The sequence below is a fragment of the Leiobunum rupestre genome, chromosome 1 (genome assembly GCF_980474605.1).
Source record: "Leiobunum rupestre chromosome 1, qqLeiRupe1.1.hap1, whole genome shotgun sequence".
Taxonomy (NCBI): Eukaryota; Metazoa; Arthropoda; class Arachnida; order Opiliones; family Sclerosomatidae; genus Leiobunum; species Leiobunum rupestre.
This window is the reverse complement of record NC_143384.1, coordinates 56,776,617-56,915,436: the sequence shown is the minus strand read 5'-3', so window position 1 is coordinate 56,915,436 and position 138,820 is coordinate 56,776,617. Positions and strand designations below refer to the sequence as shown.

General features: G+C 35.7%; 6 protein-coding genes across 8 annotated transcripts; 3 read left to right on the top strand and 3 right to left on the bottom strand.

The window, feature by feature from the left end:
- Nucleotides 1-3,068: 3,068 nt before the first annotated feature.
- LOC149963341 (uncharacterized) lies at nt 3,069-12,358 on the bottom strand. Its single transcript, XM_090180461.1, has 5 exons — nt 12,252-12,358; nt 9,037-10,004; nt 6,025-7,581; nt 5,084-5,815; nt 3,069-4,423 (listed from the first exon to the last, which is right to left on the bottom strand). The coding sequence occupies exons 2-5, from the start codon at nt 9,992-9,994 to the stop codon at nt 4,017-4,019; spliced, it is 3,654 nt and encodes a 1,217-aa protein (XP_090036587.1). The 5' UTR covers nt 9,995-10,004; nt 12,252-12,358; the 3' UTR covers nt 3,069-4,016.
- Nucleotides 12,359-26,741: 14,383 nt separating this feature from the next.
- Nucleotides 26,742-48,095, top strand: LOC149963340 (lanC-like protein 2). Of its 2 annotated transcripts, none has more exons than XM_090170567.1 (10): nt 26,742-26,812; nt 29,000-29,074; nt 30,235-30,358; nt 41,092-41,296; nt 41,463-41,610; nt 44,001-44,144; nt 45,112-45,294; nt 45,976-46,152; nt 46,972-47,044; nt 47,213-48,095. In XM_090170567.1, exons 2-10 carry the CDS (start codon nt 29,000-29,002, stop codon nt 47,287-47,289), a joined length of 1,206 nt encoding a protein of 401 aa, XP_090026693.1. In that variant the 5' UTR covers nt 26,742-26,812; the 3' UTR covers nt 47,290-48,095. The 2 variants fall into 2 exon arrangements, with proteins under 2 accessions (XP_090026693.1, XP_090026692.1); XM_090170566.1 differs by lacking the exon at nt 26,742-26,812 and adding an exon at nt 27,945-28,015.
- A 7,577-nt stretch (nt 48,096-55,672) lies between these two features.
- Nucleotides 55,673-81,285, top strand: LOC149963339 (urocanate hydratase-like). The gene is made up of 21 exons (XM_090180460.1): nt 55,673-55,890; nt 62,940-63,070; nt 64,632-64,785; nt 65,851-66,041; nt 67,214-67,280; nt 67,882-68,025; nt 69,451-69,539; nt 69,635-69,697; nt 70,843-70,951; nt 71,556-71,626; nt 71,686-71,783; nt 73,119-73,194; nt 73,493-73,525; nt 74,190-74,278; nt 74,956-75,026; nt 75,745-75,843; nt 76,512-76,611; nt 77,182-77,263; nt 77,997-78,045; nt 78,662-78,712; nt 80,719-81,285. The coding sequence occupies exons 1-21, from the start codon at nt 55,762-55,764 to the stop codon at nt 80,920-80,922; spliced, it is 2,100 nt and encodes a 699-aa protein (XP_090036586.1). The 5' UTR covers nt 55,673-55,761; the 3' UTR covers nt 80,923-81,285.
- Nucleotides 81,286-85,433: 4,148 nt separating this feature from the next.
- LOC149963338 (uncharacterized) lies at nt 85,434-86,671 on the bottom strand. The gene is made up of 2 exons (XM_090170565.1): nt 86,571-86,671; nt 85,434-85,949 (listed from the first exon to the last, which is right to left on the bottom strand). The coding sequence occupies exons 1-2, from the start codon at nt 86,659-86,661 to the stop codon at nt 85,585-85,587; spliced, it is 456 nt and encodes a 151-aa protein (XP_090026691.1). The 5' UTR covers nt 86,662-86,671; the 3' UTR covers nt 85,434-85,584.
- Nucleotides 86,672-92,481: 5,810 nt separating this feature from the next.
- Nucleotides 92,482-122,788, bottom strand: LOC149963337 (uncharacterized). 2 transcript variants are annotated; one of them, XM_090170564.1, is made up of 16 exons: nt 122,748-122,788; nt 119,515-119,552; nt 118,039-118,120; nt 117,195-117,319; nt 115,479-115,774; nt 114,134-114,250; nt 113,986-114,072; nt 110,390-110,707; nt 109,271-109,471; nt 103,622-103,744; nt 98,194-98,390; nt 97,430-97,584; nt 94,422-94,612; nt 94,265-94,346; nt 93,505-93,614; nt 92,482-92,665 (listed from the first exon to the last, which is right to left on the bottom strand). In XM_090170564.1, the coding sequence occupies exons 2-16, from the start codon at nt 119,534-119,536 to the stop codon at nt 92,633-92,635; spliced, it is 2,139 nt and encodes a 712-aa protein (XP_090026690.1). In that variant the 5' UTR covers nt 119,537-119,552; nt 122,748-122,788; the 3' UTR covers nt 92,482-92,632. The 2 variants fall into 2 exon arrangements, with proteins under 2 accessions (XP_090026690.1, XP_090026689.1); XM_090170563.1 differs by lacking the exon at nt 122,748-122,788 and having other exon boundaries at nt 119,515-119,595.
- A 2,495-nt stretch (nt 122,789-125,283) lies between these two features.
- LOC149963336 (uncharacterized) lies at nt 125,284-131,688 on the top strand. Its single transcript, XM_090170562.1, has 6 exons — nt 125,284-125,425; nt 127,540-127,589; nt 128,843-128,914; nt 129,886-129,924; nt 130,013-130,063; nt 131,674-131,688. Exons 1-6 carry the CDS (start codon nt 125,293-125,295, stop codon nt 131,686-131,688), a joined length of 360 nt encoding a protein of 119 aa, XP_090026688.1. The 5' UTR covers nt 125,284-125,292.
- Nucleotides 131,689-138,820: the final 7,132 nt, after the last annotated feature.

Sequence of the window (138,820 nt, the reverse complement as noted above, 5' to 3'; positions counted from 1 at the left end):
ATGACTTATTTTAATTATTTTTTAAACTGAAATATTAATGATTATGACCCTAAGCCTAGTATTGACATTTTAAGGGCGAGACATACCGTGGACTGCTAAGGCGCAATCGCAAATGACTGGCAGTACTGTACGGGGAGAAGCACATGGGATGAATAAGAGGGGAAAAGACGTTACCCCCTTTAGTATAAATTATGTATAACGTCTGCTTTAGCCGCTACCTATCTAGGTTTCAATAACGAACCAAAGGGGACGTTGCGATAGTTTTCGGTCACTAATAAATATATTATATTTTGTAGCTCGAACGTGGGTGTGGCTTGTGTTCGTTCCCATGGTAACGCGTATAGGTCGCCCATAACATTAAGACGCCCATGGTGGCCACGTTATTATTTCCCAGGATCGTGTAGCATTTTTGCCTCATGATATGTGACGCGAAATTAATCTCGTGGCGGCCGTTTCAAGGCGTGGCTTAGCAACGACGTAGGCCTACGACACTACGAGCGAGCTTCTAATAGATAGCTTAGTTTCCATTAGCGCAATCGTGTATTTTTATACGTGCCGTAGTCAAGAATGCTACATTTTGCGTGGTAATGGAAACCCAGCACGAGCGTTTTATTTTAACACTTGTATTATAAAGTTCAAAACAAAATTTATTTTCCTTGAGGGGTCCGACCATAGAAATCTCATAGGTAACTAGAATGCTTCCGTGTAACTGGACCAAACGCCGTGGCAGACGATAGCTAGATCTCAGCTAATCGGAGCTCAAAGAGTGGTTCTGCCAAGAGTTTAACAACAATGACGTCACCTAGCTCATTATTTTTCATTACGTTACCAAAACCGAATTTGATCATAATTCTTCAGATACGGCGCTCTCGGCGAACGACAAGTTTTCTGCAGACATAACTTTTTAATTATTTTTAATATTTTATTTACAAAAATGCCTTCGCGGTGTTTTATTCCGTCGTGTTAAAAGCGTCGATATTCCGGTCGCGAAAATATGTAATTTTCAGGTAATAAATATTAGACCTCGGCGAATAAACGACGGGAAATTTAGATGTTTAGGCTTAATGTTTATGAAGCGCACATGCAAATGAAACGGAGCTATCTTCTTCCAAATAGGTTTACAGATTCCTTATTATAAATATATTTAAGAAAACAAATATTAAATTCAATACTTTTATGATTTAAGTTATTACCCGTAAGCTGTTACGATCTCAAAATCGAAAAAAACCCAGCGAAATCCTACGGGAATTTCCCGAGCTTGGCTGTCGATTGCATCGTCTGCAATTGAGTCCCGCAATTGAGAGTAGCGGAACCACTCTACGGCCTCTCATTGGCTGAAGGTTCAAAACGAACTGGCGACAAGCTCGGCCGTAGGCGGCAGCAGGGTGAGAAATAAGGATTTTTTTTAAACTGAACCTGTGGCCAGTTGAGCCTAGGTAGTTTAATTAAAAAACTGACCACTGGCCGCTTACCATTTTTAACCTTCAAAAACAGGCTTTCATAATTTATGGTCAAATTATCCATTCTTGACCATATGTGCTATAGACCCGGCCCGAACAAGCCTACTGAGAGAGACTGTTTATATTTATTTTTGCTAACTGCTAAATTCGCTTTTTCTTTACTGTGTGTAAAGTAGACAGATTCACGACACTCAGTCACCCACTCATACACACAATTGACAAAGGGCCAAGCACACAGCGTAGAAGCCACGATCAAAGAATTTTAGGGATAAATATCGTATTTACTTAATGAACTAAAATCTTGAAGGGAAAAACTCTGAAATAATTAAGTGGTCACTAGGGCCACTAACACCCCAAGCATCTAATTTTTAAACTGGCCCAGCTAATTTTTAAACTGGTGATTGTCCTGTGATAGTACCTTATTTATCACACTGGGTGGCCGCATTCTAATTACCTATGAGATTTCTATGGGTCCGACACTCTTTCAAATTTCATACACGCCAATGATTTGAAAATTTCCAAATTTCAAATTTCTTATAAAATTTTGGAAAATCTTTTAAACAATTTTGGTTTTCCACAAATTTTTATGAAATCTTACAAATATTCATAAGTTTGAATTGAAATTTTAGGAAATCTTGAAAAAATGCATAAATTTCTACGGGAAATTTAAGAAATCGTCGGGAAAAATAACGATAAAAATCCGAGTAAAAATCGCACCGAAATGTCCTTCGCCCTCGCTAAGATATCCGAGCTCGGCTTTATAGGGTGGGTCGCTGGGGTCTGCCCTCGGATCTACCATAGGCATTGCCGAGTGTTCGTTTACATACTATTTATTTGTAAAACAAATCGGATTTCTGCCCTCAACTTCGAACGCTCAACATAGTCTAACATTGTTTTTGTATAAATCGTAGTTCACTTCACCCACCTATATATCGACCTTGAATTTTGCCCAGTTTTGGTTTTTGTCTCGGTTGTTCACTCGTTGCTTTAAAATTATGTAAATTTCAAATTTAAATATCGAACTGCAGTAATTTTTCCTAATTACAATCAAAATTTGCGATTCTCATAGGCTTTGGTCACACGTTGGAATCGATTTCGAACAAGGCGGCTCCACTTAGGGGAACACAACCTCACAAATTAAAATCAACAATTATTTACAGGTTTCATTTACAACTAAGGATGTGGTGTGGGAAGGGGGAGTAGAAATAACAACCGCCCCACTTCGCCGTCCTTGTCTTCGTAGCAGAGTTCATTTTAGAAATTAAATCAATTACTGGAAATCATTAAAACACGCATCACAAGTTTTTACGGTTTCCAGTTCCGATAAGTTTGAACTACGCAAATTTGTCCCAATTAATAATGTAGACCAAATCAGCTAATTCATTATATAGATTACCTTGTTCCTAATTCTAACGATTCATAATCACTGAAGATAATGAGAATTCGCGCCATTTTCAAAATTGGTAAGAATTTGTTCCTGAAAGTTGTTACGGCTAAGAATTTGGTTAAGATAAAAACACCATGTAAATATCTGCGTTCTGATTGTAATCTTTTTATTATTACATCGGCTGATACATCATTACGAGGTCGAGTTATAGAATCCTGATATACATAATATACAAAAACAAATTTGTACAAAACCTCTTATTAATTTCATACTAGCGGAATAATTTCTTGATAAATTTACGATAAACACACGTGGCAGTAGTATACACGCCACAGAAGAAAAGAAGATTTTTGAAAAGTGGAAAACATCTTGCAAATCTCTAAATCAGTTACAGATTAAAATAGAAACTTCCCGTACGTTATAAGGTCGTCTGTTACGTCGTCTTTTCTTAAAATCGGACAGCTTATGCCGCTATACACACAAACAAAATATCCTAATACCTCTGGTAGGAAAAATTGAAAATAACTATTAGCTAAAATTGACCTTTTTGGGGGGAAAAGCAAAACAGGCAGGGGCGTCGAAACGATTGAGAACGAAAGACAGCAAAGATTGAATTTTTTTTGCTTTTAGAAATTTCACTTTTTTTGTCTGGATTTAACCTTTTAATGAAATGTTTAAAGGGGACATAAATTAATTGTAAGGTTTGTAAATAAAAACCACAAAAATATTTTATAACAAACATATTAATATACCTTATAAACTAACAATTAACCTTTTTAATGACCTTAAAGTCAGACGATCATTCTCTGCGGGTTTTTCGTCTGCTAAACAGAGGAGTTGACATTAGCAGACAAAAACCCGACGGCGAAATGACCTTTTCGAGGTGCCTCTATGTTAACGGAAAAGGCTAATAATATTATAAAAATTATAAAGACTATCTTGGAGAAATGAAACAGGCATACAGGTAGCGGACGTGTGGGAAGTTATTTTTCTGTGAGTGGCTGCCTAGCTGATGAAGCCCGAAACTCTTATTTTTTTGGTAATTTACGCCTGGCACCATCTGTATACGCAGAAGGGAACTATAAAGGGGTAATATTGAGCAGCTAGAGGTAAACATGAAAACAATTTAGATAAAAATTAACGATATTGACGATTATTTTAAAATGTAGTCATTTCAAAGTAGAATTTCGTCTATTTAATTTATTTGAGAGATATTGCGTTAATTGTTCCCAGTTTCGGAACAGAGGACAATTGCTCATCGACAATCCTTCCGTTAATGGATTCTTTGATTGTTTGCAGGGCCGTTGATCAGCATTATGTCTCTTTTTTAGGTGAAGAGCAAGTTGGAACCGCAGAAGGAACGATTTGCCGCACTTGCCACAGATTTGCAATTTCGATTTCTTTTTCCTCTGGTCATTCTCGTTAACAGATGGATTATCAGAAACTTGGTGTACTTCGTTGTGTCTTTTCTGGTGAAGAAACAGATGCGACTTGAGACTAAAAGACTTTTCGCATATCGTGCAAGAGTGGCTTTGGCCGAATTGTCTTTGGAGTAAGAGACCACCAAAATATTGACCTAGAGGAAAAAAATAATAAATCCAATGGTGAACCCTGCCTTAAATATTACTCTCTCGGTATAAATTTAAAAAACTAACAAGGAGACGACCCGAGGTGATAATCACCGATTTTGTACAAATTTGGGTATAGTGTACACCTCCATGTACATTCAAAAACCTGCAAGGGAAAAGTTGCGACGGGCTTTCGTTTTGCCATGGCAACCGAAAACGTTTTTGACAACATGATTTGGAATTATTTCCATTGAAAACAACATGGGAATCTGAAGGATTTTAAGGGTCCCCCAATTGACCAAATTCCTTTTATTCTTGATTAAATTTAATTTTTGAAATAAATTAAAATGTTTTTTTAAATTTTCAAAATTTTTCTTTTTTTAAAAGGTTTCACAGATTCCAATGTTATTTTCAATGGAAAAATCCCAAATCATGTTGTCAAAAACGTTTGCGGTTGCCATGGCAAAACGAAAGCCCGTCGCAACTTTTCCCTTGCAGGTTTTTTAAAGTACATGGAGGTGTACATTATACCCGAGTTTGAACAAAATCGGTGATTATCATCTCGGGTCGTCTCCTTGTAAGTTAAGTAAATTCAGAGTGGTTAATTCTTAAATATTTATATACTGTGTAATTTAGTTGTGAGGAACCTAGTAATTAAGAATACTCACCGTGCTTTTTCGAATTTGTTTCGGCTATTTGAGATGGACTAAGTACCTCCACTTTTTCCGTTGGTGCATCGTCTTCTTTCGGGGAACGATTTGAATCCTGAAGTTCATTTGCAGTCCTTCTCTTATCGGTTTCGGCACCATTGACATTGGTTCCAGAAATGACCTCTGACACTTTCTCACTCCCGAAAGAAAATTTGACTTGGGAATCATTATTTGTATCTTCCTGGGGCTCGTGTTTCTTCTGGTGAAGATACAGATGCGATTGTAGTCGAAATACCTTACGGCACTTCTTACAGTGAAATGGTTTATCTACCACCTTCACTCGCGCACCTTCACTAAGTTCAATTGTTTGATCTGTGGCAAGTCGTGGTTTTTTATGAGGAATGCAGATCTGATTTTGCGCTTCCGATTTCTCGTTATTCACTGGAACCGATGGATGCTGCAAAACGCTAAGTACTTCGACCTCCTTGTGTCTTTTCTGATGAAGAAAGAGATGCGACTTCAGACTAAATGATTTTCCGCATTTCTCGCAAGTGTGAATATGTTTTAATTTCTCCGCCTGGACGTTGCTGTGGTCAGGAGAAACTGTGTGCTCTAACTCCTGGATTTCCCCTTCAATGGCCTCGTCTGTTTTCTGGTGAAGATATAGTCTTGAGTCACCACGCAGGCATTGAAATTCCTTTTCTTCTGAGTTTCTCTTCTTCTGGGGCAATAGACTAGGATAGCGATGACCTAGAAGTTTAAATAAAAAATCAATAGTGAGAACCCACCTACAATATTAGTTTCCGGTGATACATTTTGTCGTAGGACTATGCTACATAAATTAATTGTCGTAAATGTGATGAGCCTCTGAAAGTACTAATTTATATAGTGGTTTATTTTCAAATATTAATATACTGAAAAATTTTATCGTTAAGAATACACCAATTAGGATTACTCACCCTGCCATTTAGCGTAGCCAGTGTCAGATTGACTGAGCACCTTCATTTTATTCGATTCAGTGGGGGCTGTGTCAGATGTTCTAAGCATCTTTACTTCCTTCGAATTAATGTCAACTGCGATCGATAGACTTCTCTTATTTTTTTTCGAATTAGTGTTGTCAGTGTTAAATGGATTAATAATTTTCAATTTGGTCGAGTTTGGGTCACCTTTAATTATATTAACTTTGGTCGCTATAGTTTCGTCTGTGATATATGGACTAATCATTTTCACTTGGTCCGAATTCGTGTCGTCAGTGATATATGGAATAATCATTTTCACTTGGTCCGAATTCGTGTCGTCAGTGTCAGATGGACTAATCATTTTCACTTTGTTCGAATATGTATCAGATTGACTTAACTTCACTGTGTTCGACAGAGTGTCGTCTGTGTCAGATGGACTACTGATCTTCTCTTGGTCCGTGGCTGCATCTTCTTTCATTGAATAAATTGAAGAATCTTGAAGTTCGCTTGCAGTAATTTTCTTATCGTTTTTGGGAACACTGACATTGGTTTCAGCAACAAGCTTGGTTTCTTTATCAGCACACGCAGATTCAATGTCCTGATTGTTCACCATAACAACTTTCTTTAAATGCTTCGTCTCAATATGAGCCTTCATCAAATGCGATAAGAAATCACATTTTCTAACAAAACGTTTTGAGCACATGTCGCATTCGTGGAGTGGGTTGCTGAAGTGCGCGTTAATTTGCGAAGGATATTTGAATTGCATTTTGCACTGTATAGACGTATGATCAGTACGCAACTTCAAATGCTTCCTCAATCCTAACTTGGTTCTGCAGGCAAAAGGGCAAAGGGAACACTTGAAAGGCTTGTGTTGAATTCTGTTGGGAATAGATGAGGTCGGTAACGTGGTTGCATCGCTGAGATCTTCCAGAGGGTCAACTTCAGTATCCTGTGAATTTTGACTAAGTTCAGCCTTATCGACATGATTCAAACATGAATGACACATCAACTCAGATTTTAGCTTAAAACGTTTATGGCACAATTCACAATAATGAGGTAATTCTGCAGTGTGAATACGCATGTGTTCTTTGAACCAAATTTTCCGAGCGTATCCTTTGTTACAAACTACGCAAATGAATGGTCTTTCGCCAATATGAATTCGTTTGTGTTCTTTTAACGAGATCTTCGAATCGTAGCTATTGTCGCACAGGTCGCAAGCGTACCGACCCTTTTTAAGGTGCTCCCTCTCGTGCGCCCTTAGTTGATGTTTGTAAGAATAGCTCATGAAACAATAGTGGCAGGAAAACGGTCTGTCACAGGTGTGCTTTCTCAAATGTGTGACAAAAAGTGTCTTGTAATTCGACTGATGATGACAAATTGGACAAACATATGGTTGGGAATCTTCGTGCTTTGCCACGCGATGATCGACGAATTCCTGGGCGAAATGGAAGCTTATTTTACAGTCTTGACACGGCACCGTCAAGTTCGAGTCGTCTTCATACACGACGCTTCCACTTTTCTCTTTTAAACTCTGCGGGTCTCTTGTTGGACTTAAATCTGAAATGAAAATTCGTTGAATGAAGAAACAAAGAAAAGTTTAAGTTCGCATCGTCATTTGACAAGCTTAATTAAGTTCCAGATATTTAATCCATTCGTCGCTTAGCATATCGGACAATGAGCATTCATAAACATAAATACATAAATAATCAGCTCCACCTTAGGCCTAAGTCATCAAGTGACTTTTAAAGCCATAAATTCAGATGGCTGAGTTACGTTGCGTAGGAGGGTAGTGGCAAGCTCTTCATGCCACGCGAGCCAACAGCTCCCAACACTAACTATTGCCGTTAACCTCAATAAGGGGAAACCAGAGAGCTCGGGTGAAAACGTCTTAAACCAGCTGATAAATACAATTTCAGGTTTTACACCTCCGTTGGTGAAGCTCTGATCAGTCGGGGGCCAACGGGGAAAAGAAATACAAAGGGTACTGTGGACAATTCATTAAGTCATGAGTGACAGACGCTTTGAGTAAAATAATGAAGGTGGGGTGCAGGAGTGGTTAACTCTTTCGCCTCGCAGAAAGAGGAGCCAGGTTCGATTCCAGTTTGTTGCACTCGGTGAAAACTTGAAACCACTCCTTCTGCTAGTTTGAAAGTTTTCTCCCCACTGGTTTAAAGGGGTTTTGCCATGAGTTCTTCGGATTCCCCTTTCCATAAAACACTAGTAGAGATTAACGGTAGTAGTGTAGGGAGCTGTTGGCTCACGTGGCATTAAGGGCTTTCCACCACCCTCCTACGCATTGTAACCCGGCCACCTGTTTAAGGCATTTAAAGTCGCTAGATGACTTGGGCCGAATGTGGTGCCTGATTATTTACTTATTATTATTATTACATAAGTAGTGCTTCACAATACTGATGAAGTTAGAGGGTTGCCAAAGTATAATTATTAAAGTTAATAACATCGATCGTAACGAAATTTAAGTAATCGAACATGAATGTGACAGAACAGAAAAAGCTTTAATAGCTGTTTGCAGTTAAGCAGGTTATAGTGGGTCACTAAGGAAAAACAAATAGAAATCGTCAAGGTTTATGGAAACTTGATTACCTTTCGTAATGTTAATTATCTGGCGTCACTGGTTTTTCACGAACACGCACACCCATAACGAAAATTTACGGACCACGATTCTCGCAAGTGACAACCATTTGATACAATACAGTATTATGTTTATACACTTTGTTTAATAAGGTTTAGCAGCCCTTCTCAGAAATAGGATGGAAATGGGGAAATAGCCAGAGAAAAGAATTTTTAAGTTACTTATAGGAATAACCCACTTATCCCGAGAGGAGAATAGAGCATCCCATAAAAGCGAAACGTAAACATTGACAATGGGAACGCAGTGTCCAGGACTAAGGGACCAGCGCACGCACCAAAAAATACTTGAAATTCCCAGAATCAATCCCACTAAAAGATAATAGTATACTTATTATGAAAGGGCTAATATATTTCGTTACATACTTTTCATATCCAATAACTGAGGAGAATTAGATCGCGATTCTGGACTAGCAACACATGCTGGTTCGGAATCAATTGTTTCTGGTTCAGAAACGCATACTAGTTCGGCTTCCTGCATTTCTGGAGCACCAAGGAATACTTGTTCGGCATCGTGCGCTTCTGAACCACTAACGAATACTTGTTCGGCATCGTGCGCTTCTGAACCACTAACGAATACTTGTTCGGCATCGTGCGCTTCTGAACCACTAACGAATACTTGTTCGGCATCATGCGCTTCTGAACCACCAACGAATACTTGTTCGGCATCGTGCGCTTCTGAACCACTAACGAATACTTGTTCGGCATCATGCGCTTCTGAACCACCAACGAATACTTGTTCGGCATCGTGCGCTTCTGAACCACTAACGAATACTTGTTCGGCATCGTGCGCTTCTGAACCACTAACGAATACTTGTTCGGCATCGTGCGCTTCTGAACCACCAACGAATACTTGTTCGGCATCATGCGCTTCTGAACCACTAACGAATACTTTTTCGGCATCGTGCGCTTCTGAACCAGCCACGAATGCTGCTTCAACATCGTTATCGTCGGCAACTTCAGAGTCGCTAACTGGTGGAGTAACCAGGTCTGTAGTTGTAATGTTAGAGATAAAAGGGCATTCATTTTTGCATGCGCCGTAGTTTATTCGCTGTTTGATATTGGACATATAGCGGATAATTTTACCAGTCCATTCCTCTGAACTGTCAATTTCGTCTTGGAAGACTATTTTATCCGTGGAGAAGGATTCCACTCGCGAGTTCAACTTTTCCAAAGTCGCTTTTTTGTCCACGAGCTTTTCCAAGCAACACACCAAATCGTACGTAGAGTTTTTAACAAGTTCTTCGTCAATTTTCTGAAAAAGATTCTTGGTCAGGCGTCGAATGGTTTCTCGTTTCCTTTTTAACTTTTCCAAATCTTCCATTGTCCACTGTCTGCAAATTTAAATAATTGCTATAAAAAATTACTAAGTTGTGCGATCGAATTTCAGTGGCGACATTTATGCATATATACACCAAAAGCAATTATAAAAGTGAAGTGTAGTTAGTGTAAAACTGGGAAGCTTTAATTGGCAAATGCATAAAAGTGAAAGATAACACTTATCGTCCCGGTGTATTGCGAATAATTTTCGTCGATTAAAAAGCTTAGTTTCCACTAGCGAACGTCGTACTAGGCGAAAATTACTCGCTTCCCAATTTTACATCCACTACACTACATCGTAAATAATTAATATAATTTTAATGTATTTGGGAAGTTTATTGTAAAAGTGTTTTACTCCTGCTCGATAGTATGGGTAATACGTGTCAATAGGAAAGAAATACGAATATTTGGTCTGAATTGTAGCCTACTATATAACTTACAAGGAGAGTACCCGAGGTGTTTATTGCCGATTTAGTTCAAAGTCGGCCGTAATGTAGACCTATATGAAATATGAAATTTCCCAAAAGGAGACGTTGCACTACCCATTCGATTTGCCATGGCAACCGAAAATGTTTTTGACTTGTTAAAACAAAAATAAGATTTTTTCCTTATTTTACCCAAAATTTGTTACAAATTTACCCTAAAAATGTTTCAATTTACCCAAACTTGATGCAATTTACCTAAATGTGGTCCAAATTACACATTTCGTGATTTTCAAAATTGTTCAAAATTTTCGTAGCTAGGACCCTGTAAAACAGAGAAAATCCCATGCTTTTTTAAATGGAGATTTTATTGTTTTAAGTGATCAAAAACATTTTCGGTTGCCATAGCAAATCGAATGGGAAGTGCAACGTCTCCTTTTGGGAAATTTCATATTTCATATATGTCAACATTACGCCCGACTTTGAACAAAATCGGCAATAAACACCTCGGGTACTCTCCTTGTTAGTACGCTGCTTCCAAATCAGTTCGTTAATGCAACCACGTAACATTTTTTACGAATTAGTCGTTATCTGAAGCATTAAAACTCTAACGTCAACTGTGCATGTGGGCAAAATCCCTAAATTAATTATTTCGAATCGAAAATGTATGGCAACCCTGTTTTCAAGCGATTGATTAACAGGGTTGCCATACATTTCTGGCGTAAAATACATAATTTAGAGCGCACAAATGGCAGCCCTGTTAAAATAGCGTCGGCTTCACCATGTTCCACGCACAAGCTTCCGAAAAGCGCCGCTTGAGGGAAATAGGAATATCGCCCACTGCAAACGATGCATTCGACAGCCGAGTTCAGGGTAACAGTGGCGGATGTGACTTCATGGTTTTTTATTACACTCATAGCTCAAGATGTCTTTTAGCGCCCCCCCCCCCCTTGAGCTTTTTCTGTATCCGCCACTGCCGGGTAATAGGCGCTTAAATAAAACATCTTCGAGAAAAGATATTTTTTTTCAAATCTTACACATTTCAAGAGCACTATATGGAAAACGTTGGCCGTTTCATTTGATGATGAGCTTTAAAAACATTAAGACTAGATCCGATTTGCCCAAATAGCCTGATTCTTAATTAAAGTTTGTAAAAAGTAATCAAAATTATTACAAATTTAGTATTATATATTATAGTTTAATGTTTCGTTAGTCTTAACATGTAGTGGCGGATTAACCCATAGGTTAAGTAGGCTAACTTCTTTTAGCTAAAATGCTATACAGTGATTTCAGTATCACGGGCCACGACGTCACCATGGACTAGTCCATGACGTCACCTATGATTTTTCACTTAGATAAAAAATCCCGCACAAAATGGCAGCCATAGCCAAAGCTACGAACTGAAACTACTCAATAATACCTTTAGTATATAGGTGGAATTGGTTGGTTTAGGTTTACGGCTTTAGTTAAGTTTATATATATAATCTTTATTGTCGCGTACTTTACTTTATCGACAACTTATTTATTTTGGAATTCTGGCCGAATGACGCTAATTAAAAAACGCGAACACATAAAAAATTAAAAGCAAATTACAATTTCCTTAAATACACTTGGAATCCTGAATGCCTGAAATTTGTTAATCGCCTGCAACAGCACATTAAATAATTTTTTCAGTTATATAGATTATAGAACAATTCTACCCTATAAGATTTCTATGGCGACACTATACAATTTTTCTCTGGGCTTTCGCGAAAATAGCCGCTTGAGTTCAGCCTCATGGAGAAGATAAACGTTTATAAAATGTACAATGTTAAGGAAATCAAAATTGTTTCTACTTACTGACTGACTTTGGAATACGTTAAAGCCTACTTGTGCTATTTATTTATAAAAATAATGTAGACTGATATATATTTAACCAAGCAATACCTTAAAAACGTAACTTTCGATTGGAACCTATGCATAACTTCCTTTTTAAAATTTCAATATTAAGGCATTCGCCTTATTTTCGAATGTATAAGGACTCGCGACAGATATTTAAAAAAAAATAGAGATTATACCGATTCGAAGACATAACTCAATAGAATATACCCTTTCGCAACAGGGCGGCTCTAGAAGTAATCAACAAACAAATTACAATTAAAAATACATTATTCAGGTGTAATACAAAGGATTATAAAGGAAATTAGAAGTTATCACAAGTTATCTAATTATCACAAAAACCAAACTATTGTACATTATAACGTGACCATTTTTATTTTCACTTAAAACGGGACATTGTCTAAACACTACAATTTACCACTTCCTATCCTAAGCAGACCACAATAAGCAAAAATCAGGAACGTAATGCAATGTATAACGTCAGACGCCGCGCGAATGAAACGACAGTAAAGTCACGGCCCCCTGCACGCGCTCGCTCCGCGTGCACTCTGCTCGCGACGATAGCGGCCCCGGCAAAGAATTCTCTCCCCATTTATTTTCGCGACAGTGAGAATTCCCAGATAGAGGCGCTGTCGAGCCCGCCCTAAATTCAAATATATCAGTCGATTTTACATGTATTTTAACGGCGGGAGAATTAACTTGTTAGCGGTTGCTTCAACAGTTTAGAAGAACTACTTCCAATTTCACCTTGAAAATTCAACCAATTCACCATTAAAAAATAAGTTTTTCTTTTTAAGATATTGCCATAATTTGAATTATATCAGTTAATTCGTAAGCCTACTCATTGTTCGCCAAGGTTCTGCTTTGTAAATAGCTTTCAATACAATATTTGAATAAGATAATGATTTCTTTACATTTGTAAAGAATAATAAACTTATAATCGTAGTATAAACTGAGTTTTGAATTTTATTCGTTGTTATTGATTTTATTATTTAAAATTTTAAAAAAAATTCAATAATTAGTTATAAATGTTAATTTTTAAAGTAATAAATCATTGTATTATATTTTTAAATATCTAAGTAATGTTTATATTTTATCACAAAACTATTTCATTCAATTATATCGAATTAATTTATTTTAAAAAGAATACATTCATGATTATATTAGCTTACTGTTTGTGTTATACAGAAATGTGGTAAATTTGTTTCTTTTAACAGATAAACCTGCCAAGCTTCAAAAATGCCATACCACCGTTGTTGTGTGCCACTTTGTTTATCAACATCTAAAGACAAAAGTGTAGCATTTCATCAGTTTCCCTCAAATAAAGGTTTTTGCAAATTATGGATTGAAAAAATTTCAAGGAAGGATTTTGGTGTAAATGAAGCCTACAGTTCAAAAGGGAATCTGGTTTGTAGCTTACATTTCAAAGGATCGGATTACTGTGAAAATCTCAAAAAACGGCAACTTAAAATGGGAGCTATTCCATCTGTGTTCCCTCAGTATCCAACTTACATACAACCAAAAGAAACAGTTTCTTCCAGAAAGACTACTGCCAGAGAGTGTCCACCTGCGAAAGTTTCCGAAGGAGAATCAACTTCAACTTTTCAAGAAACAAGAGTTCATCAACCCGTTTCTAGCATCGAAGTTCAATTTGCACCACATGAACTTGATACGCTGCAGATCCCTCTTACTTTTCCTGATAATCCAACTCACGAAAACATCGAGCAAATGAAGAGAACAATTAACAACTTGAGGTGCAAAGTTTGGAGACAAAATCAGAAGTTGCAGGATCTGCAAAAGGAAAAGGACTCTCTCTGGGATCAACTCAACAAAACCAATACGCCTCCAGTAAAAAAGGTTCAACAACTTGTGTCTCACGCTGACGAAGGAAATAAAGATGCTATTTTCTTGTTGAACATAGTTTGCAACTATAAGAAAAAGCGCCCTACGTGGAATGAAGTTTCCGTAAGACAATGTGCTATATGGAACTTTTCTTCACCGAAAGGATACAACTTCCCAAGACGTTATCGCATTCTATCTTTACCATCCAAGCGAACGCTCAAAAGATATGTCGGAGGTATTAATGGTGAAACAGGCGTGTCACCAATCATCAAAGAAAGACTGACGCAAGAAGCAACTCAACTTCAGCCTGAAAACCGATTAGTCTCGCTGATTATTGACGAAATGACTATCAAACCGCAAGCCATCTACGATAAGAAATTAGACAGAATCTTTGGCTTAAAAGACACTACGAAACACATCAAAAGTGCCTCAGCTACAGCAAGTACATCAGAGCCTAATGTCAGTACATCGGACCAAGTTGAGCTTCCAAGACCTCAGGATCCAGTAGTTGCCAATCAACTTCTATGTTTTTTGATCAGTGGAATTTCCATCGAATTTAACATCCCTGGTGCGTACTTTTTCTCAAAACAACTCACAGGTGAAGAGCTTTACCAGTTAACATTGTCGGTTATTCAACAAATAGAAGCTTGCGGATTTATTATCTTTCAACTTTCAGTTGATAACCACAAAACCAATTGTGCAATGTTCCGCTTATTAGGAAATGGTCCACGTACCACCCTTATTCCAACAGTTCCACACCCTGAGGATAGAGAATCAAGACTTTTGCATCTCAGTTTTGATCCTAGACACATCATAAAGAACATGAAAACAAAGTTTCTCGAAACTATCAGTGAAGAAGGTTCAGAAGATGTGTCAGGCAAGTATGTTATAGAGCTCTACGAGCTACAGAAGAAGGAAAACATCAATGCCGTTCGTTGCCTTACAAGAAAGGCGATTTATCCAACAAATTTTGAGAAGATGAATGTGAAGCGAGCCATAGATATCTTTTCTCCTCCAGTCGTAGCCGCTCTTCAGTATCTGAAGACCTACCCAAGAAGCCATCCATTAGCTGACAAGTTCAAAACAGCTGGACCTACTATAGCATACATGAAGACTATTCAAAAATGGATACGAGACTAGAAATCCAAACAAGCTTCCTTTTTTTTTCAATCGATGACGAGAGACTTGCCTGGCTCAAAGATGTTTTTGTATCTGGATAGTGTACTATCAGAATGCGAGAAGCCAGTTCTAACAAGAGAAATACATGAAGCTCTTTACATAACTAGCATGTCCACAATATCTCGTGTGAAAGACCTCCTTGAATCTGGCTTTCATTTTGTCTTGACAAGAAAGTTAACCAGCGACGCTGTCGAAATGTTCTTCAGTATCCTAGGACAAATGTCCGGAGGCAATGACATGCTGGATGCAAGAGCTACAATTTTCAGTTTAGAAAATATTTTGAAGAAAGGGACACTTGCAAAATCAAATCCCAAAACATCTAACGTTCCTGTAGACAGCTTTTTACAACTACAAGCTAGGCTTGATGCTGGACTAGAGGAATTAGAAAGAATGTCAAATACATTTAACCAAGACAAATTGCTACCATCCGATGTAACCGATTTACTCTGTGGTTTGGACGGAAACGCAGAGAGCAACATTAAAACTAGCAAGTGTAACGTATTTGGCTGGCTACGTTACTCGGATCATGGAGGAAAATAAATTGTGTCAGTTGTGCATTGAAAACGTATCGCAAGCTGATTCAAATTCACCATTAGTAGGACTGATAAAATTTTCAGACAGAGGTGATCTAAGATATCCCCGACAATCTTTTATCATGTCAATGGCGACGGTGACTACATTTATTGAGAAAGCTGTGCCCTATCTGCGAGATTCACCCGGAATATGTCAAATCATTGAAGCTCATTTATTTCCAAGAATTGCTACATGTCCATACATCCAATGTGATTTGGATGATGAACACTCTAATCAAATCGCAGAAATAATTTGCAAGAAAGTCGTACCACCTATGATCACCAACATCACAAAAACTATATCAGCCAGATTTGAGCGAGTGAAAGAACTTGTCACCAAACCTCTTTCACGGAAGGTCCACAAGGTGTAGTTCATATTGCATCGACTTCTCAAATGGTAAGAAATTTCTATAAATTATTTATCACTTATATCATCAGTGAAATTATGGAATAATTTTTTTTACCTTTAGTTAACTGCAAAATACCATTGATTATGAGTATGACAACTACAACCTACTATGATCATCATCACCTGCTAAGACCAATATCAACCTAATCAAGATTTGAAAGAGTGTATCACCGCCTAAAGTCCCGAACAACATTGATCAGATTTGAGAGTGAAAGATTATGTCAATGAGCCTCTATCTTGAACAGGTTAATAAGGTCTAATATTAAAAATTTACGTAAGTATTATACGTTTTTCTTGTCTATGGTAAGTCCAAAAAGATTTTTCTCTTAATCTTCAAAAAAATAACAAAAATTATATTTTCAGGTGATCATTGGCCAATTTTAAAGGGATGGTGAAGGCAACTTTCACTATTAACGAAAGTAAAGTTTACATGATCTCTTTAAAGGCCCCTGTCAAAGGTACAAAATCTATCGGTACAGAAATGTCCTTTCTGTATTTTGTTTTAGAAGTTTAATTAATTACTTTGTACTTTTGACTTGAGACGCTAGAAGTTGGCTTCGTTTAATGTTTTTAATCATTGCCAACATGAGCGGCGTACCAGCCTCCACCTCGGTTAGCGTCGGGAACTTAGGTTTTAAAACTAATTACAATAAATTGAAAATTAAACTAAAATCACTTTCACAAAATCTTACATTTTATTAAAACAACTTTTGGTTCAATTCGATTCTTAATTGAAATGCATTTAGTTTTTAAGGCTTATGCTAGATGGTACACGCTTTCTGTTCAAAAGAAAATTATAACAATTAGGTATGTATATGATTTGTGCCATAAAAATGATAAAACATAGCTTTCAATCAGAGGCCAAGAATCTACGTATTGCCTTTTTCTTCAATCTTGCCATATTGGTGTCTCTTGTCTCGTTGTTCAGACATGGAATAGCATTGGTGAAATCTTCAGAAAACTCCTCTCTTCCAAACACAGGCAGGACACTTTGACAGAATTCTTAGGGAACAACCTTTCCTCAGTAAATATTCTTCTTTTATACATTTTATCTGATTCTTCTGATGTTCCAGCCCACTCTGAAGCCTGATTTGTACGAAATTATCCAGCATTTGATTCAATTGTCTCAAAAAAAAATAGAATTTCTAAAATGTCCATCTCCTATAGAACAGTAGCGTTTCCAAAGAAATTTGATAAATATCCATGGCTTAGTTTTTTTGGCCTATGCTAAATCGTACACGCTATCTACTTAAAAGAAAATTATTACAATTACATAATACGTATGGCTTATTTAATAACGGTAAACACAGCGAGGTAAATTCTTTATACTATAGTCAAGCCCATCGTATTTCTTGTTTAATTCCTTGGGCGTCTAATTTATGTTTTTCTTCAATGACACTGTTGATATTATACCAATAAACTGACTGTTTTGAAAATCCTTAGGCATTTTGACTCTTAGTTCATCGTAGATTGCATCTTTGAAAACCTGTTAATGAATTATGACAGACCACGGTTAGAAACCATGTTTTAAATATCACACTAATCAGAATTATAATTAATAAAATTTGGTAAATAAACAACAACCACTTATAAATTCACATTTATAGGTATATTTAGTTATAAAAACATTCCATTGAACCATAACCTACCTTTTCAATATCGGTAGAAAGAAAAAGCTTTTACACAACTTCCTTAGATTATATCCATTACTGTACTCTAGTTGGTTTAAATCTAAAATATCACTAATTTGTAAAGCTCCTAATGATTTATATAAGAAATGGAATTGTAAATATTATACCTACTTACTGACAAAAAACCTAGGCAAATGACTTCTGAAAACCACATGTTCGTTTGTTTACTTTTCTTTCGAGTAACTGTGATTGCGCCGTCTTTTGCTAGAAGGCTGATTTTTAATAAATTATTCCGCGAAATATTTAGCTTCAAAAAATCTCGAAATGCGTTTAAACTGTTCATTAATAATTAACTTAAATATGATATAAGTAATTTATCTCTAAATAAGTAACGAAATACCAAAATTTCGTAATCTTTCCCCTAACATTTCAGTGTAAAGTTTAGTTTACATTTTTCCCGCGACGCTATTTTGGCGCTGGCGACCCCGCCCTTTCACTGTTGCGGTTTTAGAGCGATTGCCGGGGCTGCTATCGTCGCGAGCAGAGTGCACGCGGAGCGAGCGCGTGCAGGGGGCCGTGGTAAAGTAGACAGTGACGGGACGCGCCCAACTTTTTTTTTGCTTCAAAAACATTAGTTACAAAATATTCATCAATACTTTGCGAAGTAGTATTTGAATTTGATTGTACGATTCCATGGTTCATGCAAAGAATAATCATGCCTATACGATACAGGCAGGGGCGCCGATCGGTTTTTTTTCCAGGGGCAGCCGGGTATCACGATTAGCTCACGTGGTTTGACTTGGGCTTTAGCCTAGCTGATTATTATTTTATCTCTTTGGCTCCTAGTAAAGGTGAAAAGATTAGTTACATTAGTACTTTCAGTAGGTGTTTTCGTTTTTAATTATTTATCACCATATTTAATAATAGGGAAAATAGTGTCATCTAATTAACAAATAGCATAAATATAGTTAAATTTATAGTACTTTCTACCTACTCACCACGTCGATGTCTTGTTGATAGTCTATAATAACCAATATAATGCCAAGGGTATATTATTATTAACTAAACAAATTATTATTTCTTCTTGTGTGGTCGTTCACCCTACTAAATTATAAAAATTATGGAACGTGTGAGGGAAACGATGAAGTTTTAGTTTCACTTTCCATTATGTAACGTCCACCCTGGTTGGTTCTTTCAATTTTAAACGGTTAATTCAGGATTATTAAACTTTGTTAACCAACTACTATATGTATCATCAAATTCATGTGAAATTATTTTAACCAGTTGCCAGGTTATATTTTACTAAAATATAACCCGACCACTGGTTAAAAGGCCTTACAAGTCGCTAGCTGACCTAGGCATGTAGTGGTTACTTGGGTATTATCAAAAGTAGAATAAGGAATTATGCTACTTTTGGTATTATGGAGGCCCCCTAGAAGGTCCAAGTTGTCGAGAATCAACGGCGTGAAAGCAAGTCGAGGCTACATGGTTTGGGTAAAAAACCATGTAGATAAGGCTGTTGATCCAAGACATCTAGTAGTTGTGTCGCGCGCATAAACGTCATTTCAAATTCGGTAAATCGGAGAAGAACAAGTCGGCCCAGGCTGTAATATTAGTTCCACATCAGTGTATTCGAGTGGGCAAACCCATAAACCCTTAGTAGACACAGGTAGGCAAACTAATACAAAAACTGTTGAGGCTACGTGATTTCTTATCGTTTGATATATAAATTGCCATCCTAAGTTAAAGAGGGGGTGCCGCCCACCCTCAGGATACGCGGGTGGGCAAACCTATACAAAAGTTGTTGAGGCAATGTGATTTCCTATCTTTTGATATATAATTTACCATCCTATGTTTAAGAGTGGCCAACGCCCACCCTCAAGATACGCGGGTGGGCAAACCAATACAAAAGCTGTTGAGGCCATGTGATTTCCTATCTTTTGATATATAATTTACCATCCTATGTTAAAGAGTGGCCACCGCCCACCCTCAGGATACGCGGGTGGGCAAACCAATACAAAAGCTGTTGAGGCAATGTGATTTCCTATCTTTTGATATATAATTTACCATCCTATGTTAAAGAGTGGCCACCGGCCACCCTCGGGATACGCGGGTGGGCAAACCAATACAAAAGCTGTTGAGGCAATGTGATTTCCTATCTTTTGATATATAATTTACCATCCTATGTTTAAGAGTGGCCACCGCCCACCCTCAAGATACGCGGGTGGGCAAACTAATACAAAAACTGTTCAGGCCATGTGATTTTATATTATCTCGGTGATTAAATTAGTATTTTCTTAGAGCAGATATTTAATATGGATTATTAACAACTGCATAAATCATATTATTGCAAGAATGTATTTATGTACTAAGAATATGGCAAGACGGAGATTCTGTCCCCATGGTCGAATACTTTTCAGCTTAAGGGCCTGTTGCCAAAGCCCTAGCCAAAGTGCTAGCCCATTGAACTTAACATGTTTGATTCTAGCAAAACAGACTTTTGCAACACGCCCTAAGTTCGACTGCTTTGGATTTTTTGGTCTCACTCTTTCAAGTAGACGCTAGCGTAAACGATCCAATCTTTTACTTTTATTGTTCTATGAGACCAAATTGTTTTTTCGATCACTCCCCCTTTAAGGGGGTTGTTCGGAGGGGGTGGAAATTAACGGCACTGCGTGCCCGTCAAAGAGCTCTATCGAATGAGACCAACTTGTTTTTTTTCGGTCACTTTCCCTTTAAGGGGGTTGTTCGCAGGGGGCGGAAATTAACGGCACTGCGTGCACGTCAAAGAGCTCTATCGAATGAGACCAACTTGTTTTTTCAGTCACTTTCCCTTTAAGGGGGTTGTTCGGAGGGGGCGGAAATCAACGGCACTGCGTGCGCGTCAAAGAGCTCTATCGAATGAGACCAACTTGTTTTTTTCGGTCCCTTTCCCTTTAAGGGGGTTGTTTGGAGGGGGTGGTAATTAACGGCACTGCGTGCGCGTCAAAGAGTTCTATCGAAAGAGACCAAATCTCTGGACCAACTATACAAACTATACAAGTTCTCCAAGAAGGCGATAATATTATTTTGTGCCACATATAAACGACTTCGTTAAGAAAGTGCTACACTTATTTGTTACTTCTGACCATACACGGTCTCGATAAGAAAGTGCCACACTTATTTATTACTTCTGACTATACACGGATTCGATATGAAAGTGCCACACTTATTTGTTACTTCTGACCATACACGGATTCGATAAGAAAGTGCCACACTTATTTTTTACTTCTGACCATACACGGTTTCGATAAGAAAGTGCCACACTTATTTATAACTTCTGACCATACACGGTTTCGATATGAAAGTGCCACACTTATTTGTTACTTCTGACCATACACGGTTTCGATATGAAAGTGCCACACTTATTTGTAACTTCTGACCATACACGGTTTTGATAAGAAAGTGCCACACTTATTTGTTACTTCTGACCATACACGGTTTCGATAAGAAAGTGCCACACTTATTTGTAACTTCTGACCATACACGGTTTTGATAAGAAATTGCCACACTTATTTGTTACTTCTGACCATACACGGTTTCTATAAGAAAGTGCCACACTTATTTATTCCTTCGGACCATATACGGTTTCGATAAGGGGGTTGAAATTGGGGCGGGGGGAGTCGAAGTTTGAGGTTAACTTGACCCTAAAACGCCGTAAATATACGTAAAATAAACCGGAAAAAGGAACGGGAATTGCGACAACTTAACTTATCAAATCCCCCCGCCTTGCAAAGATAGACTAGAAGTTCCCAGTAAAATTTGTACAGAGCGCTCTGGCTCGGTTGTTAGAGGCGTTGGTTTTTAGAGGTTACGCGGCCGGCAGCTATCTGCGTTCGAGTCTCGGTGAAGCCACTATTATAAATAATAGTAAAAAAAATTTTCGCAGCTCCTATAACCCTTACTTTTGGTTCGAGTCAGAAGATGATTAATTATTAATTAATCTATCGTTGTTGTTATATGGGCTGTTCCACTCCGCCCAAAGCAAGATTACATAAAGGGAAAGGGAAGGTTCGGGTATTCAGACGGAAAAACCCATGATCTCAGTTAATATTCCTTTAATTACGCCATAAACACAAAAGTACATAATACAATAAACCGTTACAAATAACCTAATACACCTCTGGGGAAAATACCGAACACTTACTCTTAGCTTTCTAATTTCGCTCTGCCTTGTTGGCGCTTGGGGGACTCAGGTACGAAATGAAATTACTTTTCTCGCGATTGGGGCACACGGGCTTTCTTTGGTAGGTCAAATAGTAAGAAACTCTATAGCTAGGATTTATTTTACTTTACGCGGGAGGGTAGGGGGGATTTTTAAAGGATTTAGGCCATGACCCAGTGACACGCGTTAGGGGGAGCGATCGGAGAAATCTACTACTTATCTTCCTTCTTCTGTCTGTCGTTTTCTCTTCTTCGGAGCTCGGGAGAATACCTTCTCTTCACATAACCCGGGGGCATTTATTCATTCGTCCGAAATGTAGCGGAAGAGTATATTAATGGTTTTTAAAGCCTACATTTTTTACGTATGAAATTATAAAGGTCAAATCTTGTTTTAGCGCAGTCAGCAGAGATAAGAGGGTTAAAGGGTAGAACCTGTGGGTTTTTTGTTATTTATTTACGAGTTTTCTTATCGTCTTTAAAAAAGTTGTAATAATGCAAAAGCGTTTATTTAACGTGTATTGATGTAAGAGCGGTCGTTTCGTCAAGTGGCTCTCTGTGCGTTGTTGATGGTAAGGTTTTTGCTTCTTGTTAATACATTTGGTGTGGAAATTTGGATATCTACGATTCCTAATGCTGTCATTGATTTCCTGGGTGAGAAAAATAGAAATAGCCTCTGTAGTTATTTCTTTCATTAAAATTTGCTTCGTATTATATTTAACCGATAAACTGGTTCCGTAAATAGGGTTAAATTCAATTGTGCATTGTTTTAGTACGTCTAACTCGCTGTTGTAAATACTTAATTTATATTATTCTGAATAAATTAAACTCGGTTGTTTCGTCTCAATTATTTAATTTAAAATTAAAATTTTATACCGGGCGGGATTGAACCGGGATTACGTTTTAGTAAATAACTCTGAATTGCGGAGATATCTTTAAGGGTCGAAAATTTTATACCGGGCGGGATTGAACCGGGATTACGTTTTTAGTAAATAACTCTGAATTGCGGAGATATCTTTAAGGGTCGACTCGAGCAATTAATACCACTAGGGACAATTCTTCCGAGGAGAGGTATATTTTGGCTTGCCAACTTTTTAAGAGTTTTACTATTAGTAATTAAGGTAACATAACAGTATTAATTAGTATAAGCTATGCCCTGCCAGAAATTTGCAAAATAACCACAGATTTGTAGCCTTAAAAAAGTACTAAACATCTTAATCCGTCGAGAAAACATTTAAAATAAATTACGAAGTAATGACGACCCAGTTAAATCCAGACCAACATATGTGTAAGAGCCCGATGTATAAAAGTCGAAATTTTCTTCATAAATGAACGATTACGCTTGAAAATTAAATACGCTAAACACACAATAGAGTAATGGCAGTGTGACATCACGGCACGTCACCCATGCTTTTCCCTATCGAAAAAAAAATCGCGACCGAAATGGCGACCATGGCCAAAGCTACGGAGTGCCATTACTCTATAGATAAAAATATACGACTGAAAATACCAAATAAATTACAAAAAACTAACTAGGTGGGCCACCCACGGGTTCTACCCTTTAACCATCTTATCTCTGCTGCCTGCGTTTAAACAAGATTTGACCTTTAAATTTCCATACGTAAAAAAATTAGACTTTAAAATCTATTAATATACTCTTCCGCTTAGGCTGAGCTTATAATTTACAATTATTCGGAACATGTATCGGTGGTTCTGTGGTAAAACACTCGCCTGTCATGCAGGAGGGCTCGGGTTCAAACCCCGCGCAATTGGTGGAAACCCTGCCATTTGGACTTTGAGACGTTTATCGTAACCCTCAGCACTCGGTCCGTCGCAAACGTCAATAAGAAGTTGGAGAGAAAAGACCCATACATATAACACGCATACACAACAAACTCATCACCCGCAACCACCATAACACAAAGTCAACGTTCCCACACTACACATAAACATTACAATAAAACAAACTTTCCAATAAATCTATGTTCGAACCGTCGCGGTGGTGAGTGTTAACGAAAAAAGCAACCGCACCCAACCCAACCGCAAATTCATCCGTTAACGCTCACTGCCACACGGTGGTTTTGCCTCCCTTTACACTGCAATTACGGTTTTTGACTTTGCCCCGGTAACGCGTTTTGGACTTTGCCCCGGTAGCTGGGGGTGACTCAGGTCCTCAGCGTGTTTGCTCTAAAATCAAGCAACTATTAGCAACTTGAACACTCACACGTTCGAGAGTAATCACATCTTTTGCCCACCTCTGGTTATGACTACAGTCAGGCTATCAAGGACCTGTTATAAATTAGTTGACGTTAAATGCTACGACACCGTCAACAACGGGTTAAATGTATCCCGTCAATAATGTGAACCAGATCGAGTCATTCATAAATTGGGTGTCCGAGGCCTGATTATTCACCGCCTCGGTAGTCCAATCGTAGTGGCGTTGGGACGGTAACCCAAAGGTCGTAGGTTCGATTCCTGCCCGAGGTGAAATGACTTTTGTCAATCACTCTGGTATGGCACCACACGCGGAGGTATTCCTTGGTTTAAATGAAGCTTCTAACCTCAAAATGCATGATCACTGTAAGATTTTGAAATAACAAAACACTTCGGCGGTTCACAATAATTAAATTTGTTGTTTTTAGAATACCTTGATCATGCTGCTCTGTATTTGGCTGCAAGAATTATCATTCTTCCAATAAATGCAAAGATTATATTTCTTATTTTACGTTTCCTAAGGACATAAAATTAGAAGAATTTGGTTGAATAAATGTTATCATAGTAACGTAAATCGAGACAAAGCGAGAATCTGTTCTGAAAACTTTACAGAAGAGGATTTTTAACGAAATCTCGAAGCTGAATTACTCAGATTGAAAATAAGAAAAGCTTTATTTAAAAGTGCTGTTCCTAGTAAAAATTTGCCACGGCCAAGGAAAGAAAATCCCGAGCTAGAATCAGAGCGAAAACCGATAGTTACTGAATTGCTTGAAAGCCAAACATTATCTAGTGACCACAATGTTTCAAGTTTTACATTAACTAATCCAGACACCCCAAATTTAATGAGTCTACTATTCAAGATATTTTAAACGACTCTTCTAAGGAAACAAGCCTTAAATCCTGTTATTCTTTTATTTCAGTCGAAGAATTTAATACCGTCCATGAAAGTGCCAACTACAAAGAATTCCACTGTGCGAAAATCACAAAACCAAACCCGACGCAACCACAAATTTGTCCGTTAATGCTCACCGTCACACGGTGGTTTTGCCAACTTTTAAATTCTGAGAAGCTGCGTACGCAGTGATTACACTTTGCTACACAAAGGCCAGACACACCCACACCCACCCACCCACACCCTGACACGGTGATTGTATAACCCCTCCTAGGGGACTTTCTCCCCTCGGAGAGGTAATACAAGTTGGCAAGCCAAAATATACCTCTCCTCGGAAGAATGGTCCCTAGTGGTAATAAAATCTCGACACGACCCCCAAGGATATCTCCGCAATTCAGAGTTATTTACTAAAACGTAATCCCGGTTCAATCCCGCCCGGTATAAAGTTTTATTTTAAATTAAATAATTGAGACGAAACAACCGAGTTTAATTTATTCAGAATAATATAAATTAAGTATTTACAACAGCGAGTTAGACGTACTAAAACAATGCACAATTGAATTTAACCCTATTTACGGAACCAGTTTATCGGTTAAATATAATACGAAGCAAATTTTAATGAAATAAATATCTACAGAGGCTATTTCTATTTTTCTCACCCAGGAAATCAATGACAGCATTAGGAATCGTAGATATCCAAATTTCCACACCAAATGTATTAACAAGAAGCAAAAACCTTACCATCAACAATGCACAGAGAGCCACTTGACGAAACGACCGCTCTTACATCAATACACGTTAAATAAACGCTTTTGCATTATTACAACTTTTTTAAAGACGATAATAAAACTCGTAAATAAATAACAAAAAACCCACAGTATCTACCCTTTAACCCTCTTATCTCTGCTGACTGCGCTAAAACAAGATTTGACCTTTATAATTTCATACGTAAAAAATGTAGGCTCTTCCGCTAAGCTGAGATTATAATTTTCAAAGAAATATAACATGTATCGGTGGTTCTGTGGTAGAACATTCGCCTGCCACGTAGAAGGGCTCGGGTTCAAAACCTGGGCGGCGCATTCTTTTTAATCAACAGAGAAGACGCTACATTAGAATATCTTCGATGCAATAATTTAAATGGAACACGAAATTTCGTTCTATTTTAATAAAAACCGAAATTTATTACTCTATTAATTAGTAATATACCACCCACAGACGGACACGCTGGTTGTATAACCTCGGAGAGGTAAAAAATAAATATTTATCTTTAGTCTCATCCAAACATTGAATTGTCGTCAAGTGTCTTGCTATACTATAATTGCAATTTTCGGTATAAAATGGGAAGTAGACTGTCGCGCATCTATCGGCTCGTAACTAGTCAAAAGTCGACCGCCTCGTTTTTTATTTTTGGTCAAAGCTCGATTTTCAAACATTCAAAATTTCAAATATATAAGATTTACTTGTCAACTTTTTTCCTTACGTTCCTTCACGTGTTGACAAATTTATATATTTATCAGTTAGTGTTTTAAGTTGTTAGTTTCATGAAATGAGCTAGAATTTAAAAAAAAAATTATATTATTGAGGTACTAGATTGCTTTCTCAAATATATAAATTTATATTTTCCTTAAATAACAGTCGTATCTCCTCCTTGAATATGGTAGTTGGATATGGAACTTCTATTTGAGTATTTATTGGTTTGAGTTCAGGGAATGGCATGTGCTTTTATTATAACTACTTCCCCAAAAAGTTTAGTTACCAAAATTAGTTTTACAGAAGTTATTATTTTAATTTTCCTTTTTGAGTTAGACAATCGTTGGCTAGACTGTGTTCAGGCCTGTGCATCAAAAATAATATTTCCTAGAGTTAAAGAATTGCTAATCTTAATTGGCCTTCTTCGGACAATTGATGATGTTTTCTTGAGCTAGTCAACCTGTAAAATTCTGAACAGTCCTATCCACCTTTTTATTTTACTGCAGTCTTTGGACCGCGCTCACTGATTCAATCATGAAAGCTTAAAATGTCGCTAAGTTTAAATGTCGTTTTTTCAAAATACATTATCATCTCGCAACTCGTTCATGTTAGCCTGTCATAATTGTTTCTTGCTCTTATCTACCTCAATTTTCTAATTAAACTTCATTCGTCACAGGCAAAGCTCTCATGAGCTCATTTTAGTACTTAAATAATAAATTCCTCTTGCATCCTAAAACAGCTCATACCCAACTAATAAAAGTTAATTCTTTAATAATATTGAAAATGTTAATTAAAATTACATTTAGTTAATTTTCTCAGTATTATTTAGCTTGGGGTTACTAATTGTGAGTGTTTAGTGATGTTTTCTGGCAGTTCCTAAACATAAATTTGTATTATGAATAGTAATGTTCAGATAAATGGTTTCTAACTAGAGAGTAAGACACTGAACGCTCCCAAACATTGTTTTTTAAATCATTCGTGTCTCAGCTAGCAAATGAAAATATAAAGAGTAGTTATGGGTTCAGAAGTGTTGAAACTGTAATAAATAATATAAAAAGATGATATAATTAATGCTATGCCGATATTATAAAATAATTAAAGCTGAACACTTCACATTAATCAATATTTAATAAAATAATACAAATCACATCCATTTATTTTACATCGATCATTAATAAATGTTTTTAAAAATTATCAGAATGATTAGTTTTTAGTTGCTTTGAAACATTAAAGATTTATTAGAACCATAACTATAGGCGTAATTGACCAATTCCAAAATGACGTTTCTGCGCGTGACAGTACCTTTACATTGTGAGGTATAGCAGGCTTATTTACTTGCATTTTTACCCTAACATGGCAGCGTATTTTCACGCGCAAAATGAATTTTAAGATCCACCAATCACAAAATTGCTCTATTCAAATTTGAGAATACATAAAAAAAATTGACTACTCTACCAAAATTAAAATGGCTGGGAAACTGATTCAAAAATTTCAATTGTCACATTTAAGAACTTAAGTTCCAGCAATGAAATAAATTGTCGGACTTCCAAAATAATATAAATTGCAGAAGCTTAAATTTAAAATTGAAGATTTTCTAGCCCTGAAAACCAGGTTTTAAGGCTAATTATCATTCACTTTCCAGTATATTGATAGTTTAACAGTGAAAAAGATAGCTCTAATCTTCTTTTGCTTAATCTATCATAAGTGAGGCACTTGTCTTAAAAGATGCTCTTGTTTAGTCTGAGAGAGACCCACCTCTCTTCCGCTCATATACGCAATCGAATATTTTGTTTATTGATAGCTAAGTACAGAGGCAGCTTTGTTCTTCCCTTAATTATTTTAAATTGCCCGCTAGGAGTAACTTCAAAAACTATCTACTACAAAGAGGAGAGTTAGAGACCTCATCACTTCTAAAGCAGCTAAAAATCTATTAGATTCTGAAGTAAAAATTGATCTTCCAGTTTGTTTTAGCTTAAAGGGCAACGCAAGTGAGCTGGCATTTGTGTGACTGTATGCAAAGTGCGAAATTTACGGTAAACTTTGCGTGGTCTCGCTAGTACCGAGTGGGGGTGTAGGGGGTTAAAAAGCACGGTGCTTTTTCTTTTATTTTGCCACAGAGCTTGCGTTGCCCTTTAAATTGTGAAAAGACTGTACATTATAAGTTGCATTGACAATTCACAGTCTTGGTCTTAGCCTTGGTAGAGGCCCCATTACCAAATTTGTTTCCAGCCTCAAAATCTCACAGATCTGCATGTTTTTACAATTGTTCTTGCAAACTGCATAAAAATTGTATTTTTTAGATGTCTGATAGCTCAAGGGAATTTCTTAACTCATTCCCCTCATTTTCTACTTCTGCGGTACTTGAAAATGGAAAGGTATGTCTTCGTTTTTTTAGTAATAGAAGTTAAACCCCTATTTTCTTTTTTTCTGTAATTGACTAAGTTCCAAGTGACAAAACATCTATTCGTTAGAAAATCTTTCAAAGCTTAAGAGTACTTTGGAAACACATTTATTTGATACCTTTCCGTTAAATAAAGACAGTGAAAAATAAAAATATTTTCTCAGTGTCATGGATTAAATAGTAGAAGATGTTCCACCAGCGAAAAAACTACAAAATACTATTAATTGCAAAACGGAAGTTAATAGGTTTTATAGTTCTATCCAGGGGCAAACAAATCGACGTGCTTGTGATATTCCCCAAAACAGAAGACGAATACGAAAAAAGCTGGTGATATTTTACAAACTCATATCTGGTTGCCCCTGGCTATAGAGAGGGGGTCGAAGGAGTGGGGAAATAAAAAATAAATTACATAGACCTAACAAAAGTTTTGCACTGGGATGTTAGCTCGTGGAATATCCTTTAGCGAATCTACTTAATTAAACCATGCACTAACGCAAGTTTAACTTTAGTTTATCCAAGCTATAGCTAGTGATGTAATAAAAATATTAAATAAATAAATATAAATCGCTGTTTAAGACATGATAAAAATATCATGTCTTAAACAGGGATTTATATCAAATGTTTTTTTAAATAATTCGTTATTTATGAAAATTTAGTAAATTGGTAAAACAAGATTGATATTAATTAAATTATTTAATATATTATTATAAATTTTAGTGATGCATGCTATAAAAGTTTGACAACTCTGAGTTTATAGTCATTGGAACTGTAGGGTTGCTACTGACCCTTTCAACGGAGCAGCCAATACTTATGAATAATCAAAACGGAACATAAACTTGACTTAAATTAAAAAATTTTTGTTTAAATATTTTCACATTTGAGTTGTTCCAGCTCTTATACAAACTAAATTGACTGGCAAAGATTCTGCAAATGAAGACAATAGATATGAAAAACTTTGTTTCCAAAACCTTTAATTACGCAACTCTCTGACAGACTATAATTGTTTGGTGTCATACTTATTTGTTTATTATATTACTTGTAAAAGATTTTTCAAATTAGCACATGTTAGAATATTTCTATGTCGCAGATTCAACTGAACCCAGTGAAGTTGATCTATGTAATATTTTTTTGCAGCTTAAAAGTGGTATAAAAAAGGAAATAGAAAATAGCGCTTTTCGCTTGCTTAAAATATTAGAGGATAATTTAGTGGAAGAAAAGCATGAACAAACAGATAATTCTGTTTATACCGGAACTGCAGGTATGTTTAATTTTCTTTAATTTTCAAAAGTTATGGCATTTTTTTAAGACTTTATATACCATGTTTAGTAATAGAGAAAGTGACCATTATTGGTCAATCTAATTGTAAAATGGTTGTTATCATGGTTTGCCAGCTACTAGGTTTGTTTTAGTTGCATTTGGAACTTGTAAGTCATTTCCTCACAGTTTCTCTCTCTTTTTAATCCCCAAATATGCACACCTAGCCGAATGACTATAATGCCCTTGCTCGTTAAAAAATAAAAACGTCAACCAGAGCAGTCGCGTGTTTTTATGCTCCTATTTTTAGTGTATATATGATTATACTTTTATATTTCTAATATTTTATGACTTTTAAAAGAATGAATTATACCAGATTATAGTGTGGCAAATATATATACTGACTTCATTTCTTATTATAAGAATTTGTAAAGGAAAATGTGTGATGATGAAGAAGACAAGCACTGTCTTTTACAGGTATGTAAATTCAACAGGCATTTATAGCCCGGTGTACCGGTAAGATAGAAACCACACCACCGGATGTCCATCATCAAATGCCCTATGCCAGCGTCCACAAGCCCGGACAGGTGACAAAACCAGCATGGGGAGCAGAACCCTACTACTGATGGTCGCACCCTCGACGCAAGCCGCCCCACCCAGCAGAAGGTGCAGCAATGGGCCGCCCAACGCGCCACATCCCACACAGCATTGGGAATAAGAGCGGATGCTCTGGCTACGCCAGCCGACACCCTACCTAAAAAGGTTGAGAGCCAAGCCCATCTGAAGGAGCTCTTAAAGGGTGTGAATATTGTAAATCGGTGGAATAATAACTACTGACTTATTGCAAAGTAATAAATAATTTATTAGTTGCAGTTAATTAAGGTTTCAAGTTATTAACGAGCGAGCAACTGGGGCATTACTGTTCAGTTGAACATCTACTAGAGGTCTGCTCTCCTACATAGTTGCCAGCAACTCTACATTAGTTGTTATATACACACCAATCTAACAACACTTCGATTATGCTAAAGTACACCACAATATAACAACAGTCCTCCTACTTTATCATATTAGTAACAGTTAGTATAAGTAATAATTATTAATAATAAATTATAAATTAACAACATCGATCATTAATCACCTAGGCCTAGGCGTTTTACACAATTGTTAAAGCTCGTCTTATCTAATATTGTAGTGAATATATCAGCAGTATTTTCCTTTGACGATACATATTTCAATATAAATCGTCCTTCGGCCAATTCAGTTCGAACATGCTGATATTTAATATCTATATGTTTACTTTTTTGGTTTTCGACATTATTCTTACTATAGCAGATTGCTGATTGATTGTCACAAAATATAACAGGTTGAGATAACTTTAGGTCAAAACTCTTTAGTTCATTTATAATTTGTAACACCCACGTGAGTTCTTGGACTGCTTTCGACAGAGCAACGAACTCCGCCTCCATAGTCGATAATGACACTGATTTCTGCTTTGAGGGTCGCCATGATACCGAACAAGACCCAATGGATAGAACGTAACCACTAGTTGAACGTCTCGTGTCCCTGTCGGAACCCCAGTCACTATCGGAATGCATAGTGGTAGTAGGAACTTCTTGCCGTCGATAGATTAGTCCATAGTTCACTGTTGATATGACATACCTCATTAGTTGACGCAATCTATTTAAATGGACTACACCAGGATTATTATTGAACTGTGATAAAGCTACCACTGTGAATAGAATGTCTGGTCGTGTTTTCTGAGCTATAAATAGCAAACAACCCACTAACGCTTTATATTGTGTAATATTTACTTCGCCAGGGGTATCGGGACAATCTCGTCTAGATAAGATGATACTAGGACTTATTGGTAGACTAACTGGCTCTTCTATTGTGATATTAAAACGTTCAGCGACTTTTTTGATGTATCTGGTTTGATGTAATTTGACTTGTTTCTGGTTTTCATCAAAATCGAAATCAACACCTAAGAACTGATTGATGGGTCCCATGTCTTTCGTCTCATATATCTGAGCTATATCATTCTTGATACCATCCAAAATAAGAGTGTCTTTAGCAAGAATCAATATATCATCGACATAGACTAGTATGAGTGCTTGTCCGGGTATACTATAAAGGCAATTAGTACCCTGTACCTTCTCATAGCCGAGGTCCACGAATGTGCGATCCAATTCGGCAAAAAATAATCGACCACTCGATGGTAAGCCATATAACGCCTTGTTCAATTTGAGGCAATATCTTGCTGGATCATGTGTCTCGTAACCTGGGATTTGTTTCATAAACACTTCTCTATCTAATTCCCCATATAGATATGCGTTCTTGACATCAATGAGTGAATGAGCCCAGCCAAAGTGGTATGACAAACATTGCAATGAAGAATCGGATCAATGTAAAGTTCACGACTGGTGAAAATGATTCATCATAATCTTGCCCCATGGTCTGATTGCAGCCTTGGGCCACCAGCCTGGCTCTATAGCGTATTATTTTATCTTTGTTGTCCTTTTTGACAGCATATACCCAACGGCATCCTACTATTTTGGTATTCACCGGCTTTGGCACAGTATCCATGACATTGCGATCCTCCAAAGTGTGCATTTCAGCTTCCATTGCTGTTTGCCATTTATCCTTGACTGGTGATCTCAGGGCTTCTTGGTATCTTTGGGGTATCTTCACTTCAGCACTGAACGCTTCCAAATGTTCATCAATGGTCGGTAATGGTTCAGGATTACAGCCAGTTAATAAGGATGCAAGATTCTTTCTCGAGAAATCGAATAACGCTATATCAAGGTCTAAATGTCGATCCTGAAGATACGTCTTCACTTCCTTTGTTGACCGCAAACGTTTATCCTCCGGGTTCCTGTAGTAGACATCTACCTCCCCCTTTGAAGCTCCCATTTGACGGGTTACCACTTCACGGCTCCAGCCTTCAGGCAATTGATTGGTTGGAATAGTTTGTTCTGGTGCCAGAGGTTGATCTGGTGTTTTCGGTTGTTCTTGCTTACTCTGTTCTTGTTGGCTATCGTCCTCTGGGTTGTTTGCTTGTATTTGTTCTACTTCTCTATCTTCAAAGTCGAGTAACGGCCATTGATATATTTCTTTTCTATCTTGTACCATCAACTGATCCATACCTATTCGAGCTTCATTGAATGTGACATGTTTACTTTCACGGACTTCGTTAGAGTCGGGAAACCAAACTCTATATCCTTTCGTGTGAAAGGCATATCCAACCAGGATACCTTGATTTGCCCTCTGTTGAAACTTATCTCTTCTCTTCTCTTTGGGTATATGTACAAATGCTAAACATCCCAGCCGCCTCAGATGCCTTGCGCTTGGCTTATGATCAAACCAACGACTCAATGGCGTATCATCTCCCAGTCGAGTGTGCTTTAGACGGTTCTTTATATACGCAGATGATACAACTAGTTCTGCCCATAGCTTGGGTGGTAACTTGGAATCTTCCAAGATTGCCCTTACCATGTCCATGAGTGTCTGGTTAATACGTTCAGCCACTCCGTTCATAGGAGGCGAATATGGGTTGGTCTTCTCGTGTCTTATGCCCTCCTGCTGACAATATTGCTCTATATACTTTGCACAGAACTCCATCCCGTTATCTGTCCGTATGGCCTTAATTTTGCTTCCTGTTTGTTTCTCTACAAGAGCTTTATATTCTTCAAAACAGGAGAAAACCTCGTTTTTCCTCTGCATGATATATATCTTGATGTATCGACTAAAATCATCTACAAAAGTGAGATAATATTTAGCTCCTCCTAAAGAACCAACCGGTGATGTGCCCCAAACATCCGCATGAACCAGCTCTAGGATATGATTGCTTCGAATTTCATTCAGGCTTCGATGCGGCTGTTTCGTACTTTTTGCTACCTTACATGGGATACACGACTCCAATGTCCCCATAAGTGGATCTAGACCATCCAACATGCTGTAATTTGCCATATATTTCAAATCAGTTTCGTTGACGTGTCCTAGGCGTAAATGCCAAAGTATGATTTCTTGAATTGGTTTACCATTGTCAGAAGAAAACTCTTCCATTTCATCGTCTGGAGGACCATTAACGAGTACCTTGGTCTCATTGAATAAAATTTGTCCTTTAATACTGCTTCAAAAGCGATATTCCCCTGAGGAAAATAACCGATTAATTTTGACTTTTCAAATATGCCTCTCCATCCTGCTTCATCCATACACCTTCCTGATAACAAATTTTTGCGCATTCCCGGTGTATAAATGACATTTTTTAAATTGATATAATTGATTTTCCCTTCACAATGAACTTCGAGCCATAATGAACCTCGGCCCTCGGCTTTGGTTTGCCCTTCGCCTACAGAAACATCAGTCATTTCACAAGGTTCATAGGTGTGAAACCATTCTTTCTGGTTACAAAAATGGTGTGTCGCACCTGTGTCTATCACCCACTCTTTAGTGGTGTTTGCTGTATAATACGTTGTTGCAAACATACCAGTACTATTCCCATTTACGGACTTGTTCTTTTTATCTTTCCCTTTGGACTGACTCTTATCTTTCTTAAATTTACAGTCCGCTATGCAATGTCCATACCTTCCACAATTAAAGCATTTCCCTTTAAAGAACTTTGTATTTTCATTTTTATGCTTCACTACTAATGCATTAGACGTACTTCCAGGGTTCTGCTGTTGTGCTACCTGCCTGCCATATTCTGCCAACAGCGCATTCTTAATTATTTCAGGCTTAAAATCAGAATCTCCATACTGATAGATTTGTTGGGCAAGTGCGTTATATGATTCGGGTAGGGACCCTATTAACTGATAAGAAACCTCTTCGTCACTGACATTTTTCCCAGCATTTTCTATTTCATTCCTTACTGTGTATAAACGGCCAATAAACTCTGCCATGCCTTCCCCTGAATCATAAGTAGTACTAAAAAACTTCTTTCTCAATGCCTCTATCCTTGCACGAGACTTGGGTTTAAAAACACTTGCTAGGGCTACCCATACTTCTACTGTAGTTGTCGCTTCCACTATAAGACTTCTTAGTTCTATTGCTATATTGGAAGCAATACAAGCAAAGGCCTTCGAGTCCCTTTCATTAAATCTGTCTATGGCAGCTTGAGCTGCTGGTGTAGTGGCAGTGGACACAGGTGCCTGTTCAGTCCCAGTGACAATTCCCCAATAGCCCTGCTGTCTTAACAGCATTTCTATTTCAAATTTCTATGACTTATAATTCGTTGAATTCAGCTTACTCATACATTATCCTCCATACATCATCGATCCGCCTGTCGCCTATATTGGATGATGACCTTGACCTTGGAACTTGAAATGATACTCTGGGCCTCGTCAACCACGCTCTGCTACCATATTGTAAATATTGTAAATCGGTGGAATAATAACTACTGACTTATTGCAAAGTAATAAATAATTTATTAGTTGCAGTTAATTAAGGTTTCAAGTTATTAACGAGCGAGCAACTGGGGCATTACTGTTCAGTTGAACATCTACTGGAGGTCTGCTCTCCTACATAGTTGCCAGCAACGCCTACATTATTTGTTATATGCACACCAATCTAACAACACTTCGATTATGCTGAAGTACACCACAATGCGGATGCTCTGGCTACGCCAGCCGACACCCTACCTAAACAGATTGAGAGCCAAGCCCATCTGAAGGAGCTCTTAAAGGGGAACGGCAGGCACACGGCAGCCTGCATAACCCGGCACAGCTGAAACCAGATATCCCGGTGGAACCGCAAAAGGCTGGGAGATGGGTCCACCGTGCCCTCATACGGAGGCCCGCAACCCCACAGCAGGCTACTCATTCCGCCGAGACGGCCGGTTTGAACGGCCCCTCTCCGTTAGCCTGGGTCGAAGCCCAGTTACCAGCCCACACCGGAAATACAACAGGCAGGATAAAACAAAAGGAGCAACCAAGGCTTGTGACATATGTCTTACTTATTATCATTTATCATGTATAAACATAAAAATGGTTGATGCCAAACGTTTCATTTGTTGTGGAAAATGTAGACAGGCTTATTAAGCCTTGTCCGTACATAGGCTTAATAACTGATGGACATAATGCAACGTCAGAACTTATTGATATTAAAAAACAACTGGCTAGTCTTAAGCTACAACATGGTAAGCAGATGAATGAATTCAAAATTGAAATAGAGAAACTGAAGGAAGGAATGAGGGAAGAGCTACAAGAAAAATTTAATACTTTTCAAGAAACACATAGTGAAAGTATACAAGTATTAGAAGCAAAAATTATCCAATACTCTAAATCAAGTGGCCCTGGATTATCAAAAGATAATATTCAGGACAATGGGGACAAACAAATAAGCACTCGTCAAAGGCATGCACAGGTGATTAATAAACCGAGACTAACATTGGCACAACCAGCACTCAATCAAAAAAAAATTCCAATTTAAACAAGTGAAAAAGGGTTTAAATACGGATCAGAATTGGAAAACAGTAGAAGCAAGGAAGGGATGCCACAAGAATAACTGTAAAAACAACATGGGTCTAAGCATGGGCCAAATAATGATAAATCCAGGACATGACTCTATGCGAAAAACCCGTCCAACAGCGCTAACACCCGATCACTATTGCCCCCTATTGGGAAAAACGCGCGATCGCGGACCTACGTCATTTTGGGAGCAAATTTTTTAGGGACAGTTTTCAAAAATAATACACGTGGTCGTCGTAGTAAATATCCTGGAATATTTATTCCCAGTTATCATATATAGTGTGGTTATTAAAGGAAGTACTTATTTTTATACGTACTAAGTTCATAATTAGTATAATATATATAATTATTTAATATTAAACATATACTTTCCTAGAATCGTTAAAATTTATCAAAAAATGAGGGGCCAAATATGGCAGGATTTTCGAATTACAACCGCCACTTATTTCCGAATTCCGACTCAGTCATCACTAGATGGCGTTCGGGAAACCGGAAACTTGCTTGATTTTGCCCCCAATTTTTTTATTTTTTCCTCCTTTTCCCCCTACTAAAATGGCCGCCTGTGTCTTTTAGTGGACGGCCGATTTAGTACGCGTGAAGGTACCAGAGTCATGTCCTGGATTTATCATTATTTGGCCCATGGTCTAAGCCAGTCGAGAGAGCTGCAACCTGTAAAATTAAACAAGCAACAGATTCGAATGATTTCTTAATCGGCAATTTTTCAATCACTACAACAGAAGAACATATTAAAAATTATATTGAGTCAAAAGGACAGACAGTATTGGCAGAGCCGTCTTAAGGCATGGGCTAAATGGGCTACAGCCCAAGGCCCCCAGCCAGTATTAGGGCCCCGGAAAGGCCAGCCGTACAGCCTTTACTCTAGGGAAAAGGGTTTAGTTGGTTAAATATTATTTATGCTCATTTAATATTATGTATCTTTTAGTTTCGTCTAAAGTAATTTGACTCATCGCCACATCGCGTATCACAGGTACCAACAATTTCTAAAACATAAGAGTGACCAACTGTCAGTAAAAATTTTATTTTCTGTAGGGTAGGCTTATGTTATACTTTTGTTATACTTTAGTTTTGGTTTCATTATTGTGTAGTTGAATTTAGACAACGGACATACAAAGGCTGACTGTTGGGGATATCGCAAAGGTCTTAAAAAATTATTTAGCCCAGGGCCCCAAAAGGTCTTAATACGGGCCTGAGTATCGGACATAAGAATTACCAAAAAATCACTCGATAAAAATACTGTCAATAAATGTTTTGTAGTGAGATCAACTTCAGTTAAAGCAGACTTTCTACAAACAAGTATATGGCCAATTGGCACATATTGCATATGCCTAACAGCTGGAATTTGTGATGGCAATAAAATTTTTGGTACAGGTGAGGACTCAGAAGATGGAAAACTAGTGTATATTCCAATACACCAGTATCGAATTTCAAACTGTGAAAAAGACCTAAATGAAGATATTGCAGCACATTTGGCTGACATAGGAATAATTGGAGCTAGAGTTACTGAACTGAACAATTTTAATTCCTGGAAAAAAGCATTTATGTTTGAATGCCCCCCAAAAATATGCAGAAGTGGTAAGAAACCTCGAAAATTGTCTGGAAAGCAATAAAAATCCTCTAGATGTACAAAGGTATAAAAAAGACCCATTACAAATGCTAATACTAAAAACTCAAAGGAAACATCTACTAAAGGACTGAAAATAGCTAATTTCAATATAGATTGTATTACAAAAAGGAACTTTAATCCAGTAAAAGAACTTGCTATATATCTGAAAATGAATGGTATCCATATCTTTGGTATATGCGAAACATGGCTTACAAAGGATGTATTCCTGGGTATAGGTTCTTTAGGAAAGACAAAACCTTAAAAGATGGGGGGTGGTCTTTTAATCTATTACATGGAACATTTAACTGTAGTACCACTCGGCATGCCAATAAATAATAACATCTGTAAGGACAAGTCATCCCTTGAATCGCTATTCATTATGCTATACGAAACAAATACAAAACCATTAGTGATTGGAATCTTTTATATTCCACCAAAAGTAAACGATATTGAATCAACTTTTACAGATCTTAATAACCAGATTGAGTTCCTAACACTTGATGGAACTGCGGAAATAATGATACTTGGGATTTTAACTGTGATATGAAACCACTGGGAAAATCTAGTAAAACTAACGAGGAGTGTACCCGAGGTGTTAATCACCGATTTTGATGAAACTCGGGTGTATGTAGACCTTGGGCTAACATGAATTTTCACCAAGGGAAAAGTTACGCTGGGCTTCCGTTTTGCTATGGCAACCAAAAATGTTTTTGACAACCTAAAATGAAAAAATCTACATTTAAAGAGTATGGGACTTTCTCGGTTTCACAGGGTACTTACTGTGAAAAACTTTCGAAAAATCAAAAAAATAATTTTCAAATTTCAACTAAAATGCTAATTTTGAACTATTTTGGGGGAAATTCATCAAGTTTGGGTAAACTTAATCCAAATTTAGGTAAAATTGAGAATTTCAATGAATTTGATAAATGTAGGAATATTTGCAAAATTTTACCTAAATAGGGTATAGAGACTTGGCACTCCGTAGCTTTGGCCATGGCCGCCATTGTGGTATTATTTTTCTCCCCACGATAAAAACTATTTAAAAAAACTTTGATGTAGCACTGCCAAGTGCCTATTGATGTATGGATTAATTTTTTATTTTTCAACTAGTAACAAGTATATTAAAAAACTTTCCTCAACTTAACATTATGGTGCACGCTTTGTGCAAAAAGTTACTAAAAATTACCCATCAAAGGAGGTACTTGAAACTTTAAAATGGTTACCATTGGATAAATTATATTCTCTGGCATTATTACAGTTTATGTTTAAAGTGCAAAACTCTAACCAACCAGATTATATCTTAAAACATAATACTCTGAGTATAAATAGTAATTTTTATAGACCTGTAGAGAACTCTAAACTAACTTTGTGTAAAAAGAGTATTATTGAAAATGGGATAAAATTATGGCATGGTCTTACCGGACATTATAAGAAATTGCCAAACATTAGACGTCTTTAATAAAGCCGTATTGGACTATTGGGCTGTCAGCCTATAAAATTGAATGTAAATACCAGGAACTGTTTATGATATTGTACACTATTTACTAATTTATTAATTTAAATAGGTAGATACCCTTTTGTAAATCAGTGTACCACACTGAAAAGGATACCTCTGAATAAAAAGCTTTTATTATTATTATTATTATTATTATTATTACTCAGCATAACAATACGTCTCAATAATTATTTGAAAGATAATGTGTAATCCCTAGTAAAACAAATAGGTAGATACCCTTTTGTAAATCAGTGTACCACACTGAAAAGGATATCTCTGAATAAAAAGCTTTTATTATTATTATTATTATTATTACTCAGCATAACAATACGTCTCAATAATTATTTGAAAGATAATGTTTAATACCTAGTAAAACAAGTAGGTAGATACCCTTTTGTAAATCAGTGTACCACACTGAAAAGGATATCTCTGAATAAAAAGCTTTTATTATTATTATTATTATTATTATTATGTCATATTAAATCTCCCTTACAAAGAATGCAAAATACATGCAATTCGTACAACGATATTTTAGACATTTTTTCTTGTAAAAATTCAGATATTCTAAAACTAAAATAGCTTAATTTCATCCCCTTGAAACACTGTTTAAAACTTTAAAACTTTTGTAAAAAAGAAAAAAAAAAACTTATTTTATGTACATATATATTACTGTAACTATGTAACTAACACAACTTTGTAAAATGTTGAAACCAGTGTATGTCCTTGTTGGTGTTTTCTGCGCTGTTGATATGCACTTTAAATAAAATCCATTCATTAATTCATTCATTATTATTACTCAGCATAACAATACGTCTCAATAATTATTTGAAAGATAATGTGTAATCCCTAGTAAAACACTTAGTTTATTAATGATTTATAAAGTGGAAATTTAGATAAGTAATAGAAATATTTGATCACACAAATAAATCGATGTTTGGCACTTTCATTATGTGCCATTGTAGTGATTTATTTATTGGTTTAGAAACTTGATACATTTAGCCGTTTGACTTAAAAATTGGGATAAAATTGGCAAAATCAAGGTTTCTCTCTTCTCAAATTTGACCCCACTTCAGTACACCCTATATTTAGTCAGGGAATAGATCTGCCTAGGAAAAAAAAAAATTATTTATCCAAATATTGTGTTTTTCTAACAGGCCATGCTCTTTTGTATTTTCACATGGATAAAATTTTAAGTGAAAACTTTTTGAATGCTGCTAGGAACTATTGTGATTTAGCCACAAAAAGGTTAAGTGGAAGAAGAGTTTCTTTTCTTTGTGGAGATGCGGGACCCTTGGCTATTACAGCGGTTGTATACCAAAAGCTTGGGGAAGATAAAAAGTCCAAAGATTTTATTAGTAAGTAAGTATTTGTTTCTCTTTCTAATGTTTTATACACTGAAATCACCAAGATATTTAATATGTGATTTGTCACTGTATTAAATCGACTACACTTCCACCAATATTAAGGACCAATTTAATGTTGTGGGTATATTATGAATTTTAATTCTGTATTATCATTAATTTAGGCTGGAAGCTTTACATCGTGATGTTGTTCCATTGACTTCGGAATTACCGGATGAAGTACTTTTTGGGAGAGCGGGCTATTTATATGCTTTGCTATTTGTTCAGAAATATTTGGGGAAAGCTTCAGTTCACCAAGACATTATTCAAAAGGTTTGTGCTAAAAAGAAAGTTCAAAAATTTAAAAAGCAAACATTTATTAATAATAATAATAATAATAATAATAATAATAATAATCAGCTAGGCTAATACCCAAGGCACCACCTTAGGCCTAAGTCATCATGTGACTTTTAAAGCCCTTAATTCAGGTGGCCGGGTTACAATGCGTAGGAGGGTAGTGGCAAGCCCTGCATGCCACGTGATCGAGCCAACAGCTCCCTACACTAACTATTACCGTTAACCTAGACAAGTTTTACGGAAGGAGAAACCGAAGAACTCGGGGGAAAACCCCTTAAACCAGTGGGAAGAGCACTTGAAAACTCGACGCAGAAGGAGTTGTTCCGAGTTTTCACCTAGTGCCACAAGCTGGGATCGAACCCGGCTCCTCTTGCTGCATTTGAAGTCATGATTGTCACACTACAGAGAATTTGTTTGATTTAAAATATAGGTTATAAATGGCCGAATGTTCCCTGTGGAAATGGCCATGAAAATTTTGAAAAACTGGTTACCCTGATTAAGAAATTTATCTTTTTTTTATTATTTATTAACCTAATTCGTACATACAGTCTCGAAGAACATGGCTCATGAGAGACCATGCAAGCAGAAAAACGAAAAAAATTAAATAAGCAAGATTGAAGATATAACACAAAAAATATAACTTTGAAAATGTTATAAAGTTAAAATACCTACAAGAAATAACCAAATTGTTTATAATACGTTTTAATAATAAATAGGTTTTTATTCCATACCCCCACACCGTCCGGTAAGGGGCCCCTCTTCAGTCTCTAGCCGAGAGCGCCCAAAGAAGCCTATCCGGGTCCGGTTCCCTGCATCTGGCCACTCAACTACAACAGGCATCCTAAACCTTCATGAGCGCATCCTTAGCAACCTTGAAGAGGGTAAATTTGTGGCAGTTGTTTTCTTGGATCTGTCTAAAGCGTTTGACATAAATTACTAATTGAAATTTTAAAGTTTAATGGAATTGAGTCAGCTACACTCAAATGGTTTAAATCCTTTTTAACTAACCGTACGCAAATTGTATCTGTTAATGGCAAAACTTCAGACCCACTTACAATTAAGTCGGGAGTACCACAAGGAAGTATCCTTGGCCCGCTCTTGTTTAATCTTTTCACAAGCGACAACCATAAAATTATCAATAACTCAATCTCTATGGAATATGCGGATGATGACGCACTCTTGAATTCTAATGCTAATCTCAAGGTTGCACTAAAAGACCTTGAAACAGATGTACTCGCGCTAAGAGATCTTCTACAGGCTAAGGGCCTTATCGTAAACGAAAGCAAATCCGCTCTAATGATTTTCTCCCCCGACAAACAGAAGAAAGTGACTGCTGCTCCTATCTTAAATCTAAACAACACCAGCATAAAACGAACTTCTGCCTACAAATATCTGGGGTTATATTTTGATGAGGACTTTAGTTGGTCACATCATATCGACTACACCTTGAACAAAGCAAAGCAAAAGCTTTGGATATTTAAACCTTTTCTCAATAGTCTGAGTAAAAGCAATCTTTGTATTTTATATAACTCATTGGTACAATCAGTCCTCGACTATGGTGATATTTTTTATAACCACGCATCGAAGTCTAAATTAAAAAAGCTGCAAATCCTACAAAACAACAGTGCCCGTTCCATTCTACACAAACATTCCAGATCATCTGCCACAGACGCCAGGACTGAGTTAGAATGGATGAACTTAAATCAAAGAGCAATATATCACACGCTAATCCTTATGTATAAAATTTATCATAAAAGTTGCCCAGTCTACATTACCGACATATTCATACAAACACTCAACACTAACCACACCTATTGCACAAGAACTTCGAAAATCAATTTCAACGTCTCCACGAAAACCAACAAATATAGTGAGAAATGCCTTAGAGTTAGTGGTATCAAGCTCTGGAATTCACTACCCCTAACATTAAAAAACGAAGATACGCTCTTAGCGTTCCAGAGAACTCTGAAAAAATATATATATGATTGTCTTTAACTTAATTTAATTTTTTAATTCAATGGACCTCTATGTAAACCAGTTACAAACTGATAAGAGATATCCAATAAAAAAGCTTTATTATTATCTGTCTGCACATGCGCCTTTACCCATTTTATTTTCCCTGTGCCCCAAATCCTTGTGTTCTCTAGCTCTCATGCTCTTCTGGCATTTCCACTATAAAATATTTTTGAATCACGACTCGAGTTGCCCTTTATCTAAGTCCTGGTCAAATATGGTCTACATGAATCATGAGACAACATCTTTCTTCTGTAACAAAATTGGGCTAAGCATGATTAAATTTAAATTTTCGGTATACTAATCAGAATAACAAGCACAGCATACAAATTACAAATGGTTTTTGCTTATAGGTGATTGAATCAATTTTCATCTCTGGAAAGCAGCTCTCTAAAAAAGAGAAGTTACCAAATTGTCCTCTTTTCTATAAATGGCATGGAAAACCTTACATTGGTGCAGCTCATGGAATTGTTGGGATACTCTACGTACTTTTACTAGTAAGTATGGAGTGACTATGAAATAAAAACCACTATGAAAGCTAATGTCTTTTGCTTCTGGCCAAGAACAGATTTTAGCATATTTCTCTTATTTGACGATATCAGAAGCTAGATCATAGGCATTAGCTCAGAAGAGCATGGTGTTCTAGTGCCACCTAGACTCATTTTTCTCATGAATGAGATAAAATAGATAATACAAAATAGATTGTTCAGAAAGCTGGCCCCAAAGAGTACAAATTGATTTCTATAAGTTTATATTGTTTAAGGTTTCATAATCATTTTATTACTTCTCATGATAAATCACTCAAATTGATTTCCCGCATAATTTAGATAGTGTTTTTTGGGTGGGAAAGACGATTTTGATTTCATAATGATTGAGTGGCGAAAACTAAAAGTATAGTAACAATAGTAATGTAGGTGTAGGAGTGTACAGGCGTGTCCTAGTGGTATATCCACTAAGCCTAGGGTAAGTTGGGTATACACTTAGAACATCAGTTACAGGGTACTCGACTACTCTGTGTTTTTGGTTTTTCCCTCAAAAAAATTCTTGCTGTGATGCTCTTTATGAGATTGGCAGGCTGACTGCCAATTAGAGACGTTATCTTAAGACTGGCTTTGACAGGAATGGGAGGGTGAAGGGGAAAGATAGTAAAGGTTTCCTCAACACAGAAGCAGAATTTTCTGCCTTTAGCGTAGGGAACTTATTATAGGGTAAATAATTTTTTTCAAGCCATTAAATGTAACTCTTTTGAAACAATATTCCAAATGCGTTTTCAGTTTATAGGACCATGTAGAAGCCAAAGCAAGATGCTCATAAACTGGATTTTCATCTGCTAAGCAGACATGAATTTGATTTTTTGGTCAATGTCTTTCTAATGACCAAAAGTGTTTTTAGCCTGAACCTTTCCTTTCAAATGTTATAAATGTACTTGCAACTATTATTAATTCAGGATTTTTGCATTTATAGGCCAAAGAGTACTTGAGTAAGAATGAGTTGAATAACCTTATCTTGCCAACTATCAACTTTATACTGTCCCTGAAATTTAAATCGGGGAATTTTCCATCATCTCTTGGAAACTCAGATGATAAATTAATACACTGGTGTCATGGAGCGCCAGGAGTGATCCATTTACTAACGAAAGCTTATGAGGTATTATTTTGCACTTTCTTTGCTAAATATTATAACAGTTTCCAAATAATAATAGGAATTTGCATTTGAAATGCCAAAGACATCTTTAAGTGTTACAAGGGAGATGTTAAAGGGCAACGCAAGTGAGCTGGCATTTGTGTAAATATGTATGCAAAGTGCGAAATTTACGGTAAACTCTGCATGGTCTCGCCAGTACTGAGGGGGGGGGGTGTAGGGGGTTAAAAAGCACCTTACTTTTTCTTTATTTTGCCACAGAGCTTGCGTTGCCCTTCAAGTTACTAAGAGCAGTAGGAAAAGGAGCGGAAAAATAATTGTGCTTTGGGGCCTGAGAGTATGCAATGCTCATTCCTATCGAAATTGTCACAAGATTGCCTTTGTGTAGGAATATATTTTTGATATTTTGAAAGAGGAAAGCAAAAATCTTCCAAATAGGGGAACACATGCAGTAATTTCTATATAAATATCGCTATTTGCTGTGTTATGAACCACTCTTAAATTTCTTTTGCTATTAAGTTTTTACCTTGTTACTTAAGTGGTTGTTCTGTGTGAAACATACTAATTGTAACCCTCACAAATTATTTATTCCTAAAGCATTCTATTCATGATATCCTGTTAGTAATTGGAGCTTCTATTTATTTATTATGATATGGGCTCTAACCTGAAAATTTTATCTACTTTTAGGTTTATGAAGATGAAAGATTTTTGACAGCAGCAACAGAATGTGCTAATGTTATTTGGCGAAAAGGATTACTTAAGAAAGGTTATGGAATTTGTCATGGAGTATCAGGAAACGCATATGCCTTTCTTACTATGTATCAAATTACTAAAGAGGAAGAGTTCTTATATAAAGCGATAAAAGTAAGGAAAATTTTTGTAGTAACAAGGTTGGCCTGAAAAGTTCATTAACAACTTGGAAATAGAATAATTAACATAAAAAATATAAGAATGAAACTTTCAAATCATTGTGGTTAAGGACAATAATAATAAAAAATAATAAAGTCATCAAGCGACTTATAACTTTGATCCAGTTGTACCGCATGGTCTTTGGAATTGCTTATTAGTGTCTGAAAAATCTAAAATGCTCTTATTCCAAAAGCAAATAGGTGGTTTTGTTACGGTTGTTCTCAAGCTAAATGTTTACTCTTTTTACTCTAGAACATTTTATTAACCTGTTTCGAGGAAGAGATTTACTCTACCCCATTAACTATTCCCTTGTTCTGGGGTATTAGGGCTACCCTTTCAATTACTCCTTAAGTGCAGTAGTAAAGAGAGTAAACTGATAAAATCAACTACTTATCCAGAATTTATCTGCTAAATAGTCACAGGTGAAAAGAAACTGCCGACTAGATGTTTAAAAAATTATTTTCATTGAATGTTAAAACCGTAACTTTACTACTCTAGCAATGGTAACTTAGAAATAGTGAGTATTTATTGTATAGCGTAATTCAAACGTAAACATTTTCATTTGTAAGCTTGATATAAAAAGAACAAAATCAAAAGGATGCATGTAATGAAATAGTGTTAAATGACCTCAGTGGCATTTCAAAATTCTTGTGTGAATACTACGGGATGAGTAAAATTGTAACACTGGTGTTAGAGACTTTTCACTCCACTTAAGTCTGTTTTAGTGTGATGAAATAGTTTTATGAGTGTGTACTGAAACATTTATCTTTTAAGTTCGTAGAATGGTGTTATGATTACGGTAACCATGGATGCCGACTTGCAGATAGACCATTTTCCTTATATGAAGGTAATTTTTTCTGAAAAGCCTAGCAAAGTGTTTTTTGGTCCGAATATGTTCCCAAAAGACTTGTTCTTTTTCTGAATATTTAATTTTAACTAAAATTTACGCTAAATTTTAATTTATGCAGTCTAGATTTGATGTGAAAAGCAATTTTAATATAATTTTCACTTTTAGGGCTTGCTGGAACCATTTACTGTTTGTTTGATATACTGAATCCAGATGACTCGGGATTTCCAGCATTTTATCTTTGATTTGTTATTTTTCATTGCTCACTATAGGTTTTCCAAGGCCTAGTGCAACAATATTTTAGCACCTTAAAGGGCAACGACAGTAGTGTTAGGGGAAAAGGTGGAAGCTGAAGCAAGATCTAGCTGTTTTTGTGGACTTGGTATGGTATTCCAAAAGTATAAAAATTGACATAACAAAGTCACAATGCCGTTAAAGCAGATTGTCATGTAGGTTTCGCATTCTACTTTTTTTGCCCTTTAAAATGTTAAACAACTTGTTTTATCATAATAAATTTCTTTCTGAATTTCATAAGGTGCATCTAATGCATATAATAAATATACATTTATATGGTTATTAAATTGTAAAAGTTAAATATTTAGCTTTCAACACTTAAAGTTTGAAAATTTCAAGTTGATAAAACCTTATAATTTTGCTAAATAAAATTGAAAAACACTGAGTCGGTTGCCCCATGGCAAAACCTTTTAACCAACCAATTTTGGAAAAACTAGATTTTTACGCATCAGTATTACTAAGGCATGTATTATTATTGAGTGGGGTGGTAAGCCAAACACTTCGACCTAAGGTCCATTGTGCATACTAAGGCATGTACTAAAGTACTGTAAAAGTTTCAGGTAAAAGTCATAGATATTTAACTATTTATGACTTAAAAATGGTTTTGAATTTTATAATTTTTGAATTAAAAACCACGTTAAAATCTTATAACTTAGGTTTTGAAAAAGTCAAATATCTCAAAATTAGGATCGTGTTGGTTACAAGGTTTTGCCATGGGACAGCTGAAGTAGTAAAATGTCTACTTGAATTCCTATTGGTCTGAGTAATGCAGCTTTTTCCTAATAAAGCTTAATTTTCTTGCAAGTTTGTCTGCTAGTTAATTTATGGGTTTCTCTTACTATAGTTTTATATAGTGATTATGTATTATTTTCTGGAAATTTTATACCAGTTTTTTAGCTCAGTTGAAAATAAGCACCTGGTGCACAAGACCTTTGAGATGTCCACCGTTTTACAGGCTTCAGTCTTTGGTAAGTTCTTCCAAAAAAGGTAAGACTTCAAAAAAAATTCGGGTGAAGCGAACTACAGCTGCCTCATTGAATTTTAGATTAGTTTTGGTTGCGTCTGATAGACCTTGTCACGTAGATGCCGGTGGTATTTTTTATTTTGGCCGCAAATGATTATTTAATTTTTTAATGTAATTTTAAAAATTTCTAATTTTTGTACATTTTCACATATTTCGATGTACTTATTTCCGTCGTGTGTTCGCCGACACCACAGTTTCGGTGTCCTAATAATTTCCACGTGATATTCCCGTACTTAATAAAAATCAATTGGGCCTACAGTCTTTGTTCATTTTCTAGGTGTTTTGTGTTTTGGGCCACAAAGTGATATTCCCGTACTTTATAAAATCAATTACCGGTTTTGGCCAATGTGAAGAATAGCCCCCCCCCTATTATTTTTCGATTTTTATTCGAGTTAATGGAAGGATTTTTTACGCTGAATTTAATGGTGTATTAATTATTATCCGCAAACATAAATTAAAAGTTATCGGGAATGGGATTTTTCAATTTTCACTGGTATTATCCTGAGATTTCACTGGCTGTTCTACCCCGCGATAGAGTAGGACACATGAATACAAACTTTCATTTTGGTCTATACTAATTGAATATCAATTAATGATTTGGGCCAATGTGAAGAATTGAACATCAATTAACTATTTTTCTTTTCCGCGTATTTGGACAATACTTGATGCGTTGAACATCAATTAATTATTTGGGCCAATGTGAAGCATTGAACACCAATTAACTATTTTAGTTTTTCGCGTATTTGGACAATACTTGATGCGTTATGGCTAGGTAATGTCCTCTCGGTCGCGTTATAGACGGCCCATCGTGAGAGCAAGAATGGGGTTGGGGTGGCGCCGTCAGGCGCCAATATTCTGTTTTCGATTGCACAAGTTGAAATTCAGTCGATAAGAACTTTTCTTACCCTCGCAAATGCTTTGAAATTGTAGATTTTTCACGCGTGTTAACGAAGTCCTTTGGGCTATTTTTAACAATAGGTACTTTTGTTTTTTTTGTTTTGTTTATTGATTTCGGGTTTACGATACTTGATGCGCCAGGCTTGGTGCTGTCCTCTAGGTTGCGTTATAGTTGGCCCATAGCTTTTTTTAGTATGGGGTTGGGGAGGCGCTGCGCGCCCCCAGCGCTCGAGCGAAGTGAGTGCGCGGCGCCAATTCGACGTTGTATAAGTCAACATCACACAGAATTCATAGTATGGTTAAAAAAAACCTAAAATGCGTTGAAATACGAGAAAAATTCCCAACCCTTAAAAGTTAGTACTGTTCTGCATTTCAGCCTTTTCCTTTTTCGTCATCAGTCCTACGTTTTCCAAAACGTATTAAAATCTAGACATTTAAAGAATCGTCCTCATCAGTCCTACGTCATCAAATAAACAAACAAATCTCGAAATATGTCGTATTTCCCGTTGTAAAAATTGCTGGCAAGTAACAATTTTACATTGATCATATCTTTTTAAACAATAAATTGCGATTAAAACTTTTTGCATTGTTAAAAAATCCCGTTCTTTGAGGTACATATCATTAACATATTCAGTTCCGTCCGAAATCCCTTATTTGTAAGAGTTAAGTATAGACTTCACTATCACTACAAATTTCATTTTCAGTATTACTCCTTAGTACACACCAAACATAAAGTTTGATTTCACGTGTCCTGCTCTATCTCGGGAGAAAAAGTATAGAACTCACATTAAACTATTGTCGAAAATGCATTGAAATTGACGGTTTTCAAAACGCGTTAATTTAACTAATTATCATTTGCGGTTACTAAAAAAAATACCTTCGTACTCCTTACACACTGGGCTTTCATCTAAGAAAATAAAAAACCAATAAAAGGAGGGGTATATACTTGATGCGTAAGGCTTGGTACTGTCCTCTAGCTCGCATTATAGATGACCCATCGCGTTTTTTAGTATGGGGTTGGGGAGGCGCCGCGTAAATATTTCTGAACTATCATAGTAAAAATCAGTTAAAAATCCCTTTATTCCACACAGCCTTAAAAATCGCGAAATGTGGGATTTTTCCTACACATTGGCAACACTGCACAGAATATTATATTCTGCATTTTTTTTCCAAAATGAAACTAAAACTTAACCTTCACTTTTTGTCGTCTCACGAAGTAATGAGGGCTAGATATAAGCAATTGGGGATCTTAAAATTCATTTTTCACGTGAAAATACGCCGCTGTGTTAGGGTATAAAAGCAGGCAAATAAGTCTGCTATACCTCAGAATGTAAAGGTACTGTCACGCGCCAAAAAATTATTTTGAAATCGGTCAATTTGAGCATTTTCGAAATAATGAGGGCTAGATATAAGCAATTTGTACATTTTTTATTATTTTGGCCCGAAAAACAGGCCAAAAGGACTGTATTATAGTATCTGTTATGCGACCTCTGGCTCTTGCGATCCCGGACATAGACATAGGAACTATACTTATACCTAGACGGAGTATCGCAGGCTAGAAGGCACTCGACTTTTGTGATCGGTTTTCAGTTCCGCGCGCGACTCATGTGTGATATGGACAAAATTCCGTGGCGCCACCAAATCGATTGGTGGATAATGGTGAAACTATAAAAAGCGGGAAACTCGAACGCTGGATGCAAAAACGTACTAGGCTTACAGCGACTCTTAAAAATGGTTTAATTTACGAAAATAAAGATATTTTGTATGAAGGTAGGAAAATATTGCATTTTTGGGAAATAAAACGCAAAATTAAATATTTCACGTAAGTTTAAATATCAAAAACATGGAAATGGTACAAATTTGTATAGTTCGGTCACCAAAGGAAAAAAAATTCACAAGTATATCTTAGTTTTATTATAAAAAATTGAGATCTTTAAATCCTTGTATGGTCCATATTTCTTAATAAAGATTACCTCAATCTAACCTAAACTTGTGCTCAAAATGGCTTAAAGCAATAAATCGATTAAACTTAATTCCCGGAAAGTATCATTTTGTTTGTGGAAAACCCTATATTTGAACACAATTCGTCAGCGAGGAGGGTGGAACAACAATCCTATGTGTAAAAAAAACTTTCTTTTGCATACAAAAATACGTTAGTTATTAAAATTGAAAAATTAAAAAGTGGCGAGGTTTCAGCAGGGAGAGTTTCAGTTAACACCAACGAACTTCGAATTATTGACGAATAATCTATAGAGGAAGAAATGGATGATTTTATTATGTTTCTTACTGATAAAACATCAACATCCTACATCTTTCGAGAAAACATAATCCGTTATATGGCTGGTTTTGTTAATCACAATCAAATCATAACTATGCAAAGGAATTAAAAGACTCAACCAAACTTCAACTCCATTTAAACTACGATGGTGGACTATGTTATCCAACAGCTAGTGTTGTCAAGATTTGTAGCGCCAATTAGTCACGAAAGTTATTTTCCCAACTCTAATTGAACACATGTTTGATGACGAACTTGGATCGCAACACCACGTTAATTTTTTTATGAAAAGGATTATCAAAATATACGTTAACGCTGAGAAAAATAAGCAGATAAATTAACGGTCAAATGAAGAAAGAAGCAATTCGAAAAAGACTGCGTAGAATCCCTTCCACCCTTATATCTTAATTTTACATCCTTTGATTGCAAATACTTAGGCACTGTTTATTTTATTCCTATTTTTTAATTAGTTAATTTTATTCATATTAATATAGAAAGTAATATATTCATAAGTATTAATACTTATGAATATATTACTTTCTATGATATTTATCTGTTAATGTAATTACATTAACAGATAAATATCATCAATATTTACTCACATTTCATTATATATTTGGAAATTTATTGGTACATTTCTCCATGCTTCCTTTGTATACATCTAACCATATGTAACATAATTATTATGTTACATATGATTTAACAATAACAGTTGACTGAGCTGAGCTATTTTTACTTTTTTTTTAGTATAGTTAGCCGTGCGTAGACGCCGTAGTCGGCGCCACGTAATTTTGTCCATATCACGAAGAATCTAAAGGGACTCGCTGTTTAGGCTTTTAAAAGCACGCGTTGATACTGGGTATAGGAAAATCACATAATTTTAGTTCATGGTGGACAAACTTACCGTCACTGATGCCGATTTCCGACGTAGTTCGCCGTTGTTGTCGGTTAAATGATGAGGCTTAGTAAGTTTTTGACCTTTTATTTTTGAAATTAGGCCTTTAATAGTTTAAGTAATGGTAATTTACCATCATGTTAAGTAAAAATAACCATAAAACCGCGTATGACTGAGGTTTTTTAATCAAATTTATTGAAATCCATTTCATTTATAAACTTAAAAAAATTAATGAACTAAGCCTAACCTAACTTTCTCGCATGTACGGTCTCCTTAGCTCCAACTCACAGTGCAGTGAGAGTTGAACAGAATCCTTGAGGCGCTTCAAAGCGGCTGTTGTAACTCAGTAAGCCTTCCGATTTAGGCCACGCGTACCGTGTCAAAATATCGGGCAAAGTGAGTCCCCTTAAATTCTTGGTCCATCCATGGTCTAGCCTCTAGGTATAAATATAGTTTCTATGTCTATGATCCCGGACCGTTTTCTGATTGTTTTCGACATTCTGACGCTGGATAATATTTTTTTATTTTTTTACGTGTTCATTGACGAAAACTAGCATTAACTGTCGTAAGTGTTAACTAATGTTCGGCTACATTTAAATTTATTACATAATTTTTTCCAAAAACTATGAAAATGTAATTACATTTCAAGCCATAATGACGGTTTAAAGTTATTGTTTTGAAGCCGGAGTATTTTGATGAGTAAAAACACAAACAGCAGCTATGGCGGGTCCTATAATTAAAGAACCATTAGACGGGCGAAGGTTCTTGCCGTCGGAAACACACCTTGGCAGGATAAGCATTCCTAGGTCGAGGAACTTCAGGCGGGAATCTCAAATTTGAATAGTAAAACCTTTCCTAAGCAACTAAAATAATAGGGACATATGAACTGAGCACCTGTGAGTAACGTTACTTCACGTCACAGCAATTTAGGTAGCTCTGGGTGTTTCCCGGATATTGTACGAGTACGGGACATATGGGTTCCTGGTAGGCTATTCTGTAAGCTTCGTCATCTCTCTCGATCTCGAAAATGACTAAAATGGTATTCTGTACGAAAGTTATCGAACTTTAGAATTCGAATATAGACAACGCTCTCGAAGACGAATGTCGACAGGGTAAAAGCTGTCGAGATCGCCTTCGACTTTTGTCGATTATATCGCCTAAAAAAGTTATGTGAGCAGCTCCGTTAGCCTTTGTCAGGGCAGCGAAAAACTTCACTACCAGCACATTAATTTCTATTAAATGTACTAATTATTATATAAATTTAGATTTTAATAGCGCTTCTCTTTTATGCGATTGGTCAAAATTCATCAAATTATTTTTACGTTTCGTAATTTCAATAGTCTCCCGTATATTACGTTGTCCGTACGTATTCGGTTGAGCGATTATTTTAGGTTGTTCAAAATCTATTTCATGGCCAGTTTTTTTAATGATGATAAGCTACGGCTGATTTATACCACTTAATCACCCCAGATATTATTCAACATGCTTTTGACAACTTGATTGTTCGCGCTCAAGCTTGTATCGCAGCTGATGGTGGAATATTTGAACCATTCTTATAATTTTCGTCGCATTTTGTTAAATAAATTGATTTTTCTTATTCTTTTTGGAAATTATTTACTGTGCGTATTTGGAAAAACGATATCTTCTTTAATTATTGTCTCTTCCCAACCTTTAACTTAAACAATTATCCGACTTTTCTCAACAAACGTAAATTTAATTTATGACACTATGCGAATACATTTTTAGCTAGCCCAACTTGTCACTTTTTCAAGTCGTGTTTTTCAGTGAAACATTCGTTTAATTTTTTCGAACCAACGATATTCTTATGTTTTCGATGACGCTCTACAAGTTTCCCATTGACAAATTAATTGTAGCACCTCCTAGCGGTGAAAAATTAAATTTGGAAACATGTGAAAATAACAATTCCGAAATCGATGAAATTTTGTCAGAGTGTTCCCCGGCATGTATAACGTACCATAAAAATTTCAACTTTATAGAAAACATAGTATTAAAATAAAAAAACTTTTTCGAGCAAAAATAAACACCCTGTGTAATAACACTCTCCCTCGAATGCTATTTATATAATCCGACTGAAAGATTATTCTGTACAATCTTCTTTCCATTCAGCGGTTTCCATGCATTCGTGTTTTGATACATGTATATAATAACACCTTTAACACTATTTAAGTGATGTTTTATGTAAACATTTATGCCAAGAATGCCGTTAATTCTACTTAGGTATATTGACTAGGCTTAGACGAATTTTTTTGCTGCTCCAAATCCCTCTCCTGCTCAAAAAGTAAGCTACTTCCTAAAATTCAAAATATTTGGTCTACTATCGCGATTGAAGCTCACGCCAGTGACGTTTTACCATCCGCTCTCTCTTGCTGGAAGAAAATTTTACCATGATACCCATAGATCGGCTCAACATTTTAGCTAAGAATAAATTAATACATTGTTGGTAGAACTCTGTAAAAACACGCAAAAAAGTAATATTTTTCTTTATTTTCATATGATTCTTAGATTGTTGGCGCCATCTCTTAAGACATCGGCTATTTGAAAATCAGCCTCTAATGGCGTAACCCCTCCAAAAAGATCTTATCTATTGTTCAATGTTTATCGTTGTATGCAAATGGAAATCTCTAAGTTGGCTCGGCCTACAAGTGAAAATTAACTTGAAAGCTACGCGCTCTTAAAACTAAACTGGTTAACCTTCAAGTTTTCTATTTTAGCGTATATTAACCAACAAACTGAACTTCACTCTGTAAGTTTTCGCGTCTCTCCCAAATCGAGTTTCGCAATTGAAAAGTTACTCTACACGTGGAAGCTTGCGTTTCGCAATCACGTTAAAACTTATCCATCATTTTTTATCCCTTCAACTATTTTAGCCACATAGTCGCTTGAGCACATGCCGCTAAAGTTAACCTAATTGATTTATAGTTGGAGAAAAAATTGTTACGGACAAGTTCGTTCTTGAAGGTTTGGAAACGCTACTCCCTCTCTACCTTTACTCGAAATCATTAATATGCTTTACTTGTTTTTATCGGTAAATGGAAATTAGTGGAAATTAGTTGGCGCCATTGGTGCGGCAAAGTAAAAATATAAGAATTAAAAATCTCGCCGAAACAGCCAGCTTCGAAGTGTTCTATATTTTTTCGGCGGAAAGATATGAACTTAACGTGATATGTCTGTAATAAGAGATATACGAGATATTGGATTATTCTTGATTAGATTGCTCTCTACTCGTTGTCACTGTTAGAGAGGAAACGCAGCTTTCTTCCGATCAAGAAACGGCTCTTTTCGCTCAAGTTTTCGTGGAATTGTAACGTAAAATGTCGGACCTCTCTGTGTTGTCGAAGGGCCTTCCTCTGAACCCAATGCCCCTGCGCTCCAAAGTGAGGGACCCTTCGGTGCAGCATTCCCCTCCCAGGACTAACCCGTTGTCTCCTGCAGAAGAAAGGGTATGCAACGCGCATTTCATATTTAATATTTATTATAGCGTGCGGAAGAAATGACCGAAAATTAGAAAAATTATTAAAGAATTATTTATGCTCGAGGGTCGTTCACAAATTACGTAACGCAGTAAGGGGGTGAGAGGGTTTGTATTATCGTTACTAATTTTTACAGGGGGACGCGGAGGAGTCCCCCAAATACACATATCATAAGTTTATACCGAAACCTAAATTATCATTAGTTTTAGTCTAGAGGTAAAAAATTAAATAAAAAGCTTTCATTTCGAAATAAATTGAATCCTTTAAGGCTATTTATGTTGCTACGTAATTTAAAGAACATGGGGGTCTTTCCAATTGTTTCTCTTCGATACATGGGTGAGATTAGTTTTGCGTTATTATTTTGTGCACAGTCCTTCGTACGAACCAAGCCTTAGAAATATATCTCATTGTAAGGTGTTTTAAGTGAAAAATCGAAGAATAATTGTGTAGAATATAATTGCATGATATCACAGAGAGTATAAACGTGAGGTGAAAAGGTCCACACAAAATGTTTGTGGTCGAAAATGTTCCTAAATATATTTTTTGGTACAGTCTTTAAAACGTTGTTTGATCCGTTGGACCAATATAAATAGGGGTTCTCATTTTTCACTTAAAGGGAATAGAACCTCCAACGCGTTCTTTATGAAAGACCCCATCAATTTCCATTTATCCCTTCACAATCAGCGATTATCAGCGCCGCAGGTGTGGAAAGCCATGGGAGGCAGCGGACAATATTGGAACCCTCGGAGGGCGACAAGAAATATCAGAGGTTATATTCCCTTTAAGTTACTTTGACAATGAATTGTTTATCTTTGAATTATGTTTTAGTTGATATTTCCTAGTTATTTAAATTATATCATTCTAATTACCTAACATTTTTAAATTGTTGTTTTTTAATAGCCCTTGCATTATAAATATTCCGGTAATTACAAACATCAAATAATATATTTGAATATTCACATTTATCAAATAATTTCGTTCTAAATTATATATGCAAATAGTTCATGATTAAGATGTACTGTATGCATACATTATTTGGTTTTAACTATATCATTTTGCATGGGCATTTCTCTCAATATCCGAAGTTTGACCTTGGACTAGTTAACAATAACGACGTTTCGGCTCCTTTAGAAAACGCTTATTCCTATCTCTCCCTGAAGAAAAATCTGCAGCAACTGCGCATGTGCGAAGGCATTACATGGAGCGGTCTTGTTAGGAAGCGTCTGCTGCTATTTAAATATACCCATGCCTTTAGATACCTTCGTGCGAAGGTTTTTAAAAATCTTGCATGCACTTCCGCCTTCGTGCATACCCAGTCACTGCGTATTTCTCTCGATAGAGGGATGGGAATAATCGTACCTGCGCTTGCGAGGAAAATTCAGTGCCACCGAAAAGTCCCCGTAGTTATTTAGTTCAAGGCTCGGTGTTCAACAAAAATATCGTACCCAGATATTAAACATATCGGTTGATATATATAACCGAACTCGCGTCAGAAAAATTCCTTATTCCAGTCTGTAATAAACGCAGTTTTCCATAATTTTATAATACATTGAACCAATTAATATAATAATATAAAGATTTCCTAAATATTAATTAGTTAAATATTTAATTGGTAGAATATTAATTTTTTTGTTCAATAAATTCCTCTAATCAAAAACTGAACTTAGCCTTGAGTGTCAATATAATTTTAAACGTATTTTTCTTGTAAATGCCTTTTTTTCCCAACTTCGAAGACGCGTGGCGTCTATGTCGTGGTTTATCTGTATAACGAGAGGAAAAAATACATTTATAGCCTTGAATGTTTCTGTAATTCGATAGCATCTACAGCTACCGGCAAAATTAAAGATAAACTTATACTTTATCAACCGTCTTTGCTCTGGGGCTGGGTTCATTTAGCTCATTTTTGAGCCAGTTTGATTGTTCATTTTCTAAATGAGCCCTATGCTTTGAGACTTTGAGAGGAAATCTGCACAATACCCTTAGTAACATAATGACCCTAAATATAGCAATTCCTATTGTGTTAATGCTCATTTTATTACCGAATCTATTTTTCGACTTTGACAGTCTAGCACAGTTCGACTTCTCTTGCAACCCAATTGAGTATTATTTTTTCGTCCTTGGAAGTAGCATATTTGGCCTTAGGCATGTTAGGTTCCTAGGGAGCTTTGTGCTGAATTAATTCTTGATTGCGTAATAGCTCTGAAAAGCAGTTCCGTAATAATTTTTGCTAATTTTCATAGTTATTTTAAGGCCCGTAACCAGCCACCAAAATACGGGGGTGCTAAATTTTTTTGGGAGGCGCTAATTTTTAACTCCCACTCCTGATATTAGTAAATATACCGAAATTAGCTATTTTTTGTTATTTTTTAAATTATGAATTTCGATTACATTGAAAACAGAATATATTATTAAAAATACACGTAACCGATGTTGGTAGTTCAGTAATCGATTTTTTTTGGGGTCGGTCGGGTTAGGGATGCTCAAGTATTCATTTGAGGGCGCTGAGCATCCCCTGGCAACCCTTTATACGGGCCTGGTTATTTTTATAATTTAACTTATGATAATACGTTTATTTACTTTTTAGTGAGTAACATGAAAATATAAAAATTTAACCCAAAAACCTGTTTATTGTGTGGTTTTACTAGGGGCTGACAGTAGCCCCACCAGGAATTTTCTGCACGTAGGCCCAACCTGATTTAGAGGCCCCACTTTAAAGGATTTTTTTTAACAAATTTAAAACTTTGACATGATTTAAAAAAAATTCCCCTGACAACTCTTCGATTTTATTTTTTCCCAAATTCGTCGACCACTAACCTTGGGTTTTCTTTTAATCAATTCGTCAACTCACGATTTATCGACAAGTGTAGCCAGACTGGACGTGTTTCTATTCTTTTGAGTGAACTGAAACTTATTTCAGAGATATTATTAGCCACAGTGATGAAAGAAAGAAACAATTTTATAGTATTTAACTAGGTCAGGGAACCCAGCAGCCATTTTCAATAAATAGTGGAAGCAGTCGATTACACTGGTAAATTTCTTGGGAATAATTAAATTTAAGGCTATTTTCATTTAGCTTTTTAACGCAGCAGTTCGAATTGAAACCAATGGAATGTGTTATACGATATCGTTTTCGTTATGAAAGCTTTCCGAGTTAGAAACAGACGCCATTATACCTTTAAATAGGCCAGAGTTTTCCAATAGTCGAAATTTTATTTCTGAAATAAATTTATCAATTAATTCGAAATGGGTGGATCTCATCTGGTCAATCAGGGTTTTTGCTACCGTTTCCCTGCTCCCCGTTGTACACGTTACCACACTAGGTTTTAGTCTTGTTAGTGATTATTTTACGTTTCCGTAAAGTTATCGGTTCGCTGATCAGGTAATGTAATAAAAGCAGATTCTGCGACTTTAGTAGCTTCTACCCAAATTGAATCAAAGCGTTCCGAGTTCCTACATTCGTCTAAGGTCTTAATGGTAGCTTGGCAAATGGCAACGGCTTTCGTTAAAATAACCTTACAAGTATTTCGACAGGGAATTCGTTAAGCCTAATACTTCGTATAGTGCGACAATTAATATTAAGTTGTTAAAGTTATGTAATTGGGATATATTCCCACAATACTCAGCAGCCTCCTTAGGTTTTCCGTTTTTCAATTAGATTATCTAAAGTTAAAATACGCGAATTAGTAGTTTTGTGCATAGGTGGTTCCTTTTAACTCTCTAAGGTTAAAACTACGGAATCATCCGAATCGAGTTTATTTCTAAAAAAACAAACACCTTTTTTTTTTACTCCACCACCAAGTGCCGCAGCTTTGTGGCATTTTAAGTATCTCATGTAGCCAAGATCTTTTTGGGAGTTTTCAAAACATTCACTTCTAATAATCGAATTGCTTTGGAAATTCTATATAGCCTGAACCAAACTAAGTAGTTCCCTAACTGCCTATTTAGGAGCAACAGTCAACTAAAACTAAATTTAAGCGATGCGCGTAGCAATGTACGAAAACCCTCACTACTTTTACTTGTACACTCATTACACTTGCCCCGTCATAAGTCTATCCAAAGCAATTATCCAGTTTTAAACCACCCTCCGTCAAAAGATTTATAATTGCCAAGCTGATGCTCTCAGAATCGAACTTATGTAAATCTGTGAAGTTTTGAACCCTAGAAATCTTTCTACGAGACCTTTTTCTATTCTTTTCGAATACAAACGCTTAACTGCTCTGCCCCTGCATTCTTTCGGGTTTCATCGGCAATTACAGAGTAAAACCCAACGGATTCGATGACCTCTTCGACAATCATTCACCTTACTAAATTTGCACAAATGCCAATTATTTCATTTTGTACAGTGTTGTACATGTATTATGGCATTATTTGGCTTTTAAATCGGGACATTTTCGTTTCAAAAGTTCTAAAATTTCAATAAAATTTCCAGAGTCCAATTTTGCCGGCAGACGTTTTCCCCTGAAGTGCAAAATCTTGTTGAGAACAAATTATGATTTCCACGTGTGCAGATAGTACCTCTCTCTTTCTAGTTACGACAAGTCTATGGTGGTCATTAACCTGGCACGCTATTGATCCACGAGATTTGAATTCAGTGTAGTCTAAATACATTTTATAGGAATGTTGACGAGGATATTTATTCGAAGTGAAATGTTCTTCGAAATTTTTCGCATATTTTTCCAATCTTAAAATCCGTTCACAAATCCATTAGCTCTACTGCTTAAAAATGACGGCAACAAAAGCAATAAACCGCATTCTTTGCAACTGAATATCCAAGAATTTGATATCTGTCGTACCAGGAAGAAATGAAACGGCGATTTTTCCCACCAATTAAAGTTTTAGGTAAAGGATTGAGTTTAGGTTGAACTGGAAGGCAATTCTTATCTAAACTAATATCCAACGCGTGTAAGCGCACTTCTTTTAAATTGGATGAAAATTGCACATCGGCAGAGATAGTAGGGTTTCTAATAATTTTGGCTTTAATACTTAGCAGAACTGATGTTTGGAAGAACCTCAGAAAAATTATCACCTTCGAATTCTAGTCCCTCTTTGTTTCCCAAGCTTTCCCCAGAACTATCATTATGGTTCTTGCTTAACGATTTCAAAAACGTTTCATGGCGCCTTTCTGACTGCTAATAAAACTATCTCTCTTCCGCTTCTGGATTTTTTGACCCCAGATAAAATGACTGGCCAAGCTGGCTACATGAATCTACATGGTGGTGAAAAAACCGAAACCAAAGCACGAATCCCCAATGATAACTACCGGAAATTGCTTCATAGATGTCAAGAGGTAGTATAGGTGGTAGGTGTGAGGGGGATTGGGAGGATTTGCTCGATTTCTCCGCCAGATAGCGTAGATCCTCATTTTGATATCTCCTTCGCCTGTCTTCTGCTGAAACCATGGGCCCTTATGCTCCATTCAAACTTAGGGGGTTGGTGATAGTCTTACAACTTTACAAATAGACGAGATAGCCCCTAACTGTCATATTTATAAAATGTTTACTAAGACCTTTATTACTAGACATTCCTTGAATCAACACTTAATGACAGCGTTGTCCTTCCATTATCATTCTGTTATCGCTCCCTAATTATTTTGTAATCAACCCGTTAACACTCTGCAATCTTTGTAGTGATCACTAATTACCATAAATGCATGCATTTAAAAAATCAATATCCTCATTCATTCGGATTGGAGGGGTTTCGTTATTATGACGTTGGTCACGTGCCGTCCCTCAAAAATTGTTTCGATGAGCAACGATTTGGCTAATTTCATTGCAAAGGCTTAAGCTAGTAGTCCACCAGAGGTTACGTAACCGTATCGAAAGCGTTACGTCACTTCCACGTCGCATGACGTTCTATCTGCGATTTATTTACGTTTCAAAAAGCGCACGTCCATTACCTCTGATGCTAATATGTAGACGCTGATTTTCAACAAAAATAAAGGACGCCATCTTTCGGTTATTTTACGTTCTACATACGGTTACGTAACCTCAGGTGGACGACTAGCCTTAGCGTGAAATTTATTTCTTTTTTAGTACGCATATACGCCTAAATCAAATTCAAATTTCGTAGGGTGGGTGGACATTTTTGCCCACCTTTTAATAATGGCAGATTTTGGATTCAACGCAAATAAGTTAATAACAAATTCCTTTATTTATTATGATCAATTGATTTTATAGTAGTTTAGGTCATTTTATGAAAATTGCAAAAACAATTTCTTCGCCTGATAATACGCCCATTCGCGGAAATGTTTTGAAGTTTGAGTCAACGAGAAAAGCTTGTGTCCAGATTGGCTTAAGTGATTACGTAAAACGCAAAAAGGCACCGGCAATTCTAGCCCCCGATGGTAGAAAGGGTAATGATATAGTTCGATATTAATGGTTGAAATCAATACATTCACGTGATTAGGTAATGGGTGTGCTCACATAAGTTACATCCTAAAATGTTAGGTCAATAACGTATCTGTAGAGCAATATGTCCATGCTGTTGTCAAAGTCCAACTCGAAAGTCCACCCAGCCCACTCAGATTTCGCTAGCCCCCTCCCGTATTCCGACTTCTCAATCTGGACTATTCAAAGGAGTATGGTTTGAGTTGGATTAGAGACTAAAGAATGGACTCCATAAATGCCAGCCACTACTGAGATATTCACTTAGTAATTCGACTAAAAATTATGTAATTGGAACCGCTTTTGAGGTTTTGTCAGACTTTCCTTTAACGCTAAATTGTCCTGCTTGGTGAATGATTCAATGGTTTATCAATTACTTTTATCAGGAATAATTTCAAACATCAGAAAGATGCTACTAGGATTTCAAACGAATGGAATTTGTAGTATAAGAAGATGATTACTTTTCTCTAAGGAATATGCTTTTGATTTCATGATATTTTATGCGACAGACGGAACTAGACCAAAATTATTTCATTAAAAAGATTGTTATTATTTGCGATTTAATTTGGAAAAACTCGTTTGTAAAATTAATATATCAAAGTAAAAAAGTAAAATTAATTTTTAATCCAATTTAAGAGAGCATTGATGAACGCTTTGAGGTACTTCCCAACGGAGCTTCACAATGAACTTGCTTCAGAATTCGCTGAAGAACTGATGAAATATGGACACATCTACATGTATCGGTTTCGACCGACCATCGAAATGAAGTACGTATATTTGACCATTATTTGCGAAAATCCGTTAAAATAGTTAACCAAGCAATAAACCTTTTTCGAGCAGCATTGCGGAATGGAACAGGGTTTTATAAATGTTATTTAATTTATTGAGGTGAGTCAGATGCAAAAAATAATTAAATAAAATTTTAATATCGAAACATAAATTGAATATTGAAGTTCACGGTAATAGTTAGTGTAGAGAGCTGTTGGCTCGCGTGGTATGAAGGACTTGCCACCACCCTCCTACGCATTGTAACCCGGCCACTTGTTTAAGGTATTAAACGTCGCTAGATGACTTGGCCTAAGGTGGTGCCTTGGGTATTAGTCTAGCTGATAATTTTTATTATCATGCGCGGTACATCAGGTCGTTAACTTCCAACTCTTTCAAATCGTCTATGCCTTTTAAAGTTAACATAACATATCGTATTTCTGTCGCACTGACTGAAGGGCCCAATATTGTCCTCTTCATCTGATGGCTTTTGAAATTTTCGGCGCTACTGAAAGGCGAAGTGGGCAGTGGCCAGAGGACCCCGGTTCGATCCCAGTTTGTAAAATTTTGTGTAAGTGAGCTGTTGGCTCGCGTGGAATGAAGGGCTTCACGACGCTTTCTAATGCATTGTTACCCGTTGGATATTAGCCTAGCTAGCAGATTTTGTTGCGGAGGAAATCCCTTATATTAATGGGGTATTGAATTTAAGTAAATGAAAAAAATTATGAAGCTGCTGCAAATGGAGAAAAGGATTCTTTAACGCCAATTTTCGATTGAGAGCAAGGTCTATTGAATATATCAGAAGAAAATAGGGGGAAGTACGCTTCTAGTCAGCTTTGGAAAGGCGTCACTTTTCACGAATTTTCGCGCCAAAACGGTTTAGCGGGAAATCGCGGATGAATACATCGTTTAAAAAGTCATTTTTCTTAAATTGAACAATTGTAACATATTGCCCTTCTCATTCTCTGCTATTTGAGCTAAGGCGTATTTGCTTTCGTCGATTATAGCCGTGTTGAATCAAAACAAAAGTAGGACTACTTTTTCAGTTTGGTTTATTATGCGTAAAAAGGCGTTTTCGTGGGTCACACGACGACTTCTACGGCTCAAAGCTACAGATACGTACTTCCCCTATTTTCTTCTGATATATGAAGACTCTCAAAATTAGAAATTGCGTTTACTTCGGCAAAATATTTAAATTATTGATAGGAAATTTAAAATTGATTATTTTTAATATGCTCTTCGTTTCTCTTAAGATTTATTTCGAAATATGAAACCAAAACGCTTTTTCGCTTTATTTATCGCCATCAAACCGACAATACGAGAGAAAAGATCAGTAGCTAAAGTAATTGTCTCGTCCATGTAGACGAAGTTTTATCACTCTTTTTGAAAAACGTTTATGGTTAAATGATGAAAGATAAATGGAAAATATACCGTTAGTCACAATTGATCGCTTTGTCCTAGTTTGATATTTTCGGCATTGCTTGCAATGTTAGTGGTAAGTTTGTTGCGGAGGTAACCCATGCAACGTGCGTAGATAATTCTTATTTTTTAATTTGTTTTCAGAGCGTATCCTATAGATGAGTATTCGACCAAATGCAAGGCTGCTGCGGCAATCATGTTAATGATCATGAACAATTTAGACCCACAAGTAGCTCAATATCCTCACGAACTTGTCACCTACGGGGGAAACGGACAAGTCTTCTCCAACTGGGCTCAGGTATTTAGGTTTACGAAATACGTGCGATACCGATTTTGAATATCATGAATGAAACCATCGAAAAACGCTTGCTCTGACGGAAACTTAAAAGCAAATTCAATTAAAAAAGAATAGTCGATTTAAAGTTGTGTTTAAAAGGGAATGTACAGGTTTTATCTTAACTCCACCAATTAAATATGAAAAAATAACGTGTCTTTAGAACAACAGCCAAATTCCAAACTCCTACCGATGATTTAACGGAAATGAGAAGAGCCATTTGTAAAACAATAATTCTGGGGCTCTGATAACACATTGAATGTAAAATAATTTACAATTTAGAGAAAGCGTTTGGGGTTTAACATTTAAATTCCCTAAAATAACACAGAAAGGGCATCGAAATCGTCTTAAAGGGAAACGGCCAAGCTTTTCCAAATATGGCCTTATTTTCGTATCAAACGATTAACAAGACGTTCAATATACTAACACGTACCTTTTTTTGTCTTAAAAAATAGCTTTTGGCCTAAAACGTTGAAACGAAAAATAACGCCAGGTGTTTGGGTTTGAATTTTCGCCGCCATCTTAGGGGCTGCCGCCAGCGCCCCTAACCCCGTACGAGCGATTTGCGAACTATCCTAACTTTTAAAATCTCGCAATTTAGGCTAAGGTATCTTATAACTGGAACGCACCTCGCGTGCAAAACATATTTTTTGCGTCTACAGCAGCGCACGCTTTTACGTTGTTTTTCTGTCTCACCGACTTCTCACCAGGTGTCGCGGTGGACGCGCGCTTTTCGATTTCCCGAAAATTGTTTATTTTATTAAAAATTATCCATTCAATATTTTTGACGCGGTTTTCGCCATAAATTTTAGTTTTTATTGGGCTATAGGGCTATCTAACTGGTTAAAGCTTGACCGTTCCCCTTTAAGGGGCCCCAAAAGAAAGTAAAAAATAGGAGGCCTACTTACTTGAGCAGAGTTACGTAAAACTAAAATCATTGCGCCAGTATCGCAGACCCCATGAAAGTCGTTATTAATCGAGATAACTGTACTTTAGAAATCCGAGAGAAGGATAATTTTTGTCTTTTAGTTTTGGCTCGTGATGGAATATTTATCGAAAATGACGGAAGAGCAAACGCTGATCATGTATTCAGGACATCCTCTGGGCCTGTTCCCCTCAAACCCTTCTTCGCCTAGAATGGTCATCACAAATGGAATGGTCATTCCCAACTATTCCACTCGACTAGATTACGATCGAATGTTCGCTCTAGGGGTTACAATGTAGGTACATCCTCAAATATTGAGCTCTTTCTTTTACTTCTATCCCGAATGTATTAATTTGTATTATGAACATCGAACTATACCCTTTCTACCATCTGGGACCAGGATGGGTGATGCCTTTGTGCTATCAGTCTGATTATGTGTATCACACTACGTTTGTAATAAAATCTTGCCACCTTAACGACGGTGAGAAATCTCGTTGGTCATCTAACATTTGCTGGCGATCAAGGCCTATTAAAATTAAAACACTTTCGTAATGAAAACTGGCGCTTGTTTCGGCGAAATAATGACAAATTCTAGACTTGGAACATAAATGGACTATTTAAGCTTCGTATTTAGTTTAAAATTTTAGAAATAAAAATATTATTTATTGCCATCAACGGAACCTGATAGTCATTATGCCAACAAAGATTTATAAACTAGTAGCGTGTTTTAGTATCTGAAGTTTGTTAAATCTAGGAGCAACAAAGTCAGCACCCCACACAAATAGGCAGCAACCCATCAAAAGACGTAGACGTGCGTTTTCTTGTGTACATTTTTTCATTTGTTAGACGGTTTAGCGCCTGCTGCCGTCGGAAGGGCAAAATTCGGAAATTGTTTTCCCCCTTTCTGTAAAACGTTCAGCGTAAAGGTTTTTCCTTAATGAAATTTGTACGCAACACTGCGTTAGTGTGTTTAAAGGCTAGCTGCGTTCTCCTTGTGTTTGTTGCTCCTAGGTTAAATCGTCTATGTAGGCCAGGTTTGAAAGGCCTTAAAGCCAATGAGGAGACAAGTATATGTCGCTGACTCCATTCTCAAAACTTTTCTGGAAATGCACATTTTAAAAGGCGAATGAAATTGTAATTCTTAGAAAAATACCCATATTAGTACAAATTCAGTTGATAGCCATAAATAAAGGTATTTGCTGTTCATATTTTAAATTATGGCTCAATCGATAAGTGTTTAAAAATTTACGAAATAAATTTCGTGCTAAGCTGTGGCAGAAAAAATTACGAAGTTTCAAAACCTTGCCTGACAAAACCTTTTCTGAGCGGTGGCGCGTGACCAACGTGACAACAACGAAGTCCCTCCCATTCTCGCAAATGAGGGCAGACTGCCCAATGTAGTTCGTTATTCATGGTAGAATTAAATAAAGTCAAGCTACTATTTGATTATTAGTGTTTTCACAATAGGTACGGGCAAATGACTGCTGGAAGCTATGCGTACATCGGCCCACAAGGAATCGTCCACGGAACCACTGTAAGCAAATTTTTTTTATGGAAATTGTTGATGTACGGGCTGTATAGAAAGTAACCCAACATTCAATGGAGTGGTGTTGTGGATAGATATTTTCTAGATGTACCTTTGGAGAGCACATAATTTTTGAACTTTTGCCATAAGAAAATGCGGCACCACCTATTTAATTATCTGTTTAATACCTACAATAGAAGGAACTTAAGTTCATTTTTTCACAGAATTTTTCCATTTTGAAATTGAAAAAGGGAACGTCCCTATTTTGCTACCATTGAAGATGTGCGTTTCAAAAGATTTTTTTGTAAATTATTGGAAACCTAAGCTACTAAAAAGTGGTTTGTTTCCGTTATGTCGTTTTGAAAGAACAACCAATACGGAAATTTTACAAATCTTAAAGCGTACGAGAATTCCTTTCAAAATTTCGAAAAAGTACGCAAAAATAATCGAATTTTGGATATTTATCAAACAATATTTTATATTTATCATACATCGGGCTTGCTCTTAGTATAGCAGTTTATCAAGCGGGGTATTTATACGATCGTACATTATTATTTGAAATCGTAACTCGAAAATAATTCCAAAATACAAAATGAAATATCTTTTTCAGTTAACCTTGATCAATGCTGGAAGGAAGCATTTGGGAACCAACGACTTGAGTGGAAAGGTCTTCTTGTCTTCTGGTCTTGGCGGAATGAGTGGAGCCCAAGCGAAAGCAGCTGTCATTAGCGGATGTATCGGTGTTATTGCTGAGGTGCGTGTTTTCACTTACAGATTATTAAGACACCTTTTTCATTTGTTAAATGTTATGATTTTCGAAGATTTTTAAGTATATTGCATTTATGCAGATATAACAAAACTGTACTTTTACTATCTTCAATACCAACACTTTCAATTATAACGTTGCCACTAAAAGCAGGGAAGTTTGAGCAATTTTCTTGTTTTCAAACCTATTTTACAATTATACGTCAAATACTTATTTAAACACGAAACCCTTCGGAACACTTGTGTATAGATTTTTATTGCCACCATAATAAGGATTACTTTGGCATAAAAACAGGGTTGCTACAAGTAAAGTTTCCACAGCCCCGACTATGCGAACAAAATTCATTGTATTTAAAAAGACTGATCAGAGTAGTTAAAGACATTGTAACACAACATCTAAAAGATGTGAACCGCATGGAAATACAGCTGCCTTGTTGCGTATTTACGTTACTGATGATGCCACTTAAACATACTTTATTACAAACTGTCAGTTAATATATTTGAAACGAAACATTTTCCCCACAACGAACACAAAGAAATTGACTAGAAATGTTTCTAGAAGTATCTAGCAAAGTAGTTTTATTTCTTGTATTTCGTGATATTAGCAGGAAGAGGAGGAAGCGTTAGTTTCTAAAATGACACGTTATGTTTAGGTTTCCTTTTTGAAGTATTTTTTATGAATTTATTTAATTAAATTAAATTAAATAGATTCATGTATTTATTTAATAATATTATTAGAGCTTTTTATTCTAATAATATTATAACGGATTATTTATTATTTAATAATAATAATATGGTAAACACTGACTCAGGTTTTCTTCCAAAGTATCATCGAGGCTTCGCTTTTCAGAGATTGTATGTATAAATTGTTTAAAACCTCACAGGCACTCGATAGAATCGCTTTTAAAAGATTCCTTCATTTCGTATTTTTATGGTAGAAATATTTATAAATTTAAACCTTATTTTTAACAAAATAACGATAACCATACGTCATAAATAATTTCGCGGTTATTCTGCTCCCGTGAACTAACATCATTTCCGAATTCGTTATTATTGGCATAAAAACGTAAATAACTATGGCGCGAAAATAGGCTCTGCCCGACGTTCTCTCAGAGTATACCGTGGCTAATGATAGAGTTGAATATTAATGGGTTAATTAGATTCATGTCGATACTTAGCCACGTAAGATATGGAGATAGATTCTTCTTTCGTAAGACATATTATATACTTTTGGTTAAAGTAAAGGAAACATGTAATGACATTGCTGGCTTTAAACAATGTCAGCCTAATTTTTTTGTGGCGACCTAAGGTATTTACATCAACGCTATTCTGTACCAATGCAAAACACAGAATGATTGCAATTGAGAAATAAGACCCTTGGCAGGAACGTACGTTAAGCCTTTATGTTTTTCAGGTGAACAAAAGTGTAATCGATAAGCGTTTTAAGCAGGGATGGGTCCGAGAAATTGTCTATAGCTTGGACCATTTGATGAGACGAATCAGGTAAATTATTTCCTTGCAATCGCCGCTTTAAAGATGATCCTACTTTTCAGTGAAAGAAAAATTAAAGTTAGTTTTTAAATTATTTAAAATTCCAGAGAGTCGAGAGCTAGGAAGGAGAGTACGAGTATTGCCTATCATGGAAATATCGTCGATTTATGGTACGTGCACTATTATTATGTTATGATTATATTGTTATTAAATAACCATAACAGCATTTACACCCAAAATAATCAAACTGGCCCTTTTATTGGAAGTCTATTAAATATCTCTTACGAGTAAAGTAACCTTCTAAAGCTGTTAAAATTGAAACATACAGACCTTGTTTCGCGCCAAAGCATGGAAGCTACCATTGCCACTTACTGCGTCCGCCATTCTGGCTCACCTAGCAGTGATTAAAGGCGGGGATTTTAGAAATTTCCCTACAGTCATCCTACTGGCTTCCCTTTAGAGTATGAACGGGTGAAATTTTTTTACCAGACTTAAAGTACGTGGATATGGGTGCGAAACCTTACTTATTTATTTCTTCATTTTTCTAAAACCAACCATTCTACGAAGAGAAGTAATGATATCTCAATGTGGCGCTATTATTCGATTGATAATATTACTTTTTATTCGAAATTTGTCTGGAGATTTTGAAAATATCAAATTAAATGATATTTTTCTTACCGTACAAGTTTTACTGCGTACTCATAAGCAAACCATAATAGTAATTTTCCCAGTCATGATTTGTAAAAATCGTAGCAGCCCCATTTTGGCGGCCAAAGACGCAGACACAGCATCATGGCTGAGCATTATTCCCTCACCCACCAATGGAAATTATAAAATCACGTGACTGGCATTAGTACTTATTTATAAACCATACTTTATCAATGTAATTATTAAATTACCTCTTTTCCTAAAGCTATTTAAAAAAAGCAGCGGGAACCGAGTAGATGTGGGTGGGCAGGAAAAATAAAAGGGGTTTTCCGTTTCTTCGTAACCGGTTTTGAAATTTCAAATTGTTAGGCTTAGCACAAATTGGGCGAAACCATTCTACTGCAGTGGCGCGCGGCTCTACTGTTGAGATTTTGTGCTAATTTTAATAACTTTTAATTCATTTTCGACTGGAAGGCCAATCTGCTCCAATTTTCGCGTCTTTTGTTCAATTCTCGAAGACTGATTGGTCCGAGTAACTCGGTATGCGCATATTTTTAGTTTTCCGAGAAAGTGTTAAAATTGTTCAATTTAAAACTATAGATGTGAATTTCATAAAAGTTTAAGAAATGTTTTTCAGAGCATTGATTAATTAATTTTCTAAATTAAGGGAAAGAATATTAAATGAGTACAAAACCACCGGAGAACTTCTGGTGGAATTAGGATCTGACCAAACCTCTTGCCACATGCCTAATAGTGGCGGATACATTCCTGTACAGGTAAGCTGTATACTGTCCAAACTTAAACAGAAAAACATTCATTTAGAATATAGATTGTAGCCAAGAGTAGGAAGAATGACGACATGTTGAGATGATACCCTATCATCAGGGGCGTCCCCAATTGGTTGGGCATGGGGAGGTTCCACCCCAAAGTTTGGAAGAATGGCCAATTCAGGTCTAGTTGGCCAAATGAAAGTGTGTCCTACCGTAGAGTTTTCAGCCCCCGCCCCCCAAAATTTCAACCGGAATACCATACGCCGAACTCAAGACTCGAGAAAATAGGGAATAAAGTTGGGAAATCAACTGTCCACCCTACAAATCCGACCCCTTCGGTACGCCCCTGACCATCATAGTCGATTTTTCCTACGACACGAAAGGAAAACGTAAGCGACGTGAACTTAAATCGAGTCCTAAGACGTCGATTTTAGGGAACCAATGATATGCTGGACTGATTTGATTTTTCTTGAGGGGGATTGGGGCAATGCTAAAAGTCGTTTCAACGTAATCATTCCCCATCAGTAAAAAAAACCTCTATTTTGTTAAAGCTCAAGTCATTGTCCCAGGAAGCAAGTTTTTCTTTATTAATATAATTTGAAAATTTCAGTTGACCTACGAAAAATCTTTGGAAATCATGAAAAACCACCCCGAAGACTATAGAGAGATGGTTCATGAGAGGTTAGTCGAAGCTCGCTTTTAAAAAAAATATTCACAAGTTGAGGAAGTTTTTAATTTAGTTTGCGGCGTCACGCGGATGCCATCGGGGAACTCGCGGATGCTGGGATGTACTTCTTCGACTACGGAAATGCCTTCTTGTTAGAAGCGCAACGCGCTGGTAAGTTCGAATTCACCTGTTACTACTTATACCAAAAGTATATAATAAAGTATATCCCTGTACTATCTTAATTGTATTAGCTTGAATTGGTTCCCTCTGATTTTTTTAATGGGCGATATGTCATACCATGATTTTATTCATATATAACTATGAATATAAAACGTTTATCGAGCGCCTTACTACGATGTGGCTTTCATAGAGGCAGGACTACGTTTATCGTTTTACATGCCCTCTCCAATTGGCCCGAGAATAGCCAATGACGAATCGGTAAAGCTAGAGCATCATAGGCAAGTTGTCATTAACTATTTTAGAACCAATAGACGAGGTGCTCTTCTCGTACTAGGTGGTTCAATTTTCTCTTTGCAACAGCGACACTGCCATGGGGCTGAGCGTAGAGTCCTAACCCTGCTAAAATCAACTACCGTGAATCAACCATGACTGTATAAGAATAAATTCATGGTTAGGCTATATTTCCTTGAACAATATTTACATTTAACATCGTTAGACGAAGTGACTCCCATTGAAAAGTATCTCAGCCTCCGAAGGCACATATTTCATTGTGAGATGGATACTTCTCTCGTTCACGATAAACTTCTGGTTACAGAGAAAACTATTTCCGAGGTTATTTTATTGCAAACAATTTTCGTTACCAAAGTATAAATTTCATTTACCAAATTCTTCGTTAGCCGTAGTTATATATTGGGTGTTACACTCATAACCATATTTTTTTATTAATTGAAGTTCCTTTATCTTCCTATCCACAAACTATTTATTTGATACATCGGGAGCCGAATTTTTGCATTGCTCCCAACCCCCCTCATACTTCCACTAGAAATAAAATCAACCTCGAATCTCATTGGTTCCCTAACTAGGGTTGTCTGATTTAAATCGCTATTTAAACCAAGTGATTTGTTGATTATAATTCAATGTATTTACGAAAATGTACAAAAGTAGGTTCTTTAGAAATTTCAATTCAGAGAAAATTCAATTAAATTTTAGTGATAATTAATAATTCAATTTAATAAAAATTAATTTAAAATATAGTTTACGTTATCATTGTACTCAAATTATTTAACTTTAAAAAATCAATAAAAATCTGATTTAAATCAAATAAAACGATTTTTTTAATTTAAAAAAATCCAAAAAGTCAACAACCGTGTCTCCAACTAAATTGAAGCACACAACAGTGACGCCACTCCTCTACCCTCTCCTCGTTCGTGCCGTCATGTCTCAATAGGAATATTCTCCTGAAATAAATCCTTAATCTGATATTAACAGTGATTTTATGAAAGCGCATATTCCTTGATAAGAAAATTTTTATACTTCTTTCAATAGGAGCTTACGTCTCATCTGCGAGTACAGGAATGGGACTCTGTTTCAGATATCCATCTTACATTCAAGATATTATTGGGTAATCATGTCTTATGTGTTCTTTATTTTCGAATTAAATATCTCTTTTCTCTCTCTCTCTCGTGTAATTCAAGATTACGAGAAATTAAGAAAAATGGTATTTAAAATTATAAATATCAATGGCAATTTTGATTCTGCTAAGACTTCGAAATGTTAACCAGCGCAATATATTGAGCAAGCTTAAAAATGTATCTTCCAATAATAAAGATGAAAACAATACTCTTTATTCTGAATAATACAAACATTTTTTTATGATTATCGGATATGAACTTTAACTCAAGTTTTTATTTTCATTTTAGAGAAATATTCTCTATGGGATTTGGCCCATTCAGGTAAGCACCGCAATTTTTTTTTGTTTCTAGCCTTAATAAGTCTGGGGCGTAGAAGTGTTGTCACAACTCGGTTTGTAGCGCTAAGTGTATCGTCTGCTATAGCCGGAATATAAAAAAGCATATATTGAAAAGGAAAATCTGTTCACAAGTTTTAAATTAACGATTCAGTTTTTGAACTATGGTTTTCAGCTATTTACTCATTTCTTTTAATCTCAAAGGGCGGCTGCAGAAGCTTTTAGGTCAAAAGACGTACAAATTTTATTACAAAGCGTGGATGCGCCCTTGTGTACAATTATTCTTAATTGGGAATATTAACCGGTTTTAATCTAAAAAAATTATTCAAAAGCCTAATTTCCACAGTCCTGAATTCCTCCCACTCTTAAAATAACGTCTGCTAATAACCCACACCTGACGCTTTTCACCCGCTACCGTAAGAGGGCGTACCGATAGATTTCGGTCGTTAAAGGCCTAGGTATTCTTCTGCCTGTCACTCTTTAAATTTAATTTCTTGCCAAACAGATACCCTGATGGTAGACCAACGTGTTCTGCGGTCGGCCTTCCACCTGGGTATTTGTTGGCAGGAACTCCAGGAAGTTAATTTAAACCTAAGCAGAAGAAAACCTAAGCCTTGAATTGAAACAACCAATTTGAATTTCTTCCTTAGATGGGTTTGCCTCTCTGGCAGCGAAGCAGATCTAGCTCTAACAGACAAAATTGTTGAAGATACAATAAAAAAAATTCTTGAAGAAGGAGGTAAGATTCAATCTAGTTAATTTGGTGGGCTTCAAGTTGTTGAATATGTGACAATTGGGTGAATAATTTTGTATGGGAAAGTTTTTAAGGGGCTGATATTAATTTTGATACTGATCATTACCACAAACTATAATCACTTAGCACCGAGTTCTGTACATTATCAAAGATAATATAGAGCTCGTACCATAGATTCTAAATCACTGTCCCTAGCGCCTAGCCAAAAGCGTTTATCCACTTCCTGCTAGATCTTAGAAAAAATTAGTTACCATGGCCCATTACAGTTATGGAGTCTAATTTTTTGGAGGTTTTATGCCGGAAGCTGGTAATTGCTTTTGCACAAAATCGTCAATCAAGAAGCTCTCTGTTTTTTAATCCAGGGTACATAGTCTATTATACTTTTAACCACACTACGTGAGAGTGTACACCGAAAAAAATATTACCTGGTATAACAATATTCTTGTAAAAAAGGGTCATATATCCCGGATTCGGATTTTTTTTCTAATTATGTATACCACATATTTTTTAATTATATTTTACACATTACACTCTATAATTTACATTATGTAAAAGATTATAAGTGGTCTACGAACTTACTATAAGGTGTCTTAAATATGAGCATCTAAAATCTGTATTTTGGTCTCAACGTTTTTGAAAATATATGATTAAATTGATTTCAGTCCCTGACCAAGTGAGACAACAATACGATGACAATATTAAATGGATTAAAGAGGCTGGGAAAAACCAGTTGGTATGTTTTCGGCTTTATACTTATAAGTATAACTCTTGCATTTAACTGAAGACCGTCCTTTTTCTAAATATTGCTTTGTTTCGAAGAGCCCATTTTTTGGCCAACATTTAATAATGATTAGATTCAAATAATATTTACATACTTAGATCAAGATAATATCTAAGGGTGACGTGGTATATATTTTTTTGATAATCTCACACACCTGACGTCAATGCAACAGTTTTTCTTGAATTGATAGTTGCGTTTTTGCTACGAAAACCCAAAGCACACATTTTTGGTTCGTTTCTCTGTCCTTTCAAAAGTGTGCGTTGGCGAGTCACAGCCCGTCAAAACTAAAAGAAAACCCACCTTATTAGATAGTTCCACCATAAAAGCCTTTTATTTACTTCCCTCCGCAGACCGCACGCGGAGCAAGCGCGCGCGGGGAACAGAGCGCTGTTAAAGCCTGTTATAGCGCGAACAGCGCGTGATTAAAGTCCTAAAACGTCACCCCGAAACAAAAAATGGCAGATTGCTTGGCGGTAAATTTGGCTCGTTTAAAAATTAATTTCTCGTCATTAAAAAAAGATACAATTTTACGACTGATATTTTTGAGTTTATTTAAACATGATCTTTCAAATAGACCCGAGTTTTACCCAACCTGGACGTTTCCTTTAATTTATACGCTTCTGATGGTATCTAGCTGAAAAATACGATTAAATTAATGAAATTTTTTCAGGTGGTTGGAATTCAAGCGAGAATCTTATATGCCGATCAAAAAGGTCGTTTGAGAATTGCAGCAGCCCTCAACGATGCAGTGGCCACAAAACAGACCAAGGTATGAGGCTGCATTTGAAACATTTGACGGAAATAGACTGTTAATAAATACCCAAGACCCTTTCCAAATTCAGCGCATTACTCATACTTCAAACAACGAATTAATTAATCATTCACCAAAAGCCAAACGCACACAATATGTCGCCATATACAGTAACACTTTTCAGAGTACACTATTTACCCCTCAAAGGTTGGTGATGCCTTGGAAATTGAAAAACATAGCTTTGGGTTTCTTGAGAGGAACACATATTTAAAAGTCAGCTGCTTCTCATAACCCCCGTTGAAAATCAATAACTCATACCTGCGATACGCGATATTTCTTCAGAATATACCTCTTCATTTGGCAAATTCAAATTCAAATTCAAATTTATTCATTAATACGTTATTAATACATTTTTAGGCTCTGGCCACCGCATGCAACATATGGCTCAATGCCCATGAGATATACTATTTCTTTCACCTTACAACTCCCAGTCAGTCAGTGAAAAATCTGGCGTATTTGAGATATTAGTTTTCTTCTTATATGATTTTTTTTCACTTGGAATAGACCAATGGATAATCTTTATTTTAGGTTGTCTTTGGAAATTTGTTGCAATTGTATTCGTAACTTTATGAAAATTTCTTCCAATGACTTAAAAATGTTATTGAAGGTAATTTATTTGTTTAAAGGGACCAATATTATTAAGCCGAGACCATCACGATGTCAGTGGCACTGACAGTCCGTACCGGGAGACGTCCAACGTTTATGACGGATCGGCGTACACGGCTGGTAAGTGCGTCTGCTCACTAGCTTACCATTGAAACGGAAAATTTGTTCATATTATTTATTAAACATTTACAACAGCCATTGTAAATTTTATCAAATACTGTTCTCAAAGTGTTATTACGCACGTCTACTTACGTGTGAGTTAAGACCAATATTAAGATATAAAAACTCCACTGAGACTCTGAAAGTAGATTTATAATCCCCTTTTCGGCGACACCCTGCTTTTTTTCTGTTGCCGAATTTCATGCTTATAACGGTCAACCTGTAAACGTAACTTCAATATTTAAAGCTTCGTCATCAACTGCTGTTTTTCGAAAGCAGATAAAATTAACGCTTTTTAGAAATTATAGAAAATGAAGTTACATGCTTATCAATTCCCTTTTTGGATAGTAGGTAGCGGGTCAGTTTCTTTGCTTGAGCAATCCATTTGACGGAAATGGTGTATTGCCAACCGGCAACCCTTATAATTTTCAATGTTAAATCATATTTGTCTATGGTTTCTCACTAGAGGGATATAAGGAGATAAGTATTTTGAATAGCAAATTTAAATTCCCAACTTTAATTTTTTTTAAGATATGGCAGTGCAGAATTGTATCGGTGATGCCTTCAGAGGAGCCACTTGGGTTGCATTACATAATGGTGGTGGGGTTGGATGGTAAGTAAATCCTTTCAGAGAACTATTAAAATTAAATCACAGTAATCCATAAAAAACCACAGCAGAGGTGTAAGCAGAGGTGTAGGAACGTTTGGGAAGTTGGGGGGGGGGGGGGGGGATGTGGAAGAAAGCAGTTTAGTATCGGTGATCTGCATGGCGGGAAGGGACTACCCTGGCGATAAGAAAAATAAAATTGAAACCTACAAACGGACAATTTTATAGATGAATTTAAATTTATAATGAACAAACAATTCAAGATATTTTAGTAAGTTTAAAGTTTATTTGCAGATAAAACCAATATTTCTTAAGAAAACTAAGGACCGTATAATTTGCTGTATTAACCATGTCTACCTTTATATCATAAATTTGAATTTTCGACCGAGCATAAAGTATAAGTGTCTGACCATGTAAATATTATTTTACGTTATTGTTCCCTGCTGGTTTGAGGGGAAGGCTTATAAATTATGTAAATTGTCCACCCCCATGATGCCATCTATCTCACCAAAGCGAATGTGGAACTTGAAGAGGTTCCCTCGATGACCCCTGAAGTCAATTTGTGAGTCCTCAATTGAATTGAAAAGAGCAGCACTTACAGATTAGGCTACCAAATAAATGTGCAAACCGTTAAACCGTTTCAAACTACTACAATTTAAACATTAAACACACGGAAACAGCGAACATAATAATAGTGAAAGTACATTTATAGTTTAAAAAGATTAAAATGTTTTTTCAGGGGTGAAGTAATAAATGGAGGATTTGGTCTCCTCTTAGACGGATCACAGGTACGCTAAAAATACTTATCACGGTAACACTACAATAAGTAACGTAATCACAATAACTATGGAACTTCCTATTGTTTTATCGCTAATTTTCTTACCCAACCTGTTCGACATTGACACTCTCGCCCAGTTATAATACTACTCAATTCGATTGCAAGGTCCAAGTTGGAACTGGGCGAGAATGTTAATATACTACTAACAAGGACGATAATATACTACTAGTATATTATCGTCCTTGGTAGTAGTATATTAACACTCTATTGAGCTCTGTGCTGAACTAAACAGGTATTTCACAATACCGCATTTCAGCTATAATTGCTGCTCATTGTCATACTTATTGGTATTATGTTCGTTTATTAATTTTGCTTTAGAACCAATTATAGCCATAAGCACCGGCTTTTATATTTTTAGCTAAATTAATTATTTTTAGCTCTTATTAATTATTTACCGAGTTCTACAATAATTTGCCAGTGATTACCTCTTAAGTATATTATTAACATATGAGAGGGAGAAAATGTAAATGTTCCTTAAAAAAAGTGGTAATTAGTTCTCATACAACGGATTTTTGTGAATAACATCTGATTTGACATTTAACCGTTAACAAATGCTATTTTTTCAGGATGCTTCTCAGCGAGCAAATAACATGCTGGCGTGGGATGTTTCAAACGGGGTAAGTTCATGGTTATAATATACACTTTTAAAAATACTTACTAGTAATGCCAAAATTAATAGCCATGACATATTCTGGGTATCAAAATTTAAAATATATAATTTAGTCATTAATTACAAATTTAAAGTCATGTTTAAATCACTATACACTTCAACAATTTTTTGTGATTCGTTATATGAATTGGGGTGGTAGATTGGTTTGCACTTTCGCCTTCTGTGTTGATTTGGCCGGTTGTCTTACCACTGGTTAGAGGGCTTTTCTCTAAGCTTTTTAGTTTCCCCTTTCCATAAAACCCTGTAGAGGTTAAAAGGAATAGCCAGAATGAATTGAAGTTACTAAGAATATTGGACTACAGGATTCTGATTCCCATCCTTGCAGCCTTTGTAACTTAAATTCGTCTGCTTTCCCATTCAAGTTTGCTATATGGTATGACCTTGAATGCGCCTTAAATGCAGACGAACTTTCTCCACAAAAGCTGTGAGGATGGTACCAGGGGTTAATGCTACGCTGAAATATTCTTTGTAACTTCAATTCATTCTTGGTAATAGTAAAAGTGCTCGTGTCTGCTTGCCACCAGCCTCCTACGCATCATAACCTTGCTACCTGAATCAATGGCATTAAAAGTTACTCGATGATTTGAGCCTAAGGTCGTGACTTGGGTTATATCCTAACTGATTATTATTATTACTTAAACTCCATTTTCCAGAAAGCCTGGTTTTCACTTGGCGGTTTTTGGCCGAAAAAGCCCGGCGTCGACGGAAAATGGGCGAAAATTTCCGTCGACCCCGGGTGGAAATTCCGTCGGTTTTCGATTTTGTGTCGCAATTTTCATTTCTATTTTTTTCGCGCAGTTGGGCGATTTCGCTCTTTTTCAACCAATTAAAAAACCATTTTCGAAAGGTGACTGTGACGTCAGGGGGGATGGTTAATTTCCTGCCTCTTGCATCCGGAACTCGGCCACGTGCTTTTCTGTGAAATTTGGAACGTGTTTTTTTCTTGATACCCTTGTTGCCTTCTTTTCCAGTATGTTTCTTTCACACAAACCGATCTTACATTACTCATATTTCTTTGAACACGATAGTTCATGTAAAATAACATTAAATTTTAAATTCTTACATGAGCTCTAATCAATAGTTCACTATTATGATCAGGTAAATCATCCATTTTTAGGCCTAGGCTTAAATCTACACTCGCCACTATCAGACGAAAGCCGACGAACTCGCTGCCAGAAAAAAATCGCTTTATTTCCGCACTAAAAAAACGCCAAGTGAAAATGCTAAAACGTCGAACTTTCTGTCAGTGATTTTCCGCCAAGTGAAAACTAGGCTGAAGTCAATATTTTGAAAATAGGCTCCTTCTGTGATGTTCGAAAAATGTATACTCAGCTGGAACGATAGAAAGGGCAAGACAACTAAAAGAGAAATAGCTTATAAATAATACTAAGTTAACTTTTTTAAACCGGAATTGAAATAGCTGGAACAGGTACATTGAAGAAAAAAACCTTTGATCAGTCAGAGTCGTAATTTCGCAATTAACTATTGACATCTTTGCCCAAATTCTACTACAATTTTTCGATTTTTTTGAGGTTGCAACTTGGTATAAGATTTTGGCTACCTAATTTTCTTGTACGAAGGTTCTTTTTAACCAAATTGGTACTTCTTGATATTTCATCTCCCTCAAGCGGCGTTTCTAGTGTCTCGACAGCTTAATAGATGTAGCTGTCGGCAATGAGTCCTATAGCCAGTGCATTAATGGGATTAGAAATAAAAACAGAAAAATATTCTGCTGACCAGCGCTGAGTGGTTTTTAACGTAAATAGCACCTATCACTGCTAGCTCCTGTTTAACCTAGTTTAAGATATGTGAAATTCCTTGCTTCACCGTAAATATGGAAATTCATATTCCTTTTAAGTTCATATCAGATAAAGCTTTTGAATCTTCTGACACAAAGTTAATATTCTATTATGTCCTCTCCCATAAAAATATGTTTATTATATTTGCTATTAGGTTGCTAGAAGGGCTTGGTCCGGCAATGACAGTGCTAATGATGCCATCAAGAGAGCTATGGATGAAAACCCACTTCTCGAAGTGACTCTTCCACACGCGGTTGCCAATGAAGCGGTTCTGCAAGGGGCTCTAGTGAGCTTGCAAAGACGCATCTCTGTACGATACATGCCATCTCCCATTCAAGATCAAGATGATGGGGTTTAAGAAACCAACTAAATTCATCATATCATTTCAAAATACGTTACTAGTAAACTACTCTTTAATATCGAAATGTTGAAAATATTTCTATATATGTATAAAATATGTTAATTTCAAAAAAAGATTTATAGATGCAAAGCGCGTGCATACAATGAAGACAAAGTGTATTACCTTCGTTTATAGAAAGAAGAATCCTTAACGTTAAAAACTTAATAAAAGAGTGGTTTCACTATGACAGCGCGTGGTATTTTTAAAACTCTTTGCTCAAATAACCCTTAACATTGGGATTAAAGCCAAAATTTAACTATGTTTTCCATAGAATTCAAATTGGTGTACCCAATAAATGACTGAAGAAATAAACGTTTTCACCTGTGTACAGCTAGGCTTTTAATTATTTAAAATATTTACCTATGGTTCATACACCTATTGGCAAACCCATTTTTCATATATTTCCAGGTTTTTCGACTGTTTTTTTTCCTAATTACTTCAGTAGCAAGACCACCTAATGTTTTAACACAAACATTTCCTAGTATAACTCTACATATGTCATTGCTAACTTAACCAATTTGTTCATGAAGAACTTTATGGTGACTAATTTTATGATTGACAATTAAACTCAATTAATTCGATATTTTTATAAGAAGTAATTAAGGCAAAATTTAATGAGAATTTTTTTTAAATTAAGTAAATTTGTACTCTTTAGCACAAACTTTCTGAACCCTCATAAATTTCCGTGCTTGTTACTAAAATTTTGAATTTTCCTGACTTTTCTGTCGATAATCTATAGTTCTCTGATTCTTCCAGGTTTGCAGGTTTGTATCAACAGTGTTGCCAAGCACACCACCTTTGTCAAAAGATGTTGAATGCCGAAAATTACTAACGATTTTAGACCTTTTCAAAAAATTTAAAAGATAATTACAACTAATAAAAACGATGTTTGTATAGTTTCCCAGTCGATTTTGCACAGTTCTTTCGTTGCTGCCGTTTGTAAATATGCAATAATGATATGATTAATTCTGTTGGAGAAGCCTATATCTGGTAATGGTGTACGTTCCATGCATCATCATGAAAAATAATACAATCGTTCAGAAAACCGAACAATTCTGAGAAAATATTACAAATATTTGCACATTCATCTTTACGCACTTAACTTGTTTTGGGAAATTAATAAAAATCTAAAATTTACAGAAAGTTTCTAGAAGTATTGTTTAGCATTAAGTAGATGTGGGAGATATCCAAGTTCAGACGCCAGTAAATTAATGATTTTGGCGAAGACGTTCGCGTAATAAATTTGAATTAGTTAAAAGAAGAGTTCCGGATCACGAAGTGCAAATACCCCAACATGGAATGAATCGAATCATACTCTGGAATAACCATGGTTCGATTTTTTAAATTCACTGGTTTGAAGAGAACGCGATTTAAGAATCCCCCCCCTTCTTTTTAAAATCAGGCCGTTTTTGGATGGCGCCATCTGTTGATCAAATATCTTACGGTACAATAAAAAAAATTACCGAACTGGCAGACCCGCGAGAGAAACCGATGAAAAAAAATCGCTTAATAAATCAAATAGTTCTAGAAGTTTCAGCCAGAGCTTAGTTAAGAGTATCAAAGTACAAGATAGAGAACAGCATTACCAATAAAGAACTCGGGTGCCTATGAGTATAGGAAAGCAGAGATTCTATACTATACCCATATCCTCACTCTCGTCTACTTTCGATTTCCTCGTGGCACTCTACTCGCAAAGACGACCGACATCTATATTTTCATTTTGCAATTAAAAAGCATACTAATGCTCTATTCTAATACTCTTTAAGTAATTGAATACATTATTGTTTAATATTTTTATTACGCAAGTTTTGCCTGTACGGTGTTTGCGGTTTTTCAAACTAGAATAATAGTCTCGGAAGGATATAAGTCAATGTTTATCATTTATACCCGAGAAGGGATCGGAATGTTATTTACGTTCTCTCAGTACGTTTTAATAAACAAAGTATGAAATGATTTTAATAAAGCCAATGCTAATGATTATCCGATAAGTGAAATACATTGTGATTGAACTTCTAGATAAATACATATGATAAATTAATAGTTAACTATCAAAAAGCGCTTAAGGGAGCAGAAATGAAGCAGTGTATATGCAAAGTGCATTTTAAAATTCTTTTATCTCGTCTCTTTCACGTAATGGAATGCGATCAATTGAAAAATGGAAGTTAGTTACGTTAAGAATACATTTTATCTGAACACGCATATTTTAAATAACGTAAGAACTAATCACGAGTTGACGATTAAAGCAAAAATTCATGTTACTGTTCGCGTTCGCCAAAGACTGACGCGGCACCTATCGGTAAACTCAGTAACTCAAATGAGGTAAAACCTTTTGGCTGCTCGTTGGTTAGGCTTTTTATTAATTACTTTCATGGCACCTGGTGATAGATATTGCTGTGTCCCACAGTGTTATTCTAGATTAAAATCATACATTCTGGGATTAATCGTCTCCTTTTATTTGACAAACTATTTGATGAGGATTAGCCCCTTGGAGATTACAAGTTTTTAAACATACCGCCACAATTGTTAAGCCTCGATCATCTCTACTTTGTATACCGCATAATATGATGTTTTTTCTCTTATAGACTTCTTCTCCTTCTCTTAGACATCGTTTTCGATCTCCTTCACGGTAATCTACATATTTATACATGTATATTACAAACAACGTAACTTTGAAATATTTGAAATTAATTGCATTCGAAATCTTCAACTCCTCCATATTGCATTATAACCGCTCGACTATAATCCACATAAAACATACTTCATTTGATCCGCCATCTTGTGTGCGCAGCAGCGCCCCTATATTGATTGGCGGTAGCGAAAATATCTTTGCAATATTTGCGGTCATACTAGCCACTACCACATGAAGGAGTTGGTCGACACTATCTTCTTCATATCGGTTAAATCATAAAAAAACATCAATAATACCAAACTATTTAAATACAGAAATAATGAAGATATTGAGGTCATGTCCTCTGCTTTGTAAAAACAACTTAAGGAACCGTTAGAGCGTATTGTTCAAATCTGGAAAATTACCTGAATGGAAAAAAAACACATTGTGGTTAAATAAAATAAAATTAATCCTATTTGATTTTTAGTTTCTAGTGTATGATACGTAAATACCATTACTAAATTATTCAATCGAATTTCAATAAATATTATAAAATATCTTGCAATTTAATGACGATCGTCCAGACCTAAATTAAAGAAGGAATATTATAAAGAAATCACTTTTGTTTTCTTATTGTATCCTCTATCCTTTGTCTTATACTCAAAAGATGGAGATATACATTCGTATTTTTCAAAATTGAAATGACGTTCGTCAGACAATGACTAATGTTATAAATGGGAATCCTGTAACAAGAGGAAAGACTATGGCAACAATAGTTCTATGAGGACAATCACCTTTCTAACGATACCATCAATGACATGCAGGTAAAATCATCTTATTGATGGAATTCCAATTAACGGAAAAACATTCCAAGTTTTCTTTTATTACTAAACAAATCGCATCCCATCACTTAATGTAAAGAATTCGAATAATAAGTGACGCACCTTCATCTCGCGATACTAAAGGTGGATATCATCAGACACAAAAATTTGGTTTGTACTGAATATAATAAAAATTATAATAATTTAAAATACGAGTTAAATTCAATCATTAAGCTTAAACTGGTATTTTTAGAAATAAAGATTGTACCATATTTAAACGTTTAAATTTTTATTACCGGATAATTATGTTTATTTCTATAATAAAATTAGATTTATTCAAAGGTGGGCATTTCATGAACTTTTGATGTTCATTCACTCACTAGTTGGAGTAATACCACCTTAAGTCGGCAGCTAACGAAATTAAATAAGAAAAAACTTTTATCATCCTCCAAAATCTTTGTATGAGTACATAGTCCAAGTCGTAATACCTATTTAAGTAAGAACGATCGCGCTCTTTTGGTAGGAATGGAAAAAGAACAGTTCGTTTCGGGATCTTAAACCGAATTCCCGGCGTGAACGGTCACGTGATACCTTTATCACTTCAAACCTTAGGCGATGTGGGTTCATTTTAGTATTTTAGACCAAATATCTCAAATATGTTAATATTTATGCGAAATATGTCAAATGGAAAAACTGTCAGCCAATATTATAAGTTGATACAGGAGATAACACTAGGAAGAATTTTTCTGGTCAAAAGATTTATCCTTTTTTTTTGTTAACAGTGATATTTCGTAGCTTGAACGAATATCGTTTTTTTAAGTCCTAATCGATATTTGTGAGATCATTTTTCTGGTCACTAATTGTTATCAAAGCGTGAAATATATTGCGACTAAATTCAGAGTAAAAATGTTCAAAATTTAGGTTTGCAAGACGACCCATTTCCAACCAAACAATTTCCAGTTGTAACTTTATTTTTGTGAGCAATATTACAATTATTGTATTACATCTATTAATAACAATAAATAATTTTTATGCCTCATTTTCGGTTTTGTTGTCTTTCGTTTGCGCTAAGAATTTTTCCAAATGTGGTTTTCGATATTCCTGATATAACAAACAATCTTCTACGATCTCAATAGAAAGCCTAGCGCGTCTTGGTCGTTTAAGCGATCCTCCTACAGAAAACATTCTTTCTCAAGCAGCCGACGTTGCGGGGGCGGACAAAGGTCTTTTCGCGAGTGCAGCGATAGCTGGGTATTTATGTTGGTTCTCTCGCCAATACATTAATGGACATGAGAAATCGGGACTTGCTGGTGTATCATTTAAGTAGGAATGAATCATGTCTTTAAGGGAGCCTGGCTCCAACCTTTGCCGCTTTTTGTGCATTAACGCGAAATGACTTGAGGTTGGTTTATTGTTGCAAGCCGTTTCATGGCTACTAGGGACAGCTGGCACGAAAAACTCTGAGGCGTAGTTCGTAAGCATTTCTATGGCGTCGTTTTCCGATGGAGTCTTGAATTGCGGATACATTTGCGCCCATGGTGGTTCGCTAAAGTCACCTGAAAATACATCAGAAGTTTCAAATATATTTCTTAGGTCGAAGGATCCAAATGTTATTTGCTAGTAGTATAATTTTGGCCACAGCAAATTTTCTATGGTAGAAGCTCTTTCACTGAACAACGAAATGGTCGCCTGGAGAACTGCCTCAAAGTATTGGAAATTATTCCGCTAGCCTACTTCTTCGTAATCTCGTTATTATTGAATATATAAATAACTTTTTAGACCCGTGGCCATAAATTAATTATTTTCTATTCCTTTATTAAGTGTTCTTTACGATGGCAAGGTCCCCAGGTCCCCAGTAGCACAGGCCTTACGGGTCAACGTCGCCCCAACGGTTGGCAAACTCGCATCAAATGTCCGGGTAGCGCGACGTGGCGACAATTTCTGCTGACTGCATAACCGCTAAACAACCAACGGTATTACGACGTCGTTTTGACGTTGGTTGCTTAGCGGTTTTGCAGTCGGCAGCAACTGGTGCCACGTCGCACCACCCGGACATTTGATGCAAGTTTGCCAACCGTTGGGGCGACGTTGACCCGTAAGGCCTGTGCTACTGGCGGTTTTACAACCTTGCCTTCAAGAATTGAAAGAACTGTAAAGTGTACTTCGACGATAATTACCTTTAAAAATAAATAATTTTTGCCTTGGGTCGACCATGGCTGGTAGTATGTAAAATGGATCGGAGAGGTGACCACTAAAACGAGATTCCATATCTTTTAGGATGTTGTTTCGAAGCGCTGAAAATTTCGTAGTGCTGTTGTTATATATTGCGTCGAAAGCATCCAATAACTTCATCACCACGACTGCGATCTGCGGGCCATCTCCTTGAAGATAGTCTGTGGCGTCTTTCAGTGGTAGTAGCAAAGTATATAAATCTTTTACTTTGGTAAACTTGCTAGGAGAAGGTGCTTCGGTTATTCCATGAGTCGTCAAAGAAGGTACTTTATCATTTAATGCTTGCATGACAATTCTCGTCACTGCAGTCCTCATTACAGGCTTAAAGATAAAGAAACCCAATATATAAAATATACACTCGAAATATAATTAAAAAAAACGTTTGGCCCTTGGTGTTTTAGTATGGTTTCACTAATACAGCTGATAGGGGAGAACGGTACCAGGGCGAGTTACTTATTTGACCAGACACGTCACGAAGGCGCACGACATTAAACTGTAATGTTCAAATTAAAAAACAAAACAAACGTATCAAGTAGATGACAATATTTTAATTTAAAACGGGAAGCTCTCTAACACCCCGCCCCTGGGTTTTAGCAGTTGAACGGGTGAGCAACCGTTGGAGTTTAACTTTAGGAAGGACGCGCAGATAATAACGCCAATTACATTACAGGTGATAAGTAAGGTTTGTTTATTTCTGGTTAGTGGTAAACCATATAGATCAAACGTTCTTGTACTTCACAAAAGTTAAAATAACTCTACCATTAACAATCGCTCTATTGAAAGGCATAAGTAACTCCATCGCGTTTTGGCTGGGCAAACTAAGTCAAGCCCGTTTGTGTTGGCTTTTAGTTTCTCAGTCCATTGCGTTGATCGCCGAAAAAACATAATCACCCCCCGGCTTTGACGTGGTGTCACCTTGAAGATAATTGACCACAACGAGTTGTAAGGTATGTGCAATACAGCCTAATCGAGTCCATTTGGCTTTTTGAATAGTGTTTTCGACCAGAATCCAACTAGTATCGCTCCAGGCTAAAAACACATTTAATTAGTTAAAAATGAAATTGGACTACCTTTAAAATTTCACAATGGTCATTGCGCGAAAAGGTCATTGAAAAGAACTCCGGTCTATTTCCTCTAGTTTTCGACTTGGAACCACTCTTATTACTAATATTACCATAGGTAACATAATACTCGTAACTATGCCACTCTCCCTTTGCTCCATACAAAATTCTTAAATGAAGGTCTGTTTCACCTGGGACTTGTTAAAACGCGGACTGTAAACCTTTTCCGCTGCATTATTAGTTCTAGTGATCCATTTTGACGCGCCTCATTGGCTAGCGACAGGGATTTGCGTATTTATGACGTCATCAGGAAACGGAATCTTTTTAAAACAGACCTTCATTACACGATTGTACCCAGTGGCATACTTATGAGTGTTATGTTACTTATGATATTACCATCGTCTAACTCATCAGCGTTGTCATCATCGGAATCGTCAACATCAAAGGGTTCCGCATACATTTCTTGTAGATTAAAAGCTTTAATCATGTTACTGGCGTTGTCGGCGCAAACTGTAACAACCTATTTTTTGAGGGACAATTAAAGGTCTTTCCACAGCCAATTAGACGGATTCAAGTTTGGATTTAGGGCCTGATTAGGAAAGATTGTTAAAGGGCACACCAACAAAATTTACCACCACTTTCGGACAGCGCTTCTTTTTAGCCCTACAACCGACGTTGCTTATTTGAACTCAGAACTGACCACAGCGCGTACCGTGAACATTCACTAGGGCTAGTGAAATAAGCTGTCATAGGGCTTCATGGCCCGTCGATTATAAAATGGGGCCTCACCTTGCCCGATTCTTAATCTGCGGTGCCTCAAATAATTCTCAAATCTTTTGGTCTAAGCAAGCCTTAATCCAAACCTCAGTAAGACTTAATTACCCGCGTTGACGTGAAGCCAAGATTACTACATGTAAGAATTTGTTCCAGTTTGGCAAGTATGTTTTCGCCAGTGTGTTTTGAATCGAAATTCGTAAAAGCCAAAGTGCGATGTTCCAGTTGGAATGTTTCATTGATGTACTGCCCAATGACCCCCAAGACTCCTTCCCTCGAGCTTGAAGACCAGATGTCCAGCGTAAGATGTAAGAAAGAAACTCCACTCAGCGTCTCCATTAGCTTTGGTGTAATCTCTTCGGTTATTACTGTTCTTAAATCTCTCCTGAGCGTCCGACGACTTTGCGGGTTAATTTGGGGTAAAAACATGTTTATGAACGCTTTGAAGGCCTTCCCTTCAACGAAGCTTAGTGGGAGTCCGTCAACCGCCACCAAGTCAATCAAGCATTGCTTAAAGGATAATTGCTGCTGGGACGTCAGTGGAGTCTTAACCACAGCACTTTTCAGGGGTAAAGCGTGCGACTGCAAAACGGCTAAGTTATTTTCCGATAGGGCGGTATTTTCAGCGACTGCGACGTCTTTGTGTTTTCTCTGTAATTATAAATATATCAATGGCGAGCAGATCGAGGTTCGACAATTGTGGTAATACTATAGCGTAAATAGTAAAAGGTCCGTTCCAGAAACGTTCCTAGTCGAGCAGAAAGTTCTATAACTATGGCAATTCGCGTTGTGATATGGCGCGCGCAACATATAAGTAACGCTGGCAAAAAGCAAACAAGGTAGTCGGAATGCCATAGTTCTACTACGTTCTGCAAGACTCGAAGCGTTTCTGGGACGGGTCTTTAGTCAACACACCTGTAAGTGACGTTCAAAATTTGCTGCTCCTTCACCTTTTTTCGTTTCGTGACAAAATTTACAGGTCATTACCTTATTTGGACCCGGTATGTTAGAGCCAACTTGAGAGACTGATCCATTATAATCGAAATATTTATTAATGTTGTTTTTACCAAATTTCCCGGCGGTAAATTTGGAAAGAAAAATTGGACAAATAATAAAATTTTCCGTTTGCGATTGCAAACCCGACGCGCTAGCGATTACGTTATTCATTTCTCACGCGTATCACTGCCTAATGCGTTTCTAAAATGTATCCCACACTCAAATGATATTTTAAATCTTGCAGCCGTGACGTGTCTATAATATTTTTAGAAGACGATAACAAATGCAGTTAGAAGTGAAAAATATCTAACAAGTCGTTAAAAAAAGTGGTCCAATATTCGCTCTCAAAATCAAAACGTAAGATTTATGAATTATTTAATTAAAAAATAACCTATATATATATTATCAACCAAATATGTACGAGCTAAAATATTAGGTTGTCGGATATCAATGTTATTAATAGGTTAAAAATGTATTTGACATGTTCACGCCGTGAATGACCTTCACTAGTTGCCGTAATATTTTATCGCAGTTGTAACTTTAAACCTGATCGTCGACAATTTGCTCTTTCTCAATTGACATTTAAAAAATCATTTAACATTCATTCTTATCTCGATTTTTGACTAACAACCTCTAAACGTTTTTTTTCTCTAAAAATAACGTTAATTCGATACAGTATGGATCGCGGTTTCGGAAGAACAAAAAAATATGAACCCTCGTTTATTGATATTTCCTGTTCAGATACTGATTTTTCCACGTGAGTGAGCAAAAAGTGCCCACCTTTGGATTTATTTAAACACTAGGAATTTCACTTATCATTAAAACCAATTTCATTTCATTCAATGTTGAATATCAATATCAAATATAGATCACGAGATATGATAAAATATGAAATTCGAAATAAGGAATATAAAAAATGAAATATGAAATAAAGAATATAGAAATATAAAATATGAAATATAAAAAAATAAAATATGAAAAAAAAAATAAATGAAATATGAAATAAGGAATATTAAAAAAAGAAATATGAAATAAATAATATAGAAAAAGGAAATATGAAATATAGAATATAAAAAAAAGCTATTTAATTTTCGTTAAAATAAACCTATGATGAGTGAACTCGCAAAGAAAATCTTTGTTAAAGGAATATAACCCTGGCCAGTAATAGTCCATTTTTGCGCAGCGAGGGAAGAGGGGAAATAAATAGACCCTCTAGTGGTCATAATACGTACAATCCCCACAATATGTTAAATACACCGGGTATTTAAATCAAATATGAATAATTATATCAATCATCCTGTCCATTAAGAATCGCGGCGTAAGATTTACAATCACTACAATGAAAAACCTTCATTGAACTAAACAAACTATTAAATATAAAACTTATGATTCTTATGCAGGGGCGTATTAACCATTAGGCAGAGTAGGCACTGTATAGGGTGGCATTTTTCTAGGGGCGCCAAAACTCTGATAAAGCCCAACGGTCGAAATACTTAACTTGTCCCTAATTATCTGACCAGGCCGTTAGACCATTTGAAAGGGCTCCCAATTTTTCTGTGCTTAGAGGCCCCGAAGTGGTTAATCGGTCCTGGTTATTACGTTACCAACGATTGTATAATTGTTAAGCCACTTTTGATACTAATATATTACTTGAAACTTATTAAATAGTTGGCCGCTATTCCTGCAGATGTCGCGGTGCTCAGAGATTCGTGATCTTGCAGGAGGGTGAGAGCTTGGTCTTATGATAGTCTGAAACCGATATAAGGATGGTTTGTGCACAAAAAGTCACGAGATGACTTGGGCCTCGGGTGGTGCCTCGGGTATCAGACTAGCTGTTTAATGATATTGGCCATAACAGCAAAGTATATAAATGCACTGAGAACAGGAAATGGTTCATACTGAAAAGTTTTATCCGAAATTTAGTTTAAGCAAGTTGTTTATGCTGACAGTTATTAAAAATAGACCAAGTGGTTAACTTGATTATATCTGAATTCAGGTAAAAGGTACTACAGCCCGCAATCGTTCGAGCTATGAGCTACATGTACAGCTAAATTAAAAATGTAATGTATGGAACGTTAATACTATTTCTTAGTTATAATGTTAAAACGTTTACTAAAAGAACTCATACTTTATGGTTAAATAAAAAAGTTAACTTCTAAGTATCACTTCTTTTAGTAAAAGATTTAACAATATTCAATTAACCATGGTTTTTAATGACAATATTTAAAAATATTACGTATATACTTTTTCGTTATTTTTAAACTATTTAAAATGATAAAATATCACAGTGTTTAAAATCTACTGACCAGTCACTTTGAAAGTTCATTTTGGTAAGAAATGATTTTGGCAAGCACTTACCATCTAAAATTTACTTTCTTTAATGTCGTGAGGACTTTATAGCACGTTATCATATACACATTTCCCTGGTCTGATTCGGAAGCGCCCGAACATTTTCGGGAAAATGCAACTACAGCGTTCAAAGTTTTACTGAATAAGGTAATAGCATTTAGTAGCTTTAGCTATGGCTGCCATGTTGGTGTATATCTTAGCTTCTTTTTGGTTTTCTGTATGCGGTCTGAGTTCTCGACGTTCCTAACGTCTGAAACGTTTTTCAAACCAAGCATACACAGTAGCTCAAGTTATAATATCTTGAATCGTTTTCCTTTTGACTCCTCGAGGTTCGCGGTCCAGAGCGGTAAATGGAACAGGCGAAAATTGATCTGAGTAGAACCGGTTTAAAGGCATTAAAAAACGCTTGATGGCTTGGGTGGTACATTGAGTCCTAGCTTAGCTGATATGTTTTTGAACTTAAATGTGTATTAAAAACGACAAAAATATAAAATAAGGAAAGGGTTTTCGCTGATTGTGACTTAAATCGGGTTTCGTAAGTAAACACAAAATAACACGTAGAAGCAGGTTTCAATTTACTTCGATGTTACTCAACCAAACAATTTGGTAAATTTTTTTAATTTTTTAATTTGAAAGGCACCACATTTCAGATCGAGATGGTAAGAAATGGCTGTGTTACGTATGTCAACGAATATTTGAGTTTTTAATCGATTGATTTTTTTGGTGTAGCAAAACTTAAATAAGGTTTTCTCACAACGTTAAAATAACGAAATTTTCACTTATTTACAACATTAACAATAAAATACTTCACTTAAGTAATGGATAACTTATTTAACTTTAGGCAAATTATGTATTTCCATCTGAAATTGAAAAAAAAAACATCCGTATAAGCTACATGATTAAAAACACGAAATTTAAATCGAACACTTTAAAAGTATATATGACTACGATTTTAAATAAAACTTTGTATCAGAAGTAAATTATTGAGCATTCTAGAGCAAGACTTATATGAAAACGTTTCGGGTTTTTAATTGGGAGAATGCCACGGTCACACAGAAAAAAAAAACCCAGTTAAAACTTGTTCATGAAACGGTTTCAATTTTTGTTTATTCAAAGCATCTTAGGAAAACCAATAATATTAGTCTAAATGACCTCTAAGTATTTTGGGATAAATCAGGTTACATGAAAATGAAAAGCTAAGCATGGACTGCAGTACTATAGGCTATTAACCTTTACGTTAGTATCGCCGAACCACCTTTTCCACCTTCTTAAAGACGGACTTACCTCAAACATAGATAATACCAAGAACGTAGAAATGTATAAGAACGTTGAACAAAAGGCATCGCTTGGGCCATGATTTAATCGCTTTCAGAATAACCCCGCCCTAAAATCCGCGTGCAGCGCGAGCTTGATCTAGAAACGGTTTTAACCTTAAGCGCGCGCGGCACGCGGTTTCTTATACATATAAACGTTCTTGATAATACTTATATTGATCATACGATAATTGCTAACTAATCAAGAGCTCGTTGGATTTTGGTGTAAACCTTTTCTGTGACCGTGCCTTTAGGAAAATAGTCTCTTCGCGTATCAGTGAATAGTCTAGTTTTTTATATTATTGCACTGTGGCAATTGGTATTAATTTGTCATTAATTCCTTTAATCGTATCAAGAATAACAAGGTGCACTTTGGATAGCATTACCTCAACGTGAATGTCTGTAGTGTCAAATCCGAATACTTTAGAAAGAAAATAAAGTTCACCGTCAATGGACTTTTTGATATTTTTCGCATCTCGAAATCCATGTTGTTCCTCTGTGAACCAAACCATGAGATATTAATTAATTGTAATAATTTTGTTTAATCTGAATCTAAGCGCAATAAGTTCACGTTTCCACCATTTAAATTAAATCACTACAAGCTTATTAAATTTATCTAGAATGAATTATATCATTTTCAATTAAAACACAATCCCCAGCAGTAAATCAACATTTGACGAAAATATTCAAAAACGATTTATTGGAGATATTATTTCAAATTGGGTATGAATATTAATACTTATTCTTACAGTTTATAGGCAAAATAATGCTCAGGTGAAATATAATTTAATATATATCATTAGACAGTTTTCTGTGAAAAAATTGTACCTCAAGGTAAAAATCTCAAACTGGTGCATTACAACTAGACCGTACATACAACATCCAGTTAAAATATTTTTAAGAGTGATTTAAGCTCACTGTAGCTATGTTTCATAGCAAATGATCTACAGGTACCTTATTTAAAATGTAACACAAATGAATTCAGGTTTGCTAAGAATATGTAGCCGCAACTAAAGTATCTATTTTCATGATTTGCAGGAGATTTTATCTGCCTACTCGGAGAGATAGCTCTGTTAGCATAATACATTCTTGTTTGTAACTAATTGAAATTTTTTCCATCGTTCGTAATTAAATATAAGTATTTACCTGGAAATAGAACGTAAGCCGTTTTGAATCCTTTCTTTTTAACGACTTCGAACATTTTTTCAGATTGATTTGGAGGTACAATCTAAAATAAACCAAATTTAGGTGTTACACGTACCGTTTAATTTTGCCGTTATAAAATATTAAAATCTCATGGTACCTTATCGTCGCCACCTTGGAAGAAAGCCATTGAACTGTTCAGTTTCTCAGTGTGATATATTGGAGATCGGGCCAAATAGGCATCTTTGTCCTGTGGATACGGACCCACCAGCGAGTCGCAGTACCGGCTTTCGAATTTGTGTGTGTCTATCGCGAGTGCTTCCAAATCTGATATTCCATAATAGCTAATGCCTTGAATAGAAAAAATACTTTTAAATACAACTGATCACTAGGAGTGTAAATAACTGCTATAATTTTAGAGAGGCAACCGAAGACATTTTGTAGGCCTGTAATCAGGGCCGGCTCAAGAATTTTTTTCACCCGGGCAACGGGATTTTGGGCGCCCCTCTTCTTTTAAACTAAATTAAACTATCGCCCCCCCGTAAAGAAAACTTTATCATGTCCATGTTATAAATTTACCGTTTTCGTAACCATAAATAATCCCTTTAATCACTTTCTAAATAATTTGTGTAAACATATTTAATACTTCTTTATGGTATATGGTCATTTAACATGGAGCTTGACACACTAGGTAAGGTGGCAAGACTATAGTTTACCTTAAGTACTGTCCATACTGAATAGTATAACAGTTAATATATGTTAAATAAAAGAAGATAAAAATAATGAATATTTTTATTTTTACCTACGGGTTGTTCTAAGTAAACTTAATTCTTTTATTCCTTACATTGATTCCTGCAACAACTTAATTAAAACACTATTTTGCGGGATTTTTAAGGTCTACACTTATGAACTTTTTTAAAGCTGTCGCTTGCTTTTCTGCTTCAAAGGCTTCTCTTCATTTCCTTTTTTTAAAAATAATCAGAATGCTTCTGTTTCTCGGACATCTTAATTCAAGTCAACGTTAATATCTATCTATCTATCTAACTAAAACTATTTAACTAAAACTAATAAATGGCTTTCTGCACGTGCTCGTAAAATAAAAGAGACTAACTGTAACCACGGACACACGACTGATTAAATCGAAACGATAGACTGCTTTGGAACTAGTCATCGAAAACGATTTAAATGCATTTTAGAATATTGAATGCAGGTTCATAAGAGTCTAAAAAACAAATAGAATTCTTGAAGATGGCCTGCTAGTTTATTTATCTTAAAGCTGTATAAACGACAACGAAATAGCAAGCAAGTACATTGAAGTACTGTATTCCTTTGGGCTTCCTCCTATCGCCCAACCACTTTTCCTTCTTCATATTATATACTCTGGTTTTTAATGAAAATACCAGGAAAATTCTTTATCCGTCAGAACTATCCACCGTAATTTCATGGTTTACTTAATATTGTAAAGTAAATAGTAGCGAAAAAACGTTCATCGACGATGTTGGACATTTTCGTTGGGAAAACGATTAGTATTTCTAATTAGCTAAAGATTTTTCAAATTATGTTATGCTTTCATTAAAATGTATATAAACAAATCCAATTCTTGGTAAACAAAAAAGGCGCACAACTCAATTTCGGCGCCCCGGGCTTTTGCCCGGGTTGCCCGGCTCTTCAGCCGCCCCTGCTTGTAATAATACTGGCTATTGTAACCTCGTAGCGAAAGCGAAGGCAGGAAACTTTCTGTCAGTTGTGACTAGTAACACCAGTAGTAAATGTAAAATCTATTCTGTAGTTAATAAGACATGACACTAACGCTAGGCGGTCGTAATAAAATGGTGAATTGTCCGGCGAAGAGCGACAGGTCGAAATAATAGGCGAGGGAGCATCCTACGTTGAAAAACAGCGGGGTGCAAACAGGGAGGCAGAAACTGAGCCGGTCGCGGACCTTCTCCTAAACAATGCCCGGGAAGAGTCGAGGGTCAGGAAATTTTTTTCTGGTTGACAGGCAGAAGAAAATCGTGGAAATTAAAATCAACTCTTAAATCCCAAATTGTAGCCGTTATCAATTGCGTAAAACATAAAATCAAAATGAACATCGTATTCTAAAATCTCAAAACTTGTGAATCACTGAGATTCAACATCCGACTCATAGGTTTATATCCAAAATATTTCCCAATCTTTTCTCTCGTCTTCTGGAGAACCGAATGCTTTCCGTATGGTATGGTTTGAGAAAAAAAGAACCCCTTTCGAAATGAATTAGAAATGTTTGTAATGATACTGAAGAGTGTTATCTCATAATGTATTCGTTGGTAAAACACGATTTGTCCGCGGTGACTAGTGAGACAAGTTTATAAACGTATTGCATTTTGTTAGAAGCATCGAGGGTAAAAAATTTTCAAGGGTGACAGGCAGATTAAGAAATACTAGGCCTTTAAAGTTCAATGGCAAAATGTGTGTAAAGTCAGTAAAGTGCGAAATTTACGGTTGACTCTGCCCGCCTCTGCCAAGGCCTAGTGACGGGTAGGGGGGGGGGAAGAAAAGCATGCTCAATTTTCTTTTTTTTTATTGCCACCCAACTTTGGAGCCCCTTTAAGTATTTAGTGATCAAGCATTTCAACTTGCGAAAAATTAATTTAGAAATAACTTAGACTGCGACAAGTGTACTGTTTATATTATTACTTTACATTTTAAACCTGGATTCACGAACGATATTAAAAAAGTCCGAAAAAGACTTTCATATCGTCTAAAATAGTTCGTGTCTGTTCGCGGTCACAAGAAAATCGAGGTCAAGGTAGTGTTATCCTCTGAAAAAAATAGTCGGGGAAAGGTTCAGTGCGCTCTATTAGAAATTGTAATGTATTACATATAAAACCAAAGTCACTTAAACTCATTTACGTTAACAACTAGATGTTCGGAAGGAAATTATTTGATTTGTAAAATATTTTGAAGATACAATTTTCACTAAATAGGTTAAAAAATAGCGAAATAGCTCAATTTCGCTAGCTTATTATTTGTTTTGACGAAACCCTTTTCCTACCCTTTATCATTGGTACCACGTATGACTTTAGAGGGTAATAGTCGTGGTTCTGAACACTAGAACTGGTATTACTAGCATTTCAATTATGTTATCAATAACTCCTTTATTGTAAAATATAGTATTTAGTTATTTACCTGCTTGAAAGATAGACTTGAAGGTTAGAGCAGCTAACGTAGTAAATCCCCCGGCCGAGCCACCGTCAATACTGAGTTGGTTCCTGTCCACGAGACCAACGGCCACTAGTTGCTTGGCTCCGTGAACCACGTCGTCAACGTCATAAATGCCCCACCTATTAAGAAATCGTCGTCAGTACATCCGAAAAAGGTACAATGCGTTATATGCATGTGGGAGATCTATAGCCGCAATCACACATTGCCTTGATTTCGATTCAAATCGGTTAAAAACGTTTCGAAGGAATTGTGTGAACCAGGTTAAAGCATTTAAAACCGATTCAAACCGTTTTACACCGCTGACGTGTGAAAATAACTTTAATGTACCCAAAACAACACCGTTTAAATGCTTATTCAAATTAACTTCTTTTAAAGTCAATTCCGCTTAGCCATTTACGCAAAAACCCCTTTGACGTAAGCCGTTGGAATTAACTTTCAACTACAAGATAAGAGTAAAATTTGTAAAGTGATTTAACTTTAACAGAAAAATAGGCACTCAACAATTTAGTAACGCCACGATTTTTATGCAATTTGTCTGTAGGGTAGCCTAAGCCACCATACAATTTTTTTTTACCCTTCTGACTAGCCACAACCCTCTCACGTCGTTTAAATTCCTCAGTTTTGCTGATAAAATGGCCTTAAGCCTGTTAAAATTCAGGTTATAAGCATATAGCTTATTATTAGCGTATTTGTTCGGGGTTTAAGAATGAGATTTGAAATAAAATTACTTTAATTTTAGCAGATTTCTGTATTTGCGTCCGTAACCAGTACTGCCTCGATAATTAACATCCAAAACTACAAATCCTCTGCTGGTGAGATATTGGTGCTCTAAATTGAGTCCCATTCCAGCCGATGCAGTTGGCCCTCCGTGAGCTCTCACCATTAACGGCGGAAGGGTTCCTTCTGGAGCATGGAAATCTTTATTCTATTTATGGCAATAAATAGAATAATGTAAAATTACAAAAATCGTAGCATGTAACGTAAAATGAAATTTCTCAAAATGACTTTCAAAAAAATTTCATCAGGGCGTTATAATTTATAAAGAATTAAAAATCCTTACGCAATTTACTTTTCGCATTTAGGAGGGCTTTAATTTTATCCGGCGATAGTTCGTGTTAGATATTTATAATAATGAGTAATAATAGTTATCAGCTAGGCTAAAACCCAAGGCAACACCTTAGGTCGGAGTCATTTAACGAATTTTAATGCCTTAAACAGGTGGAAGGGTTACAAATCGTAGGAGGGTGGTGGCAAGCGAACAGCTCCCTACACTAAATATTAAAGTTAACCTCAACAACTACGTTTCACCTGTTTCAATTTTTGAATTCGAACAGTAAACGTGTTTCCAAACACGTTGAACTTTAGAAATGTTTTTTTGCAGGACCACACCGACGTTTCCAAAATGTGTTTAAATATGGAGCGGCACCTCCTCTATCGTACCTCTTGATGGACGATACGGACAATCATATTCTGAAATGTTTAGAACAGGGCCGGCTCAAGATATATTTTTCACCCGGGCAAGGGGGATTTTTGGCACCCCTCTTAATTTGAGACTAAATTAAACTACCCCCCCCCCGTAAAAAACATTACCATGTCGATGTTATAAATATACCGTTTTCCTAACAATAAGTAATCCCTTTAATCACTTTCTAAATACTTTGTGTAGACATATTTAATATCTTCTTTATGGTACAGGGTCATTTTACATTTAGCTTGAAACACTAGGTAAGGTGGCAAGACTAGTCTACCTTAAGTACATTCATTATAATGTCCATACTGAATCACGGTTAATATGTGAATTAAAAGAATTAAGTTTACGAAAAACCCGTGCGTTAAAGATAAAAATAATCCCTGGATATTTTATTTTTAACTAATGGGTTGTTCTTAGTAAACTTAATTCTTTTATTTATTACATTAATTGCTTTAACAACTTAATTAAGAAACTTTTTGTGGGATGAACTTTTTTAAAGCTGTCGCTTGCTTTTCTGCTTTAACGGCTTAATTTCTCTTAATTTACTTTTTTTTATAAAAAGAACCAGAATGCTTATATTTCTCGGACATCTAAATTTAATTCAACGTGACTCTAATTAATATCTATCTAACAAAAACTATTTAACTGAAACTAATAAATGGCTTTCTGCGCGTGCGCGTAAAATAGAAGAGACTAACTGTAACCACGGACGCACGACAGATTAAATCGTACCGATAGACTGCTTTGGAACTAGCCATCGAAAACGATTTAAATGGATTTTAGAATATTAAATGCAGGTTCATAATAGTCTAAGAAACAAATAGAATTCTTGAAAATGGCCTTATAGTTTATTTATCATAAAGCTGGATAAATGGCAACGAAATAGCAAGCAAGTACATAGAAGTACTGTAATACTTTGGGCTTCCTTCTATTCTTGTGGCCCTAAATTGGTTAGAGTGTGCTATAACTGGTGGGTTTACCGGGGATTCGGGGTCCGGCTCTTGTAACCCATAAGGGCGGTGGCACACTGGGAGATGTTAGCTCTGATCAAATGGTCCTACCTCCACCTCCGACTTCGGCCATGTTTGGCTGGAAACTGAGCTTCGACTCAGGCTAACGGAGTGGGTCCGTGTAAACTAGCCGCCTCGGCGGATTGGGTAGCCTGCTGTGGGGCGGCAGGCCTCCATGTGAGGGCACGTTGTTGCTGTTTCCCTGCCTTTTGGAGCCGGGTTATGTGGACCGCTGTGTCCCGTCGTTCCCCTTTAGAAGCTCTTTACAAAGGGTATGACTCTTTACCTACGTAGGTAGGGTGTCGGAAGGAGTTGCTATAGCATCCACTCTTACTCGCACAGCTGTGTGCGAAGTGAGAACTGGTCCACCCATTGCTGGACCTTGTGCTGGGTTGAGTGGCTTGCGTCAAAGGTCCGACCATCAGAAGTAGGGTAATACTACCCGAGGGGCTATCGACTTCCCGTAATCGGTGTACACCCTAACTGTAATTATTACACATTCTTCTGTAATCTTTTGTACTCATTTGTAATCCCGTTATCATTTGTAATCTTCGTACTCATCTGTAATCACCGTAATCATTATGAATTAACGTGTTCTCATCTGTAATCACGTGTAATCATTTGTAAAGTGCGTAATCATCTGTAATCACGCTTATTCATTGCAATTATCCCGTACTCAATTACTCATCTGTAACAATTTTAAAGTTTTGGGTTGCCTGTGTACTCATCGTAATCATTATGTTCTCATCATAATCATTCTGTACTCATCGTAATCATCTGAACTCATTAATGATTACGTAATCGATGTACAGGCAAATTCTTACTGGCTAGCCCCACGCTACTACCCATGCTGGATTTGTCACCTGTCCGAGCTTGGGGACGCTGGCGTAGGGCACTATGATGATAGGCCTCCGGTGGTATGGCCCCTGTTGCTAGGTACACCAGGCTAAAAATTCTGACACCCTTCTATTCTTGTAGTATCTCCCAACCACTTTTTCTTCTTCATATTATATACCCTGGTTTATAATGAAAATACCAGGAAAATGCTTTATCCGTCAGAACTATGCACCGTAATTTTATTGTTTATTTACTATTTTAAAATAAATAGTCGCAAAAAAACGATCATCGACGATGTTGGACATTTTGGTTGGGAAAACGGTTTGTATTTCTAATTAGCTAAAGATTTTTCAAATTATGTTATACTTTCATTAAAATTTTTATAAACAAATCCAATTCTTGGTAAATTAAAAAGGCGCACAACTCAATTTTGGTGCCCCTCTCAAAACAGCGCCCCGGGCAGTTGCCCGGCCCTTAAGCCGCCCCTGGTTTAGAAACTCTCTTTACAGAGCTCACAAAAATTTAAAAGCCGGTGTGGCCTTTAAAAAGGGTTCATACAGACCTGGGAATCTTTGAAAACCTGGAAATATTAGGGAATTCGATTGTCGACAGAAAAGTCAGGGAAGCATCAGCAAAATTCCCATTTTTTAAAATCAGGGAAATCAGGGAAATTTATGAGGGATCATAAAATTTTCCCTAATGAATAAAAATTTGCACCAAGAAGTTTTTCTTATTAAAGATTTGGCTTTGTTTTTTCTTTTATATTATAATATTGAACCAATTTAACTTAAAGGACAATCATAAAATGGGTTATTCTGTAATTCTTGGTTTAATTTTATCTTGTACCTGCCAAAATCAGGGAAATATTTAGGGCTCGGGGTTTTCTGATCATTTCGATCGAAAAATTCAGTGAACTATAAATAATCGGACAATTTACAGATAATTTTCCGAATAAATCTCTCGCACGTTTCTCCGATGACATTTTAGTTGAAATAAATTTCATATTGTTTAGCTGATTAAGTTGTTATGTATATAAACATAACGGGTTTTTTAAACATAATAAGTTTATCATTGCCTATGTTTTCGAAAATATATTTTACCCGAAAAACCACGAAGAGCTTTAGCTATTTAATTTTGTAACTGTTATTTTATTTTTTAGAAATAACCAAACAGATTATAGGTTCGTAATAGAAAGAAATTAAACATATTTCCGAGAAAAGAAAACATCGTATTTTTGAACAAATTTTACCGTCATTAATTAATCAAAAATATTCTTCAAATCAAATAGAAAGAATGCTAATTTAAACGAACAACAAAGCAAATGTAATTATCCAAATTCCGTATTACTCGACTAAATTTATTTCAAATATATCGTATGAGTCTGGTAATAATGCTAGATCTAAATTCAATATTCTTCGGCTCAGGGCAAATAACTTAATTACGTCATAACTTAGATTTGAATTCCCATTAGAAAGGCTAGAAATGAAATAAGATGTATGTACACATTCCCCTTACATATTGGGTTACGAAAACGAAGTCTTTGGTGACAGAAGAACTTTCTAAAGTTAAATACTGAACACCCACTAAAGTGGCTGAACTGGTCTTGAAGATCTGCAGACCAGAAAATTAGAGACCCTATCATAGCCTACGGCCTGGAGTCAAAGATAAAAGTCTCTAGAGGGTGGGCATCCGTACTTGTACTGTTGAAGAAACCAGGTGGTACTTGTACTGTTGAAGAAACCAGGTGGTACTTGTACCGTTTGAATTAGAAACCAGGTTGTACTTGTACCGTTTGAATTAGAAACCAGGTGGTACTTGTACCGTTTGAATTAGAAACCAGGTGGTACTTGTACCGTTTGAATTAGAAACCAGGTGGTACTTGTACCGTTTGAATTAGAAACCAAGTGGTACTTGTACCGTTTGAAGAAACCAGGTTGCGGCCCATTTCCTCGGTAGCTTTATCTATATCTTGTACCGAAGCTTCCGCCATCGTAACGAGCAGTTAACTGCCGAAAACTAAATAATTCTAGCGTTTGACAAATGTAGTTAAATTGTTCGAATTTCGGATTTTCGAAAGGTTATAAGAAACAAAAGTTCAAAAGTAATTTTTTCCGACAATAGCTATTTTGTATAATTTTTGTACGATTTCCGTTTAACTTTATCGAAAAATAGCTATATTATCTAAATAAAGAACTTGGCCGAAAATCATAAAACAGTTAATTTAATTTAAGAAATAAAATAAGTTTACACATTAGTTTTCATTTGGTTGAAAAACTAACTGTAAAAAAAGATTCACAAAAATAACTTTTAATTACGAGTATAGAATTCCTTAGATAAACAAAAGTATTAAACGATAAATAAACGGTGATAAAATTAATCAATATATGAAGTGGTTAATTTATTCGGATAAAATTAATCGAATAATACGAAGAACAGATTTATTAAAATAATAATTTATCGGATAAACTGGAAAATTTTATTTATGGATAAAAGTTTACCAATCCCCGAGCCCTAGAAATATTTGTGTGGAAACCTGGACATGTCAAGGAAACGGGGTTGCCAATAGCTGTATGAGCTCTGATCCGTCTTATTACCAAATTGAAATACTTTTTTTCATGGAAAATTCCTCTTCCAAAAGTATTTCACTACTATTAAAAATAATTGTGTTCGATATTTTCAAATGTCTTTTGATTTGAGATTCTTTTAATTTTGATATCGGTTGATTGTGCGTTAAGAAGTTTGATTTCAGTGCTAATTTTGGCATAAGGTATGGCTATCTTCAGAAATCATAACTTTCATGTAGGCTTAAAATCTAGTAATTCAAAAGGCGAAAATTACCTTCGGGAGATACAAGTATCCATAAGATATATGACCTTCCGACGTCGGAAATTCAATTTTTCTTGGTGTGGAAATATACCCGTCATCTATTTCCAATTTGGCAGTAGATCTTATCACTCCGATCTAAATTAAAAAAACGAAATTAATTTCGGAAAATAATTAAAACCATAATTAAAAACAAAACTAAACATTCGACCATACCCACCCGTAATATCATTCGAAAAAGCCCACTCAAAAAACAATAAAATACCAATTAAAGCCATACCTACCCCCCGGATAATTCCATAAAGAATGTGTAAAGCATTCGTATTTTACAAAGACCAAATTATTTTTTGGTTAAAAGTTTTTGAATATGTGTATAGATGAAAGTCACTTGTCGATATTATATTTTAGTGAGCTTCTGAGACATGTAAACAAAATATTCAAAACCTCTGTAAATCAAATATCTGGTTTTGACGGGGGACTGCAGTCCCTGCCTGTAGTACAAATTGGCCTAACGGTGGGTATTTTGACTGTGGGCCACCACCTCTACTTCTCGTCCCGTTTTATATTTAGTAACACGCTTCAATCTTGGATAAATAATAGTAGCTCTTACATGAATATATCACACTATAGTTCCGCGTGCATTTGCTAAGTGTTTGTTACGGGTTCTGCATTGTAGAAGGCTACGTGTTACGGGAGTTTCGGAGATTCTCCGCTAACTTCACCGAAGCGGCGCTGCTGTCGCAAAAGCCATTTGCTGGTCAGGTTTTTTTCCAAGTGATATATCCAGGTAGGAACTACTATTATTGATCCAAGCTTCATTTAACACGGTCTTCTGTCGTGCTATATTACAACTTCGCAAATCAGCAAAGTATTTACTCCAAACTCTAATTTGAAATTTAAATAAAGAAATTCAACCAGAGTCTTGATAACAAGTTATTAATCCATTCGTAGTCTTAATAACAAGTATTTATATTCCATTGGTGATCTTTACAAGTATTTATTTTATTGGTAGTCTTGACCACAAGTATTTTTTCCATTGGAAGTCTTGACAAAAAGTATTAATTCCATCAGTAGTCTTGAAAATAAATATGTACATCATTGGTAATCTCGAAAGCAAGCATTAAATCCATTGGTTGTCTTGATAAAAAGTAAAAATTCCATTTGTAGTCTTCATAACAATTCCTTATACCATTGGTAGTTTTGGAAAAAAGTATTTATTCCAATAATAGTCTTGACAACAATTACTTATTCCGTTGGTAGTCTTGATCTTCATAACAATTACTTATTCCGTTAGTAGTTTCGGTACTTATTCCATTGGTAGTCTTAACAACAATTATTCTTTCTATTGGAGGTATTGGCAACAACTACTTATTACATTGGTAGTCTTAACTATAAGTATTTATTCTATTGGTAGTCTTAACAACAAGTATTTATTCAATTGGTAGTCTTGACAACAAATATTTGTTTCCATTGGAAGTTTAGACAATAAGTATTTATTCCATTAGCGGTTTTGACAATAAGTATTTATTCCATTAGTGGTCTTGACAATAAGTATTTATTCCATTAGTGGTCTTGACAATAAGTATTTATTCCATTAGTGGTCTTGCCAATAAGTATTTATTCCATTAGTGGTCTTGACAATAAGTATTTATTCCATTAGTGGTCTTGACAATAAGTATTTATTCCATTAGTGGTCTTGACAATAAGTATTTATTCCATTAGTGGTCTTGACAATAAGTATTTATTCCATAAGTGGTCTTGACAATAAGTATTTATTCCATTAGTGGTCTTGACAATAAGTATTTATTCCATTAGTGGTCTTGACAATAAGTATTTATTCCATTAGTGGTCTTGACAATAAGTATTTATTCCATTAGTGGTCTTGACAATAAGTATTTATTCCATTAGTGGTCTTGACAATAAGTATTTATTCCATTAGTGGTCTTGACAATAAGTATTTATTCCATTAGTGGTCTTGACAATAAGTATTTATTCCATTAGTGGTCTTGACAATAAGTATTTATTCCATAAGTGGTCTTGACAATAAGTATTTATTCCATTAGTGGTCTTGATAATAAGTATTTATTCCAAAAGTATCCTTACCAAAAAATCGGTAGCCCAAATATTGTCATCAAAGTATTTTTCGTGAGATCAATTGTTTTCTAATGGAAGCCAGATAACTGCTTTACGGATTTAGAAAAAGTTGCTTATTATTCAAGTTATAAAATACCGACGAAAGACCAACAAATAATCGACAAACAGATGATCAGAAGACTAAAGGTTGCCTAACTCAATAGTCGAAAGAGCGACAAAATGGGCGAGAATCGAGTGAGCGATCAAATGGGCGAGCTTATAATGAGCGACCAAATGGGTGAGCGTCGTAAGAGCGACCAAATGGGCGAGCTTATAATGAGCGAACAAATGGGCGAGCTTCGAATGAGCGACCAAATGGGTGAGCGTCGTAAGAGCGACCAAATGGGTGGGCTTCAAATGAGCGACCAAATGGGCGAGCTTATAATGAGCGACCAAATGGGTGAGCTTATAGTGAACTTCCAAATTGGCGACCTTTGAATGAGCGACAAAATGGTCGAGCTTCGAGTAAGCAACAAAATGAGCGAGCTTACAGTGACCTACCAAATGGGCGAGCGTCGAAAGAGTGTCACATTGCGCGAATGTCAGCATAGCGGTAATATGGCCAAAATTACGACCCATGAACAAAAAGGTCAATCGTCCAACAAGTGACCCATCGTCAACATAGAAAAGAAATGGCCTAGAGTTACCAGATCCACCAATTGGTCCCGCGTTGACTCTCGATAGTGAGCCCAAACAGTCAAAACATTGAGAAAGGGGACGAATATAAAAGAAACGGAACAATAACTGAAGTACCCTATAAATGAGAATAGCACATGCTATTTTAAAACTACTTTGAACGAATATTTGATTGTTCCTACCACAAGTATAATGTTTGGATTAGATCAAGGAAAAATTATAATTAATTAAGAAATTTCAAAAAGAGATAACTCAACTGGGTAATACCAACCGAAAGTAGACTACATGTTGTCAAATTGCACATGTCAATAATAATTATTTTAGATGAGTTTAATAATCGTCGTCTGAAATAACAAAGCAAATAGCATTTGGTATTAATTTGAAAAAAATGCTTCATAGTAAACCGCTTGCTTTTTTAAACATTGATATCTATTAGAATATTTTTTTACTACAATTGCTGCTATAAGATAATTCATAATAATAATTTAGGCTTCTTCTAAGAATGGATATCCAAAAGGGTCCCTTTAAACTGCGTGGAACCTCGGCAAGTCTTATCATGCATTTAAAATAACTTTAGAAAAGCTAACAACGGCTCTGATTAAACCGTGCGAGTATGTGATTCCGGGAACAAAAAATGTTACTCCATTGATTTTTGGAGAGAAGCAATTCGAAAAGATACTACACATTGATCTTAGTCAAATGACAAAGAAGCTGATAAGCTGTACGATAGTAAAGAACGAATACTACTCATAAATTAATTTCTACGACCATCCGAAAAATATTTTCATACACTTTATTCAAATATTTTTAATAAAAGTAAGGTAATTTTTAAATTATTAGCGATGGTGAGTTAGTAATTGGCACCAGTTATTGCGTCAACTACTAACTAACTAGGGTCAGTAGCGTAAATAAGGCACCCGCAAACGGGAGGGCCCTAGAGCTTCATGGGCTCTGTAATTTTTTATCAAATTATATGCTAAATAACGGATAAAATCCCGAACATTGCTTTGATAGGGCCTCGGAGTTCTTAGCTACGCCACTGGTGAGTGTTATAGCAGCTTCTGGAAGTAAGTTTATGGTTTCCTTGTTCTCAGCTCCTGTAAACAACCTAAAAGTTGTCAACTGGATGATAACAATAATATATGAACTAGAGAAGCCTTTAAATGTCAAAACGGTTTTTTGGGTACAGTGTCATAGTAACTCAAGAAGTAAGTAAATTGTCTATTTGCTGTTCTCAACCTATAAATTGTCAACTAGCTGATAACAATAATATATCAACTAAATTACAGTTTATATGTCAACATGGATTTTGGGGTAGAGTGTCATAACAACTCAAATAAGTGAAAAAATTGTCCATTTGCTGTTCTCAACTTATAAACAACCAATAAATTGTGAACTGGCATTATATGAACTAGATTAGAGTTTAAATGTCAAAATGGTTTCTTAGGTAGAGTGGCATAGCAACTCAATGAAGTAGAAAAATTGTCTATTTGTTGTTCTCAACTTTCGAACAACCAGTAAATCGGGTAAAAGTTGTTTCGCGTCGAACGATTTTCTTTAGACAATTTTCTTGGTTGTCTATAGTTGAGAATAAGTTGTAGATTTTAAGAGAAGTCAATTAACGGTAGCTCAACGGTAGTCTTTTAGTTGTTTAAATTTTTGTAAGGGTAGTCTTGAAAATAAGTATTTTTGTTTTCTGTTTTAAATCTCGTACCGCCAAGAAAGCATATTTGCCGAAGTACAGCGATTTTTTTAATTAAATTTGTACGGTCTTCTTTACCCTTTTGTCGTTATATATCATTGGTAGTCTTGACAATAAGTATTTATTACAAAGGTAGTCTTGAATATAAGTATTTATTCCAAAAGTAGTCTTGAAAATAAGTATTTATTCCAAAAGTAGTCTTGAAAATAAGTATTTATTCCAAAAGTAGTCTTGAAAATAAGTATATATATCATTGGTAGTCTTGACAATAAGCATTAAATCCATTGGTTGTCTTGATAACAAGTAAATATTCAATTTGTAGTTCTCATAACATTTACTTTTTCAATTGATCATTTTGGCCAAAAGTATTTATTCCAATAATAGTCTTAACAAATAACAACAAGTACTTATTCCGTTGGTAGTCTTGATAACAATTACTTATTCCGTTAGTTGTTTTGGTACTTATTCCGTTAGTAGTCTTGATAACCAGTAATTATTCCGTTAGTAGTCTTAACAAATAGTATTATTCAATTCGCAGTATTGGCAACTAGTACTTATTACATTGGTAGGTTTAACAACAAGTATTTTTTTCCTATGGAAGTCTTGACAATAAGTATTTATTTCATAAGTGTTCTTGACTTTAAGTTCTTATTCCATTTGTAGTCGTCATAACAAGTACTTATTCCATTTGTAGTTCTCATAGCAAGTACTTATTCCATTTGTAGTCCTCATAACAAGTACTTATTCCATTTGTAGTCCTCATAAAAATACCTTATTCCATTTGAAGTCATCATAACAAGACCTTATTCTTTTTGTAGTCCTCATAACAAGACTTATTCCATTTGTAGTTCTTATAATAAGTACTTATTCCATTGACAGTTTTGACAACAAGTATTTTTCCCTTTGGCAGTCTTGACAACAAGTATCCTTTCTATTGTTAGTCTTGACAACAAGTATTTTTTCTTTAGTAGTCTTGACAACAAGTATTTATTTAATTTCAACAAGCATTTATTCAATTCGTAGTCTTGGCCATGCGTATTTTTAAAACGTAAATCGCGGTCCACCCCTTTAACTCGGTCACGCCACTAGCACCCTCATTGAAGTGTCACTTATTGTATTAAAGTGAATAAGAAAGTAAAACACGTACAAATATAACTTTTTATAAAATTATAAGAATGACGGAATCAACTTACTTTACCACTTTTAGGGTCAATTTGATAGAGAGCAGTTGGGGTGCAAGGCGTTCCCGTTACCAGATAAATAGTTCCATCCGGTGAAGATGCAATTGTTTTGGTGGGAAGCAATTTTCCGCAGACTGAAGGGTCAGCAGAGTCTACTAAATTAATTGGTATTGCTTTTTGTTCCAAAGTTACTGTATTCACTGAGCTCAGATCCTTCACAAAAAAATTAATACAATGTAAAAGTAGCCCATTTCTAAATATTTAACTAACTAGCTATCTTTCTAACAAAGTATTATAAAACTGTCTTACTCTTTCATAGTTACCATTATTTTGATTCGCCTGTTTTTTAGCACATTTATCGTTTCGAAGCTCGATACTCGAGAGTCGAGACTCAGAAAAAGATAGTTTAGATTTCTATTGTACCAATTCAATCCCGCTCTCCAAAGCAAGAAACGATAAGTGGCTCAAAAACAATGGCCCTAAACTGGCCTAAAGCCAAATTTGGGAAGTAACAATGCGCTTAACACCTTTCAATACGAAAGCCATTCAAACGGTTATGTTCTACATGATTGGTCGAAGTTTTAGAGAATGGTACGAATTAAACTATTTTTATTCAATTTAATTTAATTCGTCTTAATGGTATGCAATTTAATATGTTTATACAATTTCGCACGACATATTTGGAAAGTCCTGAGTTTTGAGAAATATCCTCGTTATTCCTGATCTTGTTGGGGGAATTCTTATTATTTTTTAATTAAATATATCTGTAAGGTATTAAACAAAGGCAATAAATTCCATTTAATTCTAATTTATTCATAAGATCAATAACGATAACAAAATGACTGAAAAACTCCAAGGATACTCTCAAAAACTTCCTTAAAGGGAGTATGAACTAATCAAAATTCAAAAATCAATTTCTAACACGCACAACATTAATTTTTTTTACGAAACTAGTGCCTATCAGCCCTCGCTTCTGTTGAACTTTGTGTTAGTAAATTCAAATTCGGTGAACGAGTTATTCCTGATTGCATTACCATAGTAAACAGTTTTTACTTTCGAATTGCGATGAAACTCTTTGGTGAAACTCTCGTACATATAAGGCCGAGTTTTCTAAGAAAGTTTAATACTTACGTTTCCGAAAAAGCCCAGAACTTCCTTGGTGTCTTTAGGACCGAAAGCGTATCCATCAATTCCAAAAACCCATTGAGCGCCGCCAATTTCGGATGAGACCGGGAACACATTGATCACCGGTTTGCCTTTGCCTTCGTATTTGTACAGGTTCCACCAGTCCGATCGGTCGTCCACGAAGAACATGGCGCCGTCAGAAGAGAACCTTGGCAGCGTGGAACTACTGGCATCATTGTCAGCGACACTAAATTTTGTTGTCTCTATTATAGATGTTCCTTTGGCATCAAGATCGGCTACAAATATGTCGGTTGAATCCCAAGGCTTTATTTCACAAATAACCAAAATATTATACCACGTGGAAAATAGAGACCAGTCGGTCCGACCTTTTTGGGCCCGAGCCGACCGAAAATAACAGAATACATTTTGCACGACCTGACAAGGTCCTTGAAAAACAATTACCAAATCCGACCCGACCCTAAAAAATATAAAATATATACTATCGGCCTGATCCGGCTAGGGATTGCAATTGCTGGATCCCTCATCCAGCAATCCAGCTGGATCCAGCGCATTTTTTGGTCTGCTGGATCCAGCTATGCGGTTTCGCAAGTAATTAACTTTTAAATAATTGGCTCATAAACCGCTTTGCTAGGTGCGCTACGGCCCTGCGTGAGACAAGACCATCAATACCATTTGTTTCTTGAGATTGTTTTAAAAAAGGCCTCTTGTATTAATGTATGTGGTTTAATATTTTTTAAAAGTAGTTAGTTGCCAGTATTTACAATACAGTCTGGTTTATTTGTAATTGTCTGCATTATTCTTCCAAGATGTCAACAAGAATCCCCTTAACTAGTTGGTGTAGATAGATACCCCAACCCACGTGCGTTACAAATTATACAAACGTAATTGATTTAATCCTTTAAACTACTTCAAGACTAATATTTTATAACTTCTAATTCTAAGAAGACTTTTCCATAACAGAGCTCTCACGAGGGGTTTTACAATTTTTTGGTGTGTCTGTTGGCAAAGTGTATTCACCGCGTTGGCAGTTTCATGAACTTTGGAAAAGCTTCACCGGGACAAAACCGGTGTAACGGCTAAACTCCTCGTTACATCTGATATATTTTTTAACTTTAACGCACACCGTAACGACGGTTTTGACTTACTTGTTAGTGTAAACCAGCTTTTGAACGTTTGTATTCGAATTCGTGCTTTTGTAATGTTTTGTGTACTGTGTGTTAGTGTTTAGACAAGGGTGAATGTTGTGTATGTTCTGTAACTATGGGGCTTCTTCTCTCCAACTCCTAATTTTGTTGCAACGATACTTATACAAACAACTTTGGGAAAATTCCGTCTACATTTAAGTTTTTATGAACACATTAACGTCATTTATTCTATATTATGTATTATATATATTAATTTAATCAACAAGATTTTTATTATTTAGATTAAATTAAAATTAATTGAAAACTTCCGAGGAGAGGTATATTTTGGGTTTCTAACTTGTTGGGCATTTTTGAAATTTGTTTTTAAAGATATAAATTGCTGGATCCGCGTTGGATCCAGCGGGATTGATGTCGGTCCAGCAAAAATCCAGCTGGATGGAAAACCCTGCTGGATTGCAATCCCTAGTTCCGGCCCACAAAAATAAAATTACATTTTCCCTTCCCGACCCGACCTAAGTTCCCGACTGATATATAACAACTGATTGATCTTAATTCCAAAGAATTTGAAGCTCTACAATTACCATTTTAAAAAACCACCGATGTGTCACTAAAATTTTTTTCTTATGATTATCGATACTTTAAATAATATTTAATTATTATTATCACCACCAAACTAAATAGTGTTATCCATTATTCGAAAACCCTGACATTCAACGCGCAAAGCTACCAAATTTCCAAGGTCAAACCCGATCAGATGTCAAATTACGAAAGTAAAATAAATGTATGTGAGTCATGAAAGGAGTCGAGTCAAATGTTCTTGAATGACTATGTGAAAAAGAATTATATAAAATTGTAACGAAAAATGTAAGGCATATACGCTAGATATCAAATTTAATCAAATAACCCCTTGCAATTAAAATATTAAATAATATGGTTTTAAAGTCAGTGACAGCGCTTCCAGTTTCCTGCAGGTGCACGCGCTGGTAGCGTAGGCCTGCCGGCGACGATGGTTCCCATTGTCACTGCCTTTAGTTCATTTCGCGAAGAGGGACCCCCTGGCCAGAGCCCTTCCTAAACGATTCGGCCCAAACTATATTGACTCGCTTTCCATTTCGGGATTGGCGGGTTAATCCCCTAACCCCTTCAGTAGAAAACACGATTCCCATCATTTCCTTTTTTTTATTTAAGAAACCAAAAATAACGAGGGTGCCAAGCCTCTTTTATACCATACATGAATATATAAAAACTTTTCCAAAATGTACTGTATTTTGTAAAACGGATATTGGTGTGCGCGAGTTTTGTGGAATGTGTAGTTGGGATTTTTGAAGAAAAACCCAATGTCGTAGGGGTGACGTTTTTCATGAACGACTATCTTTCGGACTCTACGGAGAGACAGTAAATCGGAGTGACCGGCCCAGAGGAAGGTGAAGGCAAAAATCTCTCAGAGCCTTTTGAGTGTCGAGCCGCGATTTAAAATATGCGAGACATCCCTGATTAATGTGCGTCGCGTAAACGTCGTTCGGGTGAAATGTGCAATTCTTAAAAAGATAAACCAAATTACCGCGGTCGTCCCCAGTGAGTGCCGTACCAGCCAGAATCGGACGCCGGCTCCAAGCATGGACACCATCAGCAAGCGCAACTCGAACGTTGGAAGAATGGACCACCGCCACTATAGAGCTTCGCTCGGATAATATAAGTATATTATAAAACTTACAAAACTCAATCTCTGATTGGTTTGGCCTTGCTGCCGTTAATGTAACCTTCGAACGGACCCATATGGGCCGTTATCTTGTTTTAAATTGTGCTAGTCTTGGTAATGCTCATAAAGCGTTAATATTTTCCCCCTAATGTTTAAGTGTGCACACACCACTGAATGTGGTTAAGATTAAGGCCCCCTATTCGTTTAAAGAAAATCATTTCATTAAAATTAATTAATTTCAAATGTCAGTTATGCAATTTGATTCCATTAAATATGTGAATGTTTTTGGCAACCCTCTAAAATCTGGTTTACTCCTTATTTTAATTAATTTAGTATTTAAAAATTCCCCTAGACAACGTTTCCTTTAATTTTGATACCGCTAACCCCGAAAGTTAAGCGAGTTAACCCGGGCCATCATTTTTAATGTGGAGGTTAAAATATTCGAATAAGCTTATTGAGCCTAACGTGCTCTCATTTACGTACCCGACCTATTGGGCTTAATGCCCAACTTTTACGAACTGAATAGGCTTATCCATGTGGTTAAAGTATAATAATTAAAAATCCTCTACAAAATATATAAATGTTTGCTTTTCTGTAGTTTTTAGTTTCCATTAGAAATGATATCATCGCGTAGGGTAAGGGAAATATCAACTATTATTATGTATCAAAGAAGAAGCCCGAACCAACATTTCTTCCCGAGAAAAGTGTAGAAAAACATTTGAAACCTATAAACTTACCATATTTGGATGGTTCCATTGGACCCACATCAGTTTTCGACCATCAGAACTGACAACAGGTGACATGTAAAAATCTGCCCCTGAAACCTAGTGCGGGCATTTTTTAAATACAATTGGCGTCTTTTTTGATTGGTTTTCGAAACGTTACCAAAATAAATTGTTCTTGAGTTTCTGCGTCGATTGAGACGATCGTGTTCTCACTTTCGGAGGCATTTTTTGCCTGCACAACCGTGAAGTCTTCACGGACTGTCACTATTTTCTTTAACTGAAAAATACCACATTTTACTTAAAATAAAGGTGGGGTGGCGGAGTGGATAGCACTTTCGCCTCGCAGTAAGAGGAGCCGGGTTCGATCCCAGCTTGTGGCACTGACTTGTGAGTGAAAATTTGGAACTATTACAGTTCCCAACTGGTTGAAGGGGATTTACCATTATCATAAATACTTGTGGGAGTTAACGGTAAGCTGTTGACTCACGCGCCATGAAGGGCTTGCCACCACCCTTCTACGCTTTGTAACTCGGCTACCTGAAAGTTGTTCGATGACTTAGGCCTAAGATGGTGCACTGGGTATTAGCCTAGCTTATTATTATTATTATTATTAGCTATTTCTGAAAGGCATTTTTAAGATTACGGAAAAAATTAAAACATTAAATATTCTAAATTAGATGAGAATTTCTCTACTCCGAACTAGTGTAGTATACAATCTAACTTATTTCCGATAAAAAACCAACTTTTAATTTAGTAGGAGTTAATTTTATCACCGTCCATAACTAGAGATATACAGGATGTTTCAAATTTCTCGATCAGCCCATTGTTTTTCCAAAAAGCGAATATAATTTTGATTCAATAATATCTTTTAACCTTAATCACATATGTTTAATTTTTTTACCATGGTTAATAACTAATTTAATAATAAATTTTTTCCATCGACAGATACTTCATGGTACTATTTTTATTTTTTAAAACATTTAAAACATTTTACGCAAGCTTTCGTCTTGTCAATACAAAATTATTTATTATACAAATCCGTTACATATATTTAAATTTTAAGTTATTTTAGAAAGTACCAATTTCATGATCTCATAACCTAGTGAAAAATAGTCCATTGTCGATCAAATTGAATAATTTTGTCTTTAAGTTTATTTTCAAAACTTTGAAGACATTTGGGTGATTCTAGGTTTGCATTTTTTGTTTCAAGAACAATGATTTGATCGAGCAATTTGAAACACGCTGTATAACGCAGGATTTGATCAAAGAAGACATTTCTTTACAACAAAGTATACTTTTCAATAAAACGCTCGGTCAGGTAAAACTACCGTGGGTTCGATTTCTGGCCGAAGCGATCTGAGCTAGTAACTCTGATCTGGAAACATGTATTTTTTGGTTATAAAGATATCTCTTATAAATCATAATACATGAGAAAAATATATATATATCTTATTTAATTTCTTAGCTCCGTCTCGATAAAACTGTCGAAAAACTGAATTTCTTACCGATGGAATAAAGTGTCCGTCAGCGTACATGTATTTTCCTTGTTTGTCTTCCGTGACCGCTTCCGGTTCTGCGCCAGGGCTGCTTTGACGGTACAGTCGCTGGTCATTGAAATTGCTGAAGTACAAGACCCCGTCTTCGGTCACGAAAAATGCCCCTCCGCCGTATTCGTTGGCTCTCGTTCGAACATTGAAACCCTGAGGAGTCCAGTTTACTATTTTTTGTTCTACTGGATTGTACGAACAAACCACCGAACGACCACCTTCCGAAGGTCTTGCTTCGGACCAATAAATCACTCCTGAATAACATTTTGTAAATATTATTTAATGTTGATGTTAGTGTATTTGATTTGCTCTAGAAGTTTAATCCTTTGCTGATTATATTTTTTAAATTAAATCAACAAGGAGGGAAATTTCTCAGGCTACAAAACTGCTTTTAAAAAATATAATTAAAGTATAATTTAATTCGCAAGAAATATTTAATAGTTAAAAAATCAAGCTCGTGCTTGTTTGAGAAAGGTTATCCACACCGTCGGTCGGTCGTATGTTTAAGATGGACAGATATACGTGGCGCCACCTACTGGTGGTCAAATCTACGATATATAAGTCTTAAAGTATCGTTAAAATAAAGTTTTATATATTTCAACTATATAAAACTTAAACATTTTTAATAATTTTTACGTAAAGGTATCAGCCCATTACACCACTGGTGTACTGCATAGACGCAGTGGTTGCTGAACATTTTAAATGAAAGGCTAAGGATTGTTTTAGTATATTACGCCACCCTAAGATGGCGCCACGGATTTTATTACCTTTTGCAATATATATTTAAAATATTCTCAGACGTAATAATCTTCTCATTTATTATTTTCTATCTCTATAAAAGAAATAATCGAAATGGATTTCACGGAATCATAGCTATATAACTCCATGGTGAATGTATTTAACACCTGAAACATTTATTTAACGGGCATCAAAAATGCACGCGATATGATCACGTATCACGCATGTTTAAATAATTTTAATCTGTCCTTTGATTGTTACATTTTTATTAACTAATTTCTTTTCTTAAAAACATTTTAAAGGTTGAGATCTTCATTTTGGAAGTCGAAATAGTTATTATCAAGGCCGAGATCGCGTTTTACTATAGATTGCCCATTTGGGTACCGATGGTGTCTTTATTAAGCAATTGTTTCAATATATATTCCTCTTAACTAACTTGAGTTACATAATGAAATAGTTTTCAACCGAATCATAATATGACTTATATCATGAATTTATTCATTTACCGTAGGCTATAGCTATGGTACCTTCATCTTCAAAAGGAGGTTGGACTAACTTTTGATTTACGTCATTCAACGTTTTAAATAAACCAATCGGAGGTTACGATTTTATTTTCGGAATTCGAAGAGCGCGCCCTTAAAAAATCGTCTGCTTCAATGCTTTCACCATCGTCCTTTCTTTGCGGGTTTGTTTATAGTCAGGGCGGTTTAATTTGTTATTTAAATAAGTTTGAAAGTTAGTTTCAATGTTTTCTCTTCTAATATGGAATGTTCAAAGGTGGATCCTTTAAAACTTATTCTTTCCACTGCTTGTGATACTCACAACAACCGAAAACTAATTCGAAGTTTATTGACCAACCTCGTTTTGACGAGGATGCTAACAGCACTAAAGCTGATCCATATTCATAAATTCATGCTTATATTACTAAAATATTACCTTTGCCATCAACATCAATATCTCCCGAAATCGAAATTCCACTCTCTGCAATAATGTCACTTGTAATAGGAGATTTCCACGACCCATAGTTGGCCGTTTGCAAACCATATTGCCCTTCAGAGTGTCTGTAATTAAATCAATTGAATTATTGAAAGCCTTGGCAACTCATGAAAATTCATAAATATTGCCTAAACAGTGTAATACGGCATTGGAAGAGGCGATTGTAATAAGCTCTTCAGTAAAACCTTCTCCTATTTATCTTACTCTTGAACAGCTAAGATCACTGTGTAGAATTCCAAATTAAAAATATAAGTAGGATAACTTGCCACTAGCCTCTGCCAAAATTTAAAAACGTTTTTACAAATAACCAAAACAAGATAAACCTATTCGGATTCGTCGCATTTTAGTTTGCAAATAAAAAGATTTTAAAGGGAATCACGTTGCAAAGCGGTTAAGCTATTATAATTCACCAGGGCTCTTTTAATAATTTAACATAAATTTGGCCATCTTTGTAAAGTCATTCCACCCTTATATATTCAGAGTGTGCTTAATAACTTTTTCATTGAAACGTTTTGTTTCCCGCCTACCGTCAAAAAAAATATAATTTTTTTCCAAAAAATGTATTACTCTTTGAAATTTCGGAAATTTACAATTTAAAGAGTTACTAATAAACAATCACTGAAAATTTCGGAACTTTAGCTTAAATAGTTTTTCAGAATAAACTGGGCTTATCAAATTAAAAAAACCGTGAATACCAAAAAAACGTTGGTTTCTTTACGGCGGCCAGCGATAGTGTTTTCATCGACTTCAATAAATATACAAGTAATAAATAATATTAACTTACTTTTTATGAGATTTTTCCGCAATTAAAACTGCCAATGTCACCAAAAACGCCAGAAATGACGCTGCAGCAAACACCATCAAAACTGAAATTATTCATTTCACACAATAAGAAAGTTGTAATGAGAACATTGCCTGTGCACTTAGTTTGGACAAAATTCTAATATCCATTTAGCAGTGGCGAAATGTGGGAATGTATTTTTGAATAATTTAATTTAATTGTGTGTCCATGCCCTTTGAACTAAAAAAACCTGAATTGATTATAAAAATCGAATGCATTACACTATATTTTCATTATAATTAATTAAACTGTGTGATTTTTCTCGTGCCTTTATGCATATTTCCAAAATATACTGAAAGAAAATGTATAACTATCTGACACATTTACTCAATATTTTAAGATTACTCACAAAATATCAAGGGTGTTTCCCAGATTTCACTTTAAATGCCAAATAACCAAAAGCACCGTTTACAGAACTGGTTGAATTTCTTCTAAATAGTGTTCATCCCCAGAATATTATATTTTAATTCTTTCATTCGTATTCTGCACATTTATTACATTTTCTTAGCAGTGGAAACTATTAAATTCGCGCTCTTTGGGAGAGACTTATTTTAATCTACAGCACCCGCACCGACTGAAAAATGTTGTAGAGACTTATTTTATGATAAAGGTGAGACTATTTGCTCGGAAAACTTATTTTATTTGATGAATCGTTCCTGGGACCGTATTTCTGCGGAGCCCAAAATCGAGCCAAAATCAACTGAAAAGGGAAACCTCAAAGGTACCTCTCCAAAATACAAACTTCACAAGGTAGTGAAAGGGTTGACCAATCACTGCACTCGTAACCAAAGTTTATCCTTTTACCAAATTTCCAGAGGGAACGCTAGCAACGGATGGTCCGTCGTGAGTAAGACGTGTTAAAGGAATGTGGCCAAAATAACCCGTCCAAAAGATAACCCCTGTTCCCGACTGCTCGTCGCCAGCGTTTTCTCTTTCCAATAGAGTGTCAACGGTTTTTTCGGGAAATTACATTCACACATATTTATTTTTATTATTAAGCTAAGGGTAATTTAGAATTTATATTGGTACTATTTAATTATTGAATATTACATTTTATTTGAACGGGCGTTACAATTTTATATTTAAATTTTAATTATTTCACAGATATAAGAAATAATTAATTGGAAATGTTAGTTTAGTTTTCACATGACTCAACCGTTCATTTTTCTTAAAAGCCAAATCCTAAATCAAACGCATCTTGACAATCATTGATTCATGTTAGAGGTTAAGAACTCAACATAATCATCAATTCTATAATATCTTAAAGGGTTTAAAAAATGAATTGGTTGGGCAATTTTAAGCTATCTTCAATTCGTATTTTTACCGCGTACTCGATGTAAAACGATGCGAGTATTTGTAAAAATAAGTGGGAAAAAGCCAAGGGACTATATAGAGACTATTATTATAAGATTATCTTACCGTATGATTTCTGTTTCTCCATTTCTGTTCTTCGTTTCCTTATTGAATAGGAGTTTTATTAATTTAAATATACTCTTGTAAGAATTGTGACCATAATATCACTAATTTATTAATAATTTCAGACCTATAAGATCAACCTTATCGGAGTTTGGACACTAACGATAGCGGTAGTATAGACTCTCAGTTAGTTGTATTATTTTTCCTTGGATATACAACACGCGTATTATTATAGCTTACGAAGGTCGAACCCGAAGAAACGAGTTGAATAACGTCGTATTTTTTATTTTCAAAACTGGTTTTATTTTGCATCACTAACGGGCATCTCCTATCACTTCCTCACTCGAAACTTCTCTATAGCAAAATACAGGGTGTTTGGTTTGATGGTTTCATCTTTATTTTTAGATTGCTGTTTTTTCACAGTTTTCGGTAAATTAATTTTCGACCAAAATTTGGTAGAAATATTTTGAGAAAATTGAATTAAACTTCACGGAAAATTAACCAATTGGAACACCGACACAAACTTTCAGTTCTTTCCGATGTACACATAATCCAATGGATTGGTGCGTATTGGTTTCACGCCGATCGTACATGACTCTTTACCAAAATTACCAGTTTGACGATCCAATTTTTTTTAAATTCAAGAAGATAATAATTTTTCTATTTAAGTGGTTTTTCGCGATTTTCGACTTCAAATCTCCTTCCTTTTCTTAAATTAAAACCGACTTGGTTGAAAATTATATTTTTAGTTGGTTTCGGATGAACAACGTTTTCGGTTTCGTTAAGAAATTTTAATTTTAGGTGAGATTTCTGGCCAATTTGAGGGACCTCATAAGCCACGTACGCACTAATGGGATATTTGAAGATTAATTTAAATGAACGTTTTCGCGTTTCGCTACCTTATTTCCAAAACCAGGTAACTCTTCAAATTCGATTTGTCTAAAAAATTTATTAAATCAACGTTTTCGCATTTCACTACCTTATTTTCAAAACCAGGTAACTCGAAAAATTAATTTTTGATAAAATTCCTCTTGGGCTTGTTAAGATGGTTGAAATTGAAATTTAATAAATAAAATATAGTTGTAACATAGTTATAAAATCCAGTGGATTGTGTATACTTAAATGTTCATGACACTTTGTTTATTGTGAAAGCAAGGACCATTTATTTAATTTAATTATTTGTTTATTTATTTAAATTATTTATTTATTTATTTAATTTAATTATTTGTTCATTTATTTAAATTATTTGTTTGTATTTAATTTATTTATTTGTTTATTTATTTAATTTAATTATTTGTTTATTCATTTAATTTAATTATTTGTTCATTTATTTTATTTTATTATTTGTTTATTTATTTAATCTAATTATTTGTTCATTTATTTAATTTAATTATTTGTTTATTTATTTTATTATTTTTACTCGTATGATATTTAAATTACAAATGAAGTTTAATGTTAGGAATATTGTTATTAAGAATAGTTTAATTTTAAATGCAAATTGCATTTTGATTTACAAAAAAACTGATTTTAGCTGAAAAACATTCTTCATCATGTTACGATGTTAGTTTACTACGTATATAACACAGTTTTGATAATTTTTAGTGCGACTTCATCTTTGACGAAGCTCTGGTCGAATTTCGACAAGCGTGCAGAGTACTGTTTGCCGAAATGTACAGCATCCTGAGTCCGGGAGATAATGATGACCAACAGACAGATGCGTGTTTTCCACAAATGAAAATTTATTTCACAAAAATGACTAACAGAAGTAACCCACGAAATGAACAAAGAGCTCCGTCCATTCATTTTAGTATGAATTGTTATTTGTGGATTTAAAAAAAGACCGAATTTTGGAAAATTCATCAAACAATTCAAATTGACTCGTATAGGAACCCCATAAATGAAAGAATGTTATATTTTACCCCTATTAATGCGAGAGCTACTCGTGTTTCAGCCGAAGATGAATAAAGGGATCAATGTCATTAGATAAAGCTCTAACGTATTCGACGAGGAAATAAACTATTTAGATTATGAAAATCTTTTACAGCTTTCCAACACGTTATTAGATTTTTATTTCATTTGGTCTATCAGGAATCAATTATTTTTTCATAGTTTCGAAATGAAGTGTTCCTTTTAGTAACAAAATGTCGAAAAATCATATTTTTTTTTTAAAAAGAACTGAGGGGTTTATTTTGACATTTTTATTTTCCAAGTCGTGCGAGATATTGGTCTTCTAATAATAATATTTTAAGTTGTATTATTACGTAAGGCAGTTTGGGAGAAATGGTCACTCAAATGTGACGTCCCATATCGTTATTCTATATTGGAGCCTAAATTGTTGATTTTATAAAATGTCTTTACGCTTGCCCAACTTGCTTAAATGTTGCCCTGGAATAGTTCAGCCAGTGCCTAAGAATGAGTTCATAAACTCTTTAGTGGGAGAGAAAGCGGATCCACAGCTGAGGCGGAGAGGCAACATTTCAACAAGATGACCACTAGATACTCACTACTTGCTTTTCTTATTTATAATTTAGTATGCTTATTTTTTTGAGGTAAAACAATGAATAAACTGGCTTCATTTTTATAGAAATTAAATACTTTTATGGTATATGTTGATATTTACTCTTTCTATTGCATTACGTAATTTGTAATAACGTAATTTTTACCTATACCCCAGCCGTAAAGACTGATTTCAGTCGGGCTAATAAACTTACTTATTACTTTTTTATCATAATAAATGTTTTGAAGGTTTATATTAATTAGAAGGGTTCCTACTTCATAAATAACATAGTTTAGGCTGTGGTATGTTTATACAACATTTCAAAATAATCTTATTTTAGTTAGAAATGATTTACTCTGCCTGCAGCAGATGAACATCGTTATTAATTATTTAAGGAAATACAGTAGCCAATCAAGTTTCGAAATTAACAGTATTGTACTTGTATGGAATTTTACAATAATTGAGTATGTTCACGAATTATTATTTTGAAAATGAAATTGAAACGGACACTGAGAAGGTACAGCGCGTAATAAATCCGCGTATGTAGAACGCGCAAAAAAGGTAAATTTAAGTACTCTAATCATACTTTGATTGTGTATTAACTTATTTGTGGATGTCAGACAAAATTAAAGACGCGTTTTCGATTACCTCTCTTTTGCATCTTACGTAATTTTGTGTTTGGAAAATATCTGAAAACTATTTAAACTAGTTATTTTAAATATATTAATTTGTATCTTACTTTCTTTAAATGCTTAAATGTCGTTTTGGCGTCTTTGAAGTCACTGGATGCTTTAAATATTGATTTCATAAAGGCATATTATACACTTATCTAATACTCTTGAATGTTCTCAATATAACTCAACACAAGAGTTGTTAATTCGTGTATAAAAGACGCTGCCTTATCAGCTACGAAGAATAACTGATAAGATAAAATTGGCATTCGTCCGAGAAAAATGATTCTATTAAATTTACAACGAAGAAAGATAAAACGAAATAATGTGATTTACTACCTAATTTAAGATAAGTATTTCTTAAGACAAAAGTCGTTCCTAAAATAAACCTGATACGATTAAAATGAAAGTAACAATACACATATATAAATATAAGCTTTTACAAACTTGAAATGGAAATGGTTGTACTTAACTTAGGTATTAGCGTAGTTGATTATTATTCATTATTATTTAAATATAATGTTTAAATTATTACAATTATTTTGTTGTTTGCCGAGAAGTGAATTTTAAGTTAAACGGCGGAGTGGTTAGCACTTATGTCTCGCAGCAAGAGGAGCCTGGTTCGATCCCCGAATGTGGCAATGGTTGTATAGGAGTTAAATATTTAGTTAATTGGAAAATGGCACTGGGTGTATAGGAGTTTTTCCTCAAGGTCTTTCAAATTTAAATAATTTTGAAATATATAGTCAATTGATAAAAAAATGGCTAATTTTAAAAATAAAAAACAGAGCTATATTATTTTGCATGTACTGAAATGAAAAATATTTTGGGTTAAAAACTAACACCGTTAACATCAAAATTGATTTTTCTTGGTTACATTAATGGTGTCGTTGACCCTCACATGGAATAATGTTATAAAAACTAGGGCCTCTAATTTAAAAACTCAACTGTGGGTTTCACCATATTATCTCAAAACTTAAAATATTATAAACTTGTGTTTCGCGCCGAAACGTATTCTCCGCCACTACAGCTCACTATTAAGTAATATTTTTATAAATAACTTATTCCTAGAAAGAGTGAAACGGGTTCTTTTTTTAATTTATTTTAAGAAAATTGGTTGTATCTTAACACTTGTTAGGAAGTTTTTCGATTTCAAGGAAAACTGTTGAATGAAATTTTATTTCTCTCGAAATTATTTTCCTTAAAAATTTTCTATTTTTCCTTGAATCCTAGAGATTTAGGGTAAAAAATTGCCAAAATCCCTTAAACTAACTTTCATAAAAATCGAGATTTTGAAGCGAAAAATTAAGTTTAAAAAGATATCAGTAAGAACCGTCACTGGCATATTTGTGTTTGAAAAATATGATATCCGTTTAAGCTATTTAATAATATATAGAAAAAATTGTTTGTTTAAACAGTGCGGCAGTTATTTCAAAGCACCGTCTCATATGAATGACTGCTCATTGGTTACAGTAGAAATTAAATAATTAACGGAATCTTCAATAGATTGTATTTTGGTTTTAATAACGCTTCATTTTATATGTTACAGGAACGTCATAATAAACGTTTGGCATCAAAAGTGCGTAGCTATTTCTAAACTCCTCAAAATACCAAATTGATATAATTAATTGTTACGTCATAACCCGAGAAAAAAGTGCCTTGATTTACTTTTCTTAGTGATAAGGACGGTTTAAAATACCCAACTCTAAGAGGGGACCCTAAAAAAATACTTGTAGTCGCAAATCGCCTCGAACAAGCCAGGAGTGATCCTTGAGAGCGCATTTGTTAAGGTCAAGATCACCATTCTCAAGGTCGATAATACCATGGTTATTATAATATTCTAGTATATTTCGAAGTTCAAAATTTTGAAGGTCGAGATGTCCACTTACAAATTATTACCAATTTGGGCAACCCTGTCTTAAACGATGGAATTTGGCTTAGCGGTAATAGTTAAGTTTTATACCAAAAGGTAAAAAATTGAGAGGTGGTCGTGGTTGATAATTATCTAAGACGTTAAAAATGGGAACCACTTCCACAACAACAACACCTAACCGCATTTGGGTCATCGCAGTACTTGTAATTTATTTAGATGGGATACTGAAAATTGAAATCAGCAGCGGGATATCAAAGTTAATCTCAATGTCACGCAAACAGAAAACGTTTCCTTGACATGTTTGAATTACGCCCTTTTAATTCAACCCATTTTTCGGGAGCAAATACAAACGTTGAGTTCGAAAGAATATATAATATAAACTATGTGCTCTATTAATAATCGTTGACTTAATCCTGTGGACAGGAACGAACGTCCATCATTTGATTTAGATTCCTTTGTGCAAACTGTTTGAGAATTACAGTTAAGCAAATACACCTATTCAACATTACAGATATTGCATTTTTCTTAAATTTTTCCTTAAAATATATATACATTTTTTAGAAATGTCCTTTGTTTCATGAGGATATTCTTGTTCAAACATATTGCATTCAAACATCCAATTGTTTTATTCAGAGTATATAACGTTTGCTTGCTTTTGTTTCGCTTTGAAAATAATATAAAAAGCCCACTCCGAAAACCGGTTTATCCGTTGAATTCCGTTGTTAAGGAAAGCAGTTAAGATGTCACGATTAACAAGCACGGCCATTTTGTGGTTGGCGGTTTTGAGCGTAATTCTAGTTGCATTTTTTGCACGTGCCGGGGCAGAACAATCAATTCCAAAAGCCTTCTATCCGAGATTGAGATACATTTGTAGTAAGTAATATCGATAATGTAGTTAACAGGGAATATGTGACCTCCACTATAGCCTCTGTTTTCACCATTTCTGGATGATATTCACCGTCTAGGCGGGGCAATATTACCCTGGAGTATCTTAAACCCATACTGGGAGAAAGCGGGAAAGATTATACGAGGAAAGGATGATGGGCGTGGGCGTGGTCTTTCTTCGGGGAATCATGAAGTGAAGGGGGTGCCCACACATCATTTTTCTCGCCCATAAAAAAACACAGCTCCCCACACAACGAGAACACCACCCGTCGAAAGTCGGGCATTTTCTTTTGTTTAGTTTTCATTGGTTAGACGCTTTAGCGCCTGCTGCCGTCGGAAGGGGAAAATTCGGAAATTGTCTTCCCCCTTTCCGTAAAATGTTCAGAGTAAATGGCTCGTCCAATGAAAGTTGTACACAACACTGCGTTAGCGTGTTTAAAGGCTAGCTGCGTTCTCCTTGTGTGGGGTGAAGTGAGTTTGTGGCGACAGCGTGTGCATTCATTATCTTTATTTATATACCCCCGTACGGTTATTAGATACAGCTTGATCGGCGTCTTAGACTGTTCTTTAATAGAATATGCCCATGAAACATAAAAACCACCAGCTAGGCTAATACCCAAGGCACCACCTTAGGCCTAAGTCATCATGCGACTTTTAAAGCCCTTAATTCAGGTGGCCCGGTTACAATGCGTAGGAGGGTGGTGGCAAGCCCTGCATGCCACGTGATCGAGCCAACAGCTCCCTACACTAACTATTACCGTTAACCTAGACAAGTTTTTATGGAAGGGGAAACCGAAGAGCTCGGGGTAAAACCCCTAAAACCAGTGGGGATAGAACTTGCAAACTCAACGCAGAAGGAGTTGATCTGAGTTTTCACCCACTGCCACAAGCTAGGATCGAACCCGGCTCCTCTTGCTGCGAAGCGAAAGTGCTAACCACTCCGCCACCCCACCATCAATGAAAGAGGTAAAATACCATAGCCAGATTAAGCCGAGCGGTCAGTCCTAAAGATTTTTCTCGTGAAAAATTGGAGTAGAAGAGGAGAAGGCTGGAAATTAGCTTTGCTCTCGGTCTTAAACCTTGGTTATATATAAGGAAATAGACATTATTGATAATATAAATTGTGCCACTTTTTAGTTGTCGCCTGAAATAACCAATATTCCACTGTCTCGTCTGTTTTTTAGCTCAGCCGCTAGAATAAAAACCAGCTCGATGACTAGGTTCCTATAAAGTGTCCTCCGTTCGAGTTGCACAAATAATTTAAGACCTCGTAACCTAGATTCGTAATCTCTGCCTTGCCCAAGTTGCCCGTAGTTAATAGCGTTTACCGACTTAAAGCTGGATCTCCGAAAAAATAGCTCCATAGTTACCATGCTAATAGATTGCGCCCTACAGCAACCGATGGAGGATGATTTTTCGGAAGTCACGTGCCAGAAGTGGTTAAACGTTTCGTTATAATACGGTTAATCGGTAAGCTATCTGAAATCTGAACTAGGGTACGGAGTTATATATTATTTCGGCCCAACCACGATTCGGGTTGACAATAACCCTTTTCCGTTATTTTTTTCACAAAAGATATCTGGTAAATGATAATTTAATCTACTTACCTCGAATGTGCTCGCATATTACGAATCAAACCTTTTCAAATTCATCTGGCTGATTAACTCTGGAGGTAGGAAGTCGCAGTCAAAACACGTGGTAACGCGTAAGCGTCCACCCACCTGCGGGTGGATTGGGAAAAGTTAGATATATTTGTTATATCACCGCGAGTTGGGTGACAAAAATCGATCATTAACCAACGTTTTGCATATTTTGAGGTCAGCAAATAAGCTCAATCTTTACACATTTTATAAATTATATGATCCATTATATTCTAAAGCTTTACTAAAAATAAATACTCTTTCATGAAGACGAATACGTAATTGTATTTGTAACAAAGGCGGGATCATGAACCCTCTGTTGTGTATCGAATTTCACCGGATTTTTCGGTTATCATATGCCTGGTGGGCAATGACAACATTTTTAAATACGCGGGTTCCCACTTCTAACCTACACGTTATATTTACCTAAGTTTGTCGACATATGATTTTTCATTTGTGCAGATAATCAAGGTAAATTCAAAAAATGCATGACCGAGATAAAAGCAGTCACGGTAAGTCATTAAACCACCAGAAACCGAAATCTTTTTCTACAAATAAATAATATTAATCATATTATCCTAATGCGGATAAACGTTTTGGGTAAATTCAGAATAAACGATCAGTACCTTATCCAAGGGGCAAGTCACGAGAAGGTGTAATTCTGAAAACAAAATTTTATATTTTTATTTTTCATCGAAAATAACACATCTTAGTTTTCTACCGGAATCGAAATCAAAAATTATTTTTAATTTACAATCGCAATTCAGTCTTTGCTTTTATCATTTAAAATAATTTTAAAACTTATCAAGAGATAAAATCATTAACAAAAATTGTTAATTTTGAAAGAAATTTAAAAAGAATTTATGTATGTATGTATTTAAAATTGGCGAATAAGTAATAATTTGTTTAGGGTCTAGCTTTTTAATCCCTTTTCATTATGGACTTATCTACTTATTTGCCAATTTTATCATCCTTTACAATGCAGTCCATAGGTGGTTCCTTTTAACTTCACATTATGTATTTATTTAGCGAGCATAATATTTGATATACGATACGAGGGGAAGGGGTGAACCAAAAGTCGATTTGTTTTACCTTAAATCATTAAAACAATCAAATAATACTTGTTCGTCTGATTCAGTACATTTTGGAGCATAGCTTTTTGAATATGGATAACGGAGAATATCCTTTAGACAGAATTTAGACCATACTAAGTTTCGTCCACTTTTGACCGCTGATTCTGGACAAGCTATAGGAGCTAGGGCAAAATGGCAATGGGCAATTTTGCTCCTTTGATCAAGCTTAACAACATGTTTCCAAATTCCATAGAAGAAGTGCGATGTACTTAAATACAACATCTTAGTTAGAATCTCAAGGGTGTAATGTGTTCCAACTGAAGCTTGGATCTTAAGATTTGATATAAGGTTTACCTCTGCAAATTAGCACGGTGACATATCCCTGGAAAAAAGCATTCACTTCTCTCATCCTCCGGAAATCAAAATGCTTCAAATATTCAACTTGAGCCCATAACGTTCGCAGGAATTCAACGTCAACCTATAACCTTACACCACGTTTTAGCAAAGATGATATATTTCAGTGATTATTACAAGTAAACGGTATGAATTTGTAGGAAAACGTTGGTAACCAATTCCAATTGATGTTCGGAAATTTTCCTAATTTAAAAAACAAAACTTTTTTGTCCCTACATTTGTATAAAAAAATATGATCACTAAAAATAAATTAATATAATTACTTATGTTAAATTTAGACACAAGAGGCCGATCAATTGGAATCCGAACTGACGAAAGCAGGAGCTTGTCCATTTAGTAATAACGACGACGTAAGAAATTTACCTTTACTTAATATAGCCTGACGAATGAAACAATAACGTTAAAACAATTAAAACCTCCACACTTGAACCATAAATATATAATATATACCTTACGCAAGAAGTATCTCTTTATGCCACCCTCTCCAAGAAGTTTTCTTTTGCGGATTAATTTTATCGCGGAAGCATATTCTGCATCACCACTTAAATTATTATCTACGGCTTGTATTATTCCGCCTAAATATGTTAACTGTCAAAGTTTTACTTACGTCGTTAGTGGGAAAATTTTCATATTTATAAACATATATTAGTTTTCTTTTGGAAATTCAGCCTGCCAAGGTACCTGTTTAAAAAAAAATTGGCCTTTCTATAAAGTCACATTGGCCTTCTTGTTTTTATGTTTCTGCTGCGTCACGGGTGACGTATCGATGATGTTTTACCACGAAAAACCCTGGACATTAGAGTAAATTCGACGAGGCACCCTGTTTTTAAGCATAAACGTAACTGAACTACGTATTTCGTGACGAATGAGCTACATAAAAACAAGTTCAGCAAGCGTAGCTTATTTTATTGAAAGGCCTTTTAGCTGTTTAATCCTAGTCGATGCTACGCCGCCAAATATTAGTTTCCTACCTGCAGAGTTGGTGGGGAAACGAGAGTTGGCTATTTTCGCGCAGTTCTTACAAAATAATCTGATACTCACAACACTGCAATCTTTTGGCCTGGCTAGTTGAGAACGTTTTGGTCTGGCAGCACTGTTTATCCCACAACGAAAATGGCGGACGTTTCTGCCGACGGCGGCTTTTGACCATCTCATATTTAAATAAAATGTTTTTTAAAGTATCGGCTAACAGTAGAAAAAAAAATTTACACTTATCTCATAAGGAACTTTTTATACATGTATAAACTTCTACTAGAAGTCAATTTATCATTCAAACTCGATGTCAAATGCAAACTAATTGTCAGTTTATTTTGAGATATAGGAGATGGAAAAGAAGCTAGCAAAATTAGCTGAGAATAAGGTATGAACCGATAGAAATACTTTTACCAAAACACTAATAATACAGAATCGTTCGAGGTTAAATTTTTCATTTATTTTGTTGATTTTAGGATTTGTGTGATAAACTCGTTTCCATGTCTACTAAATTCAAAGCATTCATGGTAAGTATTTCAAATTAAAGACACGTTCTATTACAAGCACATGAAGAAAAAGCTTGGTCCTGAATCTTAGATTCAGCAATTAATTAAAAAAAGGTGGGGTGGCGGAGTGTTTAGCACTCCTCACAGCAAGACGAGTTGGGTTCCATCCCAGCTGGTCGGAACAATTCCTTCTAGAGTTTGGAAGTGTTCTCCTCACTGGTTGAAGTTTTTTTCCCTGTCATCTTCGGTTTCCTCTTTCCATAAGAAATTGTAGAGGTTACGGTAAAAATTAGTGTAGGGAGCTGTTGACTCGCGTAGCATGAAGGGCTTTCCACCCCCCTCCTACGCATTGTAACCTGGCCACCTGTTTAAAGGTAATAAAAGTCGCTCGAAGACTTGGGCCTAAGGTTGTGCCTTTGCTTGCAAACCACATTATTTGGTTAAACATGCATATACATGATTCATATCGAAACAGTAGTTATTTATCGAAGACGTTTCAAAAGAATCCATTATAATATTTCTAATAGTACTACCAAGAATGTATTTATTTATACTCAGGGAGAATGAATACGTCGAGATTATTTTTAGCGTTTCTCCAATTCCACCCGTTGGAGCCCCCGGTATGCTCCTCCGCTTTAATAAAATCAAATAATACTGCAATCTCATTGGTTCTTAAAAATTACGTTTTTCGACGCGATTAACCATGCGGCGAGGACGCAAAAAATAAGACCGCCTCCTTTTTTCCTCCCCCCTCCCTTAGCGTAACGGGGTTAGGGGCTCAACGTGTCCGTCGATAGTCTCGACATATTCATTCTCCGTGAGTATAAATAAAAACATTCTTGGTACTACTAATGTATATTGAATGAATTACGAACATACGCTACATTATTTTATCCCTGACGAATAGTTATTGGCTCGTATTTAGCATTATGAGGTCCTTCCTCATAGTAAATTAAACGCAGCTTCAGGGAATATCACTTTAAACGATAAATATATATCTGTTCCTAAAAGTAGGAAATCGGGTCTTCGTTTACTATTCAATTATCTTTAAAAACATTTTAGGCAGGGTAACAATATCGCTTGAAACCAGCTTTCAAACCCAAATGTTTCTCTATTTTATTGATCAAAACTGGCATTCAAACTGACTTAAACTGGGTTTTAAGGTCTAGCGTAATCGGGGTTTTAGTCTGTTACGAATAACTGCCTTTATTTTAGCCGGTTTGATTAAATTTTAAAGGTGGGTTATCCACACCGAGACTTTCCTTTTTGTTAAAATGAAAAAGTTGGAAAATATTTTCTGGTACAAAGTTGGTCAAAAGGTTTATTTAAAATTTTATAAAAATGTATGCATATGAAAACCAAAGAAAAATATTTTTTTACTTAAATAATATTTTGACTGATAGCTCAGAATTTGTATCGGGGAATCAACCAATTACTAGTTGAGGCATTACTATAGTAATATTTCTCTTTAGTATACTTGCGGCTTTAGTTTGGGGTTTGAACCATGGAATTCGTGATTTGGGAAGGAATTTCACGAAAAAAGTGTCTGCTGTAGTACAGACGACAGTAGAACCTGTGACATGAAGGTAGATTTTTAAAATCAATAATATTAATGATTTGGTTTTTTTCAGGATTGCACTAAGTAAACAGTTCGTTTATTTAACTGAATGTGATGAACAATTTGTAAAATATGAAATAAAAATGTTTTCCCAAACTACAAAGTATTTCTTTCACTATTTGGTTTGTTACAATGAGTTGTAGTACTGCCAGTACTTCATAATAGAGGTAAATACTACTGCAAACAAACTTCAGATAACCCCCCACAATAGAACTATTAGAATTGAACCAATGCAGGGTAAAACAAGACCCTATTTAATTAATTTTTTTAATTTATTGATGTCTGTAGTTGTCAAAACCGAAATACTTTGGTGATACATCACCCCCGTTCCACAGAAGCAAACGCTTGATCGTGGTGGGGGTTTTAATTAAATATTCATTTTTACCTTTGGAAAGAAACGGTAGTTATACAGGGTGTTAACTAAAAAATGGACCAGGGCGAATATCTCAAAATGTGTTTTAGCTACGATTTTGAAATTTTAGGTTGTTATAGAGTGCTCAGGGGGTCAACCAACTATGAAAATGTCAATGACATTGAACCATGTCTTCAAGGTCATTCGAAAATTAACTTAAGAACCGTAAGAGCTACGAAGTTGGTTCCAATTAGAAAGTTGTTCCCCGTCACATTTTATGGTTAACTAGCTTTGACTCGATCTGATATGCGAAATACTAAATTGAGCAATGTTAGGCCAAAATCAAGAAGGCCGTTAAGTTGATAACGTGTTAAAGACGATGTTCAACTGATAACTTAAAAGTACTCTTGTTAGAATACTGAAATTTGTTACACAACCTCATCGTGTTGAGGGTCTTTAGTTTGAAAATTTCAGCTCCCAAAACTCGTCTTCAACACGTTATCAACTTAACGACCGTCTTGATTTGGGCCTAATATTGCTCAACTTCCTATTTCACAAATCAGATCGAGAAATTTTCATAGTTGGTTGACCCCCTGAGCGCTCTATAACAACCTAAAATTTCAAAATCGTAACTAAAACACATTTTGAGATATTCGCCCTGGTCCATTTTCAGTTAACACCCTGTACATGTTGTAATAAATTATTCTAAATTGGTCTATACATTCTATTATAATTTTTCCGTACATTAGACATAACTACAGTTAGAATTTCAAAAATATTACATTAATTAGAAAAAATTTAAGAAGTGCTCATATTCATGGTCTTTTAACCATTTACACATTTTTTTCTTAAAAATATCTAAGGACGTACAATTTTTAATATCAGGGTCTAGAGTGTTATACAGTTTTGGTCCTAAGTACGCGGAATTTCTTTCGCCTATAGATTTCGACACTTTATCAACAACCAAGCTTTTATCAGAGACAAAACGGGTATTATATATATTGTCGGAAATTAATTTTTCTTGGTTTTTAAAAGTATAGCTTAAAATATATTTCGCGTAAAGTTGTCTGGCCGAAAATACATACAAATTTAGATTACGTTTATGGCCATGCCTTTTTAACAAATACGTATAATTTACCGTTGTATTATTTCTTAGGATTCAATCAACGTTTTAAACGTCTCTCCCCAACCAATGATACCATAAGACAACATTGATTGTACTAAGGCAAAATAAACTTAATTGTGAGTATTCTTCGCCAATAAAAAGGGTACAATAAAAATATATCTAACCAAAATAAAGTTTTGAAATTTAATTTGTATTGAAAGCTCTCTTTTGGCCTAAGAGACATACATGCTGAGGTAAAATGAAACGATTTTTTTTCCAAAAATTAATAAATTGGTACCTAAGGAGAATTACTATGTATAAATTACTATATATAAATATATATATATATATATATTATAGGAAAACTAGTTCTCCCAACTCAAAAAACCGTGTTTATTCTATGAAATTGTACAGCTAAGATTTAACAGATATTTAAATACCCGTAGTTATAGACTTCCCATGGCTTTAGATATTCTTAAACCGAGATATTAATGGAAAATGTGAATGCTTTTTAAATTTCAATAAGATCTTAAAAAGGGGTTGAAATAGGGGTGGAAACCTACTGCAGTCTACTGCAGTCAAAGCTCCGCAATTTGGTCAAAAGAGGTGTATGACACTGGTGGTAGCAACCGCTGTGTCTGTTATTTGTTAAATGAAGATAATATTAATTTTCGGTTCATTTTCTGAGTAAAAATTTTCAACTTTAATTAGGTTATAAATTAAATTTGAACAATTTTACTCATAACTGCTTGTTGTATAATATTTGTCAATTTTATAAAACCTTGGGAACGTTGAACGTCTGTATGCGAATGCGAAACAAGCGGAACCCATGTTATGTTCATAGAAATAGAAATGAGACTAGAACCCCAGCGCTTTCCGCCAATCCGAAGGGAAACGGGGAACCTAGAAGGCTGCCATTACGGGGCAATCGGGCTATCCGCGCCATCTGACAAGCGCATTAGACATTGTCGCCATGCAAGGGCGTAATTAAGGGGGTTGGGTTTGTGAAACTTCCGTTAGCACCCCCCCCTTGAAATTTTCCGTCAAACCCCCCCCCTGAAATAAAATCCTGGATACGCCCTTGTCGCCATGGTTTCAGCGGAAATTTGGAAGGTGGCGAGCCACTGCGCATCACATCGTGCGCAGTGCTTATTCCATAAGTATGTAATATGATGGGAATTATAATAATCTCGGAACTTTCTCACTAAGATTTCCTCTGAGCGGAATTGCTAAAGAAATGAGTTCAGCGGTGAATCCCAAATATTGGACTCCATCATTATATGAATTTGTATATAGTCAACATTTTCTGCGGGATGAAATTTACATTCAAAATGCAAGGCACAATCTGAGATAAAATGTTGACTTCCACAAGTATAAATTACACTATCAATTTTGAATTATAACAAGAATTTTAAAGAACTCTCAAACATTTTTATTCCTAAACATTTCCCAAGCGCAGGAACGCTACTAGTAAGGGGAAATCGAAAAAATGGCCCTTTGGGATTGGCAACGTCAATTTTGAGTATTCTTGAAATTACTAAGAAACACTTTCTCGTGCCAAATCCTCCTATGAAGTAAATTCCGACGGAAATTTTAGATAATAACAAATAGCAACAATAATTTCCCAATTTCAAAGGTACTTACTGACATAAAAATTTTCACAAGACCACGATCAGTTGTATTTCATCACTGTAACCAGGCAATTCACAACTGCATATCGTAAATCTTTGGTGGCTCGTTTCACCCCCTCGTCAACTGGCAAAGTAACATCTCAAGATGAGACAGTCTTTTTTAACTTTTGCAGCAGCAGCCGATACCCCAACTACGAAGATGCATCAGAATATGAAGCAATGAAGCACCTAATGAAATAATATCCTTTTGAAGAAATTGAAGAATTTTCCATAACCCAAGAACAATCCTCAATATTTACTGAAAATGCATTACATTTCAGGCTTTGAAATTTCAAAACTGTACGGTAATTTAAATTGTGGGATTTAAGAAGCCTCTTTAGGGGCCAGGGCAAATGATCATGCTTACGCATCCTTGAGGCATTCGAGATTTACCCTGCTGAAAGATAATGGTGGGTTACGCCATCCATCCCAAAGCATTCGCAAAATGTATCAGTTGATATGAAATGTAAAAACATTTATTTAGCCATCGAAACAGGCTCAGCTGTCATGCGAAAATTAGTTAATACTAATATTTTCAGTCAACTTAAAAGCAGCTAGATGACTTGGGCCTAAGGTGGTGCCTTGGGTATTAGCCTAGCTGATTATTATTATTATTAATAATATTATTATTACCATATGTTGAACGTTGCGGATAGGTCTTCAATAGTTTATTTGAAAACTAATTATGTTATTTGCCAAAGTTTGCCTGCACAAAATTGGCAGAGACCAAAACCTGGAAATTAAAGGGAAAGCTATTAGACATATTCTTTCAAAGCTTATTTTATTTCAAGGCCAGTATATTTTAAATGTTAATAAAAGTGGCTTACCTGTAATTTACGGAATAATGTAGATCCTGTCATTCTGATAGAAAACAAAAAACAAACCAGACGATGTTGCATACAACGTTATGTCACCTGATCATATTTAGTTTAATTTTTTTACATTGCGTGGATGTGGCGATTCCACTCTAATGGCGGCCTTCTAGCTGGTGCATCTCCCCAAATCCGAACTTGGTTCTAGTACGGCCAGCTTTGATCACGCGCTGTTCGCACTATAGTACGAGCTATTAGTAAGTTTTTAAATTTCTTCAAATTTGTTTAGGGTTTAGCTTTATTATCCCTGTTCATAATGGACTAATCCACTTATTCGCTAAATATATAATCCTTTACAATGCAGTCCATAGGTGGTTCCTTTAAACTTAACATTGCGTATGTACTAATTTCCACCACTCTCACCCTATTCGGCTTTCCGTTGCTATGCAACTCTTTTGAAATTTTTAATATTTAGGCTTAGTTTCTCTATTCGGTGTTATAGTTGCAAGCCAGATTTCCCGCACGGTACTGACGAGTCCCAAATAGGACGAAACCGGTCTACCGTTGGAATTTCGGGCTATTTAATTTAATTTAATTTAGTTTTTCACTCGAAGCTCTGTTTGGTCCGAGTTTCGCGTCTTTTTGTTCGCTCGAAGACCTATCGGTACAAGCTATTAGTAAGTTTTTAAATTTCTTCAAAAGTGTTTAGGGTCTAACTTTATTATCCCTCTTCTAATGGACCAATCTACTTATTCGCTAATTATATAATCCTTCGCGCTATTCGTGGAAGTTCCTATGTTAACCTACGGGTTGAGCGCCCCTACCGGGATATTTTGTTTATTTTAGCTTGTTTATACAGACCAAAGGCGGGGAATTCAAACTTATCTATATAAATAAAATCTGATGTTTGTATCTATACTCCTAAGTGTCTTCTGTCTTGCGTCTCTTTCTCTATAGACGTCCGAGCCGTTTAACCTAGGACCGCCAAATTTCTCACAGCTATTCTTATGGCGCAAACACAGCGAGTCGCGCTATTTTCATCGATTTCCAATTAAGTTAATTAATTAAATCATGTATTTTTGCCCCTGGAAAAGTGCCGTGAATCCTGCAACCTACAAACACCTATACAACCAATATTTTTCTGCCTAATAGCGTTTTCCATTGGCCTGGTCCGAGCGATCACGGACTGCTCGTAATTTTTTTCGTTTTCCATTGGGTAGAAAAAACCTGCTCCGAGGGCAAGTTACGTCTTCCATTGGCGGAATCACTCGCTCGCGGACCACTCAAAACTGGTCTGTCTTCAGTTACGGAGCAACTTTTTTTGCTCTCACAAGGATTTCGCGTCGGTCCGAGTAAGAGTCCTGACGTCATCGTAAAACCCCGAGCGGTCTCCGAGCGATCCCAATGGAAAACGCTATCAGTCAATTTAGCGGTACCGTAGGGGGGGGAGAAGGGTTTTGTTTATGACTCAGTCTTCACGGGATTTAAGTTCTAGCTGGGGCCGGGCCGAAGGACGGGCTACCCAGCTAGTATATATATATATATATTGGTTTGTTACCGTCTATGCATGCCCAAGATAATTGTCCAATTCGCACGAAATTTGGCCTGTGACATTATGGCCCCTGCCGTCAGGTTTTAGGGGCGTCTTGAGATTGCTAACCTTCGTAGTTTTTGACCACGGGACCGAAACCCTTGACCTCGCGCTGTCAAAAGACGCGGGTATTAAGTGACACGGGAGTTTATCTCTCTGGCTCTATTTGCCTCACTTAGCTGCCGCATGGCACGACCTTCGACCATGGACACTATACAGTGTCCATGCTTCGACCCTTTTCGCTGGCGTTAGTTCTCTTTCCATAGCACCCCCCCTTCCCTCTCTATCTGTGTCACGCAGGCAACTTTGCCCGAGCCGTATCCATTCCACGCATACCCATAATACCAACCGATATGCTATTTGATTTTAAACGCCTGCAATTTCCAATCAATCTTAACTTCGCAATGACAATTAATAAAGCGCAAAGTGCGGGAATTAATTTAAAAAACCGATGCTTTTCCCATGGTCAGCTTTTTGTGGCGTGCACAAGAGTTGGAGCTGAAAATAACCTGTACATACTTACTCCGCACGGAGAAACTAAAAATATTGTGTACAAAAACGCTTTACATAATAACATCTTACACTAATCAAAGAAAACAAATATATGTTAATATTACAAGATATGATATTTTGCACTATTAAACGTTTGTAATATAAAAAATTACTATTTACTATTTAAAAATTAAAGTAAAGTACATGTTGTTTCCGTTTTCTAAACCCCAATTTACTCAACTAAGTGAAAGCCCGGCCGGAGCTTTTTTTTTTGAGATACACAAACATCGGTGTCGACCCGAGGCCTTAGACACCAGAACACACACAATAACTGATTAATCAGGGTGAGATATGTGTAACGGCCACGCCAACGGGGGGATACGTGGGGACAGGGGTGGGGACACCCGTGGCGGAAGTATCCCGACCACCCGTTGGGGGATTGGTAGTCGTCCTCACACGGCCTTCCACAAACTCTGCCTCCCGGACGCCTGGGATTACAAGAGTGAGCCACTACTCCCGGCTGCCCGGCCGGAGCTTCTCAGCTAGTTCATAAAAAAATTGTTTTATTGTAATTTTTACGCAGTTACCTTGGACAAAACAAATTTTAATAAATTAACTGTTCGATTAATTACTGCGAAACTTATACTCGACGGACCAATGTATATGACTAATGCGAGGGATAATGGTTCTAGTGTTGAGAATGATCATAAATTAAAAACATAGTTTATTATTTGGGAGTGATACAAGGAATTTTTTTACAATAAAATACCATAGAATTTGTACGCATATTAAAAAATACAAATTGGCATTTCAGCGTAAACATACTTCGTTAAAATATTAAACCAAAGAAATAGTTTTCTTTATCTTCTCTTTTTTCAAACTGAACAGTAACATGTATTACTACCATTTAATTGCAAATGTTGCCGATATACAGGGTGTTTCAAAAGGTTATGGCTGCAACAAGCACAAAACAAAGCAGCAGGGAAATGAGAACTTTAAGGTTTGTGTTCGTGTTATAGATAAAAAAGGACTTTGTAATCAAATCGAGGTAACCAGCGTAAAAAAGTAAACTTAAACAGTATATAAAGTCCCTGCTGTCAAAATTCACCTAGCGAGAAAATCCTTGTTCATGAAAATA

Bases quoted from the DNA above. Each gene is read 5' to 3' on its own strand.
- LOC149963341 (XM_090180461.1), bottom strand. From the start codon at position 9,994: ATGGAAGATTTGGAAAAGTTAAAAAGGAAACGAGAAACCATTCGACGC. The intron at 7,582-9,036 runs GTATGTAACGAA...TTTTCATTTCAG, and splicing joins TCAGTTATTGGATATGAAAA to ATTTAAGTCCAACAAGAGAC. The intron at 4,424-5,083 runs GTGAGTATTCTT...TTTTTCCTCTAG, and splicing joins AACAAATTCGAAAAAGCACG to GTCAATATTTTGGTGGTCTC.
- LOC149963340 (XM_090170566.1), top strand. From the start codon at position 27,977: ATGACGTTTCTGCGCGTGACAGTACCTTTACATTGTGAG. The intron at 29,075-30,234 runs GTATGTCTTCGT...ATTTTTTTGCAG, and splicing joins CGGTACTTGAAAATGGAAAG to CTTAAAAGTGGTATAAAAAA. The intron at 44,145-45,111 runs GTAAGTATGGAG...TTGCATTTATAG, and splicing joins TACTCTACGTACTTTTACTA to GCCAAAGAGTACTTGAGTAA.
- LOC149963339 (XM_090180460.1), top strand. From the start codon at position 55,762: ATGTCGGACCTCTCTGTGTTGTCGAAGGGCCTTCCTCTGAACCCAATG. The intron at 67,281-67,881 runs GTAAGCAAATTT...TATCTTTTTCAG, and splicing joins GAATCGTCCACGGAACCACT to TTAACCTTGATCAATGCTGG. The intron at 70,952-71,555 runs GTAAGCTGTATA...TGAAAATTTCAG, and splicing joins GCGGATACATTCCTGTACAG to TTGACCTACGAAAAATCTTT.
- LOC149963338 (XM_090170565.1), bottom strand. From the start codon at position 86,661: ATGGAATCTCGTTTTAGTGGTCACCTCTCCGATCCATTTTACATACTA. The intron at 85,950-86,570 runs GTAATTATCGTC...ATGTATTTTCAG, and splicing joins AAAATTATTTATTTTTAAAG to GTGACTTTAGCGAACCACCA.
- LOC149963337 (XM_090170564.1), bottom strand. From the start codon at position 119,536: ATGGAGAAACAGAAATCATACG. The intron at 97,585-98,193 runs GTAATTTTATTT...ATTTCTTAATAG, and splicing joins AGAAATCTGCTAAAATTAAA to GTGGGGCATTTATGACGTTG. The intron at 94,613-97,429 runs GTAAATAACTAA...TTTCTATTCAAG, and splicing joins CAAGTCTATCTTTCAAGCAG to GCATTAGCTATTATGGAATA.
- LOC149963336 (XM_090170562.1), top strand. From the start codon at position 125,293: ATGTCACGATTAACAAGCACGGCCATTTTGTGGTTGGCGGTTTTGAGC. The intron at 127,590-128,842 runs GTAAGTCATTAA...TGTTAAATTTAG, and splicing joins CCGAGATAAAAGCAGTCACG to ACACAAGAGGCCGATCAATT. The intron at 128,915-129,885 runs GTAAGAAATTTA...TTTGAGATATAG, and splicing joins CATTTAGTAATAACGACGAC to GAGATGGAAAAGAAGCTAGC.